The sequence below is a fragment of the Moschus berezovskii genome, chromosome 21 (genome assembly GCF_049115385.1).
Source record: "Moschus berezovskii isolate FMDL1 chromosome 21, NW_MosBer_1.0, whole genome shotgun sequence".
NCBI classification, from domain to species: domain Eukaryota; kingdom Metazoa; phylum Chordata; class Mammalia; order Artiodactyla; family Moschidae; genus Moschus; species Moschus berezovskii.
Window position 1 is genome coordinate 5,982,726 of NC_142480.1, and position 115,391 is coordinate 6,098,116.

At 53.0% G+C, this 115,391-nt stretch overlaps 1 protein-coding gene across 1 annotated transcript; it reads left to right on the top strand.

Annotated features, from left to right (window-relative positions):
* Positions 1-10,400: 10,400 nt before the first annotated feature.
* BCL11B (BCL11 transcription factor B) lies at positions 10,401-113,724 on the top strand. The gene is given in 5 exon segments (XM_055418510.2): positions 10,401-11,417; positions 24,864-25,232; positions 53,277-53,492; positions 106,736-108,258; positions 108,260-113,724. Coding segments are annotated over 5 exon segments (2,712 nt in total). The 5' UTR covers positions 10,401-11,359; the 3' UTR covers positions 108,806-113,724.
* Positions 113,725-115,391: the final 1,667 nt, after the last annotated feature.

The window sequence follows — 115,391 nt, forward strand, 5'->3', positions numbered from 1 at the left end:
CCACCAGGCTCCTCTGTCCATGGAATTCTCCAAGGTAGAATACTGGAGTGGGTTGCCGTTTTCTTCTCCAGGGGATCTTCCCAACCCAAGGATTGAACCCAGGGTCCTACACTGTAGGCAGATTCCTTACCTTCTGAGCCACTAGGAAGCCCTTTTTGAAGCCCTGCTAATCCCATCATCCTAACACAATAGTGGTTGTCATTTCCGTCTCTCTTTCCAGTCTTTTTTTCATAAGTGGTCAGTTTTTCTCCCCTCCTGCTCCCTAACACAAAGTATATGGGAGCCGCAACTTTTAATTTTTAATTTCTTGTGGCTGATTATAAAAACATAAATGTCGACTATGGGGACTTTGAAGATTAACAGAAGGAAATGAACGCTGAGCCTCTGGTCCCCATCTCTGAGGTGATGCCGTGAATTTCTCGGTCGTAGTTTTGTGTGCTTGACTTTTTAGGGCCCCCATGCAGGTGTTCTTAGGTCTTATGTTGAGGTCTTGCTGCCCCGTTCATTCAAACCTACTGTGTGCCCATCACTGTCAGAGGAGAGAAGGGAGACCCTGCTGTCTGCTTTGAGGAGCTCAGAGCCCAGTGATTTGCTACAGCCCACGTGCTGATAAAGACAAGGTCTCCAGCACATAGCAGGTGCTTCACCAACATAAATATGTTCATGAATGAAGTTCACTCCTGAAACAAATACTCCAGTGTATACCATAGGTTGGGTTGGATGTGAATTTCCTCTTGACCTCAGCTTAAGGCTACATGATAATAATATCTATAATTTGCTATATTCTTACTATGGGCCAGGTTCCATGCTCCAGGCTTTCAAACAGATTATGTGATGGAATCCTTGTTGGGAGTCTTGAGGGACTGGGACAGGAGGACCTGGGACGCTGGGAGGTCTCCGAGCAAACAGCAGGGGCAGTGGGGACTCAACCCCTGTGCTTCTCGGAGGTGTGAATCAGGAAGCTTGTGCATCTCGCAAGGTTGCTGGAAGGACAAACCCAAGTCAGGGTAGGGACCAGGCTCTGCACTTTGTAACAATCTGTGCCAGGATTAGTGATCTGTCTGATCTAAACTTTAACCAGCAGACCCCTCTGTCCACCCCCATTCTCTTGTCCTACGCGTCAAGCCCTTTTCCTCTGCTGAGTCCTTTATGACACTCAGCATCTCCAGACCTTCCTTATTGTTGCTCCTTCATCCCATTTCTACACGATTTGGTTTCAGAGCCGTGGTCATGTTTTCTGAATTTCGCTGTTTCCCCAGGGTGTGTGTGGGGTTCCTCTACTATTGGTTCTCTTTGCTTCCTCTTTCTCCCTGGGTCCGGGTCCTGCCTGCATTCACTGTCCTTTACTGACTTAATTCTACACCCAGCGGGACCTCCAGGGGCCGCCTTGCAGGGTGGCTGGGAATCCAATCTGGCCGGAGGCTGGTGGCGTGTTTGTACCAAACACCAACCCGGCAGTGATTCTCTGCCTCTTTGAGACTGGCCTTGGGCTTCCTGGGGATGAAGGTCCTTCTCTTCCCAGGATCAGATAAGATAAACTTCCCGAGTTTCTGACCTAGCAGGCCGTGAGTGTCTGGGAAGAACTCTGTATTCGGTGTTTAGGATCCCTGACCCCTGCCCTGCTTTGCTCCCATGGCACTTGGGAGGCACGGCCATGGGAACCTTCGGTGGGCTGTGACAAGGCCACTGTGGTCCTGTCCTGTGTCTGCTTCACCACACAGCCCTTGGAACAGGGGTGGGGCAAATTCAGGTCTGTCTAGACGAGGAGCCATATGGCTGTCTCGGTGCCACGTACGTGCTTGGCGTGTGGTAAGCCCCCATCCACCCCATCCATGTGTGATGTCGACGCGTGAGTCACAGCGATGCTATGGGCTGACTGCTGGGTGCCAGCGACTGGGCTGGTGCTCACCTCTGCTCAGACAGTCAGCCCTCTGGAGCCCCATAGGACCAGGGAGGTCACTGAGCTGAGAAGGAAGATCCTCTCCCTTCTCTCTGGACCAACCGACCAGCGGGCCCCTGATACACAGCCTGAGACCCCAGGTCTGTACCCCCAGCTGCACGGAGCGGCAGGATCATGCAGGACGGAGGGAGAAACTCGAGTTGGAGGTGGCAGGCAGCTCTCCTGGGCACCAAGAAGTCTGGGCTTCTCTTCTGGCAGGCAGCGTTTAGGGGGTTGGTGACTCATCTAGAACCAGCCTCCATTTTTCATGTGGAGGAAAGCCTTGATGGGCGCTGGAGGCTAATTGCATGGCGCTGGGAGTAATGCAGCTGCTGTAATCCTTGTCACCTCTAACGACACAGTGGGAGCTTCCGGGGGATCACGCCGGGCGTTCGGGGGCTTCTGCATTCTTGGTGAGTGTCACCGTCAGAGGTCGGGCAGGGCACCGGGGACAACCAGGGAAGCGGCGCCTTCTGGCCACGTCTTTAATTAAAGGAGGCCCTCTTGTGACCACTGTTCAGCCTAATAAGTTGTCTCCAGTCGCAGAGAAAGTTGCTATTAAAGACCTTGTGGTAAGCAGCAACTCAGAACAGCCTAGCTCATCTCCGGACGAGACTGTCTTTCCTAACAGTTTCCGGGAATGACATCGCCACCTGGCCTGGATATTCCACCTTCAGGGGTGGGGAGTCTCCCTGTGGCCCTCTCCTGGGAACCTGGGGGCTGGCCTGCGTTCACTCCTTACTTAGGAAGTGTAACCCGTAGAGATCAGAAGGAATCTGGGGATAAGACAATTCAATAAAGCCACAATAAAACATCCAAAGCCTTTCATACTTTTTCACTTTCTTTAACTCAATTTATTTTTCATTTTGTGGACAGAGATTTAGTCTGGGTATTAGTTTATGATTCTTTTTTTTTGCTGAAAGAATTACTCAACACACACACATATAAAAAGGAAATATTATTTTTATCATTTATTTTGTGCCATGTATACCATAGGAGAAAAAAGCGGAGCGAAATCACTTCAGTACCGCTGTGTTTTTCATTACAAAGTTATTACATATAGAAATTACTCCAAATTATCTGAAATGAATGGAAATTATGAGGTTTAAATTCCCCAGGTTACTGCAGGCACAGCTCTGGAAATTTATTTTGTCATCTTGCTGAACATAATTGCTACAACAAAATTTCTTCCATTTTACAACTGCAGCATAACTTATTTATACCGGTGTAGCTGTAATTTTACATCAATAAGTTGCATGGGAAGGAATACACAGGTGGTAATTGAAAACAATAATTTGTGCTGAAGTCCAGGTGGAACGGTTGGCTGAGGAAAAGACTTCAGTTACTGTCGGCAATGGTGCGTGTCACTGTGGCCTCTTCCCACCCTGGTGGCGGACACCCGTCAAACCGTCCAAACACTCTCCGGCTTGTCCCCTGTGGCCGTGGCGGTGAGAGCCGGGGCTGATCTGATGTTGCACCATGGCGTGTGCATCCTAGTCCCCAAACTGAGGCCACGGGACCCTGGGGGACGTCAGGGAGGCCCGGGCCCCCCTACATAGCTCCTGCCTTTGTCTCCTCCTGCTATCCGACTTGCTTCTGGGTTAGGGGCCTTCAGGTGTGTGCTGGCTATGTTGCTTCAGCCGTGTCCGACTCGTTTTGACCCTATGGACCATAGCCCACCAGCTTCCTCTGTCCATGGGATTCTCCAGGCAAGAATACTGGAGTGGGCTGCCATTTCCTCCTCCGGGGGATCTTCCCCACCCAGGGATCGAACCCACATCTCTTCTATCTCCTGCATTAGCAGGCAGATTCTTTACCACTAGTGCCACTGGAGCTAATTAAGGTGTTTGATAGATATCAGTTGGAGTATGAGTTCTTGCCAGAAACAACGACAATTCGATTCCCCAAACACGACGCAGAGCGTTAAATCCACTAATGCTTTCTACATTACTGTGTTCCTACCCGACTGGAATGTGTGGTCTGGGTACAATATCGAAACGGTCCCCAAACAGGCGTCCTCACTCCTCAGTTCTCTAATTGTTCCTGTTAAGCAGATACAAATAATGAAACTGCAGATGCCTGTGCTAAATCCTAGCAGCTGATGAATCTATGCGTTGGAATCCGGAGGTCCAAATTCAGATGTGGCAAAAAATCGACCATAAATCTGCCATGTGTAGATGGTAGACCATCGGGGACAGGTCAGAGATCGGTGACTTTTCTCCTGTGCAGGGTTCCATTTCAGGACACGTGGGAGGGAGAGAGAGAGCGAAAGATGGGCAGAGGGAGAAGCAGAGTGGCTTTGTCGCAAGTTCAAATGGGAAACATTACTGCCACATCCATATTTTAGAAGCCATTCTTGTTTCAATGATTCCAAAGGCTTAGAATCACACCGAAATCATTTTTTTTTTAAAGGACCCAGTTTAAACTAATAGCAGAATGCACAGCAATCCAGCATCTAATTTTTCCCTGGGCAGCATTAATTACCTTTTGTTGTTGCGAATTGTCTGCCTTGTAAATAGAGCTTTGTAAATTGTGTGTCTTCAAGCAGAGGCAGTGTTTCAGAATGCACACAATGGAAGAACTTTGACAACTTCTACCTTCTGTAGACACATTATTCCATCTCCACTAATGTGCCTGCAGTTCAAACTTTGAGTTGCAGAGGCTTGTTTATTTGCCAGCTTGCAACCTCCTCTAGTGAGAGGAGGGGATGGCCCTTAAATGTTTTCTAGGATACAAGCTACCTTTGTTGAATTCACTCGAAAGCGTACATAGTTGTTTCTAAAACTATGACACCGCAGATGAGGTCTCCCAGACCCCCCTGTCTTTTCCAGCTCTGGAAGGCAGAGCCAAAGCGAGGTGTTGGCCGGTTTTTAGTTTTATTTTTTGGGTAAGCGCCCCCTTACAGCATCCTCATTAGTGGTGCCTTTGCCTGACTCATGCCTCTCTCTCCTCTGCTCCTGCCTAAGCGAGTGCTTCCCCCTCACTTCCCTTTTTCACCACTTCCTTTGTAGAGCATCACAGAGCGCAGACAGGAGTGTTCAGAGCCTGCGTTCAGATTGGGGGGTGGGGGGGCGAGCTCACAACTGACTCAGACGCGTCTACGACTCCAGCTTAGCATTTACTGAAACTTCCTCTTTCTCACACTGCTTAAGGATACAAACTAATTAATCCTCACGGCCTCATAAAACCCTTGTTAAGAAGGTGATCATTATTGCCTCCTTCACCGGCCACCCCCCCCCTCCATTTCCTATCTGCAGACTCCTCACTGTAGCTCCAGTTCCTACGACAGCCTCTGACAGCCAGAGCTGGGTCTGAAAATGCTCTTCTGAATCCCAGTTCTTTCCCGAAATGAACCATTTTAACTCTCTTTCTCTTCCTTGTCTGTGCTCTAAAGAGGGTAGATTGACGGTCACTAAACCACTGACTTCAAGCTGCTGTGTGTGTGTGTGTGTGTGTTTTGCATTTTCAGATATGCAATTTGGAGAGTTGATGACAAGACAGAAAGCAGTGGTGAGACCCTTTCTGTACAACACACACACACACCCCACAGCAGCGCTGATCTCTGTGGACGTGGTGGGTGGGATCTGGTGAAGTCTGGCCATCCTTGTGAACAGTATTCCCACCAAACGACCAACTGGGTGATGCCAATCCCGACCAAATTTGAATTGATGACTCAACTAAAGAATTAAAATTAGCAAGGCAAGAAAATTCCAAATGAGGTGAGAAAGCTGTAGAAATAGTTCCAGATCCCCTAGTACTGAGCCATTCAATATCATTTCTGATGACAGGGACAGAGCTAGGAACATTCGATGTGGGTGTAAGTCTTTTTCATATACGGAGAGCTGGGTAAGTATTTTTTTTAAGGAAAATAATACATGAATCAGGAACAGCAACTTTGGTTTAACCCCTCATAGGCTGCAGCTATGAAAACAGCAGGCAGGGAAGCCTCACAGATTTCCAAGAGCTTCCATCCTTCCGGGAGTCAGAAATCTACCACTGTATCAAGCCCAGGTATTACTGCAGAAATGGAGAAGGTGTGAATGATGTCATGCTTTAAGAAAAGCAATGCTGCTACATTCAGTGCATGGAAAGAATCAACCCCACACTTGTTGGAAGGCAAGTTTTGTGGTTCAGCCTCTGCTATAAGGTGACAGTGCGAAAAACAAAACAAAAACAAAACTCCAAATCTAGCAAAGCTTTCACTGAGAGCTATTGGGTTCTAGAAATTTGCTATAATATTCAGAAATGGCCTAAAGTAATTCTAGAAGATATGCCAGGAAGCTTAAGATGCCTTTTTTTGTCTTTTGGAATTGAAAGCTCCTAGAGATTCGGGAACAATGAGGGAGGAGATAAGGACCATCTTGGGGGCTTATTAATATGTATGTAAATACGATTTGCTTAGGACTTTCACTGAGGTTTCCTAAAAAGTTGAAGACACATCAATCCACCCATCAGATGGATGCGTTTCATTTATCGTCACTGTCACAGCCAATAGCATTTACAGACGCTGAGAAATAGAAATCGCCAGACACAGTTTGCTTCTGAGTTTGCCCACCTGTGAATACGAAAAGATTTGCCTTCTCTTCGCCTGGATTTTTTGTTTTTTAAGCACCAGAAATAAAGCCCAAGATAATTTGATAAGACAGGTTGTTGAGTTTTTATGTTGCCGAAAAGTTATCTGACTACATTTTAGAGGGTGGAGCCTTGTGTAAAAAAACAAATGAAACATCCATTTTCTTTCTGCAGAAATTTTGAGAATTCCCATTTTTACTGACACTACACATCTTGATTGGTTCCAGTTTTTTGGTAAAGACGTAATACAAAATATAACAGCTCAGAAGGCAAAGATAACATTGCAGAATCTCAAATAGCGCTAAGAGTTAAGTACTGAGAATTGTTCAAAGAATTTTAAAAAAGCCTGGCTTGGGGGTGTGTGTGTCATGTGACTATTTAATCTGCCCCCACTGCATGGCCTGGGCCCTGCAGCCATCCTGGGAACCAGAGTCCCACACAAGGTTAATAAAAATGCACTTTGATTTGACGAAACGATTTATGATTCTCGAACTATTCCTCAATAAAGAAATTTAAAGAGACTGAAAAATATGAAGGATTATCTGCTGGAATGCACTGTGACGCTAGAAATATTTGTGAGTTCAAAAAGCTTTCTGACACCTCCTTCTTCTTTTTAAAAGATAGTGCAGACAATGTGGCATTTCTTTCCATCTGATCCCTACCCGCACAAAGACCCAGCGCTGGGCCTAGCACACAGTAGGTCTGCAGCAGGGTTTGGAGAACACAGTTGGAAGTACCGTGGTATTTAGCGCCATATTTGTACTTGCACTTTCCCCTTTTATATTTTCATATGTTAAGCACCTGCACCCCCCTCCCCTCCATTTTAGGGAAGGGAGTGACTTTTATTCTAAACAAAGCCTCGGCAGATCAGGGTATGGTGTGTGTCTGCGTGTGTGTGTGCGCGCACGCGTGTGCAGTAACCTCAGAAGGGTCTTGGATCGCCGACCTGCCAGGGGTCCTGGGGAGGGTAACAGGGCCGGGGCTGGGGCCCGAGCTCCGCCACCCGCCTCCCGCTCCGCCTGCCTGTTGTCTGGGTATCAAGCGAGTGGGGGAACATTAGCGCGGGCCAGCTGCCCAAGCCGGGCGGGGTCGAGGGAGAGGTCAAGGTCGGCGGAGAGGCGGCTATTGATCCGGCTTGGAACGCGAGACAGGGAGACCAGCAAGACTAAAGGGGGAGCTGTGAGACCAGACATTAACAGCTTTCAGCGCTAATGATGCCCGTGCCAGACGGGCAGAGGGAAAAAAAGGAGACTGGAGCGGCAGCTGGGATCGCTCGCTGCCTGCGCCCGGCCGCCTCTCCCGAGAGGAGGAGGAGGAGGAAGGCGAAGGGGCCAGCGCAGGGCCGGGCAGGGGCAGGGCAGCCTCTCCCCGGCCGCCGCGAGGTGGAGCGCGCCGGCGGGCGGCGGCGTGTCCAGCCCTGCGCCGGCCCGCCCGCGCGTCCTGCTTCCCGCCGTCGGGGCAGCGCGGGGCCAATGAGGAAGTGCTCCCCGGGTCAGTCGCGGCCCGCGCCGCCCCTCGCCCGCTACTTCCTGCTGGGGGTGGGGCGGGGTGCCCCCTCCCCAGACGCCGCCGCCGAGCGCGCGCGACTTGGCAGCTGCCTCTGCGCCCCTCTCCCCGCAGCCCCCGACCCCGGGCGCCGCGCGCCGTCCACAGAGGGGGCCCCTTTTCTTGGAGGGGGGCTACCCAGTCCCACCCCCACTGCCCGCAGACCTGAGTCCCCATCCTTGCAATCGACCCCGGGAGGGCGAGGGTCGGCGTGCTGGGATTTCGGGCGCCTGGGCGCAGGCGGCGCGGAACCGCCGGCGATTTGAGTCCGAACCTGCCTCCGTGCGCTGTGTGACCTTGGGCCACACGCTCACCCCCTCTGGACTTCACACCGCCAGTTCTCAGGCGAAAAAATAAGCTCTCCCAAGTTTAAGAATGTGGGCGAGTTGGGATGGCCCGTGTATGGTGTTCTTGAGAAGTTTATTAAAGGTGCGTGTCGGCATTTTTTTTTTTTTTTCTTTCTTTCTTACTTAGGCCACTTTCCTGGAAAGATTTTCGTGGCGGTGCTGGATGGGAGGAGAGGGAGGTGCTTCCAGACTTTGGACCACGTGGAGCGGGGGTGTTGGTGGTGGGTGGTGGGCGTGCAGTCCCGGGTGGGGAGGTCATGCTGACTGGCTCTTCGCCCGCCCCCCTTCGCCCTCCTCCGCCCAGTCTCTACCAGCTCGTTCCTCAACCATGCCGCCCGGTCCGCAAAACTGCCTGCTAGAACGTATTTTTTAGTGGGGGGTGGCTTGGGCAGGGAGCTCTTTCTGTCCTCGCTAATGGGCGCTACGCTCCGGTAAGTTGTTGGTGCCGTCGCCCCACCCAAGACCTTGGGGGCGAACAACGCCCCCCCCCCCGCCCCCGCCCGTACCCCTCCAAGGAAAAGGCCCGGAGGGAGGCGGCGCGCCCGGAGGCGTCACGGCCCAGCCTTGCGCTCCCAGGAGGCCGCCAGAGCCCTGCCTGGGGGCGGGGTGTGGTGGGTGCAGCTGGGCTCGCCCGCGAAGCCCAGCCCCGAGCCAGGCCCCGACCCGCCCTGGCCGCCTCCCGGCCCAGACCCGAGAAACCCTGTGAAGGGTGAGGGGGCCGGCCGCGTGGCGTGTCCAGCCGGGAGGTCAAGTCGCGAAACGGATGAAGTTGGCCGCGGCCGAAGCAGGGACGGGGAGGTTGGTGGGGGGTTGTGGATGCCCACGCGGACCGCGTCCTGGCCTTGTCCCCGGGCCACGGACAGGCCCCCACACCTCCTCTCAGCCTCGCCGGCTGGAGATCAAACGACTGACAAGGCAGCTGTGTCCTTCCTTTCCAGACTGACGGGCGATTTCAAGTCCTGCCCTGGGCGGAGGAGCCCTGGGGGTGGGGGGCGTTACTTCCAGGCTGCAGTAATTGTCAAGGGGTGGGAGGGGACTGGGGGACCCCAGGGGGTCACCCACGCGAGTGTGTCCAAAGATCCGGCCACACCTACTTCTGGGTCGGCAAGTATGAGACGCTCTCCCACGTGGAGCACCCCTGCCCCTCACCCCATGCTTCCGAGAAACCTTGGAGTTAGGGGTGGGCTCCGTGTTTGACCCCGAGGCTGAATGGGATGAGGTGCAGGGAACGCAAAGATTTCGGGTGGACATGCCTTCCGGAATGGGACTCAAACAAGGTCTCACGTTTCCTCGCCCCGCCATGTACCCCGAATTCTCTCCTCTTAGTATCTTTTATCTTGTCCCCTTGGCTCTCCCACAGTTTGAAATATCAGGATTTATATGCAGACACTTTTTGGAAGTTTAACCCCGACCCCTCAATAAGATCAAAGTGTAAACAACCAAGCTACTTTCCTAGGGAGACGGAGCAATTGACCATGTGGCCCTAGTCCCCGTGTCGACCCCAACACTCTTTCATAGCCATCTCCCCCACCCCCCCAAGAGATTTCGAATCAGTGGGTGGGGACTTGCGTTGCTTCAACTTACTTCCACGCACACCGCACTCCGCCCCCCTTCTCTGGGGGTCCAGCTCCCTAGAGGGGAGGAGGGATGGAGAGGATTTTCTTTTATTTAAAAATATCTTGCCCACGGCCCTCCCTCCCTCCCCCCATTTTGCGCTGCCAGTGCACCGGGAGGAGAGGAGCGCACACAAAAAAACGCTGCACGTGTGGCCGGCCTGAACTGCGGGTGTGCGCACGGGCGAGTGTGTGTGTGTGTGTGTGCGCGCGCGCGCGCGCGAGTGTGTCTCTGTGTGTGTGCTTTCTTGTTCTCTTACAGGGTACAATGTTAAAAAGCCACCGCTAGTCGCCCCCAGTGCTCCGACTCTCTGGGTCTTTTTGTCTCTAGTGCAGATTAAACGTCACGTCCGCACTTGAACTTGAATTTTATCCCATTGTACAGAGGCAGCCCCAGCCATAGAGAGACCGAGAGCTCCCAGAGAACCCGGACTCCGCCATCTTCACGTTGCAATCTATAGCTCCCAGTCCGCGCCCGCACCGACCCAGGCGCACTGGGCGAGCCGCCCCGCAGCCCAGCTCCCCCCGGGCCAGCGGCTCCAGGGGAGCGCTGGGGAGCGCTCGCGGGGACCCGACAGCCTCTCCGGCCGGCGCCAGCCTGCCAGGTGAACTGGGAAGGAGCCGCTCCTGGAGTCCCCCCAGAGCCTCGGAAGGGTCAGTCTCCGAGAAAAAAACAGGCAGCCCGCAGAAAACCCAGAAACCACCGAACTGGGGCAGTTTTTACATTGCTTTGGGTTTTTTGAGGGGGCGGGGTGAGGGGGTACGAGACAAGTCCTCAAGTTTTCTTGGCTTTTTTTCTTTTCTTTTTCTTCTTTTATTTTTTATTTGTTTGCATTTCCCCCCTCCCCCCCCCTTCCTGGTAGAAGTGCGCTTTCCACCTACCAGACCCTGAAAGTGTCAGGAGCCGGTGCAAAATCCGGTTTAAGTTCAAGGAGACATTTGGAAGTCCAGGAGGCCAAGCAGTTTGAAGAAGTGTATGCATTTTTTTTTTCCTTGAAAAGAATATATTTTTGAAGAAGCCAGCCAGTCCGCGGCAAGCAGCAGCAGATTTTTTTTTTTTGCCTTTCTTCTATTTTAGATCGAGAGGTTTTGCTTTTTCTTTTTCCTTCTCTTTTTCTTTTTGCAAACAAAAGAAAAAACAGCATAGAAGAAAGCGCAAAATAAAGAAGAAGAAGAGGAGGAAGAGAGGGCAAGAGAGGAAGGAAAAAAAAAACAAAACCAAAACACCAGCCCGGGCAGAGGAGGAGGCGCGGCGGCGGCAGCGGCGGCGGCTCGGACCCCCCTCCCCCGGCTCCCCGCATCGGTCCAGCTCTCCGGGCGATGTCAGAATAGATGCCGGGGCAATGTCCCGCCGCAAACAGGGCAACCCGCAGCACTTGTCCCAGAGGGAGATCATCACCCGTAAGTGTCTGCGGCGTGCGCGCGAGGGGCCGGAGCGTGGGGCTCCGGGCGCCCAGGGCTGGGGACACCGAGCCGGGCGCAGCCGGGCCGGGTGCCCGGGCGGCCCGCGGGCTCGCACAAGGGCAGCGGCGTCGGCCCAGAGCCTGGTTGTAGGGGGGCGGGAGGGCCTTAGGAAAGTTTCTTTGCAGCCCGGGGAGTCCGGGCGCTGCGCAGTCCGATGCGCCCGGGGCTCGGGGGCCTGCGGAGCGGGCTCCGGGGCCGGGGAGGGGGCGCGCAGGCTGGAGGAGGTGTGTGTGAGCGCGCGGAGCCCGGCTGGACGCTCGCCCCTCAGAGCGGCGTGTGTGGCGGCGGCGGCGCTGGTGGCGGGGTTTGGAGAGGAGGGGGGAGGGGGTTGGGGGAGCGGAGGGGGAGGGGGAGCCGGGAAGTGGGGAAAAGTTGGCGAGCGCGTGGGTCCGCGCTGACGGCGCGGGCGGAGGGGAGCGGGGTGCGCTCGGGCCTGGGGGAGACGCGGGGCGAGGGGGCGGCCGCCGGCTCCGAGTCCCCCCAGTCGCGGCACCCGGCCGGGCAGGACGCCGGCCACGCCGGTCCTCGGATTCCGCTGCCGCCTTTCTCTCCCCTCCTCGTGCTATTTGCAAAAGAATCCAGCTGCGCGGCTGTTTGCTGGGCTCCTGCACCCCCACCTCCATTTCCCCACCTCCGTCTGTCTCCTGGGATGTTCTTGTCTTCTCCCCCCCACCACTCCAAAAAAAAAAAAGTGGTGGGGGACACGGGGGCTGGTGAAAAATCCCCGCCACGGGTGGGGGGGTGGGGGGAAAGGGTTGTCAGCTTGGAGTGGGAAGAGAGGGACGTGCTTGTAAAATAGTTGAAAAAAAATAAAAGAAAAGAGGAAAAAAGGGGAAACAGACCTAGCCAGCTCTTACCCATCTGCCTATCTCAGATCTTTCATCTTCCCCTATCTAAATAAACAAGGCAGGTCGCAGTGGAAATCCACCGGCTGAAATCGTGTGGATTTCAAGCAAGTGGCTGGGAAGGCAAAGTCAGGCAATGGGGCAGAGACGCAGCCGCTTCCAGCGTCCCGGTCGGGTTTATTTAGCGAAGGGAAGAAGCCTGCGGGAGCGGGCCAGGTACGGGTTTGGCAGGGGAGCTCGCCCGGGTGCCTGCACACTTGCACCGGGAAGGTCGGCTCGCCGCGCCTCCCGGCCCGCCGCAGCCCGCGGGGCCGCTGCTCCGCCGCGCGCAAACCTTTCCCCGCGGTCCTTTCTCTCGCGGTGCCGGAGTCGCCGTTGCTTTTTTTTTTTTTTAATTTTTCTTTTAAATTGCAATAGAAATAAAACATCCTCTGGGTGCCATCGAAACCGCGGGCAGGTTGTGTTCCTTGCCATCCTCCGATCACCTTGTTAGGCTGGGGCCCGGCTGCCGGCGTGGAGCTGGAGAGGGCTGTGCGCCCATCTGCCGCCGAGGACTGGCTGCGGGGCGGCCGAGAGCCGAATATTTATGTTATATTTTAAAAAATTTAAATAAATAAATAAATATATAAAGGGGTTCTCCCCTCCCCTGAAAACCCAGCATAGGAGCCATCTGCTCGGAGCCTTCGCTGCTGCCATCTCTCCTTTGTTACAGCAGATACATTAGTAAGAATTTGTGGATTTATGATTATTTTTTGGGGAGGGGAATAGATATGAAAGTGGGCTTGCCTTGGGAGAGGGACGCCTTTCTGGAGGGAGGGAAGAGGGCTTCTCTTATATTTTTCACCATTGTATAACATCAAAGAAGACTTGCCGGTTGCATTTAAAACAAAATGTTTTGCAACCAGATTTGAGCCTGGTTTGATCAAGGTCCTTTTCGCCCGTTGACATTTAGTCCTTTATCGAGCCTTTAGCAATCTCTTATTCTACACCCCCACTCCCCCCTTTAGATGGTGGAGCGGCTGTTAGAATGTCTGTAGTTGCAGACACCTAATTTCTCCAGGAGGCAATTTGCCCCACAGAGCCTCTGTATAATTGCAAGGGTTGTTTTTGAGGAGGGGGAAGTTGGAGGGGGGTGCTCCGGGAAGGGGAACTTATGGAGGGGGGTGCATTGCCAAGCTGGCAGCAGCGAAGGAGCCAGGAGTGTTTGCACTTGTGTGTAAAAGGGGAAAGAAGCAGGTAGGTTCGCTTTGCTTTTGCTCTCTCCCCTTCTGGCATTCCTGGGACCTCGGGAACAAGCCCTGGCCGGGAGCACTGGTAGTGGCTGGGCGGCGTGGGGGACCAGGGGTGCCTGGTGTGACATCCTTCCCTCCTTCGTTGGTTCCATGGCTGTCTCAGCCTTGCTCAGAGCAGGGCTGGGGAAAGCCCGACTGACACTGGAGCAGTGGCTGGGAAGGAGAGATGGGGAGAAGGAGACCAGGGGGTGGGAGGCAAAGGATATCCTGCCTGCTTTTCAGGGGCCCATGGAGCCCAGGGCTTGTGCAGGGGTTTAAGAAGGGAGAGTGGTCCAACCAGTTCTCAGACAAGGCTATTTATTATCCCCAAAGCAGCTGGCTTTTCTGTCTGTCCTGTGTCACTCAGGAGGTGGGAATGCAGGCAGGGGGAAAGGCAAGAAAGGGATGCAGTTTAGGCTTAGGGCCTGTACAAGTGTGTCTCTCCTCAACGATGCAGGAGCAGTGGGTCTCAGGTGCTCTGGAGCCCTGGCCAGCCAAATGGGTGCTGTGAAAGCCCTGATCGGGGACCCACGTTTTAGCTTTTAAATGTGAAAAGAAACTACCTAAAGCGTGGTACATCTTCAGTTGGGTGGCAGCCCGCTGGCTTCAGGTTCTTTCGAGATGATGCAACTTGGGATAACTGATGGTCTGAGACACAGGCGAGCACAAGAACGGCATCATCGATAATCTTGGGGGTGGGGGTGGGGGGCTGGCAAGGCGGAGAAGGACTCCATAATGAGCTAGTTAAATTTACAGACAGGGCCAGAGAGAAGAGGAGCCCGGGAGGAGAGTGTGGGAGACAGCTGGGGATGAAGACCTAGGCTTCTGGTTTGTTTCAAAATGTTTGACCCAGATGGATATGGCTTTTAAAGCCGGAGGACAGACACAGCTATTAATAAAAACAAACACAAAACAACTCAGTGACAATATAAAGAGGGCAGGATGAGGGACAGTGGACTGACCAGGCAGAGAGGGAAGGGCCGTGAGCCGGCTGTGCCAGGCAGGGTGAATGGAGAGGCAAATGAACCCCAGCCTGAGACCTCCTGAAGGAAATAACGAGCCCGGGATAGATAACTCAACTCCAGTACAGGTGATTTTATTTTTCAACAACCCCCCCCCAAAAGGTTTCCTTGGAAGATTAGTAATTTTCCGTATGAGTTCACGATTTTGCAAAACAACTAGAGAGACCCAACATTTGACGCAGAAGTTAGGCTCACCATGTTAATTCCATGGTTGCCTTTTAAATTAGGTTTTGCTGTAGCTGTATGTTTTGAAGGCCGCTGTGCTTACAATTATCTTAACTCCCCAGGGTAGAGTGTATCTCCAGGTGTCCACGTATCTTTCAAAATTGGGCCTCTGATAAATTTCATCAGATCTGGGCCCCTCTGTTTTTTTGATAATTCTGGGAGGGGGGAGTGAAGTTTGTCCCCCTTCTGCACAGAAGGGAACCCCATATCATTAGAAGTGTGACATAAGTCAGCTGCTCTGATTCTAAGGGAGAGTAAAACCGTGTTCATCCAAGGTGTTATGCCAGGCTGATTTTATTCATTTGTAATTCACACCTGAGAGAAGACAGCCATGAGCATATTTTAACAACCCCTAGTATTTTTAAAGGGTAGTCTTTCCCTCCCTGAAAATTATGTACAGTGGCATTTTTTTTTTGAGGGTGGGAGGTGGGGGGTGGTGCTCTCTGTGCTTTGGCCTTGGTGATTTTTGTTTGGCCTTCAAAATATGTCGTAACAGAAAAGCGAGTCATTTCTCAAACGCCGGAGTGAACACAGTTGCTTCGGGGAAGCCAGCTTTAGGAACGTGGAGGGAGGCTGAGGTCAGATTGGGTGGGATGCTTTGGTGACCACTGTGCAGGGCTAACTGGGTCTTAGGGGTTCCAAAGGGCAGGCCAGCTTTGGGTGCACTGGGCAGTAATTAGCCTTCTGTCTCAGGGGAGCTGGAAGCAGGCAGAGCAGTTGGGTTCCCACATACCAGTTTCCCGCTGCAGAGCGCACCAGTTTCTAGCTCCTTATCAGAATCGAGCTCTTGGCGCTTGCCTTTGGGCTCAGAACACGGCTTGCCCTCACCTTCCCTTTTGCTTTTTCATCTCCTTTCTCCGATCACTTTGCATTCTCTGTTGCTTGTTGTGATAAAGACTTTCCAAAATAAACTTTAAGTTGAAATGGCTTTTGGTGGATGGCAAGGCTGCAACGCGCAGCGGTGCCTGGCGCCACTTGGCAGCTAGGGGGAGCTCGGTGCCCGTGTCATGCGCGGAGCCGGCGCCGCGAGGGGCCGGGACCGGGCTTCCATCAGCCGCGAGAGCCGTTTACGTTGCTGCAAAATGTCTTAAGTGTGAAGTTGTAATATTGATTTTCCTGCAGAGAGTCGAGCAGGACAAAATGAGAATATAAGTTTGAGAAATCTATTTTCAAGCTATCGGCATTGATTTACAAGCCTTCCCTAGGCAGATGGGGGGACAGTTTTTAATTTTTTTTTTTGAAAACAGTTGCAATGCTTAGTTTTGAACGGGTGTGTTTCCTCTGGTTCGTCTGTGGTCTTGACTTTATGAATTCCATTAGGTCGTCGAGGCACAGGGGATGGGGTGTGTGGGGGCGTCTGGGAAACGTGAACCTCGTTTTGTCATTTTGTATGTCACAGACCCTGGGATCTGCTGCTGCCTTGGGGAGTCATGTGTCTAAAACATCTTGATGAATGGATATCCTTTCAGCTCAGATTTTATAACACTCGGATTCTCAATTCCATTTATTAGGTAATGTTCCCACTGTACTAAGGGAAAAAGCATCAGTCCCCAAAGAGATAAAATGCCAACTCAAATAACATGTAAAACTTTGTTTGAGAGGAGTATGTGCTTGCGAGACCCAGCTTTGCTAATGCCTTTCACCCCGAACGGTGCCCTTTATGGACGGCCTTTAATGAGACTATTTCTCCCCTAACCGTGTAATTTCGTGCTGGGGAATATGTGTGCTTTTGATCACAGGATTTCTGGATCTATAATGTCTTCTTCTCCAAGTTCAAGAAATCTGCAGACAGCACAGTTAACCCTGAGTCTCCTGTGTTGAGTTCAGTCCATGGGCAGAAGAGGTTACGTGGAGACAGGAAAGGAGTGCTTTATTCTAACCTGAAAGAGAAATAAATTAGGTCAGACAAAAGCCTAGCGCTGTCATCAGCCGGGGAAAGAGCCTTCACTCTGCAGTACAGAGGGCCAGCAATTTATCTGATGATTTCTCTACTTCATTTAATGTTTGAATCAAGCCTGTTGTAAGCACATTGTGGCAGTGAGCTCATTTGACAACTCAGAGATAAAACGCCACTGTTGTCTTGAACCCTTGGACTGGGGCTGTGGCCTCTGGCCTGCAGAAAACCGTTAAAAAAAAAAGTCATTTCAGAAATCCCCAATCCTTTGCCTTGGAACTTGGGGGAGTTTCACAAGCTGTAACTAAATAGAGACCACAGGTTCGACAGCGTGTGAAGAAAATAATTATACGAGGAGGGTCAGGATGGGGTTCCTGACCTTTGGGGACCATCTCCTGCATCTCCTATGGCTTAAGGAAGGAACCTTTGGCAGTCTAGTTAGGTCCTACCTTTGGCTAAAACTCTCCAAGGACTTTGGACTGGGTTTGACGCTGTTGTCACATTTGGGAGGATGAGGGAAAATAAATGCTCTTTGGGGACTGTGGCCACCGTCAAGTTGTTGATGCTGGCCGAGCATCCTTCTCTGAAGGTAGTGTTAGCTTTGGGCCTACTGGCATTTTTTTCTTTTTTTTTTTTTTAAGGGAGAGGGCACGGCAGAACACCAGGGATGGATGTCTGTGTCACCCGGCTGCTCTGAGTATGGCTTTGTCACTTTCCAGCTCTCTGTTTAATCCCACGATGGGGCCTGGGGGCCTGTGTTCTGTCCTCCGTCCCTCATCCCACCCCCGTCCCTCATCCCACAGCCCTTCCTTCCCAGACAGCCAAACGTCAGTGAGATCTACCCGAGCTGTCGTCCCCTCCCCAAGAAAAGCCGTTTGCTGACCGGCTCCCTTGAGCAGTGGTTTTCCCCAGGCATGTATAAAAAGTGCCGAGAGCAGGCTATTTGGAGACACATGAAAGCAGAGGGACACACTTCGAGCGTCTTCCGCACGAGCCAGTGAGGGGAGAGAGGGGAGAAGCATCATTTTTTTACTGGCAAAAGTGACACCAGATCGCGGTTTGATTAATGGTGCTACAGTCACGGGGACTCTTCGTCCGGCATTTTGACATATGCAAGTCTTTTGTGTAGTTGCTGAAATTCAAGAAATTCATTCATTTCTTTTTTTCCGAGGCAGCTGATAATCTGCTTGGGTGTTGAATTAGCCAGCCCGAGCTCTGCTACGATAATGTAATCCCAGACCACACCGAATTAGGTAACTTCAAAGTAGAAAAAAAAAAAATCCTCTGTTTTACACAACTTTTTTATGACCCCCTTCGACTGAACTGCTGAAATGCAGATACACTTGAGAATGTTCTAACGAGTTCTATACTAAAACAGCAAGCAAAAATGACTCAGGAAAGTTGAGTGCCTGCGTTATTGTGATGAACGTGAGTGTCAGAAATGGATGCACTGCTGAGAATTAAAAAGCGGGGGGGAATCAAGTTTAAATTTCTGCCTTGGAAACGAGATGCTGGAAGCAGTTTCCGCTTTTGCTGTTTTGCTGTGAGCCTCAGAGCCTCGATTCCAGTTAAAGGCTCTCAGTCCAGCATCCTGTGTGGACGGTCCTTTTCTTCTGTTTAGCACCTTTGAAAAGGTGCAGCATTAAATAAAACAAATCTCTTCATTGGGGCTTGAAGAATGCTTTTATATGTTTTATTACGAGTTCTGTCGTGTCTGAAAATTTAAGGTGTTTGCAGGTTTATTGAATCTTCTGATTGTGTTTAGAAGGATTTCTATAGCAGAGCATTTTTCTTTAGGGAACTATCTGATTTTTCAAAACATAGGTCACTCCATGCTTTGGCATCATGGGCTTGACTTTTTTCTCAGTCACCTTGTAGTAGTGGATGGGCTCTGTGACTACACCTGAGCGGTGCTTTCCTTATTCGTGGGTTCTTTTTCCTGCGTTTGGATGTGTGAGACCGGCCTCCGGAGCTCAGTTTTGGGGGATCTGGAGAGGCGGGTACACTGGGGGAGGTGGGGAGTTTGGACTAAGTCTGTCGAGCAAGTTAGGGGAGTTTTCAGGGAGCCGATTTTAACATGCTTAAGTATCCTGAAACCAGGCATAGAGGACAGTGTGTGTATGTGTTCCTCCTACCCTCAGAACCCCCACCTTCCTGAAGAGTGCTGTCTGGGTTCTTCCTGCATCCCAAACATCTCCTCGGATCAGGAGTCCCCACTTCCCTGAAATGCAGGTCAAGCCTGGGCCTTCCGGTGATGGGCCCGGTCAGCCAGGCCCCAGGTCATCTTCATGGACAGGGAAATCCACATTACAGATAAGGTTGTGTCCCGGCCTCCTTCTTTCTGTCCAGATGTCAGAAATATGGAAGACTTCTCTTTGAGGTGGGTGCTGCATTTGGCATGGAGCAGGCAGAGAATGAGATGGCTGGATGGCATCACCGACTCTATGGACATGAGTTTGAGTGAACTCCGGGAGTTGGTGATGGACAGGGAGGCCTGGCGTGCTGTGATTCATGGGGTCTCAGAGAGTCGGACACGACTGAACGACTGAACTGAACTGACCTGAGGCAGGGCTTGGTGGGGTTGGTGGCAGGCCCTGGCCTGTACCCTTCCCTCCAGTGTGAATGTGGCCTGGGGCCTGGGCCCCCAGTGATGTGACACCTGGAGCAGACTGGAGTCCTCCTCCCACGAGGATGAGTGGTCCAGGAAGAGAGAGCCCAGACCTGTGGGATTTGCCTGGGACCAGCTCAGCTGCCCCCTCCCCGGGTCCAGCAGCAGCCCCAAGCCTTTCCTGGAGGCCACACGGGGCTGGGTCCTAACCCTTCGTGGCCCCTTGAGGACGTTCGAAACACGTGCCTGGCTCGGATGAGGCTCCTCTCCGACTCCTTTGCCGGCCCCGCGTGATTCCCTCCGAGCGGAGAACTTCATAAACCTCTTGTCGAGCCTTTAGGCGTCCTCTAGTCATAGATTATTTTCTCTGCCAGGAATTGATTCCTTCTCTGTCCCGTCTCCACCACCCACCCCCACCCACCCCTGCCCGCAACGGTTGTCATTTTCTCTTGGATCCAATAAATTAAACATTGATGGTGGTTCAGAAAGTGTGCTCCGTCGAGGGGTGCATTTTGGTGGCGTTTAGGGGTCTCGGCACCTTCTTGGATATTCATGGGGAGGAGAGTGACAAATCCTTTGGAGCTGGCTGGTGGAGGCTGTCTTCGTAGGAAGCAGGTGTAACGTGTCCTCCCGTCGGATGCGGCGCTCCGGCGCGTGGATGCTTAGCGCGTCTTGTAAACACGGGTAGAAATAGGATGGCGGCGGTGACGTCGGTGGCACAGGGTTCTGAGAGCCCGGCACCCCTCCCCCCACCTCCTTCCCCTACCCACCCCACCCCCATCACCGAAACAGTAATTCTCCATGGATTTCTCCTGGTCTGTGGCTTAGCCATTAAGGACAGAGATTTGGATTTGAATCAACGCAGGGTTAAGGGGACGCAGGCCTGTGTGCTCTGTGTGCGGCAGGGCACACGCTCTGTGCTCTGGGGACAGAAGGAGGCCTGCCCCTTGGTTGGAATTCCCCGAAGGGCAGGTGCAGGGGCAATTGTTAGAGGAGACCCAGGGCGGGCAGGCCCCTTGGAGCCCAGCGTGTGAGGGGGGTGGGGGTCCCTGGCCAGGTAAGGCCTGCTAAGCCTCTGCAGCTGCTGGGGGGGCCTGTGGACTGCTTGGCCCGGTCGGTGCTAATGATGTCTTTCCATTTCTGTCTTCTGCCCAAATTCCTTCCCGGTCAGCCCGAGGCGTGGGGGAACTGGTCTGAGGATCAAGTGTTTCCCCGTCCACTTTACAGGAATGTCCATTAGCATCTTCGAACCCTGATTTCATTGCTTCTAAGTGCATTTATGAGCCGGGAGGAGGCCTCGCCTTGTAAATGAAATGTGGTTTTGTTGTAAAAGAAAATGACAACAAACGTGTAACTGTGTGTGTGTGTAAATATGTGTTTGTCCATGTGCTTTAGGATGTCACGTTTCAGAACCCACCCCAGCCAGATACCTGCTGTTGGAACAAGTCATCGGCTGCACTCAGCCATCCTTCCTCCTGTTGAGTCAAACGTCTCAGCGATCCGTCGACTTTATTCGGCTCCTGACAGTGAGGGCAGCAGGGTTTTCCAGAGCTGCTGACTCTTGGGGGAGCTTTGCGTGAAAGCGGAAATTCTCTCCGAGGAAAGGACCTCATCTTTGCCTTCTTTTTTTTTTTTTTAAAAAAAAGCCTGGAGTTTGCAGGACAAGGCAGCCGGAGGGGCTGGTGTGTAGGGTCTGGGAGTTTGAAAGGCTGTTTTGTGTATATGTGACTTTCCTCTTTCCTGGTGCTTTCTTGTCTCTGCCTGGCAGTTTGGGCGACTCTGCCTGTCACAGCGGGGGCCCGGTCTTCTGAGCCTGTGCGGGGCAGTGGCTCTCCACCCGCACCCACAGGACTGAGGAAGGAGAGTTTGGGGGAGGCAGGCCCCGTCTCACTGTGCCCTTCTCTGAGCCTGGGCAAGTGGCTCTTTCTCCTTTCATTTCTTCTGTGAGCGATCGGCTTCTAAGAAGGGACACAGGCGCACATGCACACACATGCACCCCCACGCCCAGCTCCGTATCCGCCTGCCAGAGGAAATGAAACCACAGCCCGCCTTTGGGGGTGTCTCCGAAGGCCTCAATCATGAGATTCAGCAAGCTGTCTTGGTCCACCCGCTCTGACCTAAAAGCTTGACAGTTTGGGGGTTCGGGGTGACGCTGCTACCTTCCTGGGAAGTGCCTCCCGCAGCAGCCAGAGCCCAGGGCTCCACGCCCTGAGGGGGTGGGGTGGGGTGGGGTGGGCAGAGGAAACCCCAATCCTTGAAGTTGGGCAAACACCCCCTGTCATCTTCAGGAGTTTTACTTTCAGCACTGCACGTGGGAGGGGAAGGAGATGTTTTTGTTTCTTTTCCTCCTGGTCGCCTTTGGAGGAGGCAGAGGGCTGGACCCTGGGTCTGGGGACCCGAGTTCAGAGCTTGTCTTCGGGACGGGACCCCAGCAGGCCCTGGCTGCCCAGGCTGGCTGGCTGGCTGCAAGAGGGCTGGAGGCAGAACTCAGACCTGCAGCCCAGTTAACGGCTTCGGATACTTTCAAACTCAATTACTGGGGCTCACGAGGCTTGCAGCAGGAGGAAAGTGAAAAGGCAGAGACTGCCAAATAAAGGAAGGAATACCAGATGTTACCAAAACAAAACAAAACAAAAAAAGGAGGAAAAAGAAAAAGTGCTGGTACAGAGTCCCTTAGCAAAAGATGGAGAGAAGAATGAATACCTATCAACAGGCCTGCGTGACCTGTGCTTATTTTTAAATTAGCCTGTTTCTTTTGCAAGAGAAAAGAAGTTTGAGATTATGTAGCCTAAAATCCCCCAGCAGAGAGGAACTATTCAGGCTTCTTCTCAAAATTCCCACCGGGGAGAACCGACTGACGGACTCGGCTGAAAAAGTTTAATGAAAAGCAAAACCAAGACAAGGGAAGCCAAGATGAAATTAGATGACAGAAAACATCTCCCTGTCCACAGAAAGGATGGTCAGGTTGGGGTTCGGATGGATGAACTATTGTCTTTTTTTTATTTTATATCAGATGCCCTTACAGATGCCGCTGCGTGCCAGGTCTGCTCAGGAGGGCCAGTTACCTCCACTCTTCCTACCACAGAACTCACCCCTGTTTGATTTGAATTCTCGATCTCAATTTGTCCTTTTTTTTTTTTGCTTTTTCAGCTCATTTCCTTTGTGCCTCTCTTTCTCTCTCTCTTTTTTTTTAACAAAACAATATTTTGACATCCTCCTCCCATTTATTAAGAGTTCCTTCTCTAAAAATGGTGCACAATACATCCTTATATTTCTAAAGAACTGTTTTCACAGCCCTCTCCTTTGGCTCTGAAATTATGTATATGTAATTGGTAATTAAAGGTGCGAGCTTTTCAATATAAACAGTATTGCTCAATGTTAGATTATTAAAGGGAAAAGAGGCACCGAATAATTACCTTTAACATTCTGACAAACCGTGCGCGGGGAACCCGGTACCCCTAGAAACACTGTTCGGCATGAGGGTTGTGATTACATTTTAACCATAGCAAAGCATCTTTTCATAAAATAAATTGGTAAATTAATTATGTAGCATTGTCTTCCAACTCTTTTTTAAGTAAACTCTGATTTCTTTTTAAAGTGTAATTAATGGTTTCTGGGGCCGCCTTTGTGCACACTGTTTTCTCTTACCTTCTAGGTTCTTTCTTTTTTTTTTGTTAGAGGTATGCAGACAAGAGATTTTGGATTTCTTCATCTGCGGGGTGTTTTTGGGCGGCCACATTGCCAGCGCATTTCTACATGTAATTCATCGAGGGCTCTGTCTGCTTTTCTAGAAGCCCAGGCGGGATCTCAGGTTGTCGCTTCCCTTCTCCGTGACACCTGGGCGCCTCCCCGCGCGTGCATAGTTCACGCGTGTTCCATGTCCTGTGCCGTCTGCTGGGTCTCACACACGGACTCTCACAGGCCCTGAAGAAGCTCGTGCTCCGAACACACAGAGCAGTGATTTATAATGTAGGGTGGAAGATGCCACAGAATTTTTTCCTTAAATTATCTGTTCTTTGGCTCTGGCCCGTCAATAACTTCACTGCCACGGAATGTGTTTTCCCCCACTCCGTTTCTTCTCTCTGTTCTTCTGTGGTTTTCATTATCCTTTCTTAAATGCCATACAACTTAAAACGTACCTGCCTCCTCAGGTTTCAGACCCCTGCCTGCCCCCTGGCTTCTCGGAAGACCCTACCACCGGTGCTGCCTACATGGCCATTGACATTAGCTCTTGACAAATTCCACCTCGAGTTTGCTCAGACCCTGAGCGTGGAGGCAACTTCACTGTCCAGTTGCCTTATTTATGACCTGTTGGTTGGCTGCGTCTCCCAGGTTTTCCTGAGGGGGTTGCTGCTTTTTGAGGCATTTATTAGCTTCAAAATATTTGGGTCCCTTGCCCCCTACAAAACAAAAATGAAAGGAGGTAGGTAGATCGGCTGCTAAAGAAATATGAAAACGTACAGCCCATTGCAAGTGTGGTTTGTCATCTGCCAAGAAATGCTTTTGGAGTCTGAAGAGTTTTTTTTTTTTTCTCTTTTCTTTTTACTGGGAGTGAAATAAAAACCGACCAACGAAAAAGGACAGTAGGGAGTTGGTGAGTGTCGGCAAAATCTACAAAGCGATGGAAGTCTGACCAGGAGCAGAGTGTTTGGCAGGGAAGCCGGCTGCCTCGTTCAGCTGACTAGCCGCGTCTCTTCCCTGCATTTTTTTTTTTCCCCTTCGATATTTCTTTCTGAACCAATGCTCACTTGTTGCTTTCTGAGCCCGGGTCCTTTCTTTCTGTTGGAAAGACCAGCCCCGGGATGCCCGTCTGGGTTTCTGTTTTCCTGTCTGGTGTGCAGCCAGGTCTCAGGTAGAGGAATGCAAGCAGGGGCGCTCATGAATGGGGAGGACCTGAATGAAAGGTAGAGGGAAGAGGGGTGTGTGACTCCTGCCCGAGCAGGGAGAAACAGCTCTGGCTCACCGTCCTAGGCCTTGACTGCCCTGAGAGCCTTTAAAAAAAAAAAAAGATAGCCTGAAGCTTGACTCCCAGTGTCATTGGTCTAGGGTACTGTCTGGGTGACCTGGGAGTTTTCAAAGTTCCCAGGTGGTTCTGAGATGTTGCAGAGTTTTTGAGATGCCTCTCCATCATGCTGCCACCAAGTTGGGGATGGTCCAGCCCCCGGTGGAACCAGGATGTGTGTGGATGTGCAGGTGGTCATGTGCGTGTCCGTATGCTGAACTGATGGAAAACTGGCAGGAAATAAACTAGAAAGCCATAAGATCCGCGCCGCTTAAGGGGCAACCTCTGGGAGCTGCAAGGGCTGCGCCCGGAGCCTCAGTTTGCCCATCTGTGGCATGCAGGATGGCGAACCCCTTACCTCCAGGAGTCTTGCGGGGGGAACGTGGTGAACCTCGCGCATCCCGCAGCGGAGGGGCCTGCCTCTCGGTGGGGAAGGGTGGGACGAACGATGGGTCCTGTGACTCCTTAAGCCCATCTTGTCTTCTCTGCCCCTCCCCTTGTGCTTTCTCTCTCCAGCAGAGCCTGAGCATGTGGAGGCCGCCATCCTCGCGGAAGACGGGGGTCTGGAGATAGAGGAGCCCGGCAGCCTGGGGCTGATGGTGGGTGGCCCCGACCCTGACCTGCTCACCTGTGGACAGTGTCAGATGAACTTCCCCCTGGGAGACATCCTGGTTTTTATAGAGCACAAGAAGAAGCAGTGTGGCGGCAGCCTGGGGGCCTGCTATGACAAAGGCCTGGACAAGGGCAGCCCTCCGCCCTCCTCACGCTCTGAGCTCAGGAAAGTGTCCGAGCCGGTGGAGATTGGGATCCAGGTGACCCCCGACGAGGATGACCACCTGCTGTCACCCACGAAAGGCGTCTGCCCCAAGCAGGAGAACCTCGCAGGTATGGAATGTTGCCCTCGCCCGGCCGCTGCAGTCACCCCAACCCCTCGGGTCCCAGGCCTGCCCTCGCCCCTTGCTGTGTTGGGGGGGCTCGCCCTCTGTCTGAGGGTGGCGGTGCTGGGAGGGCCCGTGGGGCTACCAGGATGGGCTCACCCTTGCCGAGGGGCTGCCATCCGGGTGACCCTTGGGGAGAGACAGGCCTGGGGCTCAGAGAGGCCCAGCGGGCTGAGGGTTGCTTTGCTTTTGGCAACGGACTCTGTGGTGGGGGCCTCATCCACAGCTGGCCGGGAGGGCAGGACGGACCTAGGGAAGGCTAGCTGGCCCTGACTTTGCTGGTGTTCTTGGCTTAGTCTCTGGCTTTGGAGCCCGACTGTCTCGCGTTGGAATCTCTTCTTCACATCTTGGACAAAGTCAGTTTCCCCATCTGTGAAGTGGAGGAATGAGACCTATCTGTTGCGGGTCGTTGTGAGGCTTGATGTGATGTTGCGTGTGGGCAGGGCCTGCTGGGGGCGCTCGTTTTCCTCATCTACTCTGGCCTCAGTTTTCCATCTGTCTAAAGAGGCCCCTTCTGATGTTGCCTGGTCCTAGCAGTGGGCCCGGGGAGGGGTTCGTGGGGACCTGGCTGGAGCCGGTGCTCCTTGGGGTAGGTTGGCCATCGCCTCTGGCACGCCCACCTGGACGGCTGGCTTTGGTCACCTGAAGAACAGGTGCAGGGGCTGGTGTCTTCCTGCAGGCCCGGGGAGTTGGCCTCAAGTTCTGTTTGGGTCAAGGCCACGGCATGCCAGGGCCTCCTTCAGGGAGCCCGAACTCCTTGCAGCCCAGAGTGGTGGCTTCCGGTTTGTCCTCCTGAGCTCAGGGCCCAGGTTGGCCTGGGTTTCCTAGAAGCGGTGGGATGCTCTTGGAGTGCGTACAGGGCTTGGATCCTTCCAGGAGACTTCGGACGAGCTCCTTCGGGGTCCGAGCCTCAGTTTCTCCCGGTGTCACCAGGAGGAACAGTCCTGGCGCTCCAGGTGGGTAGGTTCAAAGAGCAGGAGCTCCATAAATGCTTTGCCAGTGGAGCTTTTCTCCTGGGGGTACCTTCTGGTGCTGCAGCATGCAAGCAGGTGGCTGGCTGAGAAGACTGTATCCATCTCCACCGCGTCTGGGTCATGGAAGCCAGCGGAGATGCTGGGCGGACTGAGGCTTTGGGTGCTACTTGGGGTAGGGGGGTGAACCTGGTGGAACCAGGGCACTCTGCTCCCATGGGTGGGACAGATGAACGTGGCCAGGAAACCCCCCACCCCACCCCACCATCACCCAGGAGGCAGTTAGTCAGGTGACGCAACAATCCCAGCTGCTCTGGGGCAGCCACCGGGCAGCTCTGACCCTGAGCCTCCCTTTGCCCATCTGTACAATGGGGTTAATGAACTCTTGTCTCTGGCCTGCAGTCGAGAGCTGAGTCCTGCAGGCATGGGCTGGGCCCTGGAGAGACCCTGTCCAACCAGACTGGCCTGTGGGGCTGGCCTTCTGGCGGGTGTCCTAGCGTGAAATCTCCCACACTCTTAACTTGCCCAGGGCGTTGAGAAAAGTGTCCGACGTGTTCAGGCCAAGGTCCCGTCAGCCCCGGTTTCTCGGAGCACCGAAGGAGGTCTGAGTGACCCTGTGTCCCTTAGGCTGGAGCCCTGACGCGGAGGAAGGTGCTGGGCTCCTTTTGTCTGTGTTTCTTTTCTTTGTCTGACGCTGAGAGATGGTTTTCACCAGTGGCACAGACACCTGGCATCAGTGCCCACAGACCTTTAGGGAGAGGCTTCTGCCGACGAGAAGGGCCCCATCCATGGTGCAATGGAAAGGCTTTCTGCTTTCGCCAGGGCCCATCCAAATCCTCATTTCACAGAGAAGGTATTTTCCAGTGAGAGGCCGCAGATCGTTGTGGGTAGGTTTGTTTAAGAAAGCGACTAAATATGATTTCATAAAAGGCAAAGTTAATCTCCAAGGCGGCTTTGTCCTCACCCTCTACACCCCGCCGCCGCCCTCTGCCCCCTCCCTTTCTCGGGGTTGTAATACTGCAGCGGCCTACAGTATTTTTATTCTGTGTGTGACGAAAGATATTCTTGGCCTTTTCTGTTCAGCAACAGGACGAATGGATTTCTTCATTCTCGAAAAAATATGTAAAATAATCCCTTAGAAGTCTAAGGAGATATGTTTGTTCAAAGCATTTAAAATGTTATTTTAATCAAAGGCACGAGACAGTCTCCATGCTGTGTCAGCTAAAGACGACCATTCCGTTTTAACAGCCCATCATGATTTTTCCTTCCAAGGCTCCTTTTTTGCCTTTTCCCCTCCCTACTTTGACACCAACTTTTTCCTTCTTCTTCTTCTTTTTTTTTTAAATTTAATAAAAAGGAAAGATTAAAGAATAAAAACTTCAGTAGCTCAAATGTATAAAGTCATTTAATATGGTGGGAGCATTAATTATTTTAGCTTAATTGAATTCTGAGGACTGCAGTAGTTGCATTTTTGTAGACAAGCCCTGTTTATTATTTCTCTGTGTAGATTAACAGTAAAGGAAACACAGATAACTTTTAGTTATTTATTGTAAAATAAATGTGTCAATTCATGTGTAAAGCAAGCTGCTCAAAGATAATTGAGTCTTTATATTTTAAGAGGGGGACTAGGAATTCCAGGCGCTTCTCCGCCCGGGCTTCCGGAAATCTACACAGCTGTTGCCCCAGCCCCGGGCACTGCTGGCCTTGCCCAGGCCTTTCCTGTCCCTGCTTCCTGGCTGTGGCTGGGAGGGGATGCTCCAGCCTGTCCACGCACCCCTGTCATCCCCGGAGCTGGCCCTGGTTGGTAGCTGATCTGGGTGGTGCTGATTTCTAGGACTTGGCCTCTGGCTTGGTGGTCTGAGGCGGGGCGCCCACGTGGCCGTGAGGGTCCCGCTGTTCCTGGAGCCCACAGTCTGAGCATGGTCCAGATAGGCAGGTTGCAACTCTCTTCCTACCGGGTGCTTCTAGGTGCTGGGCTCCAGAGATGGGCTGGGCAGGGCTGGTCTGTAAATATGTGGGGGTCCCTTCCACTGTTAGGGGCTTCCCCAGTGGTTCTGTAGTTAAGAATCCACCTGCCAATATAGGCGATGCAGGAGACATGGGTTCGATCCCTGGGTTGGAAAGATCCCTTGTAGGAGGGGGCATAGCAAACCACTCCAGTATTCTTGCCTGGAGAATTCCCATGGACAGAGGAGCTTGGCGGGCTGCGGTCCATAGGGTTGCAAAGAGTTGGACACGAAGTGACTGAGCCCTGTGTGCACTTCCACTATTAAGGACATCCCCAGGGTGAGAACTGAGCTGGAATTCTGTGAGTCATTACCCCAGAGTGGCACTCGTTCCTTGGGATGGTATTCTGGAGATGGGTATAAAGAGATTAGTTAACTCCTTTTTTTTTTTTAAAATGATAGAGGAGTAGGAGAGTGGAGAGAGAATGTTTCTGAAGCCTTGTCTCCTAGGGCTGCGGTCTCCAAGCTTTCTGGCCCCAGGGACTGATTTCGTGGAAGACAATTTTTCCACTGACCGGGGTGGTGGTGGGGTGGTTTGGATTCAAGCACATTACATTTCTTGTGCACTTTACTGCTGTTATTGTTACGTCAGCTCCACCTCAGACCATCAGGCATTAGATCCTGGAGGTCGGGGACCCCTGTCCTATTGCATTCACTCATTCATTCAACCTTACCTCCTGCCCTTCCCCCACCCTGGACATCCCCACTGGAAAGAGCCCCTATGGGGCAGGAGCATGGTGGGAGGGTGGCCATGTGGGGACATGGCCAGAGTGTGAGCTGCCCTGCCCTTGATGTGTACAGTTGAGTTCCGGGGTGCTGCCTTTTGACCGTGTGCTGGGGCTGGAGGAGGTCCCTTGAGCTTCTGTCCAAGCCCCCCTGCAGATGGAGGGCTGGTGCTGGCCAGAGGTAGGGGCTTTGGCTGGAGATCTGACCCAGGGGCAGGCATCTGATACACGTCTACCTGTATAGGAGTTCTTCCTGTTTCTTAGATCCCTTCCTGCCACATCCTCCCTGCCTCTGAGGAGGGTTCTGATGGAGCTCGGGGACCCATCCATCGAGGGCAGCAGGAGTAGTGAACTCTGGAAGGGGAGGTGAGCAGGGTCCAGGCTTTGCCAAGAGCATGAGTCTCTGAGCTCTTCTCTGGGATGGACATCCCGAGGAGGGGTGAGGCGCAGCGGGGTTAGGGGTGTCTGGGTTTGCCATCCGCACTGGGGAGCCCAAGTCTGCGCCCCGCCCTGCTTTCTGCCGGCCACTCGCAGTGTTACATGCCCTTCTGAGCTGCAGGGTCCTCATCTACCTAACGATAATTGCAACGTTTAGAAAGGATGTGTGCGTGGCGTGCATGCTGTGACTACGAGTAGGCCCCTCGTCCTTCAGGGATGCTCTGCTGTCTCTCTCTGGCTCCATCATCTCCTGGTGTTGGAATGGTGACCATTGGTCTCCCTGGGATCTGGGAGAAATTTCCACTGGGTTCTGAGGCTGCCCATCAGAAACAACCTCAGGACGACAGTCGTGGGTCCTGTCCAGTGTGTGGACCTTCCTTTCCCATCTGCGGTCACATTGCTGTCATCTGGTGACAACGTGAGGGCAGGTCGCCCGGGAGGAGGGGTCTGGGCGGTTGAAGGAGCGAGATGCTCTGGTGCTGGTCGGCCAGGGTGGGATTTCTGAGCCCACCCAGGCGAGTCGCTTTACTTTTCTGGATCCCGGTTTCCTCGTCTGCACCTGCTTTTTTGGCTTCATGCTCAGAATTCAATGAAATGAGAGTGTTAAGCGCCCACCCGGCACAGGGTCTGGGCTCAGGGAGACCCCTGAGAAATGGAAGCGTCTGGAAAGCTTTGAAAAGAGTGTGGACCCCGCCTGGCGGTGTGTGAGATGCTTGCCTTTCAGAGTCAGTGTCCTGAAAACTTATCTTGGATGTCTCTCAGCCATTCCCTCCAGATTCCGCCTTAGAATTTCCACTGTATAGCTCCTGATCACAGGTATTTCATTTTTGTGCGTTATCACCCCTACCACAACCAAATGAAGCTATCAAGGGAGGAATGAGCCATCAGCTGTCAGCCATAGGTTTGTCTTTTCTTTGCTCTTTCCCCCAAACGCCAAGTGTCAGCTTTCTGGAGAAATGCAGGAGACAGGCAGCAGGTGACAGAAGGTGGCAGACCCCCCTGGGCTGGAGGCGGCGGGCAGGTCTGTGCCGTGATAGCTCCACCTGGTTCCTTTATCAGGAACCTTCCTGGTAAAGGAACCTGGAAGGACTGGAGATTCACCTGTGGGTGGAGGGCAGGGTTCACGTAGCAGGCAAGGCATAGGCCAGGGCTTTGGTTTGGGGTCCCAGTGACAAAATGCATTGCAGAAAAGGGCTTCTGCTCATCCAGGGGATTTACACTGCTGCTTGGAGAAGGTTCGTTTCAGACTGTAAAAAATAAATAAAATAAATGTGAGAAAAGAATATTAGCTTGGCCAGTGGGAAAAACTAAATAACTTGCTCGTGCTGGAAACTGGAGATAAACCCTACTTGCAGGTTGTCTTAAAAAAAACCTGCATTTGATATATTTAGAGTTGTTATTTTCCCTTCAAATTAAGATTAGTTAAATCCATGTGTGTTGTGGCATGGATTATATATTTTTATTATTAAATTGTGACAGCTAATTATTAGTTCTGTCTGCACCAAGGAGTTGTGGCCTGTTCTGTCTGAGGGACATGGCCTTAGGTTCTGGCTGGGGTGCTGGGCATTGCAGGACTGACCTCAGAGCTTGGGCAGGGCTGGTGGGTGGTGGGTAAGTGGGGGCCAACCTGGTCACCCATTGAGCTCGGTGCTTTTCTTGGGCTGAAATCTCACCTTGAAACAGATACTGTTAACCCCACTCTGAAATAGATGTTTCTAATCCCACTTTGAGTTGGGGCTCAGAGAGGTTTAGGACTTGCCCGAGGTCACACAGCAAAGTGGAATCAGACTCGGGTCTGCCTGGCTTCTTCATATTGCACAGAGTATGTAGGCTTTTAGGGAAAGGGACTCTAATTTGCCTGGCTGGTGGAGCCGTTGATGGCAGGCACTATCTCCAGACCCCATTCAAGGTGTTCTTTGAAGCCTGTCTCAGGTGTGACCCTTGGAAACACTGCCAGGAAACCTCAGGCCCCCAGAAACCTTGATGCAGTCCTAGACATGCCCATACAGTTGCCCACACTTCCTGGTGAAGGTTTGGAGACACAGGTGGCAGAAGAGCAATAAAATAAAAGCAATAATTCAAATGGACCAGGGCTAGAACTGATATTTTGGCGGTGACTTGTTGTAGGATCTTCAGCTAAGTGTCCACCTCTCCAAATCTCAGTTTCCTGTAAAATGGAGTTAATCCTTCTTATCGGTCAGTTCAGTTCAGTTCAGTTCAGTCACTCAGTCGTGTCCGACTCTTTGCGACCCCATGAATCACAGCACGCCAGGCCTCCCTGTCCATCACCAACTCCCGGAATTCACTCAAACTCATGTCCATCGAGTCAGTGATGCTATCCAGCCATCTCATTCTCTGTTGTCCCCTTCTCGTTCTGCCCCCAATCCCTCCCAGCATCAGACTCTTTTCCAGTGAGTCAACTCTTCGCATGAGGTGGCCAAAGTATTGGAGTTTCAGCTTTAGCATCAGTCCTTCCAATGAACACCCAGGATTGATCTCCTTTAGAATGGACTGGTTGGATCTCCTTGCAGTCCAAGGGACTCTCAAGAGTCTTCTCCAACACCACAGTTCAAAAGCATCAATTCTTCGGCGATCAGCTTTCTTCACAGTCCAACTCTCACATCCATACATGACCACGGGAAAAACCATAGCCTTGACTAGACGGACCTTTGTTGGCAAAGTAATGTCTCTGCTTTTTAATATACTGTCTAGGTTGGTCGTCACTTCCCTTCCAAGAAGTAAGCGTCTTTTAATTTCCTGGCTGCAATCAGCATCCGCAGTGATTTTGGAGCCCCCAAAAATAAAGTCTGACACGGTTTCCACTGTTTCCTCATCTATTTCCCATGAAGTGATGGGACTGGATGCCATGATCTTTGTTTTCTGAATGTTGAGCTTCAAGCCAACCTTTTCACTCTCCTCTTTCACTTTCATCAAGAGGCTTTTGAGTTCCTCTTCACTTTCTGCCATAAGGGTAGTATCATCTGCATATCTGAGGTTATTGATATTTCTCCTGGCAATCTTGATTCCAGCTTGTGCTTCTTCCAGCCCAGCGTTCCTCATGATGTACTCCGCATATAAGTTAAATAAGCAGGGTGACAATATACAACCTTGACGTAATCCTTTTCCTATTTGGAACCAGTCTATTGTTCCATGTCCAGTTCTAACTGTTGCTTCCTGACCTGCATACAGGTTTCTCAAGAGGTAGGTGGTCTGGTATTCCCATCTCTTTCAGAATTTTCCACAGTTTATTGTGATCCACACAGTCAAAGGCTTTGGCATAGTCAATGAAGCAGAAATAGATGTTTTTCTGGAACTCTCTTGCTTTCTCCATGATCCAGCGGATGTTGGCAATTTGATCTCTGGTGCCTCTGCCTTTTCTAAAACCTGCTTGAACATCTGGAAGTTCACGGTTCACATATTGCTGAAGCCTGCTTGGAGAATTTTGAGCATGACTTTACTAGCGTGTGAGAAGAGTGCCATTGTGCAGTAGTTTGAGCATTCTTTGGCACTGGCTTTCTTTGGGATTGGAATGAAGACTGACCTTTTCCAGTCCTCTGGAAACTGCTGAGTTTTCCAAATTTGCTGGCATATTGAGTGCAGCACTTTCACAGCATCATCCTTCAGGATTCTTATCGGTCAGGGTTGTTCTAAGGTGTGGTTTAGACAATCTATGTGTATACTGGCTTCTCAGGTGGCTCAGTGGTTACGAATCTGCCTGCAGTGCAGGAGATGCAGTTTCGATCCCTGGGTCAGGAAGTTCCCCTGGAGAGGGAAATGGCAACCTACTCTAGTATTCCTGCTTGGGGAATCCCATGGACAGAGGAGCCTGGCAGGCTACAGTCTATGGGTTCGCAAAGAGTTGGACGCGACTGAGAACACACCCATGTACACATAGGCACACACACACGCCTGTTCTGGTCCCTGTGCACTGTAACTGTTAAATAGTAGTCGCCAGTGGAGTGCATGGGGTTCTGGCCTGAGCCGGAAGGTTCTCTGCTTTGCTCATCCTTGCCTGTTAAGAGACTTGTCTGAGCTTGTGTACTTGGTTGTTGGCAGGGCTCTGGCCACACCAGGCTGCCCAGCCCTGCAGCTCACGGCAAGCCGTTTCCTCTCTTGGAGTCTTGGGTTCCTCTCCTGTAAATGGGGATGGGCGGTCTCAGGGAGGCAGCAGACAGCAGGTAACCTTTGTAATCTGTTCACACCACGGCAAAGAGTGTCAGTAAGCTCCGCAACAAGACTGTAGCACCAAGTCGTAGCTGGAAGTTGTATTGAACTAAGAAGGGGACGCAAAATACCGGTCAGCAAAAGGGTCAGTTCCTCCCCCTTTCAGTTAGGGACCTTACGAGACGATTTATATAGGTGGATCCATACTTCCAGCAGGAGTGCAGAAAAGGGGAAGGAAAGTAAAGAAGAGAGAGAACCTAACCAACATTCAGCCTCCATTATTGTTATTATTATTAGGGCTTTTATTTGACAGTAAATAGTTAGCCGTTGACTTAAGTATTTTATTAGCCTTTTGACAGCTCCCCCCCCCCCCACCGCCGCATCCCCTAATTTTCATGGCTGACTAATGCATAACCAGCAGCTCCAGAATCTCTCAGGAGTGGGCTAAGACAGCTCCATAAATAAGGCAGCCTGGATGTCACCCCGTGCCCTGGGATTCCTCTTTCACCGAGGAGACAAAAAGATTTGAGTTTTTCGTATTTGGGTTTTTAATTTAACACATCCTCATTAGCGCTTACAACGTGCCAGTCACTGTTTGAAGGGCTTTACACATGTTAACTGATGTCATCCTCCCAGCAGCCTCACTGTGCAGAAGAGGAGGCTGGAGCACAGACACGTGCAGTCACTGGCCCAGGGTCACACAGCCAGTGAGCAGGGGCCCTGGGTGTGAACGCCGCAGCCGTGTTCTTTCCTGTGGTGAAGCCTGTGCTGCCCGTGGTCACATTTCATCCCATGCTCCCATCCACCGTCTCCGCCCCACTAGGGTGGTAAATCAGATACTACTTTCATTTTGTAGATGAGGAAACCGAGTCACGGTGAGGGTAGGCGCCTTGCTCAGCCACCCTGCGCTGTGCTGAGTCGGTGGGCGAGGGATGATGCCTGCCTAACCTGCCCGTGTCCTGTGAGTCAGCGGCATGGTCGTGTCTAGAAACCAGGCTCCTGACTTCCAGCCAGGAAGTGACCTTCACAGGGTGGCCTGGGGGTCCTCACCTGGTCATCTCCGGGTAGCCCAGGCACCTGGGGTTCCTGTGGGTCTTTGTGGCTGGCAGGGCCCTTTCTGCTCTCAATTTCCTAAGGGTGAAGCTCCATGATGGAACCTGGGGTGTGGTGTGGGGTGCACCCCACTGCCGTCCGACGCATGTCTGTGGATTTTTTGTGCTTTCTGCTGTCTGTGAAAAAGCCATCTAATTAGGAGCTGACCCCCAGGGTCAGGATTGGGTTAGCAACAGGCCTGTGGGCTTATTGCATGAAGCCTGGGGAAAGGCAGGACCCAAACCTGTGGCCTGCATGCTGTGTGACCTTGAGCAGACCCTCTTCCTCTCTGGGCCTGAGGTTCCTTAGTGGAAAAGGAGTGACCAGCGGTTTCTAACAGGTGGAAGAGCCTGGTGCCAGGGTGAGGGGCGGATTCCAACTTCCCACCGAAATTCCCTTCCCTTTTTTTTTAAAAGAAGCCTAAAAGTTTAATTTTATCGAATAAAGAAAGTTCATTCCAGGACTTTCCTCATTTGTTACATAGTGGGCTTAGGAAGTAAGTTTTCTTTAAAGATATTGGTGACTGAAAATGATAAGTATTACATTAAAGGATATACAAGGTCTCTTTCTGTTCCAAGCTGTGACGATTCTTCTGGGAGGATTTGGTGCTGCCCTGTGACAGGCATCGAGTTTAGACTCCGGGTCCCTTGAGTGACCAGGCGCCTTCTGGGCACTGTCCCTCGTCCTGTAGATGTGGGTGGGTGGTGTGGTTGTTAAGAGGACCTCTCCTTCCCCAATTGTATAAACCTCAGGCCCCACAAAATCTGGACCCACCCTGGCCCAGGCACTGCTAGGCGGCAACCAGTGACCTAAGGGGGCAGGAGTGTCAGCTTTGCTGGAATTGAGCCCAGGGAGGCGCTCCAGATGGCATGGTGGGTCCGGACTCGGGGGTGGGGGAGGCCTTTTTGGAGACTGTAAGGCTTCATCTTGTTTGCCTGTGGCCGTGTTCAAGATCCTGGTTCTGGACCGGGGTCTAACCCGCACGCCCTGTGTTGAAAGCACAGAGTCCTAACTGCAGGGACGTTTCAAGGCTCTGCTTTATTTTGTTTTTAAGTGGGTTTCTTTAGGGTCCTCTTCCTCATCTACTGGTTTTGATCTGGAGGCCTCCTCGCCCCACTCCCCAGGGGGAGGGGGCCGTCCCCAGGAAGGAGGAGTCTGTGGGGAGGCTGGGTCATGTGGGAGGGGGAGGCCAGGGGAAGAGAGGTGGGACCCTGTGAATGAGAGACCCCTCTGGGAGAGGGGTTGCCCTACTGCTGCTCAGACAGCATGGAAACTGGGACCCTAGGCTCCTTGGGGTGGAAAAATAGCAACGAAAGGGTCTTTGGTTGGAGGTGAGAAGTCAGAATCTTCCCTTCCTGGTGGTGAGGAGAAGGTAGTTACTTGGATGTGCCTTCAAAAGTGGGTAGACTCCCTAGCCTGTGACAGCCAGCTTGTTCTCTAAGTCAAGGCACTGTTGATCAGGGCTGCTGACCCCTGGGCAGCTTCCATGGCCTTCATGTTGCCAGTGTGGACACAGCCTTAGGTGTAGGCAGGTGAGTCCAGACTCAAAGCTGTATACAGGTCCTTTCCCACCCATGATGAACCTGCGTGTGCAGAGACCTGCAGCCTGTCAGCCCCAGTGCCTGGGCTGCGATGGTGTGTGTGGGAGTTCATCTGTTTAACCCAGCCGTGTCCAGAAAATATGCTTGTCCCTCCCTACACCGGGTAACAAAGGGATCCAGGAAAGTAGCAGAGAAAGCACTGGCTTTATTTCAAAAAATAAAGGGACCAGGGATCTGACCCTCATCCCTTGCGTTGGAAGCAGGTAGCTCGCCTGCTTTTTTGGTACCTGGTCCTCTGGCTTTTTTGGGCCAGAGAATGGCATCTGGAGAGTTTAGCGCCCCCCCCCCCCCACCAGCAGGGTTCTAGGGGTCCTCCCCTGGGGCTGGGGGTCAGGAACTGCCTGTCCTGGGTTTAGTATGACCACAGTCATCTAGGGTCCTTCCTCTCCTTAAAGGAGAAGCAGGACAAACCTTTGATGGCCCCCTCCCACCCCAGCGACTGGCTGAAAAGGTTGAGGCTGCTAGACCCCACAAAACCAAGTTCTCCAAGGGAGCCAGTGGAGTCTTTCCCCCTCCCACCCCGAGTTCAAAGCCAGCCAATTAAGAAATCTAAACAGTGTGGTCTTCTCCCGGCATCGTTGACATCACTGGCTTGTAAAACTTTCCCTGCAGAAGGAGGCGAGGCGACTTGATTCCCCGGGGAAAAAGAAGTATGTAATTTTCCTGACCTGGCCTTTGCTTGGGATCGGGAGGAGGGGGAAGAGACACAAACGGGGCCTAAGACACAAACAAGTCCACGCTCTGGCGTCGGGGTCGTGCAGCCCGCGGCCCCACGGTCCCAGACGTGGAACGCGGCCTGCCGTGTGCGGGCAACGCCTGGCTCCCCGGGTCGGGCGAGGCTGTCCCCGCGCTTTGGGGCCGGGTCGCTTGTGGGGCCTGGGTCGTCTGGGCCTTAGCGGGGTAGGGTGGGAAGATGGACATCTTAACTCCGCCCAGCTCTTGAGACTGAACCCCTTTCCCGCTCTCCTGAAACTGGGCGCTACCTGCCCCACCACTAATGCAATTGTCCGTGTGTCCGGACGGTCGCCACGTGTAAGACTCCTCTGGCCGCGCCCCCCGCCCCGTTCCCCCAGGCTCTCCAGTGACTCCCCCACCCCCGGGCCTGGTTCCCACCCCTCCCCTCCCCCCCGCGACGGCGCCCACCACCTGCAAATCATCCCCTCCCCCGTGGGAGGGGGGCGGGGACAGCACTGAGGCCCCGCCCCCCGGGGGGCCCTCCAAGGTGGGGGTCCCTTAGTCCCTCTTCCCAGCCGAGACCAGGCGCACAATAGCCTTTCCCGTGGCGGCTAACGCCGAGCTCCGGCGGGGGCGCAGGGCTGCACCCCGACCCCGTCCGGGAAATGGGCGGACACTCTGGCAACTTCTTGATGGCTCCGCGGCCTCCCCTGCGGCCGGTGCCCCTCTCCTTTGGGCGCGTCTGGGCCCCGCTGGGGGCAGCCGGGCTGGCCGACTCTCCCGCGGCCACTCCGGCCTGCGCCCCGGGCGCGCGGGCTGTGCGACCGTCAGCCATGCCTTCCTGCCCTCCAGGTCCCGGGCCGCGGCGGCGCACGGAGCCTGTGTCCTCCAGGCGCGGGAGGGCCGAGGGGGGCTCCGGGCCCATGCATAATTCGGGGGCTTAATGGACCAGCTGCCCGAGCGGGGCGGCGAGGGGCGGGCGGAGGAGGCGCAGCTGACCCTGCCCGCGTCTGGCCTCGCCGGGAAGGCGCGCTGCTTTCTTCCTCCCGTGACAGCTCCCCTCCCCCCGGGGGCCGAGGAGGGCGGGGGGCGGCCGAGGCCTCGGGTCGGCCTAGGGGAAGGGGGCCTCCTTCGCGCCTCCAGGCCACTTTTCCCTGGGGGCGGAGGCGTGCAGTGAATCCGAGACCCTCCAGGACCCGGCGCCCGAAGGAGCCGCGGGGAGGGGGGGTTGGAATGCAGGTTTCTTGGGAGCACTTGGCTGCCCCGAGTCTTTCTTTCTGAGACCCTCCCCCCGGCCCCAGGCGGCCCCCTGGCGGCCCCCTGCTCCGAAGCCGCCCAGCGAGCTCGCCCCTGGCCCCGGGCCAGCCCCCTTCCCTGGCCGCGCTCGGAGATGGATGGAGGCGGAGACCCAAGGTCAAGGGCGGGGAGGCCGCCGGCCCGGGGGCCCCTTTGTGCGCTCTGGGCCGCCCCCTCCTCCCACCCCTGCCGCTGCTCCCTCCCCGGACCCCCGGCGGGCGCCCGCGCTGGTGACCTTCCCGGGGCGTGGGGAATTGCATTTCAGGACCCATGAAAAGTCCTGCGAGCGGCCCCCCTCCCCGAACCGCCGAGCACAAGGGGCGGGCCTCCCGGCCTGGGGTGGCGTTCCTGCGCGGGCTCTGGTCCCGGATCTTGGGGAGGGGCTGGGGGGTCCCCTCTCCTCCTGCTGCCTAAGCTCTGGAGGGTCGTGCCGCCCTCATCCACCCACCTTGGCCCGACAGAGCCCGGCGGCTCCCTAGATCCAGGTGAGGCTCGGTTGGAAAGCGCCTTCCTCAAAGAGTCCCCGTGTGCATAATTTGTGTCCATCCGGAGCCAAAAAGCCCTGTCCAAAAGTGGTATTCTTCGGAGTTTTTCCTTTTTTTTTTTTTTTTGCGGGGGAGGAGAGAGAGCCTGCTTTTCTAGAGGGAATTCCTGGGGCTGGGATTTAAAACACTCGAGAACAAAAGTGTTTTCCCAATTGTGTGGGAATGCAGCCCTCCACCGGAATGGGGCACAAAGCCTCCTGGAATTACAGGGAATTAATGTCAGGCCTTCCTCTAGGCCGACCTCGTACAATAACTCCCCCAAAGAGAATTTGAATGCAAATGGTCACCTTGCTAGGAGTCTCTCTTTATTTTTGCTTCCTAAAAATTGGCCTCCAATTGTTTAAAGCACTCCAACAGGCCCTTAGAGACCCAGAAAAGCATTGGTTGGACGCCCAATGTATTTACCACAAAGCTCTTAAGAGAATGTTCAAACATTTTCCCAAAGCTGTTGCTCTGGAAATAAAAATGTATGCTGTTTGCCTATAGAAGATTAAAAGTTTACCTTCACCATGACAGCTTTTCTAGCTAGAATTGGAACCATGTCTCTATTTTCCATTATTTCAGAAATAGGTCTGAATCAAGCAGAATATATTTGCTATAACGAGAGTCAAGATAATTTGAAAAAATATGTATATACATATATATTTATGATTTGGGCTGACCCAGATCATAACAGAATATTAATATGGCACTCTCTCTGCTCTCAGAGGCTAACGTTTTTTGTAAACAATGCCTTCGTGGCATTTTGAGTAAGAGTTGATCTTAAAAAAAATCTCAGATTTAGCTTACCCGAACTTTTGAGCAGCTTGCTTTTTTTTCTGCTGGAGGAATCTGAAGGCATTTGTCAATTTTTTTTTTTGAAAGGCCTACGGAAAAGGTAACAAATTCAACACTTGGGAACTCAAAGCTGCTGCCAGTCCTGGACAGGAAGGTTTTCTTATGTGCCTGAACTTGTTCGTTGATTTCTCAGACGTCCATTTATAACAGTTCTAACAAGATAGAATCTGCCTTTGAATATCTGTAAATACGGGTAAAGATCACAATCCCGCACGCATAATGGTCCAAGACTGAAGAGGCAGATTCTCGTGTTTGATTAATATTTATGTTACCGGATTCCTTTACAGAAAGAAAGAAGAAACACTAATTATGGGTGTGTGTTCCAGGGGCCCCGTCCTGGGTCTGTGCAGTTCCTTTAGAGAGATGTCCATTTTGGGATTTTTGGAGACAAGGTGTGTGTGTGTTGGGGGGGGCGTGGGGTGACTGTTCAGGTTTTGCTTGCAAGACAGGTAAACGTGCGACTGGTGATTTAATGGCTGTCACAGGGAGGAGGAGGCCACCTTATTTCTGTTTTCTTTATTTTGACGACTCAACAGTGATGAAAATTATGAGTGATTTCTCCCTCTCGATTTTGGTTGAGGTTTGGGGCAGAGTGGTGGAAGATTCTCATTCAGAATCCTCAGAGAGGGCCCGCAGCCCCGTGAGTGTTTGTTCTCCTCTGGCGGACGCACACCTTTCTGTGTCTGAGTGGCGGGTGGGCTACCTTTGAGGCATGTTGTTCTGAGCCGTGGGACAAGTTTGCAGGGCCCAAGTGGCTAGCCTTGTCATGTGTGGAAGCTTTGCTTGAGAATGAGGGATTTTGTGGGTTGGATCGTGTTGAAATACCCATGAAATTGGTAGCCGGAGGGATCCCAGGGAGGCCTCCTCCAGAGGTACATTAAGCATCTTCAGTGTTATTACTTTGAGCAATCTAGATTTTCTTAGAGGGTTTTCTAGGAGCGTGGCCTCCAAGGCAGCATCTGACTCTGGGTTAAACTTGTCTTTGCCCTTGCTGATGTGCTGGGGGCCGTGTAGGAGCACCCCTGGTGTAGAAGCAAAAACACCTACAGGGCTGAAATGGGTTTGTTCTTAACCCAGGGCAGACCAGTTCATCTCTTCATTTCTTTATCTGTAAAATGGGGCTATCCCATTGTTTACGCTCCTGCCACCGTCCAGATATGAAAACACACCATTCTGGAGGAGTGAAGTACAGTAATTGCTGATTGCAAAGACATCATGAAAGTGTCGACTGTTTTTGTTTAGTCCACGGGGGCAGGGTGACTAATTTGCAAAAGGGAAAGGAACCAAACAGCTACTTGTGTAGCCTGTCATTCTCTAAGAGGGGAAGGAATTAGAGGGTTGAGGAGGGGTGTGAGGGGCAGGACTTGAATTTCCGATTGAGGGACCTGATACCAATAGGAGACCCTTTCCTCATCCTCTTTCATTTTAGGGAGCTGCCCCCTCTCCCTCAGCTCCTGGTTGTTGTTGGGGGCTGCCATGTGACTCAGAATTCTAGTACAGAGCTGTTGTCCTTGACCTGAACACCCCAGAAAAGGTGTCTTTCCTGATGTTGGGTGTCTGGCCCCAGGTGAGGAGTGTAAAGGGAGTGTAGATTTGGGTGGGGAGGAATACATACAGCAGGCAGCCTGTAAGTGCACAGTCTTGCTTGGTGCAGGTGGGGAAAGTGCTCGGTGCAGACTGGTGAGGAAATTCTCGGTTTGCTATGCCACCGCATCGCAAAGCTAACAGAAATTGGCATTTATGCCCACTGAGCACACAGCTGGCTGCCCCGAAATGATACCTTCACAGGGGAAGTGGGAGGCCCATGTGTCCTGTTGGGGGTTCGTCTTACATTTTTGTTGCTGTTTTTCTTTCGATGAGGTTTCGAAACAAAGCAAATCCTGAATGACCTGAATTCGATTTTTAATAGGGATCATCTCTGGCAAGGCCCCAAACCTCTGGCTTTTTAAGTTTGCTAGTTGGAAAATACCAATGCTTTCTTGGTATATTGGGTTGGTTCCCTCCAGGAGGGCCAAGACCCAGGCTTGAGAGTGGGAGTTGGGGAGTGTGGCACTCTGCCTTCTCCACGGGGGACGCGGTGGAGCCCTGGTTCCCTGGCATCGGCATGGGAGCTAGAGTCGGGTGGCAGGGGCACGGCAGATCCGCGTAGCCTGTGTTGGTGCAGGCTTAGAGCCAGAAGCTGGCTGGTGCTCCTTAATTGAATACAGATCTCAGTCAATTCCACGTGGGCATGCAAGGGTGGGCAGTGAAGCCAGTGATATTTCCCCTTGGGCTTGGAAGCCCAGAACCCCCCAACCCAGAGGGCTTCCTCCCTGGTCCTTGCACCCAGCTCACCTGGTTTGGAAAAACAGGAAGGCAAATGGGGGGCTGGCTGGGTCGGGGTGGGGGGCGGGCGGCGTACAGAAGCGTGCTGCACCCGTGTAAATGTTGTTTGTGTGAACTGTGTCTTCTATCTTTTGTTAGTGGCAGCTCGTTAATTCACCAGCCGATTACTGCTGCCTTCTTTTGACACATGCATGTATTTTGGGGCAAAAAGATTCTTGTTCTTCTAAAACTCTGAATAGAACCATTCAGAAAGTCCTGATCTATCCTGGGTTCCTGGCTTCCCACCCCTCCTTCTTTCTGTCCCCCACTGTCCTCCTCCCTTTGCCCCCACCCCCAACACCGTCACCTCCTCCCCACCCTTCCTTCAACCCAAGTGGGCTCGTAGTTGCGTGGAGGACAGACGCTAAACACAGCTAAATAAATCATGTTTACGCTTGGCGTTCTTGGGAGTGAAAAATCTGTTGGCTGTTTTTACTTCCTTATTTCTCAGCATTTGCTTCCTACCTGTTTTTGAGCACATGCCCAGAAATAGTAGTTTTGTCAAACGAGGGGATAATGCCAGCCAGCCTCTCTCTCTGCCAAGGAAGCTGCTGCATTTTGCAAAACAGAGTGACGTTTTTTAAGTGACACTAATGTTTTTTTTTTTCCTCCCCAAAGAAATTAGGATGTAGACTGAGGGTATTAAAATGCACTTAGGGAAGGCGAGGAAAAAAACCCACCCAGTCACTCCCACCCCACAACATGGGGACCTGCGGCCAGCAGATTTAGAAAGGGTCTCACTTTTGTTCGCACTTGGCCGCTCCAGGGGCCAGAGGCAGCCGGCGGATGAGAAGGGGCTGTCTCAGCCCAGAGAGCTGAGTCAGGTTCATTTCAGTCTCAAGACTTAATTTTCTCTGCCATTTTGGGTGACGTGGTACACGATTTTTTTTTTGTCCCCCTGTTTTCGGGTTGGTTCTGGTCTGTTTAGTTTCAGAGGCCTCCTGAGCAGTACTGGCTGTGATCACCCTCAGGTTGTAAGCTCGAGTCTGGTCCAGGTTCCGAGAGGGGAACTTGTTAGGATTCTAGCTATACTATCATTGTTTATATAGAAGAGAAACCAGGGAGGCGTCCCTTCCTCTGGGTTTTTATCCACGATGCTGTTTGGGCGGTCTTTGAAAAGTCATTTTCACCATGTGAGGCTGTTTGCTGGGCAGAGAGTTACAGCCGAATATATTAACTACAGATTTTAAAAAATACAGTTCTTTTTTTCTTAACAGTTTCAAAATCAAAACAGTGGTACAGAAATGTTGGGTGTTCCTGCCAGGAGGCGAGGCTGGTCTTATCAAGGAGTCTTTGCAGTGAATTCAGCCTGAGTGCAGGACATCGGTTCTGCTTCAAAGACAGCCGAGGGGGGGAAAAATGACAACAAAATCAAAGTCAGAGTGCTCTGATTTCCCCCCAGTTTCTAATGGGAATACTCTGCAACAGAAATGATATTTCCATTGAGGACCGCGCTACCGGTTTCTTTAATTATATTAAATAGCGGTATAAACCTCAGCTGAACGTAAACCCCTGTTACAGCGGCACTGGGAGTGAGGCTAGATTGAATCGCAAGGAGCAATGTTACTGGTGTTAATGTGCTAACAATCTTTATTAAATTAATCCTGCAAAGTGTTAATTTTTACAAATTTTGTTGTGCACACACTGTATGTCACCGTTGGTGTGTTGGGAGAGGAAAATGATTTCGTGTCGAAAAGGAAGTAAGAAGGTGGCTGTCAGACGGCTCCCTTAGAAGAGAAATTTGTGATTTTCGCCATCAAACGCTACCTGCGCTGAAAGGAAGGCTCACAATATGTGTGTGAAATGCCGTCTACATACAGAAAACTCAGTTAAAGGGAACTACTTTGTTGGAAGTAATTACAGGCCTGTTCACGTTTTAGTCAGTGACATTTCAGACTTGGCTTAGAAACATAAAGAGGCCATAGAAAGATTTTGTTCTTACGTGATGCAAAGCGTTGAACCTCATATTCTATATGTCCATTAGCAAAAGGTAAAAATGAAGTGAGAGGAAAAAAAAATAGACTCAGTCAACAACAAATGCAGGGGGGAGCTGGGGTTTTTATTACAATAGTAGAGATCAATTGCTTGTACCTCTAATAAATAGAACTAAAACCAGAAAAGGCGTTTTTGCTGTAGCAGGTTTTTTTTTTTAAATACAATTAGATTTTTCTGTTTTTTTTTCCTTTCCCTTACTCCTTCTCTTCCTCCCTTACTTTATTATTTATTGTTTTTTGAGCATTCCACTAATCACGTTAAATTTCGACTCCTTATAAAACAAGGAACTCTGCTGGCCGTTGTGGCTGCATATTGCCTTACTGCCCAGGTAGAGAATTTTACGGTCTGATCATAAAAAAAGGTTGATGATGCCTGTGTGTGCAAGTGTGCGCTCAGTTGTGTCCGACTCTTTGCGACCCCACGGACTGTAGCCCGCCAGGCTCCTCTGTCCATGGGATTCTCCAGGCAAGAATACTGGAGTGGGTTGGCCATTCCCTTCTTCAGGGGATCTTCCTGACCCGGGGATCGAACCTGCATCTCCTGCATTGGCAGGCAGATTATTTACTATTGAGCCAGCTGGGAGGTTCATGATGCCTACCTTCTTCAAATCCACAACTCCACCTGCACCTGCTGGTCTCTTTGCCTGCCCGCTCCTCTCGGACTGAGTGATCGCGGGGACCTCCTTGCTGGGCTCTGCGTTGACTGGAAGTTCTTCTCATTGGTTGTGCTGCCTTGCTTTCGTTGTTAATTCTCTGGGACTCTCACAGTTCAGACTTGGTTCCTGTGACTGCATCGTGCACTCTGTGCATGGCAGAGCCAGCGTTGGAGTTGGTGCAAACCACGACCACCCGTGAGCTCACCGGTTTGTGAACGAGCGTCAGGATTTAGTGTTCCCAGGATTCCCTCACGTGCCAGGCCCAGTGAATGCTGATGCAAAAGATAAACATGCCCTTAGTTTAAAACCCACTGTAGGCACCAAATCTGAAGAATCACTTCCTGGCTTACTTCCCTTCATGTGACATGTGACTTCTGTCTTGGCTGTGGATTCCTCCCCACCCCTCCCCTCTGCCTGAAATGAATGGGGACGTGTCTAAGGCCTGCCTGGCCAAGCTGGTCATTGGACCCTGGCTGTCAGGGAAGGAGTCATAGCATCCTGACCCCAAGTCCCAGATTCTTCCTGCTTGAAATCCGAATGATCTAACCGGTTTCTGATTTGCACATGTAGACTGAGCTTTTCGGCCAGGGGCGCTTCGTGAAGATACATGTAGTTGACTGTTTGTGGCTCCTGATGCCGCCCAAGAGAAAATGACTGGAGGCTCTTGGATGTGTGTGTTTCAGGGCAGAAACCGCTAAAGATGGAAGCCAGTGCCCAGCTTCTGATCAGAAGGCCCAGATCAGGGGGAAGGGGACATTCCTCTGCTAGGTATTGGTCAGCTGTTTTTGCTGGCGAGACTCATAGGATCTGTCAGCTCGGGTTTGTCCTTGGCCCCTGTAGTTTGCATGGAATGCATGCAGACATTTTAACTTGTCCGTGTTGTTGATGTGTGCGTGCGTGTATGCATATACGTATGATCTCTCTATAATGGATGTGCATGCATATATTTTTCTAGCTAGTGAGATACGTGGTTCACCTTCTGTTGTCCCCAGGCCTGCCCATTCCAGGATTGTGGGTCCTCCTTTGGCCGACCCTTCCTGCTGAGGTCACCCCAGAGATTTCATACCTATTTATCTGTGTGTGGCCGGAAGCCATGGTACACAGGCCTCACCTCCTGGTTGGAGGTCAAGTGATTGTGTTTACTGGCATGCCAGCAGTTCAGAGAGCTCCAGAGATTTCCGCAAAAGACAGCAAAAAGAGAGCCTAAGCTGTGCACTCTTTCCTGCTGGTGCCTGCTGAGGGCTGGCATGGTCAGCCCTGAGTACTCGGTCAGCTGCCTCTGTCTTACCCCGAATGGTCCTCAGGGTGTGGTTCAGCCTGCCTCCCCAACAGCGCCTGAAATCTCCTCTGCTCCCTCACTGGGCCCTTTGGAGGGGCCATGGAAGGTTGCTGAATTGGTGATCTAAGCTCACCAATCTTTGACTCAGGGCGTGGGAAGGGTTTTGCTGCCCGGTGTATTTTAGCTGCTGGCATCTTGCGGAGATTGGGATTGGAGGCATTGGAACAGTTGCTTTTGGACCTGGTGGGGGCGGGGGGAACCATGTGCCTGCTTCTAATTGCAAGACGCAGCTGCTGGGCGGGGGGTGTTCCCTTTTTGAGCCCTGGTGGAGGGAAGACAGCGAGTTTGGTGGTGGGGTTGGGGGTGCACGGTTGTTCCCGTCCTTGCCTCTCCCTTTTGTGGGGTGCGGGGAGCAAAAATAGTTGAAGTGGGTGATTCAGCGTGTCAGATCTCAGGAGCGTACGGGGCGGGGGTGGGGGCGCACACAGCAGGAGGCTGCCTGGCTTGGGGTGTCAGGAGGGCTGTGCTTCTGACCTCCTCACAGAGGCCGGGTCTTCTTGAGAATGTGTGGGCAGGAAGATGCCCCGAGGTCACTGTGGGCTCCTGATGGTCTCTGGATGGTCCTTGGGGGAATGGCAGTGGACGGGGCCTTAAGCCCAGAGATGTTCTTGCAGGCTCCTCCCTCTCTGCTGCCTGGGATTGGGTACCCACGGTTGTTCCTCTCTAAGCCCGGCCCAGCCCAGGCTGTGATGAGGGACGCCAGGCAGCCCCTTCCACCTGCGTTGGGATTCCCACCTCCCAGCCAGGTAGAGGACGGCTGTTTGTAGCTCGGGGCCCCAGTAAAGGCCAAAATGGATGGGAGCTATGTTTCTATGCGCCCCCCGGAATGACCCTGAGGGAAGGCTTGAAACACAGCTGTGCAAACCCTGTGAGACTTCATTTCTCCTTTTCCTTGCTTCTTTTCTAAAGGATACTCACCCATGTATCCCCAAGCCCAAACCCACGGCAGCCAGGACTCCCTGATGGGTGCTCAGACTCGTGTGACTAAATTTGAATCCAGTAGTGGGAACTGGGACTTGGGGAGTCCCAGCTCCCATAGCGGGTTTCCGGGTCCCCCAAACGCTCTGGTGCAGTGACCCAGCCATGCCTCACACCCACTCACCCAGGGCTGGGGACCTGACCTTGGGCTTGCAGGTTCTCATGGTGACTTACCGCGTCCACTTCCCTTTCTGCTTTGACTTATTGTTACATATTTTATAATGAAATGCAGAACGAGTTCTAGTCTTTGCTGGTTCCCAGAACTTGGTTATTAAAAACTAAGAAAAAGACATGAAATAATACCTGTAGAGTGAAGGAATTTATTCCACTCCCACCCCCCACCCTCGGTACCCCTCCCCGGGGACCCATATAACTCTGAAACGGAGTAACAAGGAGACTGCTTAGACTCTGGTCTCTTCCCGTCTCAGCCACTCCCCCACTCCCTACCTCCTCCCTAGTTCCTCCCCAAAAAGGAAGACAGAAAGAACAGAGGATGGGAAAGCTAGGGCTTGCCGGGTGAGTACCCACTGCCTGTCTCATTTAAGGTAGCACTTTGCTTCTTTCAAATAGGAAATTGCCAAAATGGATGTCATCGGCTGCTAATTAGATGTATTTTAACTGCAGGATCGTTTTACCAGCTAATACCCTTATTATGTGCTTCAGTGTGAACCCATGGTGGAGCTGTTAAAATAGGAGCCTGTGGCCCCGGCAGACAGCTCAGGGAGGCTGCGGGATTCATGGAGCCCTTTCCCTCTGTGGCCCCACAGGGGCCACGCCGGACTCCGGGCTGGAGTCTGAGTCTACTCGCCTCCCAGAGAGGTCCCCATCTTCCCAAATGACTACCTGCCTTAGGTGATTTGCCCAGGGCCTCAGTAGAGGAGGCCCTGAGCTCTTCGGGTTGCAGACCCCGAGAATCACACCCTCTCTTGCTCTAGACGTCATGGTCCCCTGCCTTTGGCCTCGAAGCAACAAATGACCACGTGCTGTAGATAGACCTGGCAACCCCAGACCGTATCCCCGCCACGAGGTGCCCCAGAAAGGCAGGCCAGAACCTCTGTCGCTGGGTTTTCAAGTTTAAGCTGGCCTCCCTTCGTCTTCCCTCTCTACCAAACCAGACCGGCGGCTCGCTCAGTCGGGTCCGACTCCTTGCGACCCCGTGGACTGTAGCCCACCAGGCCCCTCTGTCCGTGGGATTTCTCAGGCAAGAATACTGGTGTGGGTTGCCGTTTCCTTCTCCACTACTGAACCGGAAGGAGTCCCGATTCCCCATCAGTGTTGGAGGGGGGCTGGGCTAGGACCAGAACCAGGATTCTTCGGTGAGAGCGCAGCGTCTGACTTCCTGTGGTTTCTCTCTCTCTCTCTCTCCCCTCGACCCCCTCTGCCCTGCTTAATACATAGCTTTTTTTTTTTTTAATCATCCTTAAGACAAAGTAGCTGGCAAAATATTGAAGCGATCCGAAAGAAATGTTTTTATTTGCCCGCGTGCGAATTGGGTTATCTGCCTATCTTGTTTATGAAATTCGGGGCTGCCTTTCCTGCAGTCTGTTCGCCTCTCAAATCTTTCCCGGCTCCCATTTCCATATTTCTGCGTGCATGTTCTTTGTTAATCACTTGGCAAGTGCTTATTTGAATATTAAAAATTTCTTTAATCATCAAAGGCAGGAGCACAGTCTCATGAATATTCATATTTTCCCCCTCCTCAGACTGGTGCCTCGTTCATTACCCTGCAGTAAAAGCCAAACAGCCATCAATCGCCCTCATTATAGGCTCTGGTGTTGTGATTGGCTGCTGCTGCCCAGAGCTTTTTTTTTTTTTAATTTTTTTCCTTTTCTCCTATGTGCTGTCTTGTACCTGCCAGCAGCAGCCCCCCCAACCTCTAAAAAAAATCAACAATGCAAGAATAAATTTCTCTGGTTGAAAAACAACTCTGCAAACTTGTCAAACAGTCCTCGTGGTTTGCTGCCACTGAAGTGGCCACCAGCGCTACCTGCCCCCACCTGCAAAAAAACAAAACAAAACAAGAAAACCAAACAACCAGGAAAAAAATCTTGTGTTGGTGGGGGGGAGAAATTAAATAAATAAATAAAAAGGAAGAAACTTGAGCCTCAGAGATGAATATTTGTCAAGAGAGTTGACGTAAGTCTCATTTGCATAATGACTTTGTACTTCTGCATTAATAAAATTTGCATATGAAGCCATGTTAATTACTCCTGATCATGCTTTTTGCATTCATGCATAGTAATTTTCTCCGACTTGTGAGAATTAATGTCTTGGCATGGGGGAGGGGGCGCGGGGACGGTCAGGTTTTCTTGCCAGTGATCTGCACGCACACACACTCGCTCCCTGTCTGTCTCCCCTTCTTGATCTATGACTCATTTTTGCACTATCGGTAGGAGTTCTTGGCTTAAAAAATGTATCAATTGAAAGGCCGCAGTAGGGAGAAAAATATACATCTCCTGCACCCGTGTATTCTACAACTCCTCTTTGCTAGCTAGAGATCTGTAACCCTCCCATGTGGGAGAGGATCCGAGGATGCAGCGATGGGAAAAAGGCGAGCCTTCTCCTCGAAACCAGGCTGGGGCTTTTCCAGGCAGTTTTTTGTGTCTGCCTCGGTCGGTGTGGGCGTGTTTGCTGGGTACTGCGCATGTGTGCGGAGTGAGGGCGGAGGACCATCTGCAGGGCCCCCCATCCAGAAGGGACACGGTCACAGCCTCCCCCACTGGAGGGCGGCGCTCAGAATCACCCGGATTTGAAGCTTCGGAAACATCTTAGGGGTCTTGTTTCTGGACATTTTGTTCCTCCTTGTACGCATGGAGCGGGAGTCCCACCCCTCTGGGCTTTGGGTTCTGGGACATCCAGCCTCAGTTTCCTTGTTCGTGGACAGCAGGCGCCTGATAGCCACCTGATAGGAAAGCTGCTGGGCTTCAACGAGATGACATGTGCAGCCATTGTTGGCTTCTCTTTCCTTTAAGGAAAGTGAACTTCCACGACAAGGAGTGGAGCCAGCAGAGGTCTTATTTCTAAGCCACCTTGGATCCCTTGTAAAGCCGAGATGGCGTCTGGGCGTCCCTCCACCACATACCTCGGCGCACGTGTGTCTCTAACAGGTCCAGAGGGGAGCCGGCCTGGACCTCAGAAGAAAGCGTCTTTTTAAAAGGAGTGCCTTGCAGGGCTTTGTAGGGGGCCATCACTGCCAGGTTGTATCGGCGGTGGTGGGGGGGACCCATAGGGAGTTAGGGAAAGTTCCAGAACGGAAAGCAAATGAATGATAGTGACGGTTATTGGGTGTTTACTGGCAGCCTGGCTCTGGCCAGGCGTGTCCTGACCTTCCTTAAAAGGCGAGGCTCTGAGATTGTGACTCAGCCCGGGTCACGAGGCCGGGAGATGGCAGGGCAGAAGCTGGATTCCGAGGCAGCCGGGCTTCTGCGCTCCGCGCTTTCTCTGCCCGCCTGTAGGTGCATAGTCTGGTCACAGGGTCTCCAGTGCTCTGTCCAGGGCATGCTGGATTCCCTGGCTGCACTTTGCTAGGTAGCCACGCCCGGGGCTGGGAGGTGGTCTGGGACAGATGCTGTGGCCATGTCGAGCTTAAAAAAAATATTGAGATTAGGTTCACATAATGTAAGATGCACCAGTTTGGGGTGCGCAGTTGGTGGTTTTGAGTTTGTTCACAAGGCTGTGCAGCTATCAGCAGTCTCTGATGCCAGAGTGTCTCCATCACCTCCTAGAGAAATCCTGTGCTCTTTAGCCTTGACCTCCCCTGGCCCACCCCTCTCCGGGCCCACGACAGCCTTTTCTGTCGTCTCCCTGAATTTGCTCTTCTGGACACTTCCTGTCATCATACAATAGGTGGCTCCTCGTATCATCTTTGGCTTTTGCAGCTTCAGAAAAAGGCTGTTTTGGAGTTCCGCCTCTGGGCGGGGTTCTGGTTTAAGCTGCTCTGGGTGGGATAGCGGGACCTCAGGGCAGAGGTGTCTGGTGAGGGCACCCTGAGGGGCCTCTGTGGGCCGCTTAGGATTGGAAGCCCCCTCACCCTTGCTGAGCCCTCCTCTGCCTCCGTGGAGCAGCTCCTCGGAGCAGGTGGACTTCGAGGAGGCCAGAAGTCTAATGAGGTCACCCAGGAGTCCCTCCGGCGGCTGGCCCGACCCCCGACTCCCGTCCCAGTTGAAGGATGACTTTGCTTTTACAGGCGCTGGCCTCCCGAAGCCTGACCTTTGAGCCTGGGACCGTGTGCTTGTTACCTGGGTGCTTCGGCTGGTTTTCTCAGCTGTGGGAAACGGTGGTGGCTGTGTGCAGTGGTCTCACCCAGAACCTGGGGGCCGGAAGTTGTTCTTTGCAACCTCCGGAGGCCCAACTCAGCCCAAGGACCCTCTGGCTTCCTCACAACCCTCATGGCCCTGCCTCTCAGGATCCTGGGGTGTCCTGGTCCCCCCAGCCCTGCTGCAGCAACCCCCCCACCCCCCAGAGGAGGCAGGGCACTTCCACACTTTGGAGACACTCCAGGTTCAAGTCCAGACCTCCCCAAGCCTCAGTCCCCCTCACCCCCGCCCCCTAGATTGGAGGGGGTTTTCCCTGCGGAGCCGGGTGTTCGTGGTGAAGTGAGTCCAGCTCCTTGTGACAGGTGCTTGGCACAAAGCCACTGTGCCTTCCGTGGTGTGGAGGCAGGTGTGGACCAGGATGAACGTGCTGTCTCCAGTGCCGGGGAGTTTCGGGCAAGGGTTGGGCAGGGCAGGCTTCTGGGAGGAGGCTGGGGACACTGGTTTCAGATCAGCTGACCTTTCTTGAGGTTCCTGCATCAAATCTGGGGCATGGCCTTCCGCTCAGCATTTGTGGCTGGAACGGCACATGAGGTCTTGGCCACACCTTCCAGGGCTGTCATGGGCTCGGAAATGGCTCTGCCCAGAGCCTTGCCTGGCACACGGTCCTCATTGGCCCAGAAGGACTGGGTGTTGGTGTGGGTGTTAAGCTTTGGCCTCTTGGCAGGACACGTGCAGGTGGTCTGATGCTCTGATACCCCTGGTCCAAGATAATACCCGTTTTGGAGACCCAGGAGGTCGTGAGAAAGAGCCCTGGCTCTGGAGCTAGGCAGCCAGCAGGGTTTTGGTGGGTCTGGCTGCTGGTGTCTGCAGTTTTCTGCGGTCATGTCATCAGTTTCCTGGTCTGTGCAATGGGTCTGCTGAGCCCTGCCCCCAGGGCATGCTGGGAAGCTCCCTCATGCTGAAGATTGGCAGGCTGCTGGCTCGCAGAGGGTTTGCAGGGCCCTGTGTCTCCCTCGTGATGGCTGTAGAGTGGGCACATCCCCCCCCCAGACCTGTGCGGGGCACTGAGCAGCCTGGGGGCGGGGGGCATCCCTGGCAGAGCCGGCCCCGGAGCCCAGCTGCCCGTCGTCCTGTTGATGTTTTCCTTTTGTCTCTCTGATGCTTCCCCACTCAATTATTTACCCAGGGAATTTGGGCTTCTTCACTTGTGGTTTTGGCAAGGGCTTCACACAAATGTTTTGCCCTGGTGGTCTCTTAGCCATTTAAGATAAACGGCCAAATCAAATGCAGGCCTTGCCGGGGAGCCCAGGCGGGCTGTGGGGCTGGGCGGAGACCAGCAGGCCCCTGGTCGGGCGTCGCGGCTGTCAGAAACGGGGAGGTGTGAGGAGGGGGTGCTGAGTGGTGCCAGGGCTCTCTGGGGCGAGGGGACGTGGGGTTCAAAGCCTTTGAAAAGACCTTGGGGCTTGGGTGCTGTGTGTTAGTGTCAGTTGCTCTGGGCTGGAAAGGGCACCGGCTGGCCCTCCTCCAGGCGGGAGGCTGGGCAGTGCCCAGGCTCTGGGAGGGGACCACCTGGAGGTGCCCCAGGCTTGCATAGACAGCCCATCCTGACAGAGAGCACAGTGGCGGCCTGGGGCTTCCTGGCTCTTCCAGAGAGGGGTGGTCCAGATGTGGGGGGAAACAGATCCCCAGGGGAGTCTGCTCCGGGACACACCAGAAGCCCCCACCTGGGGAGACCTTCCCGGGATCAGGGGTCCTGACCGCCCCTGGGTACCCCAACCCCAGGCGTTAGACCTCCCAGGGATGGGAGTCTGGTACCCACATGGCAGCTGTAGCCTCAGGACCCCGTCAGGCCCCGCCCACTTCCCGGACCCCGCCCCCAGTCCTGGCTGCCCCCCACCCCCCCACCCCCACGGCAGGGGCCGGCACCCTGCACCCCAACCCTGCACGGGCGGCCTGCAGCCCTCTCTGCCCCGGGCCCCGTTCCTTCCGCTCCCCGAAGCCCTCGCACCGCCCAGGGTCCGACTGACCAGCCTTTTCTATTGTTTTCTCTGCAGGGCCGTGCAGGCCTGCCCAGCTGCCAGCGGTGGCCCCCATAGCTGCCTCCTCCTCCCACACTCACCCATCCGCGATCACTTCGCCTCTGCGCGCCCTGGGCGCTCTGCCGCCCTGCGTCCCCCTGCCGTGCTGCAGCGCGCTTCCTGTCTCGGGTGACGGGACTCAGGGTGAGGGTCAGACGGAGGCTCCCTTTGGATGTCAGTGTCAGTTGTCAGGTAACCAACCGCCGCGGTGGAGTGGGGGGTGGGCTCCCGGGGGTGCGGGGTGCCCTGGGCAGGGCTGGCGGCTGCCTCTCTCACAGGGGGGCTGGGGCAAAGGTATGGGGGCCCAGGGGAGAGGTGCCAAGGATGCTGACACAACTCTACGCGGGTGCCCCGGTCCCCGTCGGTCAGGAGGTCCTCCCCCCCACCATGCCTCCGCCCCTTGCGAGATCCCACTCCCAGTCTCCAAATTTCATCTCTTCCGGCTGTTTAGCTAAAGTTTAATTGGATGACGCTTAACATCTGAGGTTTTCTTCTGCCCTCGCCACTGCTCTCCCCATCCCAGCCACTACCCACCGCTCCCCGTTCCCCCCCAGCCCCAACAAGACATGGCCAGGAGATGATTCTTTGGTTGTCTGTGTACATCCCCGGAGCCCTCCAAAATGCTGAGTTTCTCTTTGCGAGAATATGTTGCCCATTAACTTTTCTCTGGAGGAGCCTTAGTTTCTCTGGAGGAGCCTTTTAGCTTTGGCTCTGGGAGGGAGTGAAACATTTTGGGGTGTGTGGGGTAGGGGGGCAGGGCTGAGCGCCCAGCTCCGGGGTTGGCGTGGCCACACATTATATGGATGGGCAGACAGGGCAATGCAGCGACCCGACCTGTGCTCTGTTACCTCCCTTCTCTTTCCGCAAACAAACCCAAACTCCTGCTCCGGCCTGGGGGCCCTGGAATGTGCAGTCTGGGACCCCTCATCCCAGCCTCTTCTGCTTAATATCTCGGCAGAGCCTGATGTAAAAGACACTGAGGCTGCAGGAGCCTTGATGCTGATACAGACTTGGGTGGTGGCGGGTGCCCCGCAGGGACCAGGAAAGGACAGGGTGAGTGCCCCGCCAGGGCAGGTTCCGTGTGTCCCTGCTTTGGCACCAGGCATGTTGCTGGCTTTCTCTTGACTCGAGCACCGAAAGGGAGACTTGTGTTTTTTGGGGGCCAGGTTTTACTTTTAGCTGAAGCTGTCCCAAGGGGTGGCCCCTGTTAGAGACGCAGCTCTGCAAAGGACCGTGGGCAGCCCAGCTCCAGGCCTTCCTGCTGGTGGGGTGGTGGCCTGCAGCCTTCAGCGCCCCTTCCTGTGACAGATGGTGATGTCATAGGTACCGGGCTTGGGTCTTGAATGCACAGAGAGGAGACTGAATCACCCAGGAAGGCGTCTGCACAGTTTGCAAAGAGGGCGGCTTCCTGTCCTGAGCTGCCCGGGTGCCCAAGGCAATGGGGCATTCTGTCCCAGCTCCGTGGGTCTGTGCTGTGACCCCTGCTAGCTGAGTGCAGGGCACCTGCTCCGTCCGAGAGGCTGCATGGCTCTCTTAACTTCCCGTAATTCGTGCTGCAGCTGTTGGGGGGAGGGTGGGTCGTACTGTTGATGGTCAGCCTGAGTGTTCATGACTGGACTCGGTCAAGTTGGTGCAGGAACAGGCTCTCCCTGGTAATGGAGTTGCCTGGGGCTTGGCTCAGCCTTCTGCTGTGCTTAATCTCTGGCTCTCCTTAGAAGCTATGGCTGAGTGCGAGTTAATTAATCCCATTTTACAGATGGGAAAGCCAAGGCTCAGGGGTGGGGGCGCCAGTGGCTGGGCCCGGGCTGCGAACTGGGATTTGCCATCAGGCCGTCTCCCAACAAGGCCACCCCTCTTCCCGCTGGGCTGTGCGCCTCTGCCGACGTCCTGGGGAATGTTCTTACTCTGTCCCGCTCAGTCACAGTGCAGCCCGCTTTCCTTGTAGGGAACGTGAACTGAGGGCCTACTGTGTGCTACTTTGTGCTAGGCATGTGGTGTGCCTTCTTGAATTTAATCCTCACAGTCACCTTAGGAGGTAGCTTTCCTGTTCCCACTTTGTGGCTGAGCCCTGGAGACGTGAGGTATCGAGGCTCCCAGTAATGAGTTCACTCACTTGTTCACTCATTCTTGTGCAAACTGAGGTGCAGTCGGCGGGTCCCAGCCCTCCTGTAGCTTGCAGTGTGATGGGCCAGGTGGTGGAGCAGGAATGGGGACCGGGACGGGGGGCTGGGAGAGCAGAGGTGGGCTTTGATCCCCGGCTGCATCTGACTCCCCTTTGGCCTTGGCTCACCTGGCTCAGAGGCCTTCCTGGACTTTAGAACTTGATGCCGTCAGGGCTCAGAACATGTGAGCAGCCCCTGTGGTTGTCGGCAGTGCCGGGGAGGGGGGACGAGATGGGGCCGTGTCTGTTCCTTGGGTCCCTGGGCCTCTCCTCCTGACCTGCTCAGGGGCCGGCTCTCAGCTTCGGACGCTCTGCCCTGATCGCTATCCCCGATCTTTCCTCCTTGGGTCTGTGGTAATTAGCCTGTGTCAGGTTGTGCCATCATATTTTCAGATCAGTGTCAGTACCTGAAAAATATCCTATTCCAGTGGTTTTTGTCCCTTTGTGGCTTCTGTCCCTGGCTGGGCTGTTTGCTAAAGTGTTTTTAGTGCCTGTTTAATTAGTAGTTTGAATGGAGTCATTAAATTCCCAGTAACCCGTTAGGAAGAAGCGATCCTCTGTAAAGATGGAAAGGGGCTGCCGTCCTTAACTTTGTCTTGTCCCTTTTTGGATCAGGATGCACTGAACCTCTCTCTTCAAATTAATATGGAAAACCCCGGTGTAACCGTGTTCACCCAGGTTAATTGCATGCCTGTGAATGCATTCAAGGTTATTTATAGAAGGATGTGATTTTATGGGGGAGAAAGCCACACACGTGTTTGTGTGCCTTTCCCTCTGGGAGCATCCTAAACAGCCCTGCCTCCCAGGACCCCAATCCCAGATCTTCTGATTGTCACAGTAGGGAGAAGGGACTAGGGGTCTCCTTTGCTTTATGACTGTTGAGTTGGGGGTATTCCTGGAAACTGAAATGTCTTCCCTGGGAAATTCCACATACGAACTTTTCCAAGGTGCTTGGGGAGTCAAAGGTCTGGGGCTCTGGTCCAGGCCCTGATTCCACCTGGCTGGTGACCTTAATAAGTCATTTCCCTTCTCTGGACGTCAGTTTCCCCTTCTGGCCTTGCCAGGTGGTGGCTGTAGTAAAGAACCTGCCTGCCAATGTAGGAGATGTAAGAGATGTTGGTTTGATCCCTGGGTCGGGGAGATTCCCTGGAGGAGGGCATGGCAACCCACTCCAGTATTCTTGTCTAGAGAATCCCCTGAACAGGGGAGCCTGGCAGAGTTGGACTCTACTTAAGTGATTTAGCATATATATATATAGTACAATGTTGTTGTTCAGTGGCTAAGTTATGTCCAACTCTTTAGCGACCCCATGGACTGTAGCCCTCCAGGCTCCTCTGTCCTTGGGGTTTTCCAGACAAGAATGATGCACTGGGTTTCCATTTCCTTCTCCAGGGCACTTTCCCAGACCAGGGATGGAACCTGTGTCTCCTGCATTGGCTGGCAGATTCTTTAGCACTGAGCCACCAGGGAAGCCCATGTGGTACATGGATAGCATTTAAAAACAAGGCTCCTCTCCCATACTGATCTTCAGAGCAGAACATACTGATCAGTTGCAATTACTGAGATGCTGGGGTTGCATGTGTGGGATTTGGCTGGGGTTCCTGAGGTGGGGGTGGGGTTTTCAGAGAAGCATTGGGTTTTGGACTCCCGAACCTTTCCCTGTGCTGAGGCTTCCATGATGGGGAGGCAGTCATCAGACTGGGAGTGAAGACGGCTCTGTCCTGTATTGGCTGTGTGACCTTGGACAAGTCATTTCTAGCCTCTGCCTCAGTTTCCTCACCTGTAAAATGGGGTCATTGAAAGCATGTTCTGAAGTTTGGATGAGGTCATGCTCGCCAGGTGCTGAGAACAATGCCTCTTGCCGAGTGAGTCCTCCAGACATTCTGATTCATGCACGAGCAGGATGAGTCTCACACCATTATATCATTACCTGCCTGGCTCCGTTTGGAATCTTACTTGAAGCTGGATCCCTAGTTTCCATTCTTAAAGGCGTTTAACCTCTTGGCTGGCTCAGGCAGTGTACCAGCTTTGGGAGGTGGTGAAGGAACTGAGAAACTTCATTGCATATTTAAAAGCCGCAAATGGTCATCAGCCACAGTGATTAATACATGCACTTGGTGAAGTTCAAGGTCTCCAGCAAGAACACACAGGATCCCGGCTCGGGGAAGTGAAGTGTTTGGATTTAATAGAAGGAGTCAGTTGCAGTCATTAGTATATGCTGAAATCACAGGGCAATCTTGTAAAGTTAAATTCAATTTACTTTTCTACTGAAATTGTGCTTGCTGTGTTATTTAACCAGTCTGGGGTTTCTTGGCATGGGTTAAAAGGACAATAAAGATAAAAGAATACCTGTAAATAAATAGTAGGGTTTCACAGTAGAATCTATCGTTTTTCTCCTCCTTCAATTATATCCCAGTGTTCATTTTGTGTTGGTTTTTATAACTGGAGCCTTCCAATGGGACGCCGTGAAGGAGACCACCCTAGCTGTGGAAGCTTGATGCAATTAATACAGTCTGTCTGGAAAGTGGCCTTATTTCTGGAAGTTTTATGTTAATGATATGGTCTGCGCTTTGCACATTTCATACTAGAATGAGAAGCAAGCCGTAGTTTCATTTTGGACTGGGTTTGATTAACACCGGAGGATCAGTGGGCAGCCACAGGGCGACATGGACCAAGATGGCAGTGCCCGCCAGGCCCCCGCTGGGGCACCGCCTTCATTCTGGGCGGGGGTGGGTGCAGAGGCGCCCTGCTGGGGCATGGGGGCCTCCGTGGAGACCTTGGAGGGAGGGGTGAGTATGGGGCAAGGAAGAGAAGTTGAGTGTGGGCGCATGTGTGTGGACAGAAGCCCTCCGTCCGGGAAGGTTCCAGACACGCCCTTGCCTTTCTCCTGACTCTCGCTGCAGTCGTGTGCCTTGCGGGGTCTTTCTGGGCTCACCAGGTCCCAGGGGCCGTGGGGGTTTGGCTCACTGTTGGAGGAAGGGATCTCAGGGGAGTGATTAAAAATGTAAAGAGTCATCTGTATGCCCTGCGCTGATGTCTACATCACTGGAGGAGGCCGGCGATCCCACTTGTCGGTGGTGACTGGCGTCTGCCCTGGTGTCTGTCTGCCGGCTTGTTAGGAGCTGCGTGGCTCCCCTGGTCAGAGGAAGCCGCCCCTCCAGCCTGGCGGAGGTGGCCAGGGGAAGCAGGGCTTGAGTGGACTCCAGGGAAGTCCCCTGTCCCCCAGAGCTGCAGACCCAGATCTCGTCTGGCACCATCGGGCATCAGAGGCGGTTTGGGGGCCAGGAGGGGCCCGTGCTGCCTAGTGGGGGGTCGGGGCACCTACCCGTGTGACTGTCCTTAGATCAAAGGGGGGTTCCGGCAACATCCCCGAGTGGAGACCGCTGCACTGCCTCGCCAGATTCCACTTGCCTCTCCGAGCCGGCCCTTCAGACATTCTGAAGGCAGAGCTAAATCAAAGAATTCTGTTCAAAATCCGCACAAGATGTTGCTGTTTTTCTGCTCTGACAGGAGAGGCATTTGGAAGTGCAGTTTCTTTCTTTCTTTCTTTCCTTTTTTTTTTTTTATAGCTGTCTTAAAAAGGAGTTTGGCTGTTTAGCACAGCTGGTGCTCATTACATTATGCACTGGCAATAAAATAGCATGTGTAATTAATTTTTAATGCAGCGCTGGGTGCAGCGCTTTAAAGCTGTTAGTGGATGAGAAGGACCAGCTCTGGCCACCGACATCACAGATCTCAGAGCAGGGCGGCCACGTTCTGCAGCTTGAAAGGAGATCCGAATGGGGCGGAGGAGGCTGGGCGCCCTCTGCATGGATGGAGTGGCCCAGAAGTGGGTCTGCCTCCAGTGACCCGAAGACTTGAGTTAATGTTTTAATGATCTGGGACCAGGGATCCTGAGAGGTCATCTTACCCAACCCGTTCATCGTCCGGAGCGGGGACAACAAGGTATAGACTGGGGAAGAGGCCACAAGACATGCTGTGGCACAGCTCTGTCCATCACTGCCCCTCTTGAGTTCATATTGGAAACTAGAGAGGGAAATTCGTCATCTAGCTGAAGCCACGTGATACGTGCAGTTAGATTTGGCAACTGCTAGAATTTTTGTTTTGGGGAGCCCTGAACCTAGCCTCTTGGACCCCCAGTTTTGCCACCTGCAGTGGGGACCTGCGTCCATGCGTCCCAGCTCTGAGACTTTCTGTCGTTGTCCTTTGATTGCTGGCTGCCCCATCCCTTCTGTGGCATGGATTTATGCTTGAAATTAAATGCTGTTGTGGACACACATTGGTGGAAGCGCTGCAGGCATTGTGGGAGGCTCCAGAGACGGGACTGTGCTCGTTTCTTATTCTCAAGGTGCGCTAGTTTTAATATGTGACCCTGGGCTCGCCGCTGTCTTTCTCCAAGCCTCTGTTTACCCATCTGAGAAATGGGGACCCTAGAAGTACCCACTCTACATCGCTGCCTTGGAGGGTCCCCTGATTGGTCTCCATCCTGGGGTGGCCACGGCTGATTGCCAGCACGTGGGGAAGCATAGGCAAAGGGAAGTTTGGGGGGCAGGAAGGAGGAGCTGGGCCTTGGGTGCTCTGTACCCTGGTGACTTGGTTGCCCTCTCTTTGAACATCTGTCCTGGGAGGTTTTCTTAGCAGGAATGAAAGAGGAGGAAGGCCCAGTGCCATCACTGCCCCTAAGACTTGCCACTGTGTCTCAGGGGCCTGACAGGACCCAGCACCGTTCTGGGCACTGTGTGTACCTCACTTAGGCAGCCATCCTCGTAACACCTGGAAGGAAAGGCAGCCCCATCCTTTCTGTTTTGCAGATTTTTTTTTTTCTTATGGCCGCGTGATGTGACATGTGGGATCTTAGTTCCCCGACAGGGATGGAACTTGCAGCCCCTGTAGTGGAAGTGCAGCGTCTTAACCGCTGGGCCACAGAGAGACAGTCCAGCCCCATCCTTCTGCTCACGAGGATACTGGGGCTCAGAGAGGCTACGCAACGCACCAGGGCTCCCAGAGCACACAGAGCTGAGCTGAGATTGGAGCGTGGATCTGGCCCGCCCTGAAGTCGCGTTCTCGGCTGTCCCTCCGGCTTCACGTTGTTGGGCTGCTTGGTGGCTCAGAGGCAGGCAACAGAAAGGCAGGTCACTCGTGGAAAACCAGGTCGCGTTGGGATACGGTCCTGGGAGAGTCCCCTGTGCCTTCCTTGCTCCACTGGTCATGCTGCTGCATGATCTGGGCTGGATGCGGAGGTCCAGGAATGAGCGCCCTGGGGTCTCTGCCCTAGAGGACCTCGCAGTGGGGGTGGGGGTGGACAGACCCTGGGAGGTGCACGCTCCTTAAGGCCTTTCTCTGCTTAAGGGAAATTACGCAGCTGGCTCGTGGGAGCTGGGAGGGTCTCGGAGGACCACTGGGGTTCTCCTGTGGAGGGGAGGTGGGTGGGGGGACAGACTCCTTCCCAGGTGTGGCCGGATGACAGATGTGTGTGTGGGCATCCCACTGACCCCATGAGCCCCCTGTAGCCCCAGCTGGCCCCCAAGGGGTCCGACTTATTAGTGACTTATGAAAGCACAGAGTATCGGACCCTCAGACCCCCCCAGCGGGAAGTTTTGACATTGAAGAAGAGGCCTGGAGTGTGGGGGAAGATTTTGTCATCAGATTGCCCTCGAGTTCCTTCACGTGCTGGGTTGACCTGGGGCCCCTCCTCAGTCTTCCCAGCGCTTGAGTCGGCCCGGCCCTCTGGAGCTGGTGGGCGCTGAAGACCCCGCAGAGGTGTGTTCACGTTTGTGAAAGCAAGCAGACCAAAGCACACGGGGAGTGCGATGCGCTCCTCAGTTTTTGCACATGGTTTCCTGAAAGCAATTTCTCCTCCAGAAGAAACCCGCTTTCTTCGTCCTTATAGCTGGAGGTGTTCGTGGCTGCTTGATTTTTTTTTCTGGTGGGGGGAACAAGATGTCCTTGACTTTTCAAACCCGAGGGCCGGGCGGGGCAGAGGAGGGACTGCGTGCTGTACATATTTCACAATCAAACCCAAATCGTCTAAACCATGAAATAAAGTTTATCCAAACATAATCAGGGCTGGCCAATTTAATCCAAAAAGCAGTGGGAAGAAACCCTTGGCGGGCAGGGGTCCCTCTGTGGTGTTCTGCCACCCAGTGTCATACCGGCAGGGGTCGGGGATGGGGGGGTGGAATCTGTAGCCTGCCCGAGGCGCCCACCCCCTCCTTGGGGGCATTATTTAATAATAATCCGAGAGCCCGGGGTGGGGGATGACGTGTGACCATGTGTGTGGTCGGAGGGGGGGGGTGCAACCATGGTGAGTTCCTCTCCCTCAGGGTCCTTACATGCAGCAGGGGACCATCAGGTCACGACCAGGTCATCATTTCTGTGTGTCCCCACCCCCCCTACTCCCCAGCTTCAGGTTCTTTGTTGGGAGCCTTCCCACACACTTAAGCATCTCTCTTAGGAAGGTAACCTATTCTGTAGGTCACTGGAGAGGCGACCTTGATCAGAGAGGTGATTTGACTTGCCCGACATAGCACAGCTGCAAGAGGGCAGAAGTGGGATTTGAACCCAGGTCCCCTTGGGTGTGGGGGCCACACGCCGCTCTTCTCGCTTTCTGGCTCCGGGCTTCCCACCCCGCTAGCCTTCCACCTGGCAGGTGTGAGGGAGAGAGGGAAGGTGATGAGTCAGGGAAGCTGCTCGGGGCTGGCCCGAGCCTGGGCCCTGGTTGGAGGACCTGTGCTTTATGGTTTCAGCACAAGGGGTCAGAGGGCTCGGGAGTTCTTCTCCAAGGAGGTCAGTGAAACAATGGAGTCACTCCCTGCAGAGATGGGAGCAGTTGGAATCTTTTCATAAGCCCAGACGTTTCTGATGATGGTCTTTTGAGGTGAGGAAGGGCTGGTGGGACCAGGTCCTCGGTGCCCGAGTCGGCCTTGAACCCTGTGTGTAACCAGTGCTTCCTGATGCAGACCCCCTCTTCGTGAATTTCCTGGTGTTTTATGAAACAGCACAGAATTTTTTCTTGCTTCTCTGGTGGCTCAGTGGTAAAGAATCCGCCTGCCGATTCAGGAGACGCGGGTTCGATCCCTGGGTTGGGAAGATCCCCTGGAGGAGGAAATGGCCACCCACTGCAGTATTCTTTGCCTGGAAAACTCCATGGACAGAATAGTCTGGCGGGCTCCATCCATGGGGTTCCAGAAAGAGTCGGATGTGACGTGGCGAGTGAGCCTGCGTGCACAGTTCTGTCCTGCTTCACCAGCAGGGAGACCGTGGCCTGGGGGCCCGCTGTGCGCACGGGCTGCCCACGGCCGTCTCCACCGATTCTTTCGCACAAGTGTGAGGCTGTGTGTGTTGAAAATACTTTTTTATTATTGTGGTGAACGACGCAAGGCATGAAATTTAGCGTCTGAATCATTTTTAGTCAAGTGGCATTAAGTCCATTCACCTTCTTCAGCTACCATCACAGCTATCCACCGCAGGCACTTTGTGACCCCAGATTGAAACTCCTTCCCCGTTAAACGCTCCCTGCCCATCCGCCCCCTTCCCAGCCCGCAACCACCTTTCACTCCTTCCTGTCCCTGTGAGCCTGACCGCTCTGGGGGCCTCCTGTGAGTGGAGTCATGCAGTACTGGTCTTGTGGGGCACTCAGCACCGTGTCCTCAAGGTTCATCCACGTTACGGCACGTGTTCGGATCACCTCCCTTTTCATTTATCCTTTTAAATTTTACTTTATTGGCGTGTAGTTGATTCACAACGTTCTCTCAGGTGTGGGTGTCCAGCTAAGTGATTCAGTTGTGTGTATGCCTATACCCATTCTTCTTCAGATTCCTTTCCCATATGCGTTATACCTTCCTGTTGAAGGCTGAGTCATACTCACTGTGTGGATGGACCACAGTTGAGCCTTTCATCCTGTGATGGACACTGGTTTATTTCCACCTTTGGCTACTGTGAATAGTGCTGCTGGGAATGTGGGTGTGTGTGTAATGGTTGGAGACCCTGCTTTCAGGGTGGTGAGTGCCTAGGGTGGAATTGCTGGACCACACGGTAATTCTGCTCATTGAGGAAACACCCACCTGTTCCCCACGGCGTCTGCATCCTTTCACTTTCCCGCCGGCCGTGCTCAAGGGGCCCAGTATTTCCACCTCCTCACCCGTGGCTGACCATTGGGGTTTACAGTTGAGGACTCCAGGCCTTAGGGATGTGGACACCAGCTGGCCCTGGTTGTGTGGTTAGTAAGCCTGACAGTCAAGGCTGGAACTGGCAGACTTGGTACCTGCGGCTGTGGTCCTGGGCCAGTGTCTTCGGTCCCTTTGAGGGTCTCTAACATCACTTGTAAAGGCTTCCCTGCAATGGCCCCATCTCCCCGGGTGCTGGCTTTCACCTGTCAGCTAAGCATTTTGTTAGCTTGAGGGGAAGAAGACTTTGCAAATGGACAGTTTTCACTGTCCTTTCTGCTGTGTCCTCAGGGCGTTGATTTGGGGTTAGGTCAGCAGGAAGAGCGTGTATTTAGGGTGGGGACCCTTGGGGGCCATGAAGAGCTGGCTGGCGTCTGAGGGTCTGCCTGGCCCCTCTCTGAGCCTCTGCTGTCTTCAGGGGGTCATGGTCACACCAGCCTTGCTGGCATGGGAGGGGTTGAAGAACAGGCATCCTGAGTTGGACTATGGGCAACGCCCTGGGTCTGCTTCTCTGATCAAGAGGCCTCGGGTCCTTGTTAAAGGCGGAATAGTGGAAGCGTTAGTCTCTCAGTCGTGCCCCAGTCTTTGTGACCGGGGGATGGTCCTCTGTCCACGGGGAGTCTCCAGGCAAGAACACTAGAGTGGGTTGCCGTGCCCTTCTCCAGGGGATGTTCCCGACCCAGGGATGGAACCTGGGTCTCCTGCATTGCAGGTGGATTCTCTTCCTTCCGAGCCACCAGGGAAGCCCTGGTGGGGTAGGGTGGGGGTTATCACGCAAAGCTGTGATCTCTCTCTGTGGCCCTAGGGTTGCTGTAGCAAATGACCACAGTCTGGGTGCCTTCGAACAGCAGGAGTTTATCTCACAGCTCTGAACGCTGCCAGTCCACAAGCACGGTGTCAGTAGGGCTGTGCTCCTCCAAAGGGGAGAATATTCCAGCTTCTGGAGGCTTCAGGCGTCCCTGGGCTTGCGGCCGCATCCTTCCTGTCTGCTGCTATGGTCATGTGGCCTCCTCCATGGGGATCTGTCTGCTTTCTGGGATAATTAAAATCAAAAGGGCAACTGTCATTGGGTTTAGAGCCCACCCGGATAATCTGGGATGACGTCATCTCACATCCTGAGCTTAATTCTGTCTTCAGTGACCCTTTTCCCAAATAAGGGCACATTCTCAGATTCTAAGGATTTGGTTAGAATCATCTAAGAACGCTTCATTTCAGGGGTGGCCATTCAACCCACAACACACCCCCTTCCCACGTTGTGAGCCCCTCCAGGGCAGGAACCCCAGTTCGGTGCCCTCCATGAACTCCCAATGTCTGGCACAGATTCAGGCACAGGCAGGGCACCCCCCAAATGTGTGGTGGGTTGAACTTGGAGCTGACCTCCAGTGGAATGACCACATATTCCTTTCCCCAGGAAGGCGATGATTCTCCGACACGGTCCTCTCTGGACAGCACTTGGACCTGCATAGTTTATGGAAGACCGTGGCCCCCCCCCGCACCCCCCAATTCTGGCCTCGTGCCAATTCAGAACACACGTATTAACAGAGAGGGGGTGGCTTTAAAAACTAGTCTGCAATGATTGTTACGAGAAAAAAAATTAGTAGAGTTGAATAGAAGCTAAAAATAGCTGGACACATACTTGCCTATAATCTATTTTTTTTTAAAGAAAATACAGTTATTTCTGTAAACTGGCTCTAAGAAGCCAGGAGTATTTTTAGTGTGGGTCTTCTAAGACTTCCAGCATCTTTTTAGGAAGACGCACATGTGTGATGTCACCACATCAGGCTGCAGGGGCCTCTGGAGCGAGGTGGGTCATGGGTGAGTGAGAATGTTGGGAGCCATGAGTGTCTTTGCTGGGAGGGTAGTCCCTGAGTGGCCTGACTGACCACGTCTGGTCCACTGGGAGGACTGACGCTGGCTCAGCTCTGGGACCAAGATGGTTAGGGCCGTGATGATCCGGGTCTGAGTGGACCTGCAGGAATATCCACGACTAGAGGGAAAACGTTCCATGGCTTTTCACTTGGAGCCAAACGTTGCCTCATGTAATTTTCTCCCTGGTTTTTCCCATTGCCTCTGCCAGGGTCCTGGGGCCTGGCATGGACTCCGTAATAGAAGGCCCTGAGTGTTTGTGCCTTGGTGTGTATTTGTGTGATGTGCATGTGTGTAGTTGTGTATTCATGGGGATGCGTGTGTTTGTGTGTACACGTGAGTGTTGTTGTTTAGTGCTAAGGCGTGTCTGACTCTTTGAGACCTGTTGAACTGTAGCCCACCAGGCTCCTCTGTCCACGGGATTTCCCAGGCAAGAATACTGGAGAGGGTTGCCATTCCCTTCTCCAGGGGATCTTCCCGACCCAGGGATCAAACCTGTGTCTCCTGCATTGAAAGGCAGATTCTTTACCATCTGAACCACGTAGGAAGCCCTATATGTGAGGGTAGGTAAGTGTATACGTGTGTGTTTATATGTGAGTCTGTGTGTCTGTACATGCATTTGGCAGTACATATATGTGCATGTGTGTACATGTCTGTGCATATGTGTGTGTGTGTGGAGGCATGGAAGCACTGTCAGCATAGAACAGGGCCCTCCCTGGGAGCCCCTGCTCCGCCCAGGACTGGGTGTTTATGGTGGAGACACTTCTGATTATTTTTCCTCCCTGAACTTTGCAGTTCTTCCTGGATTGCGGTGTGTGTGATCAAGTTTCAGCCCTGAGGCCCGCTGAAGCCTTTGAGGGCCAGTCTCTCCTTGGGGATGAAGTGCCCTTCTCTGGGCCTTCTGGAGGAGACTGCGTCCCCAGCCCCACCCCAGTCTCAGAGGGAGCCCAAAGTTCCCAGTCCTGGGAAACCTGGCCAGTCCAGAGGGTGCCCTGTCCAGGAGAGCGTGCCGGGGTGAGGGGCGTGTCCACATTTGCCCTTGGATGACTGGGTTCAAAGTCCAGACTCTGTCAGGGGTGCTTTGCTAAATGCTCACTATGGACTCCATCCTTAGTGTCCCTCAGCCCAGCCCTGCGAGGAAGGCAAGCTGTTATCCCATTTTACAGACTTGGTAATCAAGGCGAGTCTGACTTCAGAGTCCTTAACCGCTTGATTAGACTTGAGAACCATCCTTGCTTTATCAATTCTATACTGCCTTCAGCTGCAGATGGTATTTGAACGGGGGCGAATAGTAGCAGGTATTACTCTACCATATTTATTGTTGCTGTAACTATACTTACTATCACAAGGCTTACCGTTGCCGTTTCCCTGGGTGGAAGGACTCCAGCACCCACATGGCTTTCCCCCGCTGGCCGAGTCCCGCCTCCCGTTGTCTCTGGTTTCCGGGGGGGACAATTTTCATCCTTCCAGTGCAATGGGCATTCTTCCCTTGCATCCCTCAGGCCCTCCCTGGCCCCCCACTCCCTTTTCGGTCTGTGTGTATTTGAGGTCTAATAATCTTTCTCCTCTAATCGAGATAATGAACACAGTATTTCCAGAACTGCTGCACTAAAAGTCAAGTGCAAAGAGATGGTTTTCATTTCTTGTTCTGTTTCTCTCTCTCCTCGTATGCATCTCCGAAAGGAGGGATTGGCTGAAAGCAAACAGCTAATAACCTATGGATTTATGGAGCCAGCGCGAGCCCGGCTTAATAAGCTTTTATACCTGGAACCAGCGTTCTGTCTCTTTAAGTTGAGACTCCAACTTGCTTGGTATTTTACAGTGCCTGGTTTCATTTATGCTGGAGCCAGACTTACTATGTGAGAGCCGTCCGCATGCTGGAATTAGTCTTAAGCTTGCTTCTGTGGCGTTGCCAAATTCCATGTTTGTGTTTTATTTAGAATTCTTTTCACGGCCAGCCGATTCTGTTCCGGCGCACACAGGCGCTCTTGCGCCCCACGGAGAAAATAAGCAAGCTTGCGTTTTCCTTGGCAGAGGCCGTGGCCACAATAGACTGCGGTCTCCGAAACATTTTTTAAAAGCTATTTTAACCCATAACAGATGCATAAAGTCGGTACAGGCATGCCAGTTTTCTTAGTTTTAATTAAAAAATAATTACAGTCTAATGGGATGTAAGTGACACATTTGGATGAATGGTGGGTGACATTATCGGCAACTTATAAATGAGTGCCTCTCCCTTGGCCCGAGCAGAGGTGGGGAAGAGTTGGGGAGGGGATCTGGGTATCTGTTCTCCATTGCAAGGTCGGGGCAGGGGTGGCAGCCCCAGTCCTGGTCGCTGCTGGGTCCCGTGGAAACCTCGGTGAGTGGTGGGCACCATAGAGAAGGGACACTTGCTGCAACTGGCCTGGTGACAGAACTGCCAGAATGCGGCAGTGAGCATCTGAGGATCTGTGGTATCTTGGAGCATCCTGTGTCTAGTCATGCTTGATGGGAAATTCTCACCTGCGGGGCCCTTCCGTGGTGCGACGGCGGTACTCGGGGCCTGTCCGTGGGGCGATGGTGGTACTTGGGGCCCTTCCCTGGTGCGACGGTGATACTCGGGGCCCTTCCCTGGTGTGACGGTGGTACTCGGGGCCCCCTTTCCCTGGTGCGAGGGGGTTTGGGGGTTTTTTAACTCGGGGCCCTTCCCAGGTGTGACGGTGGTACTTGGGGCCCTTCCGTGGTGCGATGGTGGTATTTGGGGCCCTTCCGTGGTGTGACGGTGGTATTTGGGGCCCTTCCCTGGTGTGACGGCGGGGCCCTTCCCTGGTGTGACGGAGGTACTCAGGGCCCTTCCCTGGTATGACGGTGGTACTCGGGGCCCTTCCCTGGTATGACGGTGGTACTCGGGGCCCTTCCCTGGTATGACGGTGGTACTCGGGGCCCTTCCCTGGTGCGACAGTGGTACTTGGGGCCCTTCTCTGGTGAGATGGTGGTACTCGGGTGCTGTGGCCTCAAGCCAGCTCCCTTGATCTCTCCTCCCCTTCAGGAGCCGTCCCTCAGCTAGAAGCTGTGGGCACTGGGACCTGCTGGGGGCCGTGTAAATAAAATAATACAGCTGGGATGGTAAAGAGGCAGGAAAACAGTGGCTTGCCAGGTACTGCTGCTTGCAGAAATCTGCACCCCAGATGCTCACCGTGGGTCCAGTTTTTCTGTAAAATCTGATGCTCGTTGGAATCTGGAGTGGAGCTGTTCCAGTCTGGAAGGTCCCTGGGAGGCAGGGGCATCGCGGGTGCGGGCGCAGGGACTGAGCCAGGAGGGAGGGGCGGGCATTTCTCCGGCCTCTCGTCATGGAGGTGGGGATCCCACCGCCACTAACTAGGCAGCTGGTGGGTGGTGACAGGTTACTCTGACCTCTGAGCCCTGGTCCCATCAGTGTCGGGCAGTGGCGGGGGTTGGGGGTTCAGGGCTCTGTCTCCTGGGAGCCGGTGCTGCTGGGAGGACGATGCCTCAGTCTCCAGGTGCTGAGCCCGTCTGTCCTCAGGAGGCGCGGGAGCTGCATCATCTGGAGCCTTCGGGCATCAGAAGGAAGATGCCCTTGTGCCCGTTGTGCTGGTGGGCAGCCTCACATCCTGCCCACATGGTGCGCTGGGCCAGGGGCCCTCCCTGTGCAGTGTTGCCAGGTGCCTCCAGGCGGGCCAGCCTGAGCAGTGCCTCCAAGACGGGAAGGGCTTGGTCCCTGGCCACCCCATCGAGTTAGGACCTGCCTGGTGGACCTCAGACCGCACCCTTTCCTCTGACACCTCTGCTCAGGCCCATGGAGTCCACCTGGTGGCTGACGGTGCATTCTGGGAGACGGGGAGGTGGAGGGGGACCGGCTGGGGAAATCTTTATTTTTACTCTCGAGGTGGCAGTACTTGTTGTCAGCGGAGCAAAATGAGTGTTTCTTAGACAATGTTTCCCGGAGCCCAGATTCCTCAGAAGTGAAAATTAAGTTCCTCTATTAAATCATGAGTCATACCAGCCCAGATGAGAGTTGCTTTGGCGTTCCTCGAATTTTTGGAAGGGAAACCTCACATTCACGTTAATCCTTTCAATTATACCTTATTGCTGAATAATCTGCCGGGCGTTCTGCATCACAGCCCTCTGCCATCTGATCTCAGTCGGGGCTTTGCAGGCGGCACCTGAGCGGAGCAGACCCGGGGCCCCTCTTTTCCTGGGTGTCGGCATACCTAGGTTGGCGCAGCCCTGCTGTTCAGCGCTCTAGGGCCTCCTGCGTTCCTGGACTCATTGCGCACCCCCTGCAAGGTCTCGGGGATCTAATTGCTGCCAATGATTAATGTCCAGTTGAAAAGCCTCCCTATCTTGTCTGCTTATGTGAATTGGAAGCAGATGGGCGTGGGGTGCAGTGGGCTCCCCGCTCCGTGCCTGGCCCCGGCACAGAATCTCAGGGTCCCCTCTCCCTCATGTGTTTCCTGCCAGGTGGGGGGTGCAGAAAATGGGCTAGGTTTTGTTCCCTCTAAGAAACTGGTCTTGGGAAATTCCTGGTGGTCCAGTGGTTAGGACTCTGCTCTTTCACTGCTGGATCCTGGGTTTGAACCCTGATTAGGGAAGTAAGATCATGCAAGCTTCCAAGCGCAGCCTTAAATAAAAAAGAGAAAGCAAACAAGAAATGGGCCTCTGGATTTGGTATGTCTTTCCTGGGAGTTTCTAGTGTCCAAGTCCTAAACCAAGGTGGAGAGGTGTCCCTGGAGGGAAGGGGTGGACCCAGAGACTTCTTGTCTGCACCCGACTTTGGGGGAACAAAACCAAGGTGGGTGGGAAGGATGGAGAATGCAGTGCAGCTGGGGTTAGCCCCCAGGGCTGTGGTCTCCTGTGCTGCTCACCTGCTCGCCCTCCCACCAGGGGCCCGGGCAACAGGCGGGCGGGCCTCCAGCCCCACATGTAGCTTGCAGGGGCAGGGAGGGAGGGAGGCGGGGTCCTCTGGGGAGTCTCGGGGCTGAGCCTGGGCCGGGGAAATGGCAGCCTTGCATATTGAAGAAACCTGAGATTTGAGCCCTGTAGGATGCAGCTTTCAGACCAACCTGGAGTTGTGTCTCTCTGGCTTGGGTGCACCACTTGATTTTTTGGAAATTTGGTCTTCTTGTGTGTGTGTGTGAGGGGTCCATTCTGCTTCTGCTTCTCTTTGTTCTGCAAGGTGCTCCAGCCTGTCCACTGCTCAGGTGAACCCCCGGGTAGGAGGACGGTGCTTTGGGACACATCTGAGAAAGACTGAGATGGAAGGGGTTGGGGAAGATGGACCTGAAGTCAGTGACCAGGGTAGGGGAAGATTCTTGCTTTGGAACTGGACATGGAGTGTGGTTTCTTAACTTTGGAATCATCACATCTTTTGGGGGATGTATGTGGTGGAGTAAGAGTGGGCACAGGTTCAAGTTCATTTACCTCGGTCAAGTTGAAGTTTCCTATTCTTATGAGTAAGAAGAAATGTAGACCATGAGAAGCACATGCTGGAAAAGCAGTTTGTTTCCATTAAATTTCCCAGAAAATAAACAAGGGTTTAGAACGGAGGTACCCACGGTGGAGGACGGAACGGTGGGTTAGTGTTTGAAGAGAACCTCTGGGCTGGAGATGGGCCAGCATGTCAGAGGCTTCGGACCCAAAGCAGCAGGTCTGTTTATGTTAGGAAAGTCACCCTGGGGAGTTAGGGCTGTGGACTTGAGTATCCAGAAGGAGGCACGTGTGTGTGCACGCATGTACATGTAAGCGTATGTATACGTGTATCCGCGTGTGTGCCTGTCTGTGTGTTTGCATGCCTGGATGTGTATGCATGCATGGATGTGCATCCACTCTTCTCCATGAGGACCAGGATCCATGACCAGCTGCTCTGATGCTTTGTGAAGGGCCAGGGAGCAGCATGGGACCTAGAGGGACTGAGGCGCCCAAATGGTGCCCTCGTGGGTGACAGCGGGCCCTCTTGGGGACCCTGGATCTTTCTCTCCTGGTGCAGGCTGGCCACCCTGCTGGTCCTTTCATGGGCAGAGCTGGGTGAGCAGAGAGCCGTGCCGGGGAGCCTCCAGGTGCGGGCCTGTCCTGGCTCTGCCCCTTGCTAACTGGGTGACGGCGGCCCTTCCCCTCGGTCTTGCAGCCTGGGTTTCCACACTGACTGAATGGAGGTGAGGGGGTTACCTAGGTTCCAGTGTGTGCACGGTGCTTAGCACGGGGCCGGCACTGAGGCCCCAGGAAGGGCACCTTTGCCCATCATCCTAGGACGATCATTGTCACTGTCGGTAGGGGGGAAGGTGTCTTCTTCACGGTGACCCGGGCTGGGGGTAGCTGGGCTGAGGGAGGGCGTGGTGATGAAGGCTGGGCCCCTGCCCCAGAATCCACCCTCATGCTGCGTGTGGAGACACCAGGCTTTGGAGTACCCAAGTGTCCCCTGCTGGGCCAGTGTGAGGTGCTCTGAGGGGCTCGCCTGGACCTCCTTGTGCCCCTTGGGAAGCTATGCCCTCAATTCCCTGCTTGGGAGCCCCTGCCCTTGCCAGCTTCCCAGTTTTGTTGCCTCTGTCTCTACCCTTGAGAGGCCCTCTGCACTTTGCCATGAGCCCAGTTCTCAGGATGGTGGTTTTTTTTTCCTTGGGTGCAAGCTGCTTGGGTTCCTCTGGGAGCCTGTTCCAGACCCAGAGGGAGGGGGCCAGAGCCAGGGAGGTGGCTAGCTGAGCAGAGAGATCTATTCTCGGTTATTTCTCCCTGGAGAAAACCTTTTCTGTAAACACCTCTGCAGGCAAGATGGACTAGAAAACCTGTGGCCTTGCGTTTATTGTTGGCTGGTAAGGTTCAGAATTGTTGCTTTTGAACTGTGGTGTTGGAGAACACTCTTGAGGGTCCCTTGGACTGCAAGGAGATCCAACCAGTCAATTCTAAAGGAAATCAGTCCTGACTATTCATTGGAAGGACTGTTGCTGAAGCTGAAGCTCCAATATTCCAGCTACCTGATGTGAAGAACTGACTCATTAGAAAAGACCCTGATTCTGGGAAAGATTGAAGGCAGGAGGAGAAGGGGACGACAGAGGATGAGATGGTTGGATGGCATCATTGACTTGGTGGACATTAATTTGAGCAAGCTCCGGGAGTTGGTGATGGACAGGGAAGCCTGGTGTGCTGCATTCTATGGGGTTGCAAAGAGTTGGACATGACTGAACGACTGAACCACAGTCATTCAGAGATTTATGGAAATTTTAGGCAACTCTTCTTCCTCCCCTCCCTGGTCTTGGCCATTCTTCTGGACCAACTGTCCCAGCTTTCCTATTTTCTATAATCCGTGTTCCGTCTGTGTTTAGTTCTCCCTGATGGAATGCTGTTGTCCAGAGATGTGTTAAGATCAGGTGTGTATATAGCACATGTGCCTCCATTGCCCCTTGCTGTACGCGTGGCAGACATTACTAGTCAATCATAGCACCTCTGTCCTTTTGGCCTGGGCCTGGAAGGGCAGTCACTACTAATTGACCACATCAGCCCAGAAGTTGAAATTTCATTTCCACCCTGGCATGACTGCTGTGAGGGAATATGATAGGAGAGGAGACATATCTTGCCCCATTTCCTCATTGCTTGAGGGGAAACTCTGGGTCTTGTGAGTCTTTCTGGGTTCACTGGACACAAACTCTGGGTCTTGTGAGTCTTTCTGGGTTCACTGGACACCTTGGGGGAGGTAGTTGAGAGGCCTTGGCTTAAATGTAGTTGTAAAGAAACGCTGTGGGCTGGTGTGTGTTGGGAAGAGTCCGACCCTCTGAGGCAGTGATGCGGTCAACATGCAGAGAGGGAAGGGCTTGGCCTTTCCTCCCGCCTCCCAGAGCTGCCGCTGGGCTCCACGCCTTGCACCAGGCTGCCTGTTGTAGCTTCCTTTGATAAAATGCTCGAGTGTTCCGAAGGCACTGACTGAGAGGTGGGCGGACGGTTGGCCCGGCCGCTTCAATCCCAGGCCTCTCTCCTGAGCTGCCGGTGAGCTCGTTGGCGTCCTGGCCCCGCCTCGCGCTCCCGGGTCTTGCTGTGACTCGGCTGCCTGGAGAGTTGGGCGCTGGTCCACCTGAGGCTGAGGATTCCCCCCACCCGGCACCCAGGGACCTGTGTTTGCCGGTCCCTGATTGAGATTATCGTGAGCCCCTGGGGGCGGGTGTGGGAGTGCTTCCGCCTGCTTCTCTCTGCTGCTCGTCACAGCCGCTGTGGGCTGGGGAGGCCCTCCAGCTGACCTGATCCTGGTTTGGGACTCTGCTTGTTCTGTCACATGGCCTCCATGGCCTCCAGGGGTTTCCACCCCAGAGCCGTGGCCTGCTGTTCAGTCGCCTGAGAATTCCCTGCTGATGTCAGCGGAGGCTGTATGTTTTGATCAACAAGAAGACTTTTGGGGTCCAGTAGGCGTGTGAGCTGAGGGAGATGGGGGCCCCATGGGGCCCATCTTTCCAACCTTTTACCTCCTGAATCCTCATCATAGCCTCCCTGAGACGGGGTGGCCACTCCCGTCTTACAGATGTGGAAACTGAGGCTCAGACGGGTCAAGTATCTCCTGTAGAACCACAAGGTTATGAAGAAGCAGCAGAGGGAGGCTCATCCCAGGTTTCTAGGGCTCCACCCCTTCTTTCTCTCCCTCTAGACATAATAAAGAATCCTCCTGCCAACGCAGGAGACACAAGAGATGCCAGTTCGATCCCTGTGTCGGGAAGATCCCTTGGAGTATTCTTGCCTGGAGAATCCCATGGACAGAGGAGCCTGGTGGGCTACAGTCCATGGGATTGCGAAGAGTCGGACGTGACTGAGAACACACACACACACACACACACACACACACTCACTCACTCACTCAAACATGGCTGAAGCCGCCTCCCTCCCGTACAGCTGTCTCTGCTCTCTGCCTGCAGGGAGCCGCTCCTTCCCTCCTCCTGGGTGTCCTGGCCTGGCTGCTGGCTGCAGTGTAGGTTCCTGCTTGTGTGTCCTGTCTCCCCTCCCCACCTCCCCCCGCCCCAAGACTGAGGCAGGGAACACTCAGTCACTTCTGCCTCTCTGACGTGAACATCCTGCCTGGCTCACTGAGGGGGCCTGCTGAGGTCTGGGGGACGAGTGGGTGGACAGGCAGAGTGGTCCTTCCAGCGAACACCTCTTCACGCCACCCTTGGTGCCCTGGGCCAAGAGTGCCTCAAACAAGTCCGCCTGAATTCTGGGTGGAGGCTCTGCCCCAAGCTTCCCTGGATGGGTTGGAGGCAGCTGGGTAGGTCACTTCCCAGGCGAGCGCTATTAACCAGAATTCCCAAGTCGAGCCAGAGGGAGCCTGAAAGCCCCTCTCCTCTTGTTAAACGCAGCCCCATGCTAGGCTTTGCTTGGGTTAGTCTCCCTGTCTGCGTTGCGAAGGAATGGCTCTTTTATTACCTCTGCACTTGGGGAGACCTTGAGAAAGCTAGGTGTAAATAGGAGAGCCTGCCAGCAAGCAGTGGCAGCAACCGCCTAATAAACTCTGAGTAAGCAACACGGTGATTGGTGGACGGTGGCCCCGGGGACGCTGGCCTCTGTGGCAGGGCAGGTCCCTGTCCACACCTGGGATCCGGGGCTCAGTGAAGTCCCAGGGCCTGTGGCCGACACCCTCGTGACACCCTATGGGCTTTTCTGCAGGGGGAAGGGGTGGCAGCCTTGGCTGAGCTCAGGTTCAAACTGTACTGCTTAGGAGGTCGAGGGACTGGATCCTGAGCTCTTGCTTTTAAGCTTTGGGACCCTCCCGGGTGCCCAGGGGGAAGTAAACTTCTCTGGAGCCTCTGGAGTTCACCTCCCAGAGCTGCCATTGGGCTCCACCCCTCGTACCAGGCTGCCTGTTGTAGCTTCGTTTGATGAGATACTCGAGTGTTCCGAAGGCTGCTGCTGTGAAATTGGTGTGAGGGCGTTAGCTCAGGGTCACCCCGTCCACACACCTGGTTTCCAGGTGGAGCTGTGAGACACTGGAGCTTGGCCAGAACCCCGTAGTTCAGCCCTGGTGCTGGTTGGGGAGTGTCTGAGCTTGGCCTCTGGGGCTCCTTTCTGGGCCCTGGGTATCTCTGCCCTTTGGCCTGGCTGCTCTCTGCCCGGCAAGCTCCGGAGTCACTCTGGGCAGCCCGTTTACTCCCACAGAGATGCATCTCTGGGATGGGATTGGCTCCGCTGGATGGCACTCAGTACACACCTCTGGACCGAGCCCTTCACCGTGTGCCCTTCCGTGGAGGAGTGGGAGGCTCCCAGGGCATGGACTGTGTTTGTGTCTTTGTGTTTCTGTCTCTGGGTCTTATCCCCTAGACCCTGCCCAGGAGGGTCTGAGTGCATGTGTGTCTTGCCCGTCAGAAGCTGGTAGGGCACTGGAAGAGACCAGAGTGAGTGCCTGGAGCTTACCCGGCTTCATGCTGGGATTCCTGGTCCAGAGGACTCAGCTGGAGGGAGTTGAGATTGAAAGGGAAGGAATAGACTTCCCTTCCCTGGGTGAATTCTGAGAATGGGGTCTCTGCAAAGGCTTATCATGGTGCAGAGGGACCCCTGAGCTGCAGCGTCTTCCTGTCCTCATGCGCTTTCTCTGTTTAATATTTATACCATAACCGCTTCCATAATGAAGGAATATGGAGTCTCTTACTTTAAGTAAACCAGTAACAGAAGCATTAGGACGCTGATGAAACAACAGGAGTCCTACCTTCAAGGGATGGGGAAGGTTGTTCCAGTAACCCACGCTGAAGTGGAGCACAGACTTTAGTTCTGAGCTTCCTGGCAGCCTTGGCAAAAAGGGAGACATGATGAGTTCTGATTTGTTTATGAAAGGAAGCATAATGGTTTAGAATAGAGAGATTTTTGCATCAACTTCAAGTCTGGGAGACTTGATCACAGGGCTTTTTTTTTTTTTTTTTTTAGATAAGATAGGGCTTTATCTGAAATACAGGTATTTTAGGCTCTGTGGGCCCCAACCGTCTCTGCTGCAGCTACTCAGCTCTGCCATTGCAGGGTAAGAGCATCCATGGATGATGTGTACTGGATGAGGGTTGCAGTTTCAATAGAACTTTGTTTGCAAAAACAGCGGCCAGTCCATGACTCGTAGTTTGAGGATCCCCAAGATAAGGAACAGTGAATATCACAGGGACGGATCACGATGGCATTTTAGCACACAGAAGTGGAGACAGGTTCTCAGACTGATGCTGGTAGAAGTTGAGACGAAACATTATGCACACACTCAATGGCACCATCAGAGCTGTCTTGTTCTGGGGGGTCTGATACTTTTATTCCGCATTCCCAGATGTCATTCTGCTTCTTCGTCCCTAGAGAGAGAGTCTGGTGAAGGACGCCAGTGGCTCCAGCTCTGGGCAGGTGAACCTTGCTGGCTCATGTGCTCGCTGGCCAAAGCTCCAGCTCAGGTGTTAAGGCAGCCCCGGTCCTACAGGCTCCCTTCCTGTCAAGGGCTCTCCTTGTGGGGTGACCTTGACGTTCCTTCAACAACTTGTTCCGCAAAGGAAAGGTGTTTGAAGGAAGACCTTGGGGCTGGCTTTATGGCTCCACAGCGATTAAGAGGTAGTTGGGCTGGTTTTTTTTTTTTTTTTTTGATGGTTGGAGGCAATAGATTTCTGTAAATTCTCCTCATTACCACTTACGCTCAGTTTGCTTATTAACTTATTCCTGACCTCATTCTACATGGGCTGGGACGGGGCAGGACTGCACAGATATACTCTGGGCTCCTTTTCCTTCTCTGGAAAGTGGAGGTTTGTAAAGCTTCTGGGCTAGGGCCTGGCACACAGGAGGTGTGAGAATTGACTTTTCCCCTTTCCCTAGATGTCCGTGTGTCCGACACTCTGCAGAGTGGCTGCTTTTAGCTAACTGTTGTCAGAAGTGGGTGGGTGGTGCAGGCTTTGGGGAAAATCCTTGAATTTCCCTGGACTCTGTGCAACGTGGATGGGGCATCCAGAGTGGACGGGAGCTCTCCGTGGGCCCAGCTGGCCCTGGTGTCTGCGTTAAGAGTTTTTCCCCGATGCTCACTTTTGGGGTCTGGAGAACCACTGGCCACACCACCCTGAAGAGAAGCCCGAGAATAAAGCACAGTCAGAGTTACCAGCCCCAGAATTCACGCTCACCTTCTCAGGACAATCCCACTGTTCCTTTAAGGACCTGTTTTAATTCCCCCTTTCCGCTGCTGTGAAAAATCACATTTCATTAAGCAACAATCATTTCATCCTCCCTTTAAAAGTGATTTGATGGTGGTGCTGCCCACAGGTCTGGGGCCTGGCCCACGTGTCCTGTCCCAGGGACCCTTGATAAGCCCACAGCTTCTCTTAAGTTAGGCCCCAAACCAAGTGACTGTTGGACTTCCCTAGTGGCTCAGACAGAAAAGCGTCTGCCTAAAATGGAGAACTGGGTTCAACCCCTGGGTCAGGAAGATCCCCTGGAGAAGGAAATGGCAACCCACTCTGGTACTCTTGCTTGGAAAATCGCATGGACGGAGGAGCCTGGTGGGCTACAGTCCACAGGGTCGCTAAAAGTAGGATACGAGTCCAAGTGACTGTGTTCATGCTTGCCTGTGTGGCCTTACTGGGGATGAGTTCATGAGTTTATTAAGGGTGTTTTTTTTTTTTTTTTTAAGCATTTTGACCTTTTTGAACAAGGAATGTACTTCATGACCACCTTCAGGGGCCCAAGGGAGTAACTAAGATGTTAACTCTCAGTTTAGTCCGAAACATTTCTTCCCCGACTTGGGCTCAAGCTCTCTCCCTGCCCGGGTTCATGGGAGGAAGGCAGTCAGTTACCTTTCAGGAAGAAGGGTCAAGACTCTTTGTTAGGCACGTGTCCGTGTCCGGCTCCCTGCTGCCCAGCCCTGGCCCCATCGCTGAGGATGCACTGAGCGGCTCAGGTCAGGGTGGGCACTGGCTGGCCATCTGTGGTGCAGTGTCTGGGGGGAAAGGGGTCTCCGTGCAGCCCTTACCTGTGTGCTGTTGGGGTGAAATGCCGGGGTTGGGGGAGCAAACCCCCACCTGCCTCCTTGTCCCCACGCCTCTGTGCCCACCCTGCGCTGTAGGGTGAGATACCTTCTGTCACTGCAGACAGGAGGAGCTCAGGGCGCTCAGCTCAGGTCAGCTTGGGCTTCACCGGAGCCTCAGCCTCTGTCCTGTGCCAGGGAGCATGCAGGCTTCACCCCCAGACCCCCGGGAACGGCCAGTTCTCCAGAGCTCCCTAGGGGCCACCGCACAGCTGAGGCTTGGATCCTGTCTGCAGCAGCCGCCCAGGACGGAACTGTCCCCCTCTGTATCCTCACCCTCCGCTGTCCTGCCCGACACAGCCTTTTCTATTCCAAAGTTAGCTCTGACTGAGCAGGGTCTGCACAGGGCCTGGAGGCCAGGGGCAGGGCTGGTGGCCCCAACCAGGGGGAAGAAGCCGTTCCATATGCAGGGCCTTGGGAAGACAGGGCGGCCGCGTGGTAACCGGGACCTTTTGGCCATGTCCATTGGCCCAAAGATGGGGGTGAGAGGCGCTGGGGTGGGGGTGCTGCAGAAGGATTTATCAGATCCCCAGGGGCAGAGGTGCTTGCCTCCTGTTGTGCTGTAATGATGCCTGCAGCTGCCTGTGTGTTGGGGGGGGATCCTGTTATAATTGCTTGCCCCACCCAGCTCAGAGCCTGAGGACATCTGCACCGTTTACACACTGTTTACATCCAAGATGCTGGGAAAGATCAAGGCGGGAGGAGAAGGGGACGACAGAGGATGAGATGGTTGGATGGCATCACTGACTCGATGGGCGTGAGTTTGAGCGAGCTCTGGGAGTTGCTGATGGACAGGGAAGCCTGGCGTGCTGCAGTCCATGGGGTCACAGAGAGTTGGACATACTGAGCAACTGAACTGACTACACCCATGATGGCGGGATGTGCGGGAGCAGACCCTCTGGTGGGTCCTTGCTCACATGGCCTTTGAGGCCTGTTCTGCCTACTGAGGTCTCAGGGATGAGAGCGGGGCAGCCCCTGCCTTCCCTCTCGGTGGCCAGGAACCTTTACCCCATCTCTGAGCCTCAGTTTCCTCCTCCGGGAAGTGGGGAGTTAATTGAGATGATGTGTGGAAGGGCCCAGCCTGGTGCCTGGGCATGCCGGAGGCTTGGGGAAGGCAGCTGTCATCTGTTCTAAGTGGCCCAATGGTATTGGACGGCCGAGGACAGGGGCCAGGGGTGCCCCCATGATCCTCCCTGGACAGAGCTTTGCAGTGGCTGCCCCTGCCCCAGAGTACTTGGGCTGTGGGGCCCTGGGTTTGCGGTGGAGGGTGGGGGACTTGTCTGCCTGGCTCCCTCTGCAGCCAGAGAGCCAGGCCCAGGGAGGGGAAGGGTCTTGCTCAGGCCCCTCTGTGTTCCGGGCAGTGGGATGTGGACACAAGGGATATGACCCCTGGAGACAGCAGATACAGGACCAAGAAACAGTGTGATGGGTCCAGGGACCATCAAGGGAGGCTGAGAGCTCTGCGAGCATGTCTGACCCGGGACATGAAGGCGGCCAGTGAGTCCCTCCCCGGTCTGTACGGAGGATGGGAGGCCCCTGGAGGCAGAGGGAATGAGTGATGGCTCACTGGGTGTGAGGGAGAAGGCTCTCCAACTCTACGAGCAGCCGGCTTGACTCCGGGGCCTCGGCCAAGGTGCAGAGGTGGGCGGAGCAGGCTGCTGGCAGCACATCAAGAGGTACCCAGGTGCCAGGCTTGGGGGAGGGTCTGCTGTTTCTCCAGGGGGCAGCCCTCCCATGGGAGATGGAGGGCCCCTGGCTGTGTGACCTTGGATAAGTCCCTGCCCCTCTCTGAATCTTAGGTTGTCGTCGGAAAACTGGAGGATGATGGTGATGACGGTGATGCGTCCTCAGATTGTTGCAAGGCTCGAATGAGGATCTAGGTGGGCTCCAGCCTAGTACACGGGAGGACTTCTGTATCTCGTGTCTTCCCCTGCCCTCTCAAAGCCCCAGTATTTCACATGTTAATTATATGCGACAACTTTTCAACTACTGATCCGCTTTAAGCAGTGAATGGTCAATTTGTTTTTTAGGCATTCTTTAAAACGAGTCTTGGTTTGGCTTCCAGGGTTAGAAATCCCTGGCTGGAGTTACGTTTTCCTCTGTAGAAATATTTGCCTGGGCCGCTGGCCACCTCTCCTGGGAAACTGGATGCTCTGTGGTGTTAATCCCGTCCTTAGGAAAGTGCTGGGGGCCTGGAAAGTTGGGACGATGTGTGTCCATTCTCTGATCTGTCTCAGTGCCCATTCCTCTCCTCACCACGCCGGGCCTGGCTGTGCCCACTTCCCTATGTCAGCAATGCGTGGTGTGGGTGGAGGGCCTGCCTGAGGCAACTGGCTGTGGGCCGGGAGGCCTGGCTTCATCTGGCCAGCTCGTGGACAGCTGGGAGGCTGCTTCCCATTCAGTATGGGTCAGCAAATATTGACTGAGGGCCTCTCCGTGCCAGGCCTGGGGGAAGGCCCCAGAGGTGACCCGCACACAGGCCCTGCCCTTGGGGAGCTCCCTGTCTGGACTTCCTGCTTCTGATTCTTTTCTGGGTTGACCTGAAAGTGATCATGCCAGCCTCCTGCCCTGTGTCCTGGGGCATGTGGCCCCAGTGGGCTGAGACCCAGGCCTTTGCAGGGCAGACCAGAGTCCTGGCCACCATCCTGGGTGGAGGGGTGGGCCTCGTGGTGTGGACACAGATGCCCCCCCCCATGCCAGCTTCATGGGCAAGGTGTCTTCCTGGGGCCCTGGGCAGAGCTTCCTCTGTCTTTGGGGAAAAATGTGCCCAGGCCTCCAGAGGACATCTGTCATGGGGGGAGAGCTTCCAGACGTGGGTTCTTGAGCCAAGTGTGGGGAGCAGACCTCTGGCCCTGGTAGCCGATATGGGCGGGGTCTCAGTCACCACCCACACCCCTGGCCCTGGCAGTGCTTGGCACCCGCTCAGCTGTGGGCTTTCGGAACAGAAACAGGGAAACTCCAAATGGGATTTCAGCTTCCCCCCATCCCCCCCACCCCTGCCTACCTGCCCACCCAGGTGGGTCTGGCCCTCCCTTCAGGTCTGACCATCCCTGAGCTTGTGGCGGGGGGCAGGGAAGTGGGTGGGCTTTCTTCTCTGTAACACAGACCTCGCAGTGTCACAGGTTTCTAAACACTCATGGGTGGGCCTAGCGGGTTTCTGAGCTCACCCGTGCTGTGTGTTAATAAGATTGTTCAAAAAAAAGAAAAACAAAACCAAACCCACTGAGACGAGAGTCCCTGTCCGTGGTGGAATGTGGTGCCTTCCGAAGCAGAGGGATGAAGAAGTAAGGGGGAGCTGTTTCACAAGAAATAGACACTCATATCTTGGGATTTGGGGAAACGGAACTGGTGAGGGCTTTTTTTTCCCTTCCCAGGCACTCCGTATTATTAAGACACTCTGTCTTATAAGGGATGTTGGATAATTAATCCTGTGGCAAGACAATAGCAACAAGCGTTCGAATATATTTAAATAATGAGGAGGCTCTTTAATGTGGACCCGTAAAATCACTGTGGGCCAGTGGATGGGGGAGGTCAGGCTTTATTGAAATGTACTTTTCCCCTTCAGAAGATGGGGTTTTCTTTTGTGTGTACACACACACTCACAGAAACACACACAAGCGCACGCACACACACAGAACATTTAGCCAGAACCCTGCTAAGTTTTTTCCCTTTTCAGTGGAAAAGAATCAATTATGCCTTGTGGTCGCTTTCCAAAAACCACTTTTGATGGTGTGATTTTGTTTCAGTCTAGAGTGCTCCAGTCAGCCCCTTGGAAACAACAGGGGGGGAAAAAAAAGCCCCTCTCACCAAATATCTGGGCATCCGCACGGATTCTCAGCAATTGAGAATATTGACAGCAATCAGAATTCCGCGGCTGTTGAAACTTCGCCTCTAATTGAACTGGGAAAGGTAAACCCAGATTCAGGGCTCTGCACGCTGTAATTGCAATAATTTAATTTAGCTATTTAACCTGTAATTCAGTGGTATTTATTAAGGAGCATGGGAGAAAATGAGGCCATTAGGAGCCAGAGATGAATACATTGAAATGAAAATGAACACTTCTAACTGCCAGTTGACCTTCGGTTTGTAGCAGTTTTTATTAGGCTGGTCACGGTAATTACCAAGATGTGAATCGGGGAGGAAAGTGAATAATTCCGTAATGAACATTTTTATTCATTATCTCGCATTTTCAGGAAGCGGACGAGTTAGCTCGCAAAAGTATCGGGCCGACATGCTCTTTCTGTTTGTTTTTTGAAAAGTGATTGTTTGTGGACAATGGTATCATTCCGTGGGGTGGGAGGCGGTGTCCAGGGTGTCCAGAGAGGCACGCTGGTAGGTCATCGGGGCTAGGTGTGCTTCTGGTGTGCCCTGGGAGTACTTCCGGGATGCCCTGGGGAAGACAGCTGTCCTGCACGATGGTGGTATTGTTGCTGTTCGGTTGCCAAGTCGTGTCCGACTCTTTGCAACCCCATGGATTACAGCACGCCAGGCTTCCCAGTCCCTCACCATCTCCTGGAGTTTGCTCAAACTCATGTCCGTTGAATCGGTGATGCCATCCAACCGCACCGTAGATGTCAGGGACCAGGAGCATGCGTGCATGCCTTTCCCAATTCTGTTGGGAAAGTTTTTCTCCCAAATTTTCCATCACATGGAAAGCTTTCAGGGATTTCCCAGTGGTCCAGTGGTTAAGAGTTTGCCTTCCAATGCAGGGGTTGCGGGTTCAATCCCTGATCAGGGAACGAAGATCGCACATGTCTCTCAGCCATAAAACAAAAAGACACTAAAAAATGGAAAGCTTTCTTGACTTGAAAACATGTAGGTATTCCTGTGCCCTTTAAGGGTGAGTTGTCAAGCAGGGCAGTATTTGGAGGGTTGGAGGCATAACTGGGAATAAGAAACGAGATCCCTTAAACCCCTGGAACCAGGAATTCTATTATTACTTCAGGGTCACCATCCTGAAGACTAACCGGGGATATGCCTGATAACGTGGACATGCCTCTGCAGTGTCCTTCTTGTGTGTGTGTGTACTCAGTCTTGTCTAACTCGGAGACCCTGTGGACTGTAGCCCTTCAGGTTCCTCTGTCCGTGGAATTCTCCAGACAAGAAATACTGGAGTGCGTTGCCATTTCCTTCTCCAGGGGATCTTCCCAACCCCAGGGACTGAAGTCGCGTCCCTTGTGTCTCCTGCATTGGCAGGGGGATTCTTTACCACTTGCGCCACCTGGCATAGTGGAAAGTTTTGGAAGCAAGTGGATTCCAATAGGAGGAGAATAACTCCATGAGCGGCATTGCAGGCATACGACAGGACATCACAGTGTTTCCAGTAATGTGGGGGAAATGCGTCCCATGTAATATCAAGAGAGAAAAGCACAGACCAAAAATGTACACGATGAGCGCTCAATCGGTAGATGTCCGTGTGTCTGAGTCCACTGAACATGGACCCGTAGGGACAGCGAAATTGTTAACGGCAGTTTGCTGTGATGGTTTCTATTTTTCTTCCGTATCTGATCTGTATTTGTAAAGTTTTCTATTAATACAAGAAGAAAGTGTCCCTTTAAAAATCAGAAGATGCAGTGACATTGATTTAAAGTTGTGGTGGCTTTGGCTGATTGGAAAGAGAAGTTTTTAGCCCTGCACCCTGCCTCGGGCTCTGCCAAGCTTGTGGTTTTATTAGCTCCTCCCACTTCCCAGAAAACCATCCAGCCCTTAGATGAAACAGGGATACGAGCTGAAAACACTTGTGTGAGCCCTGTGGTGATGGATGGCTCACCAACACGGATGGCTTAGAGGCATGTGCATTTGGGAGGTATCTTCTTTTTATTGACATGATTTCCATTCCCTTCTTGTGGCCCCAACTTGGGAGTCAGAGGGCTTCCTCCTCTGGGGCTGCCTGGTCCAGAGATGGCAGGGCACATATGGTGAGGACATTTGTTGAGTTGATGGACCCAAGTCTCTGCTTCTCCTCTGCTCCAGTGTCTGCTCTGTCTTTGGCCTTGGTCATTTCCATTTCGATAGAGATGTTAAAAAGATTCACGTCTATTCACGCAGCTCAGAAGAGGGAGTGTGTGGGGCTGTGTGTGTATCTTAGCATCATCAGAAGAGCCTTATTGGATACTTGGATCATATCCGCCCCTCAGACAGGGTCTTCATTTCCTCCCTGAGTGCCCCTTACCCTCTGGTACCCACAGGAACCTCCTGCAGGCTTGCCTCCTGGAAAAAAAATTATTCTTTTTCCAATTTTCAATTTTCCGACTTCACTCCTTTTCTTTATTAAGTGCACTATGGTTATTGGAGAGAAAGAAAGAAAATGACAGCTCTGCCCTGAATTCCGAGCGTCTGGACCCTGCTTTGCATACTGACTTCAGCTAGCTGGCAGGAAGGGGCTGAGGGTTCTTTAGACCCTGGGGCGGTGCCTGGTGGGCGCTGGGCTTTCTGTACACGTGCCCTCCTGCCTGTGGTCCTCTTTTCACTCATCTGCTCAGTGCCACCAACAATAAATCTGCACAGTGCCCTAAAACAAGATGACTGGCAGCAAAAAGCTCTGTCCTGAACCGTGGGAAGGGTGAGGAAGGCAGGAAGCCATGCAGTTGCCTCCTGGTTGTAGATCTTGGGGCTCAGCATCGTCCCAGGCTGAGAATGAAGTTCACGAGGTTGTGTATGCAAATTCTTCCAGCCAGGTTCCTAGCCAGTTCCTAGTTCGTGGTCCGTGTTTCTTCTCCACTCTCTAGCCCCGATCCTCGCTGTTAGTACCATCAGCGTGATAACCACAACACCCACCTAACCCGTGAGGATTAACATCACCTTGGATGTGAAGACGCCTGGCTCATGCCCAGCGGAAGAGCTCGCGAGGTGTCTAACACAGCCTCAAAAGTACTTTGACTTGTCAGAGCGAATGGGCATACGTGCGCCCTGCTCACAGAGCTTCCGTTTCATCGGTCTAGAACCCCGAGAGCCTTTTTCTGTCTTCTCCCATGAATCCTAGAGAAGGATATGGCAATCCACTCCAGTATTCTTGCCTGGAGAATCCCATGGACAGAGGAGCCTGGTGGGCTTCAGTCCATGGGGTCGCAAAGAGTTGGACACGACTGAGGGACTAAGTACGCACGCTCCTACGAATACAGAGCGGTCTCTTTGTAGTCACGTATTTGCCCAGAGTGCAGCTGACCGGGTTGAACCTCTGAGGCTCCCTGGAATCCATGAGCATTTGTCAAGACAGCTGCAGGTGGCAAACAGTCAAGGAGGACAGGCTGCTGCAGAGCAAGAGTCTTTTCTGGAAAGACTGCAGCCTGGGACCTTCTGTTGCTGGTCCATCAGTAGCTATGCATGTCATTGGGTGGGGGACATGGAAACCTGTCTCCCTGCAAAGCTGGCCTGGCTCGGGAGGTGAAGGAGGAAGCCAGAGCACTAAAGTTTTCATGGTGGGGGGATAGCTTGTATACCACTCTCCCCCCATTTTTTAAAGTTCACAAGAGGCTGTCACGGCCCTGCATCCCAGGAGCCCCCTCAGCGGAACGCAGCCGTCCGCGTCCCAGAGGAGGAACTCAGGACCCTTTCCTTCTCCTGGTTGCCTGGTTACAAGATCATCTGTCACGAGTTCCCGAGGAGGGGGCTTGGCTGGGGAGACACAGGAGGGGGAGTCAGGAGATAGTGTCTGCCGTTGGGAATGCAATGAGTACGTTCGATCATATCTAATTCCCATTTATATTACGCCGGACAGCCCCACTGCCCAGCTGCCCTCTCGAAGTCTCGGACTGCCGGGGTATTTTTGATGCATGAGTGAAGACTGGGATGTGGGCCAGGACTTGGCTCCTGGGCTTCTCCATCATTTATTAGCTTCTAGTTTTAATTGTTTCCCGACTTCTTTCCAGATATTTATCTAGGAAGAATTGTCAGTTCTTGCTGCGCCGTGCAGACGCGCAGGGCAGGCGCCGGCTGCAGAATTTTAACGGCTCTTCTGGACAGCGGGCAGGATTCGGTCCAGCCAGCGTTGGAAGAGCACCTCCTATGTGTCAGACGGCGCTGAGTGATGAAGGGATTCAGGAATGGATGGATCGAGGCTCCCACTCTGGAGAGACCTGTTGTCCTTTAGGGGAGAGTTGGGATGCTGTTATTGGGAAACATATTTGCATTTGATTTTGAGCGTCATCTGGGCTTTTTGGCCCCAGGATGGGTTCCAGCTGTGTGACCTCAGGCAGGTTGCTTTGCCTCTCTGAGCCTTGGAATTCTCCATCTGAACCCAAGGCAATGACCCTAATAGGAGTTAGTGAAGAAACATGATAATGCGGGTCATAGTCTCAGGGGTCCCAGGGAAGAGTCGCGAGTCTCAGTGGGTGTGGGGTGGGTGGCGACAGGGTGCTGGGCTGGGAAGTGTGGGCTGTGGGCCTGCTGTGTCCCTTCTCCTCTCTCGTCTCACCTGTGAGATGGGAGTGCTGAGGGGAGCCTCACGGAAAAGGTGTGGGGAGCCGTGGTGACCTCGCCTCCTTTTCTTCAAAAGTAGCCCTGGGTCAGAGTGGACCAGCTTGTTGGTGCCTGGGGTGAGTTTGCCGAGGGATTTAGAAGGCTAGATTAAGAACCAGGGCTTGACTCGCTGAACACACTTGTGACCTGGGAAGTCTTTCTTGCCCTGGACAGTCTCAGTTTCCCCACCTGGTACCGGGGGGAGGGCTGCGTGATCTTGCAGTCACCTGCCTTACTTGTACACTCCGGGTGGCCCCTAGGCAGCCACAAATAAACCCTCAGGGTTGGGCTTCTCACCCATGGATTGTAGTGAGAGCTCAAACCTTGTGGGGTGACGTGCGGTTCTGCTGACGCGGTGCCCGTGGGTGCCCAGTGCCCCCGAGGGTCTTGTCGGCTCCAGGGGCCTGCAGTTGGCCCCGTGGTTCAGAAGACAAGCTCTTGGGCTCTGTCGTCCAGGCCTGGGTCTCTCATTTCCTCACGTCCTACAAGACCTCAGGTCAAACCCCTAAACCCTTTGATGCTCACTTTTCTTCCTGTAAGAGAAATTTGCTTCCTCTTGAGCCATTTCACAGATGGGGAATGTCACACTGGATGCTGGATCCGGAGGAGTGGGGCACGTCACCCAGGGTTGCCCAGTTAACCGCTCCCTTGGCAGTAGCAGAAGCCTGGTGCCTCGTGCTTCGTTCAGGGTACAGGGGGCAGCACGGACGGTGCCCAGAAGGGCCCAGAGGCTGCTTCTGCGGTGGGATGCGTGTCCAGAAGCCCCAGCCCCTTGGCCGGCCAGGTTGGGTGTGGGCTGTTCGCTGCCTGCCTGCCCCGCAGCTGGGGATAGTCTGGGGCTGGGAGCGTTTGCTCTGTGCTCAGGTTTGAAGGAGGGAGGGCATGTGACCGGTGTGGTGGCCTTGCCACCAGCCCTGAGCTTTCCGATGTGGCTTCTTCTCCATTATTTTGGGAGAATTATGGTGAGGACCAGGCGTTTCATGTGTAGAGACGTGCATGTTTCTCAGACTTCTCAAGGAAAAGGGAACTCCTTGAACTTCCAGTTTGCTGGGGCGCCATTTTGGTTGGCAGAAACCATCAACATAGGGGCCCATCTGTCAGTCAGTTCGGTCGCTCAGTCGTGTCCAACTCTTTGCGACCCCATGGACTGTGGCACGCCAGGCCTCCGTGTCCATCACCAACTCCTGGAGCTTGCTCAAACTCATGTCCATCAAGTCAGTGATGCCATCCAACCATCTCATCCTCTGTCATCCCCTTCTCCTCCTGGCTTCAGTCTTTCCCAGCATCAGGGTGTTTTCCAATAGAAGCCCATGAATTGACATAAAGAATTTATTTGGGGTGGCTGCAGGAAAAGGAGGAGAAGACAAAACCCTTTGATTTGTCAGATCACTTCTTGAATGTGAGATTAAAAATTCATTTTAGATTTGGGTTTTTTTTTTTTTTTTAAAGACAGATTCCTTCTGAAACTTGGCCGAAATAATTGAAATAAAATGATCCCAGACATGATTAAAAAGTGGTGATGTCAAGCTCTCTTCGGGATCTGGACCAGAGCTTCTGTTAGTGGTGGAGTTTGTAGCTGTGTGTGTTTGGCTATTGCTTCTTCACTTCATTTCACTTATTATGTTAGATTTGGGTTTAATCATTTATCTTATATTTTAGAAGGGAAGCGTTTTTGCGGAAAAGGGTGGTGAGAGGGATTTGGGGGTGGGGGATCAGCCCTCTGCAGCCGGAATCTGAGTTTTCTAGCATGTTGTGCCAAGTTGATGGTTATTATTCCCCCAGAAAATAATGACCTTTTTTTTTTTTTTAAACTTGCTTTTAACACTCTGCCCTCGGCATCTGTTCCAGGCGTTGTGGACGAATGCAGACTGTGTTCTGACAATGGGTTAAGGCACTTATTGAAAAGCGTTCTCGACTTAATTACATTTCCTTCTTCTGGAAGCTATTTTAATTTTTTTTTATAATCACATGTTAATTGTGTATTAGCGGGGCCTTTCTGATTAGTTGAAAACATAATGAAACCTTTGTAAACAACACAGAGAGAAAGAAAGAGGAATGCGAGAAGCGGAGACAGTGGTGATGAGCCAGTTCTGAGAGGCCAAAATAACTACATTTCTTGAAGCCAGGGCGGGGCGGAAGTGGTACCTGAGTCCCTCTTTTGAGTGACAGCGCCCCTGATGGGGAGGGCGGGACCTGGCTCCTGATCAGTGAGGGAGCAGCGTGGGCGCATGAGGGCTCCCTCTCCTCCTGCTCCTCCCCCGGCCCCACCCTGCTGCCATTCACTCACTCACCCATTTGTTCGCCCACTCGTTCTTCCCCTCGTCGCCCACTCACATCGTTACCCTTGAAGAGCTTCCTCTCTTGGGCACTGACCCGATGCTAAGGTTCTTGACACGGCTGCTCTGGCTCCTCAAGACAGGTATTGACCCCATTGGTGGAGAAGGAAACCAGAGCTCAGCGTTGAGTTCACGCATGCAGGTTCAGCCAAGGCCACCAAGCAGGAGAACCAGATCTGTCAGGCCCCAGGCCCCAGCCCCGGTGTGGTTCTGCAGTGGCCATGTCCCTTCCCATCCAAACTTCCGCAGATCCAGAGATAATCTGGTACCTGTGTGGGCAGCGGGAGGGAAGGAGAAACCACTGGGGTTGGTTGTGTGTGTGTGTGTGTGAAGGGGATGAGGTGAAAGGTAGCCAGAACGCGCTGGCATTGTTTTCTTTTCCGCCTTTTAGTAGTTTTGTTCAAAGCACCAGCCCCAGTTTACAGTCCCTATTGTGCCGAGAGGGGCCCCGAAAGCCCTGCTCTGTTCCCCGTGCGAAGGGCTGGGCTTGCAGGGGTTTTGCAGTTCCCAGGCTGTTATTAGGGAAGCGTGGCCCGGGCGCTTCAGATGAAAGTGCTACTGTGTGAGCGCCAGGTTCACCGTGCGCGCTCCAAGGAAACGCTGCCAAGACAGCGTTGTGAACAGCCGCCAAGCAAAACACACACATTCTGTCCAGTGGAGCCAGCTCACTTCTGCAAATAGAGGAAAAATTGACTTTCTGATTTGGAGTGTTTCTGCAACTAAGAAGAATCACTCTAGTGATTGTTCTAAAAATATTCCGGAGGCAGCACGTCCTCCAAGGCCTTGGGGTTCTGAGTGGTCCTTAATTGTACTTTTTATTTAATCTCTCCAGATTGTACGTGTGTGTGTTTAAATGGACTTAAGCTTGCGTGGTCATCCTCCCCGCTCCTCCTCCCCCTGCTCCCCACGTGTCAGGATTGCTGCCGGCGTTAAAGAGTGGTGTACACAGCAGAAATTGTATTTTTATCTCTTTGACTTCAGGAAGTATATTTGGGTTTTCATCTCCTGCAGCCGCTGTTGCGAGGCTCACGTCTGAGCAGCTGAATCTAGGGCAGCCCCTGACGTCCTGGCATTGGTGGCTGAGCCCTGTTCTGGAGGGGAGGTGTCCGTCACACGGATGGATTTTTTTTTTTTTGGTGGTGGGCCGGAGAGGAGAGGGTGCTAACACATTGGCTGCTTGCTCTCCCTCTGCCTGTCCAGGGTGGCATTTTCCCTTTTCGAGGCACAGAGCTCCCTAGGAGCCCCGGATATTTGCATCTCCAGGCAGTTCTGGAATTCACATGATTTCTATAATGATGAAATTGACTGGGATTCCACAAGTCTGCTTACTGCCAAAAGCCAGTGATGGGGGCCCCTCCTCTCTCTCCCTCTGGTCTCAGAGTTTCTTTCCACCCTCCCTCTCCTCCCTTCTCACTCTGCCCCACCCTGATTCCCACTTTCCTCTTGCAGTCAGCTTTGCTAGGTGCAACCATGGTGCTCCTGGGAAGCCCTGTTCACTTAGGTGGAGCATCTAGCTCAGGATGGGCCACCCCAGCATTGCTATCCTTTGGGGTTGGACCACTCTTGCCATAGGATGTTTAGCAGCATCCTTGCCTCTGCCCATTAGATGCTGGTAGCACCCCCCAGCCTCCTAATCACAGCAGTTGAAAATATCTCCAGACATTGCCAAAATCCCAGAGAGGGGCAGAATAGTCATCAGTTAGAATCACTGTTCTAGCTTCTCTCCCCCCGCCCCCCCCCCTAAACTGGCAGTTGCTGCAGCCAGGAAGAGAACTAGGGAATATTAGTATCTATTTTTAGGTTCACGAATCACCAATAATAATAGGGTGGAATCAAACGCCTTGGATATCGGGTGAGTTCCCACTGTTGAATTCCACCCCCCCAGAGTGTGTTTTATAAAGAAGTCACAGGATGATCCCACTCTGAGGGGTGGTGGATGGTAGGTGGTGGACGGCGGGTGGTGAGCTGTGGTCGCAGCGGTACCTGAAGGATTTGGAATAGCCAGAATCTGCACGTTCAAGTCATCGAGCAGTTTTCCTCGAAAAAAATTTTTCGCTGACTGCGCTTACGAGGCATATCTGCTAGAATTAGGTATCTGATCATCTTATTGGTAAATGGACGGTTCTGGGGAATTTGCTGGCGTTTCTGGCGATACATGCTCAGTTATATTGCCTCTCCCTCTCTCGTGTGTCTCCCACCTCCCCTTCCTCTCTGCTCGCCTCCCTGATTCCCTGAGAGGCCGTCCCCCCTGCCCCCCCACCATGCACGTGTCAGCAGTGGAACCTCGCCTGCTCGCAGGCTGGAGTCTTCTGTGGATACATCTGCTGTAACCATCTCCAGGAATCCTGTGCTGTGCCTTTAAATGTTGACTCGTTCACGGAGCACCCAGTAGAGTCAGGTGCCAGGTGCTGGGTTTCCTTTCGCCCATCAGCAGCCCATCTTTGAGAAATCTCGCTTTGGGCCAGCAGCGGGTTTCGTGCTGGGCCTCTCTGCAGCGCCGTGTGGCCAAGTCTGCTTGTGACAGCGGGTGAGCGATTTCCTGGGCTCAGCCAAAGCCCAGGCTTCCGCCGGCTTCTCCCCGCCAGCTGGCCGCCCGAGCCAGCCCTTGAGGTGCTTAGCTACTTGAAATCCACAGGGCTCCACCTGCCCTGGGGCCCGGGCTCCGCTTCGGACTGTCCGGTGCAAAGCTGGCAGGACCATCCCGGGGGCATCATGCCTGCAGGCGCACGGGCACTTTGGGCGGCAGCCCCTGTGCTCCAGTTGCCTGCCTCACGCTTGCTCTCCCCACCTGCTTTGTCACCAGACAGCCTTCACTCACCCCTGTGTACTTCCTCTCGCCCTTGGCCTTCCTGCTGCCTCCCTCTGCCCTCGTGGGGCCGGTGGGTGGGCGGTGCTGTGCCAGCCATGGGGCAGGAGGCACGTCTTGCCAGTCTTCTTGCTAGATGCTTGGTTGGGTCTAGCCACTGGGCAATCCAGCCTCAATGCTGGTGTTTGGAGAGTGGCCGAGGGGTGAGCCTGGTATAATTCTCTCCCCCACCTGAGTGTATGTGTGTGTACACCTGCATTTTTGTGTGAACCTGTAGCAGGTGTGGGGGTGCTGGCCTCCTCTTTCCCCTCACCTCCCGAGGTGTCTGGCTCCTCTCCGAACTCTCTGACTTCCCGATCACGCCGGGCAGCTCCGCTGTGCGGAGGGCATCCGGAAACCCGGGCGCTGGGAGCTGCGCCTGGCGAGGATGACCATCTCCCTGCTGCCCGCGGGTTGGAGGGAGCTGGCACTGTGGCAGAGGCGAGGCGTCACAGAAGTGCCGCAGGTTTTTCATATGGAAATGTGAAATAATGGGGTGATTAAATAGAGCTGTATATTAAAGTACATCTGACATTAGAATTACCATAATGTGCTGTAGCCTTAGGCTGAGTACTTTATTTGCCATCTGCGTCGGCCCAAAATCCCCCGGGGAAGCGCTAAAATATTCTGAATAAACTCAGCTCGAGTTCTTATTGAGAGTAAAATACCATTTGTGGCACGTCGTATTGATTCGTCTTAATTGTGGTGCAGAAAAGAACATTCACTTGCTGATGACTTTTGTGCTGGGTGACAAGCTGGCTGCAGTTACTCTAACACTGCAGTTGGTTAACCTGGTTGGGGCCAGCCGGGCACCTCGGTTCCAACCCAGAAGCCAAGGTGCCACCTCAGAGGGCAGCACAGCTTGGGCTCCCTGCAGGGCCCCCTGCTCTCCTCCAGAGAGGGCGCCGGGGAGCAGGCGCCCACGCAGGGGCGGAGACCCCCCCAGCCCCTCCTGGCCTCGGCTCCCAGGCAACCCAGAGGCACTGACCCGCCACCGCTGGGAAAGCCGCTGGGAAAGATCGTTGGAAGTTGTCCTGGAGGGTCACAACCTCAGTCTCCGCTCTTGGTTGCAGGGACGTACTGGGCATACTTAAGAAAACAGAACTAAAAAGAGAAAAGAAAAGAGAAAGAAAGGAATCTGCTCACCCAGGCAAAGCCCAACTTGGTTGGTTTACCGGTTAGTAGTGGTGAGATCTGTGAACAGTCCCTCTAGCTCTTTGGTGGGGGTGGACCTTGGGGGGGGTGCGGGGGAGTGGAGGGGAGGGTTGGAAGTGCTTATGCGTTAAATATAAATGAGTCGTTGGTTGGGGAAACACTTGGTGATCCAGACAACGCTGCCCCATTCATAAGGTCCAGTTTTTACCCTATAATTGCCCATCATTATACACAATTTAAATATTCAAACATTCTCCACAAACCTTGGGCTAGCGTGTTTTTATTACAGATTCAGAACAAGGGAATAACCTTTAACTTCAGAGACAAATGAGGCAAATTTACAAGTGCGCGTCTGCTGTTTTCTTGTGTTTTATCAATCCCCGTGGACCCGAACACTTTTGCTGTAACGCCACTCAGAACAATATACATATATTACTGCTTGTTTGTGGTGTGTGGCTATGAGTCCCCTCTGCGTTAGCTAACCTATATAGCTCAGCGTCGAGGCTCTCCACAAAGTCAATTATCTCCTCGGAGCTAAACGTACACTCCATTAAAACGAGATTTACTGCCCCTGTAATACTTCTTGGGGTGAAATGTGGAGATTTTTGTGGATTTAAGGAAACGGAGGATGGAGGCCTGCTGCGTGAAGGAAGTTGTGAATTTCAGAGAGGGGAGACTTCCTGTGTCAGCTAGAACGTGTGCGTGAGGTGTGCTTGGCATGTGCACATGTGTGTACACGCCAGCATTCACGTATGCAAGCAGCTCGCCGCATGATTGGTTTTGCCTCTTAATTTCTTAATTCGCTCTGTATTTTTCCATTAAGTGATAAGGATGATCTGCTGTATGCTTCCTCTTCATGTTCTCTGCTAAATTCCTGTCCCTAGCATTCTAGAATCCTTTCAGAAAACCTTATATTGGGGTGGGAGGGAGAATATATTCATCTGTCAGCTCACCAGCACCCACTGGGAAAGTGTAGGTTCTTTGCAGTGAGGTCTACAAAAAGCAGATTTCAGTGGAGTCTGATGATGTATTCGTCTGTCTCAGGGAAGACATGTTATTCCCAACGCCTTGGCAAGCCTCATGCAGCGTGGGGCGTGGGTTCTGTGTAAAGATGGTCTGGAGGAGCGGGCCGCAGGTTTCTGAGAATGCCGTGAGTGAGTTGCCACATACAAAATGACTCTGCGTGTCCTGCCTCCGGCTCTTCCATCTGACTAGCAAACACCACGGTTCTCACCCAGCCCCAGGATGTCCCCGCAGTTAGTGGTATCGCTTGGTTTCAGGGCTGGCCGGCTGCTTCCTGAGCCTGAACTGCACACCTGGTGTGACCACAGAATCGAGCAGTTGAAATCGAGACTGTTTGGGGGGGAAATCTGGGGTGCATGGTGCATGCAGCTGTGGTTCAGTTTTCATCCTTCCCTGTTCCGCTGAGAGTCTGGACCGAGCCATTCCTGAAGGTGGCTCCACAGGCTTCAGTGCTCGGATAAGCGGCTGGCTGCAATGGCAAGCCACTCCAGTACTCTTGCCTAGAAAATCCCATGGATGGAGGAGCCTGGTAGGCTGCAGTCCGTGGGGTCGCTAGGGATCGGACACGACTGAGCAACTTTACTTTCACTTTTCACTTTCACACATTGGAGAAGGAAATGGCAACCCACTCCAGTGTTCTTGCCTGGAGAATCCCAGGGACGGCGGAGCCTGGTGGGCTTGCGTCTATGGGGTCACAGAGAGTCGGACACGACTGAAGTGACTTAGCAGCAGGAATAACAGAACTTACGCTGGGGAGGCTGATTGAGAAGCTTCCTCGCTTCCTAGGCTAGTGATCCTCATAGATGAGGTTTGAAATTCTCTCTTTGTGTTTTCTACCCCCACCCCAGTTTCATGTCTCTGTGCCTTATGCTTTCATACTTTGGGCAGGTCTGGTCCGAAACCAAACTCTCCCAGGGGCTCACCTCCATCTTTTCGTTGTCCTGAGATTTTGTTATACTGAACAGTTTGTGATTCGAGTAAGGCCTCTAGTGTGGGCTTGAAAATCATCATTTAAAAAAACCACAGAGTTTTCATTGTGATGGAATTTGCAGCAGTGGAATGTGGTCTCTCTGCAGCTCTGTTTTCAGAGCCTGTTTTCAGAGTGTCTTTGCCTGTTTTCAGAGCCTCCGCAGACGGGTCCCATGTCCGCTCTCCAGTTCCACATCCAGGCCCTCCCCTCCGTGAACCCAGCGTCCCACCTTCAAGCCTTCCTTCACGCCTGCAGTTTCCTCAGCAGGGAACACCCTTTCTTTCCTTTCTTTGCAACGTGGACTCACGTTTCCTTCTGAGCTCAGCCCAAGGGTCTCCTCTAGGAAGAAGTCCCCCCCAGTCCTCCCAGCCTGTCACGCTCTCCTCCTCTGGGTCCCGGCACATGCTTTCTTAGTGACCTAGTGGTCTGAGCCTTAGTGGATGCTCGTGGAGTCAGTAGCCTCTTGCTCTGGACTGCAGGCTCCGTGCGGGCATCCCTCTGCTCAGCGTGGGCCTGGCTCACAGCACATGCTGCCTGCCTGTGTGAAGGAAGGGAAGGAGGAAGGAGCAAAGGGATAGCCGTGTTGAGAAGAGCCTCCTGGCTTTTGCTTCCTCAGTATGGTTTCTGGGTAGAGATGGAGTATAACCTTGGGTGTTGTCCTGAAGGGCTCCTGGCTTTTTTAGGAGGAAACTAAGAATACTGAAAGCTGGGCATCTTCTTCACACTGACCGTTCAGCCCTGGCTTTGGGTGGCGTGTGTGGGTGAGGGCGGACAGCCCTGTGCTGGAAACCCTGCAGAGCCAGCGGGGGATGCCTCAGATGAAAACGCCTGCAGAATTCTCCGCAGAGCCTGGCCTTCCTCATCGCCTCTCCCTTCCTGCTCCCCCTTGCCTCCTTCTGCAGCCTCCGGAGCTGCTTTCTGTTCGGTTCACCCAAAGGTGCTCATGCACGGCCTCCCACCATGGATCTGGGCAGGTGCCGCTTCCCTCTGTCTGTCTGGAACTCACCTCCACGTGGTGTATCCTGCCTGCCTGTTCCCTGGATGCTCTGAGGTCACTCGGCAGGCCCTGGTGTGCCTCGGAATCCTTTGTGTCACAGCTTAGCCCACCCCTGCTCCCCGGCGCCCACCTGTGGTCTCGGGGTGGGGAGGGGTCGTGGCTGATCCCTCCAAGTAGGTCCTGCTGTGGGTCCTAGCCCCCAGCACATGGTGATGGGATGGATGAGCGAATGAATGAAGGGGAAAGGCCGGTCCCTAGACCGTTTGGGACAAGATTAGATTTCCTTGGGTGCAGTAACTTCCAGGATGCTGCTCTCACTCCGCTGGTGCTTCTGGGCCGTCTCGGGGGATGGCGGGGCCTGGGTGTGAGGCTGTGGTGGAGGCTGGAGGCCCAGTCCCCCAGCCCGAGGTAACTCCGGGCACCTGAAGCACAGAGGTGACCTCGGCCGCAGGACGCTGTCAGAGTGAGTGGACTGCGGTGGAGTGAGGTTTCTCACACGTGAGGCCCCTCTATTCTCAGCCAAGTCCGCGTGGCATTTCCTGCACACAGCCTGCAGCCTGCGGCACCGGTCAGCTCGCTGGGGTGCACGGAAGCCGGGGGAATGGTTTGCTGTGGCGGGTTCAGGCCCCACCTCAAGGCCGGTTACGGCAGAGTCTGCAGGCCCGGCGGAGGGGCAGCCAGGTGTGTGTCGGATACAACCCAGGCTCAGGGCTCAGACCCAGGTGTGAATATGGGCTCGGCGACCCAGCTGTGTGACCTGGGGCCCCGCGCTTAACTGTGATGAGACCGAGTTTCTTTTGTATGCAGAACCTGGATTAGAACCCACTTTTCAGAGTCTCTGTGAGCGCCCTTTGGAGAGCACAAGGCACTGGCTCATGCAGGTTGTATGTGTGTCAAGCCCACCAAAGTCAAGGAAAGGTGATGACAGGCAGTGATGAACGTCAAGTAGTCATCCCCCAAGGCTGTGGGGGCTTCCCAGGTGGCTCAGCGATGAAGAATCTGCCTGCCAACATAGGAGATGCAGGAGACCCTGGGTTGGGAAGATCTCCTGGAGGAGGAAATGGCAACCCACTCTAGTATTCTTGCTTTTGGAAACCTTATGGACAGAGGAACCCGGCAGGCTACAGTCAATAGGGTTGCAAAGAGTTGGATACGACTGAGCAGCTAAACTTGCAAGGCTGTGGGGGATACAGAGGGGCTGTCCCGGGGCCAGGTCTCAGAAGATGCTTGCAGGGTGAGAAGGAAGGACAGGTCTTCCAGGTGGCAGGAATGGCAGGTGCATGGAGCTGTGAGACGCACGGGCAAGGCAAGGACCAGAAGGGTTGAGGGGGGTGGCCATGGCACTGGTGGGCAGTGAGTCCAGCCAGATGCTGAAGGCTGAGTGCCTGGTGCTTCCTCTGGCAGCAGGACCATCAAGGCTGTGACTCAGGAGGGTCGCTGGCCCACCTGCCCACCCACTCTGCCAGGGCGGCTCAGAGGTGGATTGGGGTGGTGGAAGAGTGTCTAGGTTCTTTGGAGTCACCTGGATCCCCGCGTGCTCCGGTGGGTGGAACACAGCCAGCAGGGAGGCGTGGGCGTGCTGGGTGGGGCCCTGCCTGGCGAGCCAGGGGAGCGGGGTGTTTTTGAACGCTGAGCTGAGCCCTATTCCCCAGGTGGCCTCGCCTGGAGAGCCTCAGCCGGAGGGCAGGTTCACCCAGACCCAGGCAGATGCCCTTCTCCTGCCTGTGATGACTCCAGGGATGCTGACTGCAGGGGGAAACAAAGCCCCGAAAATAGGCACGCCTGACTTTGAAGCCCGTGTGTGTTCGTCGCCCTGGGCTTGGCCAGAGTCCTGGCAGTGGACAGGGTCAGCTCGGTCCTCAGGGAGCCTGGACTCCCGTTCCCATGATGGATTTTAAATAAATAACCCAAGGCCAGTCGGGTGGCCTCATACAACTTGCTTGCAGTCTCTGAACCGCCTCTATTGCTCCTGTAAATGGTCACAGGCATAGAGTTAGCAGACTACATGGAGTGATGCAGGTTCTGAGCCCCCAAGTCAGCCAAGCCCTTGCATGCTTCTCTCTGCCAGCACCTTGAACTTGACCCTAGCACTCACATTTTTCATGAAATAATCAAGAGGGTTACCAGGCGCTGTCATCTCCTCTGGGATTCGAGAGCTGTGTCCCTGGAGACCAGTAGGATACCTGGTGGATCAGGGATGGCCAGCTGCTGCTTGTTTAGTGAGTGAATGAAAGGCAGGTGGAGGACACACCCTGCTACCTGCCCATTCAGCCCTGTTGCCTGGTTGCCCTTACTGGGCTCGTGTGAGCGGAGGTCCAGGGATGGCAGTCGCAGCCGTCCAGAGCTCTGCGTTCCAGAGGATTCCGAGACCGGCAGGGCAAGCGCGGGGGTGGACCAGTTGATGTCTGCCACGGCCGCTGGCGGAGGGGCCTTGGCTGTGTTAGGCCGGGGCTGGCTCTGCAACTTCAGCACCAGGGAGACCACTTGGTAGCAGTTGCGCTTCCCAGGTGGCGCTAGTGGTAAAGAACCCACCTGCCGGTACAGGAGCGGCAGGAGACGCAGGTTCCCTCCCTGGGTTGGGAGATCCCCCTGGAGGACGGCATGGCAGCCCGCTCCAGTCTTCTTGCCTGGAGAATCCCGTGGACAGAGGAGCCTGGTGGGCTGTTGTCTATGGGGTCACAGAGTTGGGCACGACTGGGCGACCTGGCACACACGGTAGTGCTGCTGCCGCCACCGCCCCCGGCACCGCCACCCAGCAGGGCACACCCGCCACGTCCCACGAGATAGGCGGCAGGGTTGCACTGAGAGTCGCGGTTCTCGCCAGGAACAGGACATCTCCATGTTTCCTAGCACGTGGCTGGGGGGAAAGGTAAGCGACCCCGAGGTGAACATGACTGCCCCGTCTCCTGCCCTGGGTCCCTTGACTTGGGAGGGGCCTGGGTCTGCACCCTTTTCCTCTTTTGACCCGGCTTCTATCCGGACTGCAGCTGGCTGTGTGGCTCTGGGCTGGTCACCATCTCTTCCTGCCCTCGGTCTTCTCATCTGTGAAATGGTGCTGATGACAGTCCTTGGCCTCGGGGGTTGTTGTGAAGACAGTCCGCTTTAGTTGCGGGCGGCTCATGGAAGGGTTTAACAACGGTTGATTGTTCCTGCTGCCATTATTCCCGCCCCCCCCCAGCTCCACCACCTCTCTCGGAGAGGCTGAGGTTTGTTTGGTAGGTTTGTTTGGAAGTACTGATGCTGAAGCTGCAGCTCTAGTACTTTGGCCACCTGATGCTAAAAACTGACTCACTGGAAAATAACCTGATGCTGGGAAGGATTGAAGGCAGGAGGAGAAGGGGATGACGGAGGATGAGACGGTTGGATGGCATCACCGGCTCAATGGACATGAGTTTGAGCAAGCTCCGGGAGTTAGTGATGGACAGGGAAGCCTGGTGTGCTACAGTCCATGGGGTCGCAGAGTTGGACGCGACTGAGCGACTGAACGGAACTGTTTCAGAACAAGCAGGGATGCTTGTAGATTTCATAGATGACTTTGCTCAGAAATGATAATGAACATGAAACTTACAAAGGTTTCCCCCCACCCAAAGAAACCAATTGATGTTTTCTTTCTGGGATCATGAAAGGGGAGACACTCTTTAATAAGGGGTCTACATATCTAGAGATAATGTTCTTAGTTGCTTCAGTCATGTCTGGTTCTTTGCAACCCCATGGACTGTAGTCCGCCAGGCTCCTCTGTCCGTGAGATTCTCCAGGCAAGAATACTGGAGTGGGTTGCCATGCCCTCCTCCAGGGGATCTGATAATAGTGATAATAATTATTATCATTTTGGGACTGAAGAGACAGCACTGTTAGCAGGCATAGATTCTGTTGGAGGACCAGGTGGTTGGCCGTGAATCCTCTCCTTGGGCACTGGGCACTGTAAAACCCAGAGAGGGAAAGCGGCGGGGCTGGGGACCCTGGATCCATCAGCCTGCCCTTTGCTCTGACTGCCCAGCATCTCATCACCCCTTCTCCAGGTCCCGAGTGGCCTGTTGTCCCGGGGACTCACCTGCTCTCGTGAAACGTCTTCACTCCCGGGACAAGCCCGTGGTGGACCCGACCGGCTTCCATCAAAGGGTAATTGATGTCCTTCACTGGGAGGACACATACAGTGTGGCAGGCAGACCTTTTCATTGTGAAACAGGCCCCGACAAGTGTGCAGAGAGCAGTCCGTCTCTCAGGTGCTGCTGGCGGGCAGCTGGGATGGAGCCAGGGGTGGGGAAGCCTGTGCAGGGGCGTGGCCCCCCTTGCTCTTGAAGGGAGGAGGGGGCTCTTGCTTCTCTCAGTCGCAGCATCCTCCTGTGCCGGCAGGGATGCGGACCTGGCCTGGCCCCCCTCAGAGGTCGTATGTGAGCGAAATGCCTTGATGGCTGTGAAAATGCCAAACCAACTGTCAAGTGCTTTGCAAGCCGTAGAGGGACATGTGAAGCCAAGACTCAGTTCGTTCTTCAGCATCCAAGAGTCAGGACTCTCACTTGTGCCTCCACCTTTGGGTGGAGGAAGGCCCTGGCTGGCGATCACTGCAGGCCCTGCTTGAGCTGGGCGGCGGTGTCAGCTTGTGGCTCTGGAGCAGCCCTGAACCACTAAATCCCCCGCAGGCAGCAGTACCCTTCTAGTTGGTATCACTTGGCCTTAGGAGAGCCCTTTTAAACTATTGCTCTCAATTATGATTTTTTTATTGAATAATAACTCAATTAAAGGTGTGCTTTTTATTGAACATCCCTGATATCTTTATTGGTATTATTAGAGTAACCAGCATAATAGGGAGGAACAATTATTTCAGTGCTCATTAAAACACACACACACACAAAAAGACACACACACACACACCCCTACTAGCAGAGGGAGGGCAGCATTTCATTGCAGGAGCCCAGTTGTGTGTTGGTTCCCAAGAGTCACAATAAAAAATGATGTTTCCTCAATGTTTGCAAGTTTCTATTTCCCTGGAACCTCTAATGGATTAGGCTGGCTGCATTAAAATTCCTCCAGGGTTTTATTATAGCCAGAGTTACACAGAAGGGCACCCCCTGAAACATCCACTGCCAGGTACAAGATGGATAATAAAACACGAAACACACAAAGCCCAACTATAATACGTGCATGCATGGGGATGTTTGGATTTTATAGGGATCATGTGGGATCTCATTTGCTCCCCAGCCCACTTCGGAAGCTGGCATGTTATTCCCATTCTACTGATGAGGAAATGAAGCTCAGAGAGGTAAAGCGACCTGGTTGACGTTGTTGTTGTTTAATTGCTAAGTATGTCCGACTCTTTTTGTGACCCCGTGGACGAAGGAAATGGCAACCCACTCCAGTACTCTTGCCTGGAAAATTCCATGGATGGAGGAGCATGGTAGGCTGTAGTCCATGGGGTCAAAAAGAGTCAGACATGAGTGAGTGACTTCACTTTCTTTCTTTCTATAGTTCCTTTTGGAGAAGGAAATGACAACCCACTCCACTGTTCTTGCCTGGAGAATCCCATAGATGGGGGAGCCTGGTGGGCTACAGTCTATGGGTTGCAAAGAGTAGGACACAACTAAGCAATTAACACAAAAAATAGCCTGCCAGGCTCTTCTGTCCATGGGATTTCCCAGGCAAGAATACTGGAGTGTGTTGCCATTTCCTTTTCCTGACTCAGGGATTGAATCCGTGTCTCCTGCATTGTAGGGAGATTCTTTACCACTGAGCCACCTGGGAAGCCCCTTGATTGACAACTTCCTGCAGGGAATGGCAAGATATGAACTCTTGCCGCTGTTCAGGGTTCTTGTAACAGTGACCTCAGGGAGGGTTTTGAATTAGATAAAAACATAAGGGTCTCTCTTGAAAGCCAGTACAGCAAAGAAGATCCAGTGTTGGTTTCTGCCAACAGATACCAAAAACGTCTGAGGAAGGAAAAGGGAAGGAAGCAAACAAGGAAACACACTGGCCTTGGGTTCTGAGTCGCCAAGCCCGATGTAGTGATCCCAATGCAGCTGACATTTCTAGGTCTGTAGGCCAGACTTGACGTTGCTGGGTAAGTTGCTTCAGGCCTTCCCTGGTGGCTCAGATGGTAAAGAATATTCCTGCATTGCAGGAGACGTGGGTTCGATCCGTGGGTCGGAAGGATCCTCTGGAGAAGGGAATGGCAACTCACTCCAGTGTTCTTACCTGGAGAATTCTATGGACAGAGGAGCCTGGCGGGCATGGGGTTGCAAAGAGTCCTACACGACTGAGCAACTAACACTTTTCAACTTCCAAGTCGCTTAAAAATAATTTAGGTGTTGACCTCTCGGTTGGAACCTCGGTGGCAGCCATGGTGGCAGCGTGTTGGGGCATGACCCCTGTCTGGGCCATCAGCAGAGCTGGCACCAGCTGGAGCTTCCAACTCACCTCTGGGCGAGTGGCCCTGAGCTCCAGGAGCAGGGACAGCCCCCAACTGAAGCAGCCCTCTCACCAAGGGGCTTCTGCCACGTTTAAAAATGAGCCGTCCATGACTGTGTGCTGCCTTTTAAAATATTTAGTGAGTTTTTGAATAGAAGAATGTTCTGAGTGGCTCTTCAAAGCCTTTCTAACATTGTTCAGTTTTCAGAAGTGAGCAGTCCCAGTGCTCAAGGCTACTTCTAGGCAACAGATAACCGTGAAGTGGAAGTATGGAAATGAACATTTTATTTAAAAAAGAAAGTTACGGGGGAGAGTGGAAAGAGCGTTGTCTAGGAAGGGCCTTTGTGGACTGGGAGATTTAAAAACATTGGAAGCTGTCAGATCCTGGGATAGCCTGTCCCCTGCTGTGAATCTTGCCGTGGCGTGGAGGGAAGTGAGGGGACCAGATTGTTCAAAGGCAAGGAAAATCGCTTACCCTGGCATGACCTGGGACCCTGGAGTCCGATTTGGTGGGTGCACAGAGCTCTTCCCCACCTGATGATGAATTCCAAACAGGTTAACTTCCTCTTCTGGCTTCCTGGGTGGCTCAGTGGTAAAGAATCCGCCTGCCAATGCAGGAGACACAGGTTTGATCCCTGGGTTGAAAAAGAAACCCTTGGAGGAGGAAATAGCTACCCACTCCAGTATTCTTGCCTGGGAAATCTCATTGACAGAGGAGCCCGGCTGGCTACAGTCAGTCCATGGGGTCGCGAAAGAGTTGGATAGGACTGAAGGACGAAACTACAGCAAGCAAAACTTCCTCCTTAGACTTCTCTAAGTTAGAGTCTTATAAATGTCTTCCACTCTTTTTGTCTTGTCTTTTTTAAAAAAAAAAACAAACAAGAAATGGAAACCTCTGAGTTCTTTAGAACATGCAGCTACATGCTTCTCAGCAGCTGCTGCTTGAGTTTAAAAAAATATATTTTAATCGGCCATTTCATTCCTGGCCTGCCTGAGAATTTTGCACTGTCTTCTGATACCCACATTCCTCAGGGGCAGTAGAACTTTCTAGAAAGTGTGTGGCCATCAGAACAGGAACCAGGAAGTGCTCCAGAGAGACCCAAGGAAATGAAGATGATGAGAAAAGAGATTAGGGGAAGGGAGTTGGCCCAGCTTGAAAACACAAGGACGCCGCTGTGTGTGTGGAACTCGGTCCTGAGAGTGGTTGGAGCCCAGGTGCAGAATCCAGAGTGCTCTTTTTTTTAATTGAATTGCAGTTGAAACCAATGGATTTTTAAAGTTGTTCATTGGCTGTGCCGGCTCTTTGTTGCTGTGTGTGCTCTTTTTCTGGTTGCGGTGCTGCGACTTCTCACCATGGTGGCTTCTCTTGTTGCGGAGCATGGCTCCAGGGCGCGTGGGCTCTGGAGCTATCTGTGGTTCCTGGGCTCCAGAGCATAGGCTCAACAGCTGAGGCACACGGGCTGAGTGGCTCTGCCACACGCGGGCTCTTCCCGGATCAGGGATTGAACCCACCTCTCCTACACTGGCAGGTGGCTTCATTACCATCGAGCCACCAGGGAAGTCCAGTGCTCTTTAATTGGAAGATCTATGGCCTTGTGGGAGGTGGCGCTTCATTTGTGTTATTAGCTCCTGGTGTCAGTGAGGGATGTTTTCTTTATCTTCTTATTTATTACTTATTTACTCTGCCTCATTCCAGAAAAGGATTTGAGGAGGACTAAACACTATGGCGTTTGGCCAGCTCTCCAGTGAGACTGAGGTGAACCGTTCTGTCATTCCCCACATACATCACCTAAAAAGCCAGGACAGGAGATGGCGCCTCCAAGAAGGCTGTGCATCTCTGGGCTGTAGCATCGTCATGTGCCAGCAGGGATGTGGTCCTGGCCTGGCCTCCCTCAGCGGACATGTGACGATGAAATGCACCAAAAAAAATGGCCTTTTGTTGCGACAGCGGGGAGGCATGCAGGAAGGGAAGGCTGAAGTGTCGGTGTGGCCTTATTGCTCCCAAAGGGAGGAACAGGGCTGCCCAGGGCCTTGGGAAGGCCTCCCTGCCCATTTCTGGGGTGTGGGGGGAGATTCTCCTGAGGGACTCCAGCATAGGGAACTGAATTAACACAGACATGCTGGGAGAAGGAAGTTGCCCAGACACCCCGGAGAAAGAAAATGGCCTCAGAAGTTCTCCTGGAGCTGGGTTTAAAAACGAGGGGAAGCTGAGCTTTGGAATCCTTTTTCCTTTCTGTCCGTTCCCCCATCACCCACCCACTGGTCTCCTCACCGCCAAACCTGGAGACACATGTCCTGTTGGACACGAGCGTGCAGTGATGACCATGGACCACCAGGCTTGGAAGGCATGTCTTGGTTCCCAGCGGTGGCTGATCTGGCCCAGTTGGTTCTGTGTTGCGGAGAAATCTCCACGCTGACCCCTGACTCCTGGAGGATCCCACAAATACTGCATGGCTCAGGGAGGTCCAGGCCCCTTTGAAGCCATCAAGTCTTACACATAAGGAACTTGGAGTATTTGTTCTCCGAGTCCACAGAGTTTTTACTCTAAGGGTGAAGCCCCCAAGAAACATACTTCTTGAGTGGGAAATCAAAGAAACAAAAACTCCATCTCTAAATGGGATTTCAGAGGTCCCTCCTCTTTCGAGGAGGTGCCATAATCCTCCCCTTCCTAATCCCGGGTTCGGAAACTAACACGCACCTTTGGCTTCACTGGGGAGTTTGCAGCTACTGTACTTTGTCAGTGTTAAAATCGTCCAGGTACAAGGAAGTTTGAAAAAACAAAAAGGGTTTGTTTTTTTTTTCCAAGACCTCAGCTGTGATGCCATGTTCCCTTTCCCTTCTCTGGCCAGTGAGCGAGTCTGATGAGGGAGGGCAGGGCTTGCCCACACCTGTCCCGTTTCACATGGGGTGTTAGGAGAGCTTCAGGCTGGAGAAGCAGCCAGTTTCACCTGTAGGTTGAGGATGTCGCCCATGAAATAGGTGCTGGTTGGAAGGTCCAGGCTCCCATTTTGTGACCGCCCCCAATGATGGACAAAGAGAGGGATGTTGGCTCCATGCCACCAGCATCCACTACCACTGGCTCCCAATGCCAGACCCAGTTTGTCACAGACTGACACTTGCCACTCATGCTGATCGCCCTGTCAGAGGTGACACTCTTTCCTTCAGCCTCCTGGCAAGGGACCTCATATAGGCCAGTGCCCCGTCTCAAGGCCAGATTCCATGCTGTGGTTAGGGGTGTGTGTGTGTGTGTGTGTGTGTGTGTGAGGCCGTGAGGGCAGTGATGTGGGGTGGGGTGGGCAGCTGCCCGCCAGTAGTGATGTTCTTACGATGCTAAAGTCCTGTTCCTACATGCATCCCTGTTTAACATGGACGGTGCTTTCTGCACAGACACTGGTGTATGAAACCCTACGATTTCCGGTAGTTCAGCTCCCAAATGATGCAGAGGTTATCAGCCAGTTCTCTTTAAAATGTTTGCGAGGTGATTCAGTTTGATTTATGTTTCTTAAAACTTCCTTGGATCCAAGATTTGCCTAGTCATGACTGGGTGGGGAGGGGGGAGTTGTTTTATCCCCCAGAGAGGTTTGGAGATGCCTGGAGAGATTTTTGATCCTCATGACTGGGAGGGGAGGGAGTGCAACTGGCTTCTAGTGGGTATGCCTCCAAACATCCTACAAGGCACAGGGCGGTAGCCCCCCGCTCCCCACCCCACCCCCAAAGAATTATCAGGGTCTGCATGATGGCTGAACTTTGCCATGCTGTCTTTGAGGCAGCCCAGCCTTCCTATAGGTCCCATTGTTGGAATAAGACTTTCTCACAAATAACATCTTCTTTGGCTTCTGAGATGATGGGTTTAAAGACATCATGTTATAAGGGCATAGAGCGAGGTCTACCAGTTGGAGTGACCACCGCACAGTGGCTTCTCTAGCCTGTCCCCAGGGGGTTCGCCAGGGGGTCACTGGCCTGGGCCTGCTCGGCGGTGGTCTGCTGCCGCCGCTGCCCCACCCCAGCCGTGACGCCGCCCACATCTCACGTCTCTCTTGCCTATTTCTGTCCGTGTGTGTCCCCAGGTAAAGATGAGCCTTCCAGCTACATTTGCACAACATGCAAGCAGCCCTTCAACAGCGCGTGGTTCCTGCTGCAGCACGCGCAGAACACGCACGGCTTCCGCATCTACCTGGAGCCCGGGCCGGCCAGCAGCTCGCTCACGCCGCGGCTCACCATCCCGCCGCCGCTGGGGCCCGAGGCCGTGGCCCAGTCCCCACTCATGAATTTCCTGGGCGACAGCAACCCCTTCAACCTGCTGCGCATGACGGGCCCCATCCTGCGGGACCACCCGGGCTTCGGCGAGGGCCGCCTGCCCGGCACACCGCCGCTCTTCAGCCCGCCGCCGCGCCACCACCTGGACCCGCACCGCCTCAGCGCCGAGGAGATGGGGCTTGTCGCCCAGCACCCCAGTGCCTTCGACCGAGTCATGCGCCTGAACCCCATGGCCATCGACTCGCCCGCCATGGACTTCTCGCGGCGGCTCCGCGAGCTGGCGGGCAACAGCTCCACGCCGCCGCCCGTGTCCCCGGGCCGCGGCAACCCTATGCACCGGCTCCTGAACCCCTTCCAGCCCAGCCCCAAGTCCCCGTTCCTGAGCACGCCGCCGCTGCCGCCCATGCCCCCCGGCGGCACGCCGCCGCCGCAGCCGCCGGCCAAGAGCAAGTCGTGCGAGTTCTGCGGCAAGACCTTCAAGTTCCAGAGCAATCTCATCGTGCACCGGCGCAGCCACACGGGCGAGAAGCCCTACAAGTGCCAGCTGTGCGACCACGCGTGCTCGCAGGCGAGCAAGCTCAAGCGCCACATGAAGACGCACATGCACAAGGCCGGCTCGCTGGCCGGCCGCTCCGACGACGGGCTCTCGGCTGCCAGCTCCCCGGAGCCCGGCACCAGCGAGCTGACCGGCGAGGGCCTCAAGGCGGCCGACGGTGACTTCCGCCACCACGAGAGCGACCCGTCCCTGGGCCATGAGCCCGAGGAGGAGGACGAAGAGGAGGAGGAGGAGGAGGAGGAGCTGCTGCTGGAGAACGAGAGCCGGCCCGAGTCGAGCTTCAGCATGGACTCGGAGCTGAGCCGCAACCGGGAGAACGGCGGCGGCGGTGGCGGCGGGGTGGCCGGCGTGCCGGGCGCGGGCGGCGGCGCCGCGGCCAAGGCGCTGGCCGACGAGAAGGCGCTGGTGCTGGGCAAGGTCATGGAGAACGTGGGCCTGGGCGCGCTGCCGCCCTACGGCGACCTGCTGGCCGACAAGCAGAAGCGCGGCGCCTTCCTGAAGCGCGCGGCCGGCGGCGGCGCAGGCGGCGGGGACCCGGGCGACGACGATGACGCCGGGGGCTGCGGCGACGCGGGCCCCGGGGGCGCGGTCAACGGGCGCGGCGGCGGCTTCGCGCCGGGCACCGAGCCCTTCCCGGGCCTCTTCCCGCGCAAGCCGGCGCCGCTGCCCAGCCCCGGCCTCAACAGCGCGGCCAAGCGCATCAAGGTGGAGAAGGACCTCGAGCTGCCGCCCGCCGCGCTCATCCCGTCGGAGAACGTGTACTCGCAGTGGCTGGTAGGGGTACGCGGCGTCGCGGCACTTCATGAAGGACCCCTTCCTGGGCTTCACGGACGCGCGCCAGTCGCCCTTCGCCACGTCCTCCGAGCACTCGTCCGAGAACGGCAGCCTGCGCTTCTCCACGCCGCCCGGGGACCTGCTGGACGGCGGGCTGTCGGGCCGCAGCGGCACGGCCAGCGGGGGCAGCACGCCGCATCTGGGCGGCCCGGGCCCCGGGCGGCCGAGCTCCAAGGAGGGCCGGCGCAGCGACACGTGCGAGTACTGCGGCAAGGTGTTCAAGAACTGCAGCAACCTGACGGTTCACCGGCGGAGCCACACCGGCGAGCGGCCTTACAAGTGCGAGCTGTGCAACTACGCGTGCGCGCAGAGCAGCAAGCTCACGCGCCACATGAAGACGCACGGGCAGATCGGCAAGGAGGTGTACCGCTGCGACATCTGCCAAATGCCCTTCAGCGTCTATAGCACCCTGGAGAAACACATGAAAAAGTGGCACGGCGAGCACTTGCTGACTAACGACGTCAAAATCGAGCAGGCGGAGAGGAGCTAAGCGCGTGTGCGCGCGTGTGTGTGTGTGCGCGCGCGCGGGGGCCCGGGCCCCACCCCGCGCACCTGTACAGTCGCCCCGTCGCCAAGCGAGAGAATGCTGACCTGACACTTGCCTCCGCGTCACCGCCGCTCGGCGCCCCCCGCGGGTCCCCGGGGCCCAGGGGAGGCGGCCCTCCAACCTAACCTGTGTCTGCGAAGTCCTATGGAAACCCGAGGGTTGATTAAGGCAGTAAAAACAAACAAAAAAAAGTGTGGAGCCTTTTAACTGTGCAATAATTTCTGTATTTATTGGGTTTTGTAATTTTTTTGGCATGTGCAGGTACTTTTTATTGTTATTCTTTCTGTTGAAATTCCTTTAAGAGATTTTGTTGGGTATCGATCCCTTCCTTAGTTGTTTTTTTTTTTTTTTCTTTAACCCAGTAGTAGCCTGAGCGATGACTCCTGAGCTCTATAGAGGGGAAGCTATCTTTTAAATTATAATTTGGGGGAGGGGAGGGCGCTGCTTTTTTTGAAATCTAAGCTAAGCATGTGTAATTTCTTGTGAAGAAGCCAACACTTAAATGACTTTTAAAGTTGTTTACTTTTTTATTCCTTCTTTTTTTTTTTGTCCTGAAATAAAAAGTGGCATGCGTTTTTTTGGGGGAGGGGGGTGGATGTACAGCGGATAACAATCTTTAAAGTTGTAGCACTTTGTTTCAGAATTGGAGTGGAGATGTAGCACTGATGATGTCCCAATAAGGGAGGCCTTTTCTGTGTTGACTTCAACCTTGCCATACATAAGGAGACCTCTGAATGGTGGGCTTTCCCTCCCCTGCCCAATACTCAGCACTGCCAGAGAAACAGGCGTTTTTGAGGACTTTGCCCCAGGAAATGGCCCAAGAGCGTTCTAAAATTGTGCATTCCCAGCAGATCCCATCCATTTCTTGGAACGTTGGTGTGGCCTGGAATGCCATCTCTGCTGTTTGCCATAGATTAGACTGAATAAAATAGGCTGAGGGTACTTTGGGGGGTAGATAGATGGTGGTGGCCTGCAATAACACAGAAAGGAAAGAAACCAGCCGTATTCTTTCAGGCTTCTTCTGGCTTGACAGTTTCTCTCTCTCTTTTTATCACCCTCGCCACAAAAATCCTAAGTCATAGGTTGCTACCCATGACAACAGACCATCCTCAAGCAGACAAGTGTCCTGATGGTGACTTGAGGGAAGTTTGTATTCTCTCTGCACACGGATGACATTATACGGATGGGGTGGGGGGAATCTTGCCAATTTCAGTTCCCTTTTACTGCAAAGCGGGAAGAGTTCCATCTGAAGGTGCCCAGCGCTACTTCCCAGTTTTTGTTTTTGTTTTCTATCCCATTAGGTTGGAAGGTACTAAACATTGGACCATTCAGATTAGACATTTGAATTCTGTTGACCCGCACTTTAAAGCTTTTGTTTGCATTTAAATTAAATGGCTTCTCAACAAGAAATTGCAGCATCTTCTTCATTTTGGCCCAGAGGTGGGTTAAACTGTAAGGGATGGCTGAGATTGAGTGTCAGTATTGCTAAGCGTGGCATTCACAGTACTGGCACTATAAAGAACAAAATAAAATAATAATTTATTGGACAGTGTTTCTACTGCCATTCAATTTGATGTGAGTGCCTTGAAAACTGATCTTCCTATTTGAGTCTCTTGAGACAAATGCAAAACTTTTTTTTTTTTCTTTTGCAATGAAAAGACTTTTTTAAAAAAATAAAACGAGAAAAGTACATTTCTTTAGAAACAAAGCCACATTTACTTTAAATAAATTTTCAAAAATCCTGGTTGAAGACATTGAAAATGCCATAAGACCCAATCAAATGAAGAAATAAACCCAGCACAACCCTGGATATCCATTAGCTGAATTAACCTCAGCCCCTTTTGCCTGTGGGACAACGCTGCTTAGATGTGGAGTGGAGGTGACTTACTGCTGAATTAAAACTCAAGTGACACAAGGTACAAGTTGATATTGTTGAATGAAAAAACAATTCAGGAACAATGGCTAATTTTTTTCTAAAGTTAAATTTAGTGCACTCTGTCTTAAAAATACGTTTACAGTATTGGATACATACAAGGGTAAAAAAATAATTGTGTGTATGTGTGTTGGAGCGATCGTTTTTTTCAAAGTTTGCTTAATAGGTTATTAAAAAAAATGCCACAGTGGCTGCGTGTATATTGTTTTCTTTTGGTGACGGGGTTTTAGTATATATTATATATATGAAAATTTCTTGATTACTGTAAAAGTGGACCAGTATTTGTAATAATCGAGAATGCCTGGGCATTTGACAAAACAAGAAAAAAAAAAAAACCTTTTCTTTTCCTTGAAAATGTTTCAGTAAAATTTAAATGGTGGGTCTATAATAATTTGTTCTTGTCACAGTAACTGTAAAGTCGGAGTTTTAGTAAATTTTTTTCTGCCTTGGGTGTTGAATTTTTATTTCAAAAAAATGTATAGAAACTTGTATTTGGGGATTAAAAGGGGATTGCTACACCATGTAGAAAAAGTATGTAGAAAAAAAAAAGTGCTTAATATTGTTATTGCTTTGCAGAAAAAAAAAACCCACATTTCTGATCTGTGCTTAATTCTCTCCTCCCACCTCCCTCTGGAATGGATATATTGGTTGGTTCATATGATGTAGGCACTTGCTGTATTTTTACTGGAGCTTGTAATTTTTTAACTGTAAGCTTGTCCTTTTAAAGGGATTTAATGTACCTTTTTGTTAGTGAATTTGGAAATAAAAAGAAAAAAAAAAAAAAAAACAAGCAGGCTGCCATAATATATTTTTTTAATTTGGCAGGATAAAATATTGCAAAAAAAATTTGTATGTTAAGTCCTATTGTACAGGAGGAAAAAAAAAAGGGTTGTTTGACAACCTTCAAGGAAAAGAAACAAAAGGAAGTAGCTAAATGCTTTGGTTCACAAATCATTTTAGTTGTATATATTTTTGTCAGAATCGGCCTCTACCAAGGACTGTTCGAAATAGGGCTTCAGTCTGAATGCCCTGAACCTTGCATCAAGGCTCCCTGGTGTGGCCAAAGCAGACCGGATGGGAAATTCTTTATTCGCGTTGAGTGGAGAAATCAGTTTTTTTGTCAAGATGTCGGTACCATTTCACAGAGCCCTCCCTTCTCTACGAAGCATCTGTAAAGATGCCAGACGTGGGGGAGAGAGCGCAGGCCTTCTCTTCACCACCACCACCACCTCTCCCACCCTTCAGCGCAGAAAGAAATGCAAACCGAGCTTTCTCTAGTCCTTGAGAGAACGTCAAACAAGCAAGCAAAACAAAACAAAAAAACGCGATAAAGGGAGCAGGCGTATCAGCCAGGCGCAGGTGACCTGGTCTGCGGCTGGGACCAGCGCAAATTGAATTTCAGGAAGGGGTCCCCATCACAGCCAGGACCTTTTAATCCATGGAGAGTGGTGGCCTGCTGTCTCTCTTACCTGCTCCGCTGCTTTCTCTCCGGAACCCACATCCTGCCAGTTTCCAAATGCCTAGGGCCTGGGACGGATTCGGTGCCTTCCCACAGTTCTTTCTCTTTCCTCCCTGTGCGTTTCCTCTCCATCTTCCCAGTTCTGTCCGTCCTTGATGTGCTCATTTTTATCTGATTTATTTCTCCCTCTCTGTCCCCCCATCCCCGCTCTCTCTTTTTTTTTTTTGTAAAGCCAAGTAGCTTTAAGATAATAAAGTGGTGGTTTTTTGGATGAGGGAATAATACGTTTTAAAAAAATACCTATATCAGGAAGCCATTTTTTATTTCAGGAACTCTAAGAAACCATTATATTTCAGGTTATGAAAGTATAAGCAAGCATCTTTTCGGGCAATTTCTTTACCAAATGCAGAAATCTCTCTTCTGGGCGCTTTTCTGTTTAATACGCTTTTCCTCCTTGCCACTTACCTTTGCAAAGTAAAAAGAAGCGGGGAGGAGGTGGAAGATCAAGCTGAGATGTTTGTTTCCTGCCTGTTTGACCTGAAGACCCACGGGATGCCCTTTTCTCTGGGTGCCCTGGGGAGGTCCTTGAGCAGCCTCCAAGGCGATCCTCCTGTAGTTACAAAAGCTAGCCAGCTCTCACCAGCTTCCGCAAAGTCACCGTGATGCCAGAATCAAGCCATCCTAAAGCACAAAGATTGTGTCTCTGTCGACTGCAGAGAAATGAGCATTTTTGCTTCTCTTTTTTTGTGTTTAAAAAGCCAACACTGAAGCAGATGACCCAGTGAGAGAGGCCCCAGGCCCCGGGGGGACCCAGCCGACCCCAGGCCGGTTTTCCACACTGCCACAACTTGGTTCAAAGTTGCCCCCAATTGGAACCTGCCACTTGCCATTTGAGGGTCTTTCATGGGGGAGGAGGAGGAGGCTGACTTCCTCTAAGCAAAAATGTGAAAAGTAGGGAAGTCAGCCTTTTGTTCCGGTCCTAAGTGACGGTCAAGGATTTTTGTGGAACACAGGCAAACCCATGAATTTTGGTGCTCCTTGTATCAGCTCTGCGAAGCAAAGTTACATTGAGTTAAGTTGTTTGCATTTGTACTGGCAAGGCGAAATATTTTTATTACCTTTTCTATTACTTATTGTATGAGCTTTTGTTGTTTACTTGGAGGTTCTGTCTTTTACTACAAGTTTGGAACTATTTATTATTGCTTGGTATTTGTGCTCTGTTTAAGAAACGGGCACTTTTTTTTTTTTATTATGGATAAAATGTTGAGATGACAGGAGGTCATTTCAATATGGCTTAGTAAAATATTTATTGTTCCTTTTATTCTCTGTACAAGATTTTGGGCCTCTTTTTTCTCCCTTAATGTCACAATGTTCAGTTCAGCATGTGTCTGCCATTTCATTTGTACGCTTGTTCAAAACCAAGTTTGTTCTGGTTTCAAGTTATAAAAATAAATTGGACATTTAACTTGATCTCCAAACCTTGTCCTTTTCTGTGTCTTTCAAGGGTAGGGGATGGACAGCTTATTTCCAAGGGTGAATTAAAGGTCTTTCTCCATTTTTCTCCTGACTCAAACCCGTTACTCTTGTGTCTGAGAGGACAGGGAGTAATGGCAGGAGAGACTAGCAGTGCTTTTTCTTTACCTCTGTGAAGCGCTGTGATGTGGAATGGTGGTTCTCACTCCTGGTTGCACATTGGAATCACGTGAGAGTTTCTCAAAATCCTTGTGTCCAGGCCCCACCCCAGAACAATTTCTATCAGACTCTTTCGAGGCAAGATCTAGGCATCGGTATTTTTGAAAATGACCCAGGTGACTCGCAAACAGCCAAGTTTGAGACCAAGTGGTTTAGAAGTAAAAGCCTTCATCTGGGAATGACAAGACTTGGGTCTAGTTTGTTTCAGCTAACATTTCCTGAATTCCCAGGGAGAGCCACTGGGTAAGGGGTCAGAATGAGTAGGACAGAGGTCTGGCTGCCCTGGTCCTTAGTCTGGTACCCTTGGGTCTCCATTGTGAAAGGGAGGCTGTTCGAGTAGAGAGCATCTCCACCCATCTGTGAGTTTGAATGGAATCACACAGGAGCACCACCTTCTTCCTGTCCAGTGTGAGAGGTTGATAGATCGGGGCATGCTTTCTTTGGGGATAATATCACAGATCCAGAGGAGGAGGCATGGTCTTTTGGAAGGAAATAGCCTTTCACTGGGCTTTTCCCAGTGCTGGGTTTGGAGCAGTCAGTAAGATGGAAGGGGAAGATGACAGCTTCCCATTGGGTTTTAGCCACTTAGTAAACCACTGCTTTCCTTCTACGAGTGAGAGGCAGAGCCCAGCCCTGAGTGAAAAGGGATCAAACACCCACTTAGTTCTTGACTAATCTTATTTTTTTTTCTGGTCACATCCCAAGGCCTGTGGGATCCTAGTTGCCTGACCAGGGATCGAACCTGCGCCCTCTGCAGTGAAAGCATGAAGTCTTAAACACTGGACTGTCAGGGAAGTCCCCCTGACCGCTCTTCTTATGCTTCCGACTCTTTAAGACACAAAAAATGTTCCACTCAAGTCACTTTTCTGCAAACTCACTGGGCACCATCCACAAACCAGGTAGGCAGCCTGGGAATCTTCCCAAGAAGACTTTGCAAAAAATGAAAACAACACCGAGCTATATTTATGAAGATGCTGTGTGTGTTCTGCCCACAGAGGAGATAACAGGAGTAAGAGCCGTGTGTGCCTCTGTGTCCTGTCTCCAGAAAGTCACCATTCTCCCAACATATCTAAGCACTGGACAGATACATGTTTAAAGATACAGGTGCTGGATTTAAAGTCCAGCACCAAAAATGGAGTCCATAACTGTTGCAAAGAGTCAGACACGACTGAGCGACTGAACTGAACTGAACTGAACCAATCAGGAGAAGCCCTGCCGCGGATTTCTAGGCTGTTTTTTGTTTTGTTTGTTTGTCCAGTTGCTCAGTTGTGTCGGACTCTTTGTGACCCCATGGACGGCGGCACGCCAGGCTTCCCTGTCCTTCACCATCTCCTGGAGCTTGCTCAAACTCATGTCAGTGAGTTGGTGGTGCCATCTAACCATCTTGTCCTCTGTCATCCCCTTCTCCTGCCTTCAGTCTTTCCCAGCATCAGGGTCTTTTCCAG